General features: G+C 36.3%; 6 protein-coding genes and 1 pseudogene across 6 annotated transcripts in view; 2 read left to right on the top strand and 5 right to left on the bottom strand.

Annotated features, from left to right (window-relative positions):
* Positions 1-30,414: 30,414 nt before the first annotated feature.
* On the top strand, positions 30,415-56,605 carry LOC140150533 (ribosome biogenesis protein wdr12-like). The gene is made up of 12 exons (XM_072172562.1): positions 30,415-30,535; positions 35,856-35,941; positions 37,089-37,302; positions 38,921-39,036; positions 39,197-39,351; positions 45,619-45,664; positions 48,122-48,210; positions 50,604-50,744; positions 51,327-51,432; positions 52,527-52,659; positions 53,594-53,666; positions 54,258-56,605. Exons 1-12 carry the CDS (start codon positions 30,474-30,476, stop codon positions 54,366-54,368), a joined length of 1,332 nt encoding a protein of 443 aa, XP_072028663.1. The 5' UTR covers positions 30,415-30,473; the 3' UTR covers positions 54,369-56,605.
* Positions 40,180-42,189, bottom strand: LOC140150534 (microfibril-associated glycoprotein 4 pseudogene; annotated as a pseudogene).
* Positions 56,606-56,792: 187 nt separating the features above from the next.
* Positions 56,793-63,500, bottom strand: LOC140150535 (dephospho-CoA kinase domain-containing protein-like). Its single transcript, XM_072172564.1, has 4 exons — positions 63,208-63,500; positions 61,385-61,588; positions 60,442-60,529; positions 56,793-60,138 (listed from the first exon to the last, which is right to left on the bottom strand). The coding sequence occupies exons 1-4, from the start codon at positions 63,317-63,319 to the stop codon at positions 59,853-59,855; spliced, it is 690 nt and encodes a 229-aa protein (XP_072028665.1). The 5' UTR covers positions 63,320-63,500; the 3' UTR covers positions 56,793-59,852.
* Positions 63,501-63,571: 71 nt separating this feature from the next.
* Positions 63,572-84,870, top strand: LOC140150536 (cytochrome P450 20A1-like). Its single transcript, XM_072172565.1, has 12 exons — positions 63,572-63,677; positions 66,475-66,602; positions 67,383-67,432; positions 69,063-69,232; positions 70,761-70,906; positions 72,975-73,142; positions 74,603-74,681; positions 79,251-79,427; positions 80,594-80,714; positions 81,390-81,501; positions 81,978-82,042; positions 82,597-84,870. Exons 2-12 carry the CDS (start codon positions 66,531-66,533, stop codon positions 82,844-82,846), a joined length of 1,410 nt encoding a protein of 469 aa, XP_072028666.1. The 5' UTR covers positions 63,572-63,677; positions 66,475-66,530; the 3' UTR covers positions 82,847-84,870.
* A 10,382-nt stretch (positions 84,871-95,252) lies between these two features.
* On the bottom strand, positions 95,253-102,211 carry LOC140149685 (cytochrome P450 20A1-like). The gene is made up of 11 exons (XM_072171757.1): positions 102,090-102,211; positions 101,673-101,722; positions 101,265-101,434; positions 100,434-100,579; positions 99,660-99,827; positions 99,207-99,285; positions 98,894-99,070; positions 98,345-98,465; positions 97,270-97,381; positions 96,379-96,443; positions 95,253-95,543 (listed from the first exon to the last, which is right to left on the bottom strand). Exons 1-11 carry the CDS (start codon positions 102,171-102,173, stop codon positions 95,294-95,296), a joined length of 1,422 nt encoding a protein of 473 aa, XP_072027858.1. The 5' UTR covers positions 102,174-102,211; the 3' UTR covers positions 95,253-95,293.
* Positions 102,212-117,608: 15,397 nt separating this feature from the next.
* Positions 117,609-121,877, bottom strand: LOC140149686 (histamine H2 receptor-like). Its single transcript, XM_072171759.1, has 2 exons — positions 121,362-121,877; positions 117,609-119,016 (listed from the first exon to the last, which is right to left on the bottom strand). The coding sequence occupies exons 1-2, from the start codon at positions 121,567-121,569 to the stop codon at positions 118,100-118,102; spliced, it is 1,125 nt and encodes a 374-aa protein (XP_072027860.1). The 5' UTR covers positions 121,570-121,877; the 3' UTR covers positions 117,609-118,099.
* Positions 121,878-134,601: 12,724 nt separating this feature from the next.
* LOC140150537 (zinc finger CCCH domain-containing protein 10-like) overlaps positions 134,602-144,179 on the bottom strand; it is a 9,747-nt gene continuing 169 nt past the window's right edge. Inside the window, 3 exon segments of the mRNA XM_072172566.1 lie at positions 134,602-136,299; positions 136,302-137,221; positions 140,573-140,679. Of these exon segments, the coding sequence (XP_072028667.1) occupies positions 135,928-136,299; positions 136,302-136,916 (987 nt within the window). The 5' untranslated portion in view covers positions 136,917-137,221; positions 140,573-140,679 and the 3' untranslated portion in view covers positions 134,602-135,927.

Below are 144,179 nucleotides of genomic sequence, written 5' to 3' on the forward strand. Positions count from 1 at the left end.
AATTCCTTTTCCTCCGATGAAGGCATCAGATGAATCAACCCTCCTTGTACTCGCCACTATTACAGGGTGTCCCAGAAAAAATTACCAAGTGAATAGAATTGAACGGTGGTCGAGAAGTAGACATTAGAATAAAAAAAATAAAAATGTAGCGCATAGCTTATTTTAATGTGTATCACATACAAAAATTTTATTTGATTCGGTTGACTGGTTGCGAAGAAATTAACGATTACATAATGCGCGCATCAGTGCAGTTCATTCCAAGTTTGATCAACATGCGCTTTTTTTTCATATTCGCTGCACCGTTCCTAAAGTTTGTGTATCTCATTAAATTTAGTCCACGTTATCTATTTTATAATCCGACGGTGTTATGTTATTCATGCTTTCATTGAAGATGAATAACAGTTTGTCCGAGAAATTTTTGATTTCTGCAATTGGAAGCTTTCCAACTTTAATTCTTAAGGGGGTACTATACACCCCTGGTCAATTTTGTGCCTTTTTGCATTTTTCTAAAAAATTATAGCGCATTGGTGACAAGTAAGATATGTTTATTATAGGGGCAAGGACTACAACTACTGCACTAAAAAATCAGCAACTCAAGGCAAGTAGTTATTGATTTATTGATCAAATATTGGTTTTCCCTCATTTTTGACTGTAACTCCACAACTGTTGTCTGAGTTGAAATAAAATTTCCAGTGCAGTAGTTGTAGTCCTTGCCCCTATAATATACATATCTTACTTGTCACCAATGCGCTATAATTATTGAGAAAAATGCAAAAATAGGCATAAATTTGGGCAGGGGTGTAGTACCCCCTTAAGGTTGTGCAAATATGCTTTACGTGTGATTTTTTGCATTACAATTTATTTGAAATATTCCAAAAACATAAAGGCGTGTGAGAATGTTTTTTAGCAAGCTGGAACTCTTTATGCAATATTTCTTTATGTAATATTTATATCAGCATTAACGATAAATATATTGACAAGTACCGAGCTTCATCCTACATGCAAGCTTTCTTTTCAATATCGTTCAGGTTTTCAAATGTGAACAAAACCTAATTCAATGTTTTTGCAAGAAACAGATTGTTTAAAAAGAACGAAAAGGATTTCATCGAACAAAATATGAAGCCCATTGACAGTTAACCACTAGTGCGCATTGTGTTTAATTATCTTTCTTTAAAACTTGGAATGAAGTGAATTGACGCATGTGTTGTGTAATCGCTCATTTCTTCGCAATCAGTCAATCGATTCCAGTAAAATTAGCGTATAAGATACAGAATAAGATGGGCTACACGCTGATGTTTAGATTTTTGGATTCTGATGTCTATTTCTCGACTTACCTTCAAATTCATTCGCCCGGTATTTTTTTCTGGGACACCCTGTATTATTAATTACGAGTTGAGGAAAGTTGATCGACATACGCAAATTAGTATTTTTATATCTGACTCCGATTATGGTAGAATGTTTGAATCGCTCACGAATGTTGCAACTTTTTTTATTATAGAACTTGCAGAATATAGACCACCCCCTATAAACCCTAACCCAACCCCACCCAACCCTAACAATAAACCTATTACGGTAATATACCATTTACCGTACCCCCATTAGTTATAAAATCTCATTATTCCGACTTTCAAGAAAAAAAATGATAAGGTGCACATTTTCTATAAAATTTCATTTTTAGTACATCAATCAAAAACGCAAATGGTACGTGATTTTATTAAGCTTATTAGTAATAACGGGAGTGTTTAGTGTACGTGGCAATTATAGACCCATTCAGTGATCCCAGCGCAAGTGTACAAAATTGCTTAAAAGTGAAGGATAAGTCATTCATATTGTCATTTGGTATTTTTGAAAAGACAAATTTGGCAAAAAAACGAAGAAAACAGCAGTACTGACGAGGTTGAAGCCCCATTCAAATACATGTAGCTAATTTAGATACTGTCAGTATCTAAATTACAGATTCGTGTAAAATGTCTTTTGTCTTAAATGCACGGATTTCGGCTGAACCATTCGTAGGCTATGTTAGCACATCTGTGACAATGACAAAGGTACCAAAATCTGAATTTTGTTTATTTTTACGATCGTCCGGATGAGCAAGTCACTGAATGGGCCTTTAATGCCAAAGATTAAATTTAGGAGAAATTAAAATCTACAGTAGATCAAACCCATAGTATGGTGCTCTAATATACCCTTCTTTGTACCTTCTGTTTACTGTTGCTGAGTAAATAACAGTATTTGTTTGGAAAAATAGTTTACAATAACATTTTTGTAATTTTTAAAACATTTTTAAAATATAATTTTAGTGTGTTTTCATACAAAACGTTTTAAAACGTTTTCACGACCTTTATATAACCCGACATTAAATATTATTAAAACGTATTTACCAAAACCAAAACCCAAAATATAAGTTATTAGAAACGTCTTTGTGTTTGCTGAGAAATAAGATAGCAGATAGCCAAATTAAGGGTAGATTTCGAAAATCTAGGTGACCTTAGATATCAGTGACGGGAAATAATGTAGAAATAATCAAGTTTTCAAATGTTCTTGCATTACTGACACGGTGAATCGTTTACCATAATTGTAATCCAATCAGGATTTAGAGCGAAAGTAGATCAATGTTATCCCACGATACATTTTAACATGCGTCCTCTATTATTTCGTATTTGCCCTATTTTTGCCTTCTAACCCTAAACTCTACCCCTTAACTAATCTGAAGGCAGAGCAACCGTTTACAATGCCCATGCAAGTTCGAATCATAGGTGTGAGTGAAGAGGAATCGATTACAGAGCTGAAGATCACATCTCTCCATCAAAGACGTCAAGTTGCTGCAGCAACAATCCTCTACAAAATGCACACCAGCTTGTGCCCGCCTGATCTGAAGGCACAGCTACCAAAGCTATTTGTAGTCAGAAGACCTACCCGATTTCGTGAAGGAAGGGGACTAGGGACCAAATTGTCAATATCAGGAATGTGATTGAGAAATGCAGAGAGCAGACTTCCTTTTTACACGTGCTTCATAGATTACACTAAAGCTTTCGACTGTGTTAGCCACCCTCAGATGTGGGAAACTATGAAAAGGATGGGTTTCCCAAGTCATCTAGTGGATCTGATCAGCTGCTTATATGAAGACCAAGAATCGGCAGTCAAAACAAGTAGTGGGGACACAGATTAGTTCAAGATTGGAAGAGGCTTACGACAGGGCTGTGTGCTATCACCAAACCTATTTAACATCTACTCTGAAGACATAATGAGAACAGCTTTGGAGGAGTTTGAAGGTGGAGTGAAGTTTGGCGGTACAAGAATTACTAACCTGAGGTACACCGATGATACCACTCTTATTTGTAGTAGCAGAGTAGAGCTGATTGATCTTTTGAAGCGCATCAAAGAGGCCAGCTAAGAAAACACCTTCTCCTGAACACAAAGAAGACAAAAATAATGGTTGTAAACAGAGAGCGGAAAAGTGATGAGTTTGTGATAGATGGACAGCAGATTGAGGAGGTGAAGCAGTTTGAATATCTGGGTTCAATGATTAACAACAGTGGTGACAGCACAACTGATATTAAAAGAAGACTGGCTATTGCAAGGACAACTGTGCTGGGCATGTCAAGCATATGTAAAAGCAGAGGCCTATCCATTGACCTCAAGGTACGCCTACTTCGTGCGTGCAACTGTGTTTTCCATTGTCACTTACGGATGCGAGTCTTGGGCTATGACCAAGAATGATAGGAAAAGAGTAAATGCTTTTGAGATGTGGTGTTACAGGAGGCTTCTACAAGTGACATGGAAAGACATGAGAACAAATTCCTGGATCTTCGACAAGATTGGTACAAGTCTAACCACCAGAATAATGGAGATAAAGCTGAAGTACTTTGGCCATATTGTCAGGAAACATGGAGATGTAGAAAAATAGATTTTGCAAGGGGCTATGGAAGGCAGACGTGGAAGAGGACGTCCACCAACATCTTTGACTAATAACGTGAAGCTGGTTTCTAACCAAGGAATGCAAGGTGCAACGCACTTGGCATCAGATCGAGTGAAATGGCGTACTCTTGTGAAGACCACAGCAGCGCTACACAGCGCCACCTGACAGGGAGAGAGAGAGGGAGAGAGTGGGAGAGAGAGAGAGAGACGTGTCCAACGCAGGTTGAGTTTTGATTATGACTAGTTCAATGTTCCCATTTTCCTGGTCGACATTTTTGTTTTACCTAATACTTGTACTGAATTCTGCTCACAAAAAGACACTCCCAACACTTCAACACTTCCCCAAAGTCGTGGTATTAATTCTGGTTTTAAAATGAAAGCCATTTTAATTGCCGAAAAACCCACAGGGTATGGCCAATCTTTAAATTTAACACGGAAAATATGATAGTTTCCCCCATCCAAGTAGAATATAATCAGTTTAATTAAATTGGCTACGTTTAGACGACAAGCTAACAATTTGATTTAGAAGTATAGATAAACAAAATAAGATAATGTCACTGGTTGAACGAAGAAATATGATTCGTGCCAGGAATGTACATCACGTGATTAGTTTTGGAGATCTATTTTGAACTAATTACATCTCATCGCAGAAGGCTTGCAATGAAGTTGGGCAAACATGTTCTCTTTTGACATGAATGTCTCTTTCCCTCGTATTCCGGGACTAGTACAAAAATGACCCAGTTAGTTCAGTTGGTAGAAGGGACTATGGTACATCCTCGAAAATCAGCTTCTAATCGAAGTCTGTAGATCTGAAAACAATAACTATGTTAAAAAAATTCAAAAACTGCCCCTGTCAACAGGGGTCAAATTTCATACAACAGGGTTGGAATTTCAGAATAGCTTAGATTTTGCCAAAATATTCCTCTGGTCATAACGATTCAGAAAAAATATAGTTTGACCTATTTGCGACACACCATTCTTGAATTTGAAATAGAAAGGTTGGGGGGTTGGACAGTTTGTTTAGCCACACATCACACCACACATGGGTCAAAAACTAAAAGTGCTGCGATTTCAATCAAAATGGTCTCACATTGTTCGTCACCAATTGTGTTTCATATATTGTCCACATTTACAGGAAAATCAAATTGTGATTGCCAATTCTCGTTTATACCGGCCACGTTGATGTAGAGCCACTCTGTTCATTCATTCATTTTGCATTGAAAGTATCTTTAGGAAATTGAATGTTCTGAACGTTTTTCGCCTGTGATCTTTAGTAGTGTACATAATGTGGGTATATTCAAAACGTGAATGCATAAACTCACCGCACGTAATCGCACTGAAATGATAACGCAAAAAGACATTCTGAGCTGGTGAATTTCATTAAAATGTATTGCGAAGAAGATCGAAGACCTCTCCTGAAGATATAAAAACAGACATAATATGACGTTTTTCAGAAATCGCAATATATCAATGTTGAGAGTGTAACCGCATCTTACAAAGACCGATAGAATTGATATATTCCTTTTATGTTTTTATTACTCATGTATCTTGACATATTGAAATTTTATTCCATTTTGGTTGTCCTGATTCCATGAGGCTATATTTTGCCTGCCTTTTTCCCTTATCGTTCATTCTGGGGTTTATTTACTTTCTTGAATTGTATGCGGATGTAACTGTTGTGAATGTCATATTCGCGTCTTGAGAAATCTTCTGTTTCTAGCCAGTAGACACCATATCATGCAGCATGTCGCAAGAGTGAGCAAGACAAATCAAGAATACAAATCCTGTCATTATCTCAGCAACAGTAACTGGACGGTACAAAGAATTGGGGTATCTAGCATCCAATAGGGTATCAATGTACAGCTGATTTCAAATTAATGTATTTCGTTTGCGACACAATAAATTCTAACTTTGATTTCTATTATATAGGACAAGTAGAAGATTTTAACGGCACAGCATTAATAAAACCTCTTTCATGACCTTTGACCTATGTATTTCACTTTTTCTGTCGGACGCTAATTTTCCATCTCATATAAATACGATGTTACCGTTCGTTCTCCAGAACAGGGATTTCCTCTCAAAAAAATGTTCGAATTGTAAGTGTTTTCTTCTAATGTGTGTTACAGGTCTGTTTATATATGCAGTTCGTTGAAACGCGAAAGGCAGTCGGTATCATGGTTCAATATATAGGGGCTACCTTTTATTACTACATGTATATTTTCCCTGTTTTTAATTTTATCCATCGCTAGTGTGACACTGTTGTATCCTTTTGGATCCATCCTTTGGTTCCCTGCTGGTCAGTTGGAACAGATTTCCCTGTTTTTATATACAGGTATATAGACACGTGAATATTACTTTCTTATTTTCTGAAATAAAAGTTTTAAAAGAGTTGCATTAATTTGCTATCTTCATGGAAAACGTTAATAAACATGTTTATATGATATCAGTTTGGTGCCATGTAACATAGCTATAGCTGCGCATTTATAAAGTATTTAGATCATGAGGCGAGCTGCGGTTTTTAATTCACAAGTCAAGTGGTTTTTTGACACTGAATAGTGTTTGTTTCGTCACTGCCAGCCACATATCACCTTATAAACATGAGACATGACACCTTAAATGTAACCGATGTCCAATAACTTACTTTAGTATACATGATAGTGATGTCTCAGAAGCTCTTTTACATGGTCTTTCATCCATACCTTTTCGCCCGTGACATTTTTACCAGCTGATGTCGATTTTGTCCCACTATTTGTTATTCAAAACTCTTTATTAAAAATATTGTCACTAGCCGGTGCGGTGTTATATATACAACGAATTTCTTCTGTATTTTCATGAAGGTGCGAGGCATTCTACGAGTATGATATGGACTCAAGTACAAGTTGTTTTTCCAGGTGTTTCCCAAACAAAAATAACTCCAACCTTTACACTTCCAAATTTCCCGTCACTCTCTAAAGACGAGTTGTTTTCTAAAGGGGGGAATAATTAAATTTCGTGACGGTATTGCTATATTTCTAGGCTAGCTGCTACATGTCCATTTAATACTTGCTGTTGGCTATAAACGATGGCATAAAACATGAAGGTGATGAATAAACAAACGAATTGATAACTCACACCAGTATCAGAAATCATGTACATATATAACGACCGCTTATAACGTGACTTAAAATGGCTAAAAAAGTTTGACAATCATAGTTTGACTATCACAATTAACATACAAACATCCAAAACGGTTTATCGTACGCCAGATTTTGGATATGCATTCGAAGCAAAATTTATTTCATTTCATTATTCTATTATATGTTATATTATTCATTCTTTCACGGAAGATGAATAACAATTAAGATTTAATTTAAATCTGGTCAACCAGACATACCTATTTTTGACGGACGAACCGACGTTGCGACTGAAACCTTCAGTCTTCAGCTGGGTTGTGATGTAAATGACCTTGAGTACCGGACACTTCAAGGTCATTTGCATCACAACCCAGCTGAAGACTGAAGGTTTCAGTCGCAACGTCGGTTCGTCCGTCAAAAATAGGTATGTCTGGTTGACCAGATTTAAATTAAATCTTAATTTCAACATACCCAGATGAATGAGAGTCTACACAGTTTGAATAACAGTTTGTCCGAGAAAATCTGATTTCTGCAATTGGAAGCTTTCCAACTTTAATTCTTGTGCAAATATTTTATATTTTATATAAGAACATATGAGCCAAGAATGACAATGAAGAAGTGTTTACAGCTCTACGTGTGATTTTTGATACCATGCAACATTAATGTATAAGTTAAGATTTAAACTTTGTATTGCAATTTCTTGAAAATATTCCAAAACATTAATGTGTGTGAGAATTTTTTTTAAGCCAGGTGGAATTCTTTATGCAATTATTCTTTATACAACATTTATATCAAAAGATATGGACAAGTACCGAGGATCATCTTACATGCAAGCTTTCATTTTCAATATCGTGCAATTTGTCAAAAATGAACAAAACCTATAATTAAATGTTTTGCAAGAAACAGATTATTTAAAAAGAACGAAAAAGATTTCAGGGTACAAAATATGAAACCCATTGACAGTTAACCACTTGTGCATGTTGTGTTGAATGATCTTTCTTTCAACCTTGGAATGAAGTGAATTGACGCATGCGTTATGTAATCGCTCATTTCTTCGCAATCGGTCAACTGATTCCAGTAAAATTAGCGTATAAGATGCAAAATAAGATGGGCTACAGGCTGTTTTTTAGATTTTTAGATTCTGATGTCTATTTCTCGACTTACGTCCAAAATTCATTCGCCCGGTATTTTTTTTCTGGGACACCCTGTATCCAAGTCTGTCGTTTTCTATCAATATGGACGAATATTTTCATGTGGATAAGTTGGATTTACAAATAATTGTGTGAAGGCTAATTATATGAATTCAAATGGACCTGTTTTCTTTTTCAATAAACAATTCTGTCTCATTTTCAACTATGCCTGTCGCACCTGCAAACGTTCAACTCATTTGGTATCTTATATATTCTTTAATTTACTTCTCTTAGAAGTATTAATAAATGCCCAAACCTATCCGAGATTCCAAACAAACAACTTCCTAGATCTGTCAGTCACATATTCAGATATTCTGCCATCACCTGCACCTCCACAATGTCGGGATATTGACTTTTAAAGTAGACTTTCAGTTTAAGCACCCTTCAAGGCCAAAAACCCGAATGTCCCAATTTGCACTTACAGAGTGTGAAACTTCTGTCTTATGACATGTAACTTAGTAACTTTATTTTTGACTCCTGTACAACAAGTAACCAGAAACAAAAATTACGAAATTTTTACAATTAATTAAATGAGTTTTTAGATTGTTTTATCACTTGCATCATATGAACATTTTTGTGCAACAAATTACGTTATTTTGAAATGACACTTTCTGCTTTTGAATTTAGGCACACTATGTAAAATTGTTTTATATAACGAAAATGTGTCCCCGTAATAGGTAATAAAACGCCATTCTTAACAGAATTTTATATAAGAATTTAGTTAATGGACCATATGAACACCTGTCCCTTTGAAGGGATGAATGTTGCGTGAATGTGGATGTCAATGTCTTACAGGAAACGTTTTTTGTTGTGTGTGAAACCATACTCATGTCGGGGGGGGGGTTCTTCGAAAAATTTTGTACGGGGTGTGCCACGCAGACTTTCGGATGCTGACTTTCTCTATACCTTCTTTTTGCTGTTTTTGCTACCCATCAGTAAACCAATTTTCAAGAAAAAGCACCCAAATTTGCCATAATTGGGCGCTTTAATGGCATTTTAGCCCAAATGCACCCAATTGGGCGCATTGGTATCCACTGAAAACCCACCCATCGATATACCAAAATCGCTGAAAAGGTACCCCAAAACCGTGGCACATCCCCGTATACCTTCAACCAGGAAGAACCCCCCCCCCCCCCGGGATTCATGTCCATGTCACTTTACAAGTATGCCTACGAGAGCTCGGAAATATAGGAACTATAAAATGCGCCGGAAACACGTTTTCAGGATTTAAAATCTCTAATTGGTGATATTATGTATGTAAAAACTAAACAGTAAATGTAGGGCTCAATTTACTACTAGAATAAGAATACTTAATGTGTCATAAGTATCGTCGCGTAGAATACTTTGTAATTTTTATTTCCTCTTTTTTATTGTTGGAAATTATAAATCAATTAAATCAAATAATCTCATTCTTCATTATAAAACATGACATTTATCATAATTACTGCTTATGTCATGCCATAAATTGCAGTATATCTTTTTGCCTTTTTCTTGAGCATTGGCGACTTAGGACTTCTTCTGATGAGGATGCGTGTCACACATTGAAAATTCAAGATTAGTTGAATTTTTGTGCTGAAAGTCAGTTTAAACTTCTAGAAATTGTTTGCAATTTGCAATTTTGCGCAAAATTTGTTGATTTTGCCGCCGCCCCCAATGAATTTCACTTTGCTCTCTCAATGCCCCCCCCCCCCCACCTTAACCCGTATTTACCCACTTCGTTTTTACCAGTTGTGAAGTATACAGTGAAATCGTCAAAAGAATTGATGAATAATATAAATACAAATCTTCTAAATATCTATTCTCAAATGCAATACAAAACAATATTGTAAAACATGTGTGTCTCTTCGGAGCGCTCACTTTCTTACCAAAATAAGGCAATATATTTTGAACCTTGCCAATGCTTCCAACGAATGTAACGGTAATACATGTAATCATACTTGCATATACGTTGTATTTGCACTGATCGCAGCGTACAAACCTATGTAAACTACTGTTATACATATTGTAGTTAAGAAATATCAAACGCTCTCGGAACACTAAAAATGTAGATTGACTTGTCGACTCCTCTGCTCGTGAATATTGCACTGCGAAATTTAAAAACTTCTGTATAATTTGATCAAGGTAATGTGGTAATCATTTCTTGTAATGTGCAATCATATGACCTATGCCTTAAATGATGTTTTTATTGTATTGCTCTTGATGTAATTTGTTGTAATATGTGCAATCGTATGATATAATGTTTTATATGCTGTTTTTATTGTGTATTATATGTATGGCCTTGTGCCACCTGGGAACCAAGGGAGAACAGTGCCAGTGCATTGATTGGTCACCCCAGGTTAAATAAGAAATAAATAAAAAAAATAAAAAAATAAGGTAACTTCAAACCTGATTTCATGTGGTCGCGCAGTTGTATAACAAACTCAAATGAAAACTGAAACGGCTTGCTACAAGTTGTAAGTTTCTAACAAAGGGTACAAACAAAGATATCAATATTGACGTCACTCAAGAGCTTAGGCAGGATCATAGGAAACCACGTGACCAAAACCAAAACCAAAATTAAAACTCAATATTTGAAATGATCGATTGTTCACGACTTTGTTCTTTGTCCGTCAATCTGACATTTTTAAGTTGTGAATGGCCTATTTTAGAAAAGGAATGATGGCTGCAATTGTATTGCATCACACAATAGAGTGTATGCTATAGATAAAAACGATGAAAGTACAAAACAGATACCGGTCGCAAAATTTGAGGCTTAGTTTAATTAAAACCTTGGTCTTTTGACATTCAGGTATTACCAAACTTAGGTATCAAAAAACGATGCACGCACACTACAAAACCCAAAAGAACCGCTGTTATCCTCAAAGTGAGCTTTTCTTTGAACGAGAAATGCGACTTTATCGTAATGTTTCTATACATTCATGACAGAATGTAAATAGGCAAGTGCAACAGAGGACGTTGCAACCTTCACTTTGATAACAGAGTCGACGTTTTTTCTTATCATCCCCTAATGCCCTCAAAGATAGCATTTCTTATTCCTGCACAATTCCCACAGGCACTCTTTAACTAACTTTCTTTTGAGTAAAACGTAAATTGAGTGATTAAGACTAGATTTGTACGTTTCGCTTGGGGGTGAACCCGTGCTTTATTTGCAGGGCGAGTTATTTCCCAAAATGCCAGTGTGATTAAGGGAACTATCTCTACTACCTGCTATCACTAAATGTCTGAAACAGAGATAATAGTCTACTGTTTTTCTTGTAAAATAACGTACTTCATGACTAGACTCGATCCAATCTCCGTAGGGTACAGAAGAAATTATTTGGTCTCTAAACCATTGCCTTTTGAAATGTATATCATTATTTTGAATGATATTTAATACAAATATTTTTGAGATGCTGTGGTGGTTTTGAGTAAATATGCTTAATAACGATAGAATCATGTGTGTGCAAGTATAGGCCCGGAATACAGTGATATTATACAATAACAGTATCAATCTAGCAGTTGGTTAGCTTTTCTTGATGTCAATTCTTTTTCTTTGTTGTTTGTTTGTTTGTTTGTGTTTTACTTCTGTTACTCTATAGTACAAAAATGAAATCCTAAAACGAAGTGCATACAATTATTGTCAACCTTGAGAAATCTGCAAATTAAGCAACCACAGTTTATACAAACATTGTAAATGGATTCAAAAACAAACATGGGATACAAAAATTAGGCGGTGGTTATATTCTATTCCAACCGATTGATCTTTTGGTTTTATTTATATATAAAGAATATCTTTTACATGGAATTCTTCTCTTATGTATTTCATTGCAAAGTAAAGTGCCCAACCTGACGCAGACATGAACATCTTACTATAATTCACCAGAATCTGTCCATCTGTCTGTTTGTTTGTTTGTCTGTCCGCCTCTTTTCTCGGAGACTGGGGGTCGCACGTTCCTCAAACTTGGTGGGTGGGTGCAGCGTGATATGAAGAAGAACCATTTTATATTTTTAAGGTCAAAGGTCAACGACCGGGTCAAGACAAGTCCAAATAAAGTCCAATTTCAAATTGCTCCTATGGAGGTCAAACTTGGTGGGTGTGTTGACCTTGGACTAACAAATAAAAGTTTCCACAGTGACCTTTTTGTCAGACCTACGGTTAAGAGGTCATAGGTCAAAAAAGGTAGAAATTTCAAATTGCCCCTATGGAGCTCAAACTTGGTGGGTGGGTGGATCTTGCACTAACAAACAAAAGTTTCCACGGTGACCTTTTCGTCAGATCTACGGTTAAGAGGTCATAGGTCAAAAAGGTAGAAATTTCAAATTGCTCATAAAATAAATGGAGCTCAAACTTTGTGGATGGGTGTAACTTTGGCCAAGGAAGCCCAGGTTTGTGTTTGTTAGGTGAAAGTGAGGTCAAATTGCAAAAAGCTGCAATTTAGCTCAGCTGTGAGGAAAGTGATCCCAGCCAAAGGACACACCCTGATTTTGAGATCTGCAAAAGCCAATAACCATGATAGCCGAAAACCGCGAAATACGGGTAACCGCCTAGTACTAGTAATTCGCGCTAATAGAGGCACAGAAATTCTGTCAGAATAACTGTTATGGAATTCTTATCTTATATATTTGACTCCAGAGTGATTTGACTCCAAGGTAAAATGCCCAACCTGACGCAGACAGAAACATAATGATTCGCGCTCATTTAAAGGCACAGAATAACTGTAAAATGGAATTCTTATCTTAGATATTTGACTCCATGGTAAAATGCCCAACCTGACAGGACAGGAACATCGTCCACGCTAATTTAAAGGCACGTGATTTCTAATGGTGTTATTATCATTCAATATTTGATTCCATGGAGAAAACGCCCTAAAGCGTGGGCAGAATTAATCAGGACTGATTGAAAGGCTCAGATATCTTTTATGTTATCTTATGTCTTCAATTCCATGGAAAAATGCCCCAAAACGCAAACAGAACAATCATGCGCAATTGATTGCGCAATTGATCAAATAATTGAAAAGCACATAATATCCCCTATGAAATTCTTATCTTGTGTATTTTATAACACCAAATTCAATACTTTACACACATGTATTAAAGAGATATCAGATTTCAAATGATGACCTTGCTATTTGCCATGCATGATTTGTCATAAATGCATATAATTAATGCAAAATGGAAAATGGGGACCCAGGAAACTGATACCCCCAAAACGGGGACCTCAAAACCCGGGACCCCTTATAGGCCCGGGCTAGTGAAACCCTCCTCCCCCTCTGGGGAATTTTGGAGACAACTTTTTGGCAACCTTACCTACAGTACGCAAAAAAAGTTTCTTTATGGTTAGGAAATTTACCCACTATTAAAATCTAGCGACTAATTTTGTACGTTTGCTAAATAATCGCATGCGGGTGATTGTCCTGCGCATTTTGACACCTCAATCACTACTCTACGAAAAGATATGAATGGTTAAGTAATACGAGGTCGAAAAATGAAAATTGCAAAAAGGCCTATTCCAGTTTTCCGCATAAAAGAACACAAAAAACAACAAACATGCAGATAACATTTTTTTGTTTAATTGCTGAGCACATTTCAGGCATCATACTGCCGCTACCAACTTCACTTGAGATTAATCTCTTTCTTTACCAGTCTTTCAATACTTTGTGTGTCCACCGTTGGCTTCCCTTGCAGCAGCCACGCCGCGTCTCATGCTCCTAACGAGGCGTCGAATGTTACCTTGCTCAACCCAGTTCCACTCGTTGATAACGATGCGACGCAATCCCACCACTGTTGTATCTGCCTTTATCTTCTTGTTGACTCGTCTCTTGTGCTGATCCCAAAGGTTCTCCAAGGGGTTAAGATCAGGGCTTCTGGAGGGCCACTCAAGTGTCTCAATTCCTTCTGCTTCCAGGAATGCAGCTGGTAATCATGACCTGTTTTGAATCCCTTTTCCAAATCCATCTCTCAAAACGTAAATGTCTTAGTACCCACTCACCTTTGTCTTTGATCATTCATCTGCACAATAGGATTATCCAACATGCATCAATTAAAATGCTTTAAATTAAAATTGAAAACGCGGGAATAATGAAACCGTCTTGGATCAGTGAATCAGCTCTAAAACCATTGAATAGGCTTCTTTGCCATTTTCATTTTTCGACTTCGTGTTACTTAAACATTTATATCTTTCCTCAAGAGTGTCGTAGGGTAGTGATTGAGGTTTCAAAATGCGCAGGACAATCTCCCGCGTGCTATTATTTAGCAAACGTACAAAATTGGTCGCTAGATTTTAATAGTGGGTAAATTTCCTAACCATAAAGAAACTTTTTTTGCGTAGTTTATATGGGAATAAGGTTGTCTGCAAAAATGGCGACCCTTTATTCAAAATGGCCGCCAAAATCTCATATAGTGGCATTTTAATAGCAATTTGAAGTTATTGTGCGATTTTTTATTTTCTTTGCAGATATGGTGCAATATTGACTCAAGCCTATTTTTGTAAATGAAAAATAATGATAGAGGACGCTTTTTCAAAATGGCCGCCAAAATCAGGCGGTGATGGAAGCGATATCGCCAATTTTGAGGTCGCCATTGGATTAACACATAATCATGAAATCTTCACAAACAATTCTAAATTTGTTATGTGGTGTCAAAGCAAAATTATCTTACTCTAAAACCGTCGGGGTACGACAGTGTACCACATTGCAAGTATGGTAATTTTCCATTTGTAATTGCTAACCGTGTATTTTGAATGGGGCTGTCAGCCCTGTATCTTCGCCAGCCTCGTACGTCACGTGTTGCGCTTCCTATGCCGCCTGGCCAAAATGCCTTAAAATCACATATAATGACATTTAAATAGCAAAAAATTGTATTCTATTTGAAAATATGGTGTAATATTGACTAAAACCCACTTCTGTAACTGAATTGCTGTAATAGAGGGCGCTTTTCAGTGGCGTAACTAGGGTTGGTGGCGATATCAAATATTTTCTGATTGGACATGTTGGATGAAGGAAACACTTGAGGTTTTGACAAAAACCAATCACACACTGCAAAAACTGTGTCTAAAGATTGAACACTTTTTTGTCATTCGTAAACACGTGTAAAATCCAAACACCAATGTCAAAATTCAAAACACCGAGTGTTTAACATGTATAGCATTTAAACATGACTGTTTACATATCGAGGACAAGATAATGTCTAAAATGGTGGTTAATCTCTAGACACAGCTCCAGCTCTTATGATGCTATGCACTCAACCGTGTAGTATAACACAGACTGCGTGGAGACTAGACTCGCTGTGCTGGAAATATCTGTGTAGTATATCGAGGTGGAAACTGTGCGTTTATAAGAGAAACGTTTTTGTAGTCAAACCTAATCATATGAATATGGCCTAAAAAATCGTTTGATTGGCGTAACCCTACCGACCCTAAAAATAAGCCCGACCCTAGACTATTTTTCTTATTTTTTTGCAACAAATATTTACGATCCACGATTCACGATTTACAGCTTAAAATGTGTGTATTTTTTTTAAAATGCCGACAGACCTACCCTAAAGCTACTGACAAATTTCTAGAGGGTCCCCGTTTTTCAACTTTGGGGTCTCCGTTTTCCAGATTGACCTAGGGTAATCTGGAAAACGGGGACCCCTATTTTTTCTCTGTATTTTAGGACTGACTTTTTAATTTCTGAAAGTAGTAAGGACTTCTTATATATTTGTCCAACATACAAAACTTTAGGGTCTCCGTTTTCCGGATTGACCCAGGGTAATCTGGAAAACGGGCACCCCAAAAACGGGGACCCCTTAAAATCTCTTCATAATGCTTCAAACGAATTTTGAGGGGGGTCCCCGTTTTTAGGGTCCCCGTTTTCCAGATTGACCTAGGGTATCAAATCTGGAAAACGGGGACCCCTATTTTTTCTCTCTATTTTAGGTCTGATGAGACTCCAAATCTCGCCAATATATACACCATGGATATACTATTATAATTTTAATTTCTAGTAAGGACTTTTTATATATTTTTGCCCCCCTAGACTTCTCCGTAGTCCACTTGCCGATTGTGCATACTCTGGCTATTGCATTTAAGCTTAAAAAATTCAATTAATTTGTGCACAATTGATAGATTTTCACATCTGATCCTTTCAGTCACCGTACTCCCTTTGTCTGTTAGCTTCCGATTTTTAACTCGGGCTTTCGCGATTAATAAACGGGCAGATTCTAAAATTAGAATTCTTCAGTATTGAAGTACCATTATAGTTATGACATTATGATATGTTGCATTCAATAATATAAGCCTACATATACTTTACTTTTACTGTCACAACTATAATTATATAAACTTTTTCATAACCATTTTATACTAGTATTTTGATGTAATAAATATCAGTATAATTTCGAGTTCAACTGAATGCGTTCATCATGATTAATATTTTTATTTATCAAAAATCGACTATGGCATAGTCTAGCTCCCCCCCCCCCCGCGGTTACTTTTGAAATATACATGTCAGCAAGCGAATTACCTCTGATTACAGTAAATTACTGTTGAACTGCCTCTGACTATATGAACTATACTCGTACTTCTGATCAGTTGATGTTGAACTACCTCTGATCACAGTTACTGTTGAACTAGTAGGCCTACTTCTGATCACAGTTACCGTTGAATTCCTTCTGATCAGTTTAGGGTTGTAAAGGGGGGGAATGTCCGGGGGATTTTGGAAAGTTTCCGGGAATTTTGAAGGGCCCGGGAATATTGGGAAATTTGGAAATTTTCAATTATTGCCTTTTAGTATGTTTTTAACTTGTATTTTAATATGTAATCATTCAGAAAGCATATTTAAAGCAAATTTAATCTTTAACAACATATACCGTAAACGTTCGCCTAATGGCGCTATGGAGTTCATGGAAATGAGAGAGCGCCATCCCTGTAAAAGCCGACTATTATCACTGATCATTAAGGGTACGTGTAGTTAAAGGATGAAACCTATCGACACATACAATTATGAACAAGATCGAACAAACTTGTTCATGATAATGCGGTAATCATTCACCTGATACGTTGTGGCCCAGTGAGCAGAGCATTAGACTATAGTGCGAGGATAAAGAGAACTTGTGGAGAAGATTGATGGTTCGAATCTCATGCAGTAATTTCTGACAGATTATGATGTCTGTCAATGTTTTTTTCTGATTTGAGGAAATTTTATTCTCTATTTTCTTGATTTTATCTTTAACATTGTTTATATAATTTTATTATTTTATCTTGTATGTGTCTTTTTTCATGATTCTTTGTTTTTCGTTTCATTTTAGAGTAACTCAATCCATTCAATCAAATGTTGTAATGAACCTATTTGATTGTATAGGCATTTGTTATGTGTGTGAGACGAACTGTCGCGTGCGACAAGTCTTTCAATTCGCGCGAGTGTCCTTGCCTATGCATCAGTGGTCATAAGAGGTATATCATTTTATTCGAAAGGGAGGGGGGAGGGGTCCCAAATATACGGGGGTCATAAAATCTTGGAAAGAATAATAGGAGGGGGTCATAAAATGTTTTATGACCAAAATGTAGGAGTCACACGATGACCACAGAAAGTGTGTTATTTTATTCAAAAAGACTGATTTCAATACAATTTTGGGGTTTGGGATCATAAAATTTTTGTTGCCGAAATAGGGGGTGCGTAATTTTATTGACGCAAACGTTTTGTAAATTTGGGACACCCCTCCCGAAAAAAATGATAGCCCTCTAAGAGGATTCAAAAGATAACCTCTGCCCCAATAATCCCTAGCTATATTTGTTTGAAACTGTTCCACGGAGGATGTATCATAATAGGCTCAGTCTTCAACTGATATAAATAAAATTTGAATGAGTGAACGAACAAAATCATACAACGACCAACTGAATAGAGGCTGTGCATGACGTATCATCCCGTAAATATGGCGGACTACTCAAATGCATTCAACAAAAGCATGATTGCATCTACCGCGACAGTTCGTCTCACACACATAACAAAATGCACTACGATCAAATAGGTTGATGACAACATTTGATTGAATGGACTGCACTGCGCCATGATTACGGGGAAGAAACCGGTTCAAATCCTTTGTTTGGAGCCAATCGATAAACACAAGGCCTTTATAGCTATCATTGAATACTGGCTAGGATTCCACAACACAATGAGAACATGTTATAAGGCGCTTTGGAAGGCACACAATACCTCAATGGCTTTCCATATTATGAGCACTCAACAACTATTCAGTATCGAAGCCCGGTATCGAAGTTACGTAATGTTGCTATGTCAACGGGATCACGCGCTTAAGTATAAATGAACCACGATCGAAACAATCAGTACACAAAAAAGGCATACCAAAATAGCGTGATCGTAATGATCGCCATACAAACAGCGCTTGGTTCCGATACCATCACGGAGTTACGTAACTACTTCGTGGTCTGATAGTTATATGATCAATGGTCTGATCTGCTTGGGTTCGATCCTTTTAAGAAAAGAAAAAATAGCTGATCATTTACAATGCATTAATGAATAAAGTAATGTAGTTACACAATTTGAAACATTGAGGCCGTTCTATTTTTCAAAGGTCATGTAACTGTTAAATGTAGTGGAATATATCACGCATTGATAGGTAGCAGGTGGAGCAAATTTTGTCAGCGGTTTTTGTTGCCGTTTGTTCGCAGTGCCTATTTATCTAAAAAAAATAAGAAAATTAAAATTAAATTAAAAAAAATTCACAATATTCATTCGTAAAATGGGGACAAAATCCAAAAACATTTCTTGACCCTTCTTCACATAAAAGTGGGGGCAGAAATCAAGATTCGAACAAGTACCATTCACCATTCAAGGCGCACCCTCTACCGACTGAGCTAACGGGTCAGACAATAGAAGGGTGTCATTTTGAACTGAAGAATATTAAAAAATATGAAGAAATTTCAATGTTATAAAAAAAATTACCAAAATGAGTTAGGTATAACGTATGAATCGATTTACAAATTAAGTCCAATGGCACTTTGAGAAAAAATACCTGAAGAAACCCCAAAACATTTGCTGCTCTAGCAACTAACCTAGTGACCCAAAGTATTGGGTCATGTCACGATATTTTTTTCTGAGGCATTATGTCCAGGTTGCTCAATTTAACACACACGTATCCTTAATGCTGTTGAGATTTTACAAGGATGGCGCTCTCACATTTCTAAGAATCCAAAAGCGCCATTAGGCGAACGTTTACGGTATATGATGTTTACAATAAGATAAGTGCTACCATTGAAGAATAGGCCTTGTTTATAAAAAATTATGTTCTTTTACCACAGATTTTCAGTATTTCTGTTGAACTACCTCTGTTGAACTAAATAATAAACTACCTCTGATCAGTTGCTGTTGAATTACCTCTGATCACAGATACTGTTGAACTACCTCTGATCACCGTTACAGTTCAGCTGTCTCTGACCAGATACTGTTAAACTACCTCCATAGGCGTAGATCCCGGGGGATGGGGGTGGTAAATCCCCAATATTTTTCTAGAGGGTTAGTCCATACAATCACCCCCCCATGTTGACGCCAGATAATGGGTTTCTGACCAAATTAACCTCATATTTGCCCATTTTAGCCCAAAAGTGCTTCAAAATAGTAAAACTTTTCGCGCGCTTCGCCTTCGCGCGCAATTGTGCCACAAACTTATTCTGTCGCCAAAAGGTGCTGAATTGACTATAGCCTACTTGAAGAATTTTTTCCAACTCCACCCCCCCCTAATGTCAAAGAGAAATCAAACTACCTTTGATCATTGATCACAATTACTGTTGAACTACACCTGATCACAGTTGCTGTTGACCTACCTCTGAACACTGTTACTGTTGACCTATCTCTAATCACTAATACTGTTTAACTACCTCTGGTCACAGTTACTGTTGAACTACCTCTGATCACAATTACTACTGAACTACCTCTGATCACAGTTGCTGTTGAACTACCTCTGATCACAATTATACTGCTGAAGTACCTCTGATCACAGTTACTGTTGACCTATCTCTGATCACTGTTACTGTTTAACTACCTCTGATCACAGTTACTGTTGAACTACCTCTGATCATAGTTAATATTGAACTACCTTTGATCACAATTACGGTTGAACTATCTCTGATCACAGTTACTGTTGAACTACATCTGATCACAGTTACTGTTGATCTTTCTCCGATCACTGTTACTGTTGAACTACCTCTGATCACAGTTACTGTTGAACTACCTCTGATCACAGTTACTGTTTAACTACCTCTGATCACAGTTACTGTTGAACTACCTCTGATCATAGTTAATATTGAACTACCTTTGATCACAATTACGGTTGAACTACCTCTGATAGCAGTTAATGTTGAAATACCTCTGATCAGCTGCTGTTGAACTACCTCTGATCACAGTTTCTGTTGAACTACCTCTGATAGCAGTAAATGTTGAACTAAATGTTAAACTGATCAGTTGCTGTTGAATTACCTCTGATCACAGATACTTTTGAACTACCTCTGATCACCGTTACAGTTGACCAGTTACTGATAAACTACCTCTGATTCGATTCGATTCGATTCGATTTTATTCAGCATGTTAAAATGGATACACATAACATTACAAACATTATATTGCACTTACAGGTAAAACTACATTCACATCGAGTCTCCGGGACATTTTGTGGACTTGGATAAAGTCCGCATACTCGACAGAGACAGCAGATGGTTCCAACGTGGAGTCAGAGAAGCAGTTCATATCAAAGCCAACCAACCATCTCTCAACAAAGACGGGGCCGGTTCAAACTTTCAGGAATCTACGAGCTTCTACGAGTCTGTTATCAGGTCAAAGGTCAAGAAAGTCACGACCTGCTCACTCGCTGATGAAAGATGGAGTACCATCTGAAAATTCCGAGGTAGGAATTAATTCTTTGTGTTTGGATCAAAAGTTTAAATCAAAATCAGGTAAAATACTTATTATAAACATACAATTCTTTACATACATAATCCATAACACCATGCCAAGGATAACCCTTTAAGGGCTGGGGTATGAACGTTTGGACAGTATTTATTTTGGGACATTAGAGCACATCAGACATATCGAATTGCATTCTGAATACGAAGAATGTCATTCTGATATCAAATAATTTTGATTTTTGAAATTCGCAATTTGATACACATTTTATAGCAAATCATTAAAAATTGATATTTTTGATATTTAACAGTACTTGAAGTAAACTTTATAAATCTGATGGTTTATACTTAAAGTGTATGTAGGTGGGATGAAAAGCCGACGATCAATTGAAAATTTTGACCTTTCGTATTGAAGATATGGATTTTTTTCCCAAAACACCAAAAAAAAATTAGGTCTTTTGGAAAAAAAATCCATATCTTCAATATGAAAGGTCAAAATTTTCAATTGACCGTCGGCTTTTCCTCCCTGCTACATACACTTTAAGAATATATCATTAGATTTATATAATTTACTTCGAGGACTGTTATATATCAAAATTTGAAAAATATCAAATTTTTATAATTTGTCATAAAATTTGTATTATATTGTGATTTAAAAAAATGAAAATTATTTGATATCAGAAAGACATGCTTCGTATTCAGAATGCAATTCGATAGGTCTGAGGTGCTCTCATGTCCCACAAAAAATACTGTCGAAACGCAATAAACGCTCATTTTGGGTCCCTTAAGCTTAAAAAATTATTTCCAAAGGGGTCCTTATATTACAGAAAAAAGATAGTAAAAGTTAAGACTGGTAAAAAACACCAAAATAGAAAAGAAAATCATTGGAGCAAAAACAACAAACTAGACATTCATTTGATTGAAAAGGTGAGCTTTGACATCTTTTTTAAACTTGTATTTCAGTGAAACAGATTTAATATCTTCCGGCAAGCTATTCCAGTTTTTGATAGCATTAAATAAAAAGAACCAGAACTAAAAGAATTGATCATGGGAACTTTAAAATTAAAGTCCCTTCCCCTTGTGCTATAATGATGCACACTTGATAATCTAGTAAAATTCTCGTTCATGTAGTCAGGACAAAGTACCGTAAAACCTCGTCTGCAAGCATATAAAGTGTTTTTGATGAAAGCTTAATTAAGGGTGGTCTTAACCCTGGAATTATGGAAACTTTCGGGCTTCATAACTGCTAAATTATTAGTCTAAAGAATATAAAAGTATACATTTTTAGACTGGAAATGACTTGCTGAATTCATCTGTGAGGTCCAATTTGGGCCAAAATGCTCATTTTGGAGAAAATCCCAAAAACAGGGTTTTTGGCCCAAATTTTTTCGTGCAACGTAACAAAAAAATTGTTTGGCCAAAAAATTGTTTTATTAATTTTTAAAAACTAGATAAAAATATCTAGGGACCGTTTTTTTATTTTTTTGAATTTTGACCAACTTTGAGAAATTTGGACCCAAAAATGGTCAAAAAATGCAAAATTTTCAAAAAAATCATAAAAAAGCCTGATTTTCGCCCAAATTTCAAATCCCAAAACCTCGTCTACAAGCATATAAAGTGTTTTTGATGAAAGCTTAATTAAGGGTGGTCTTAACCCTGGAATTATGGAAACTTTCGGGCTTCATAACTGCTAAATTATTAGTCTAAAGAATATAAAAGTATACATTTTTAGACTGGAAATGACTTGCTGAATTCATCTGTGAGGTCCAATTTGGGCCAAAATGCTCATTTTTGGAGAAAATCCCAAAAAACGGGTTTTTTGGCCCAAATTTTTTCGTGCAACGTAACAAAAAAATTGTTTGGCCAAAAAATTTTTTTATTAATTTTTAAAAACTAGATAAAAATATCTAGGGACCGTTTTTTTATTTTTTTGAATTCGTTCTGTTTGCGGATGACACTACCATCCTATATTCTCACAAAATCTTCAAGACAAAATAGAAATGATTAATATCGAACTAAGTAAAGTTACAAACTGGTTTAGAGCGAATAAGCTATCAATAAATGTTGAAAAAACAAACTTTATGATTATGGGTACACAAAAAAAACATTTCATTTCAAAAGCAATACAAACGTAATGTTCGATGGAAGTATTCTTCCAAGAGTAAACAGAACGAAATTCTTGGGTATCATAATGGATGAAAATCTTTCTTTTAAATATCACATTGAAACAATATCTAACAATATCTCAAAAAATGTAGGTATTATGCATAAGTTAAAATATTTTATTCCTAAAAGTATAATGTATTGTATATATTCTTCATTGATAATGCCATATTTGAGCTATGGTATTTTGATTTGGGGAAATACACATATGATTTATTTGGACAAATTACTCAAATTACAGAAAAGAGTCGTAAGAAACATTACTAAGAGTGATTTTAGGGCTCATTCAGCTCCACTATTCAAAAGTCTAAAGATTCTCACTATCTCTGACATGTAGGCCTATAAATATTATCTTGGAATCTTTATGTATAAGCATTCTGTTAATTTATTACCAATTATATTTGAATGTTATTTTATGAAAAGAAAAAATGTCCATACCATAAACACAAGATAAACGATTACCAGTTGGTTAGAAATAAAACGGCTTTCTCACCCAGAGGAATAAAATCATCAGGTCCCATTTTATGGAATAAAATATCTCATGATACACAAAATTCAAATTCTACTAACATATTTAAATCCAAATTTAAATCAGACTTAATAAGTCTCTATGAGTAAGGTACAAATTTTAAAATCATTTAAAAATACTTCATATACTTCAAACACTTATCAATACACTATTATTATGCCATGTTTTAAGTTATGTGATGGTAACTTCAAATGTTTATCGGCATAATTATATGTGTTATGTCCTTGTGTTCTCTCGTACTTTGGTTTCACATAGATCATAGATGTAATGTAATGTAATGTAAGATGGAAGGTGTTGTCCACCTCTGGCCTCCTTTGGCCTTTTGGACGGCTCCGCCATGCCTAATTAGTGACATGTTAATCAAATTATTCATTTTAAGAAATTTATTAATCTAAAAATAATCAATGAAATGTATGTAATGTTATGTATGTATTACTTTGGCATGGAAATAAAATATCTATCTATCTATCTATATTGTAAAAAATATTAAAAACATGATTTAAACGGAGCTGCTCAGCTCTGTTATTTATATTTAAAATGACAAGATTTTGAAAGTCAGAGTGACTGATGTGATACCGAAAATCCTTATTCAGGATGAAACGAATGATTTTGTTTTGAGCACATTGAAGTCTTTGCGTGTGATATTTGGAAATGCCTGCATACCATGAAGAGATTGAATAGTCAAAAAGGCAAAGAACAAGAGCTGAGCAGATAGTTTTTTTGATGCATGATTTAAAAAATTTGCTTGCCTATAAAGGAATTTTAGGCGAGAGTTTACTTTCTTAATCATATTAAAAACAATTTGTTCACATCAAGATATTGATTTAGTTCGAGCCCAAGATAAACTATATACAGACTGTTTTGCGTTGATAATTTGACCGTCACATGATCTACCTCATATTTACTGTCTGTTCAATTAGCTTAGATTCTTATATTTTTAAGATATTTGAAAAAATAAAAATTTTGGTCAAATTCATCAAAGAAAAGTGTTAGTACAGCCTCAGACCCAATGTGATTTTAACTTTTCAAATTCCAAAGTTCAATTTAAAACCCCGTTTCTTTTCAATTTTGCCTCATTTTAGGCAGTTACTTGGGTCCACCAAAAGGATTAGCGACCTTTTCACAAATCGAGTGGGACGTTACATTCTCAACTTAGGGCATAGACCTTATCCAATTTAGCAAAACAATTTGTCCACCAATCTGTCCTGCCATGCATTTAAATTGTATTTATTCCGGTTATTGGATAGAATCTATAGGTGATGATGGTCCACCGATTTTTGTTGCATGAAATTATATGCGCGATTACGTTTTATGCATAACATTATGCTAAGCATTTTTTTCCTAAACAATGACATTAAAATTATGGATTTCGTTCTTATTGCAACTGGTTTACAATGTAAATTGAGTTTTGTTTAACATGTTTAATACCATCATTCTTTCCCAAGAATATCAGCATTCGCTTGAGATTTTCAGATGTACAGTGACTGACAAGAATTGTTTTCTGTAACCTCATTGTTTTAAATAATATCTTCTTGTACAAAAGTTCTTTTGTGTCCTTCACATAGTTTGTATTTAAAAAAAAACCCAAAAAAACCCGAAATAACAAATTGAAAATAATAGGCCTAGACCTACACCTTCACAGACCCATTCACACAATAAATGAATGAATAAATAAATGAATAAATAAATAAATAAATAAATAAATAAATAAATAAATAAATAAATAAATAAATAAATAAATAAATAAATAAATAAATAAATAAATAAACATATATATAATTATATAAATACGCAAGGAATGTATTTATATAAGCTGGACCTATTCTGGAAAACCTTAGTTCATCTTCACATTTTTATATATTACGTATGAATGTTTCAACAGAGTGGTTTCAACACAAATTAGACCTACTGGCAAATAACTATTTAGCTGGACAATACTTCCTGATGCGGATGGTCTAATAAATATTATCTTATATTGCGCAAAATGGAATGGTTCAAAAAAGTTTATGGTACCCGATGTTCTACAGCTTTTTATAAAAATATCGCGGGAAAAACCAAAATTGAAAAGAAATGGGTTTCAAATTGAACTTTGGAATTTGAAAAGTATAAATCACGTTGGGTCTAAGGCTAAGCTAACACTTTTCTTTGATGACTTTGACCACCGTATGTTTTATTTTATCAAATATCTTAAAAAATACAAGAATCTAAGCTAATTGAACAGACTTTTAGTAATGGTCTACCCACCATTGCAAATTAATATATTGGGTGGTATTATACTCTGAATAGATTTTTATCACTTTCAACCATATATGCCTATTACTTTACCATAGGCGAATACAACACTACTTTATGCTATTTTTATAAATGTATTTTAAGTTAGACACGTTTCATAATCATTTTGTAACCGAGAGATAAACAAATCATCATGATTTTATAACACCATCATCTGCAGAGGTCTGTCTTTTTTATGAGGACAAGACCCGGGGTAAGGCTGTTGTGCGGCTTCGAATATAAAACTATGAACCGGAGAAAGATATATTTCTACAATTCACAGCGTTGCCCGACTGTTAACAAGTATTGCCCGTTGACCAATGTAAGCAAAATTTAGAGAATTTATTTAACGAAGTTAATAAAATCATAATAGGTAAACTCCATTGAACTATTGTCATGATTTAATGTCTGTATAAATGGGTCTAAATAGGAGCAGTGGCGTAACCAGTGGGGGCCGGGGGTGCAAGCTGCCCCCCGGACACAAAAAACCTGGAAGAAGAGTCAAAAATTGGGAAGGGGAAAGAGAGAAAAAGAGGAAGAAAAAAGAGGGAAGAGAAAGGGAAAGAAGACAAAAAGGGAAGGGAGAAGAGAAAAAGGGAAAGAAAAAGGAAGAGAAAGGGAAAGAAGAAAAGAAAAAGAGGGAAGAAAAGGGGATGGGAGAAGAGAAAAGGGAAGGGACTCAAGGAGAAGAGAGAAAAGGAAAGAAAGAGAGAAGAAGATCTATAGGCCTACTACTTTCATTGTGAAATGTGTACTCTGAAACACTGATATTTTCTAATATGCCAAAAACCAGGAGCTTCATGGCGCTCAGCCCCCTTGACCCAGCCTGGGCTTTGCCCTGGACCCCACTGACTCCACCGTTTAACGCTTCGCGGCAAGCGAGCTTTCTCTCGAACATAAATACTAAAACTTTTGATCAGAAATTGGGAAATTTTTCAATCTTGCCCCTCCCCCGGAAGGTCAGGTCTGGTTACGCCCCTGACCTGAATAGGAGTCAAAACGATTTGCTTTTCGGGGCATTTCCGACCGGCCTGTAACCAGCGCGCGGAGGTTGACCCATACCTTCTTGAAGGTTTCAACTGCAAAGCAAATCAAGAAATGAATGAGTCAATAGATAAATAAATAAATAAATAAAAAATAAATAAATAAATAAAAAATAAATAAATAAGTCAATAAATAAGTCAATAAATACATAAATAAATAAATATAAATAAATAAATAAATAAATAAATAAATAAATAAATATAAATAAATAAATAAATAAATAAATAAATAAATAAATAAATAAATAAATAAATAAATAAATAAATAAATAAATAAATAAATAAATATCATAAGATATGATTGAAGCGACGGCAAATATGACAGCCCTCACAAATGTTATATATGAGACCACCCACGGTGACCCACCAAATATAGGCCTATATCTGTCGAGTTCAACAAAATTCAACTCCCACAAATATATTTCCGGTGAATACTTTTTTCATTGGCTGATATCCACTTGAGATCGGTATCATCAAAGTAGTATTGCTCTCATTTCATGATTCATTGAGCAATCAATTTTGGCATTCGACCGAAATACGCGTCAAAAGATAAAAAGTCTCGTTCCGAACTTGTGTAGGCCTACATTTCTAGGGCCTAAGTGTGTTTTAATGCCTGATTCACAAATTATAGAAATAAATAAGAATTTATTTTAAAAGAACACGCAATGATAGGGTACCAACGCTCGTGGTTTTGGTTGTTCTGCATAGTTTCAACTCCCACAAATATATTTCCGGTGAATACTTTTTTCATTGGCTGATAGGCGTAGATCCAGGGGGGGGGGGGGGGGGGGGGGTAAATCCCCCAATATTTTGCCAGGGGATGGTCCATACAATCATCCCCTCCCCCCAATGTTGACGCCTGTATGTGGTGTTTCTGACAAATTCATCTCTTATGTGGCCATCATGGCCATTTCAGTCCCAAAAGTGCAATTTTTTCCGCGCTTCGCGCGAATCTATTTCATTCTTGCACCACATTTCAACAGTTTAGCTTAAAATGGGAATATTTTTCGCGCGCATAGCGCGCATTAGTAATTCAAGATGTATTTTTCCGTGGCAACCCCATCCCTCCAATGTCAAAAAGAAATCTACGCCACTGAGGAAAACGGTCGTGGGCAGTATACAAATAGGGCCTAGGTCAAAACTGAGGAGTTTTCAAGGGGGTAACCCTCTTAATACTTTTTTTGGTATGCTTTGGTGGGGCGACAGGGAGAGGCATTGCCTAGGGCGGCAAAATCCCTAGGAACGGCCCTGTATGTAGGTGGGATGAAAAGCCGACAATCAATTGAAAATTTTGACCTTTCGTATTAAAGATATGGATTTTTTCCCAAAACACCAAAAAAAATTAGGTCTTTTTTGGAAAAAAAATCCATATCTTCAATAAAAGGCAAAATTTTCAATTGATCGTCGGCTTTTCCTCCCAGCTACATACACTTTAAGAAAATACCATTAGATTTATAATATTTACTTCGACGACTGTTATATATCAATATGTGAAAAATATCAAATTTTAATAATTTGTCATAAAATTTGTATTATATCGTGAATTTCAAAAAATGAAAATTATTTGATATCAGAAAGACATTCTTCGTATTCATAATGTAATTCGATATGTCTGATGTGCTCTCATGTCCCACAAAAATACTGTCGAAACGCTCAAAACGCTCATTCCAGATCCCTTAATTTTCATTGGGGATTTTTGAAATCATCGTTCGTCGAACGATATTCAGGTGACCTCGAGCCTTTCATATAAATCAACAGTATCTCGCTATCAGTTGCGCGATATTTAATCCGGTTCAACTCGGCATGTCATCATATTTTATTCGTTGCCGTATGATATTTTGACGTCACAAAAAGTATTCGAAGCCGAATATTCGCCTTCGAATATTCACTATGAACCGACCCTTACTGTCCGTTTTCCTATACACAATACACAGTGCTCTTTCCCATTGACGCGTGACCTCTACAAATAGCCCTACGTTAAAAGTATGGGGATATGCCTAGTTAACGTCGCTGTGTGAAAAATAACCGGCCAATATTAAAAGTACTCTTCTAAAGTTCTAGAAAATATAGTTTTGTAACATGTCCTAAATTTTTAGCTAATTTAGATGTTTGGAAATATGCGTACTTTGGTGTTTTAGTTAATGTTATAGGTAATAGCACATTGCCTAGTTAACGTCGCTGTGTGAAAAATAACCGGCCAATCATATTAAAAGTACTCTTCTAAAATTCTAGACAATATAGTTTTGTAACATGTCCTAAATTTTTAGCTAATTTAGGTGTTTGGAGAGGGTCGCACTTTTGTGTTTTAGGAAGGATATGTAAACGACAGATAACACCAAAATATGAAGAAATTATTTCCAAACCGTGTTAAGTCAACAATCATTATGTTGCTCATTTTCAAGAATGCTGGTTTACAAAAAGCAGGCCATTGTCTCATTTCGTGAACAAAGGTACACATACCATCCGGGCATACCATTTCCTTTCGTTTCCTTTATAATCGGTTACCCAACTGAAGCTATAATACCAGCTTTATTGCGATATCGCACATGAAAACAGACACATGTGCACAACCAGAGAAGATCCGATTTAATCAGTTGAGCTGTTTCAATGAGTGTTATCTTGGTTTAATAGCTTTTAATGGGGTTTAAGTCCTGCAAAGGTCGAGATGAATTCTACTGTAGACATGACTGCATCATGCAAGCTCTATCTGCGGCACCCTGTAGTTAGGCGAAAAAGTTCAATTTGGTGACCACTCTCTGGCTAGTAAGGTTTGACGCAGGCCCGTACGCAGGGGGGGTGCGGGGGGTGCGACCGCACCTCCCCAAATTTGCAAAAGTGTACAAAAAGTCCCAAAATTTCAGAATTTGCGAGCGTAGCGAGCAAAAAATCAGGTTTTTTATGCTTTTTTGGTCAAAAAAGGTCCAAATTTTGGGAAGAAAGTCCACTTTTCACAAAATCGCACCCCCCTTGGGAAAAAAAGTCCACTTTTTCAAAATCAGCACCCCCCCAAAAAAAATCCTGCGTACGGGCCTGGTTTGACGATTGATTCGACTTCTATGGACCATTTTAGAAAAAAATTAGCCACCATGTCCCTTTCGAAAATCCCGGCATTTTTCGCTAGAGGCCAAAATCCAATCAATCGTCAAACCTTACTAGCCAGAGAGTGGTCACCAAATTGAACTTTTTCGCCCAACTACTGTAAAAAGGTCAGACCATCATTTTATGCTATTTACATAGTTATGCACATTATCAATTAAGTTCACTGTGACTAAATTGTCACATCCTGATTTCTATTTATATCCTTGGCGCAGCGAGCATTATCAGTTCTCCATTAAAACAGGGATTTAAACAATCGTCAACACATCGATCGCAATGGCGTCAGCTTCAGAAAGTCTATCGCATTTGCAGGCAAGGTTTTTCACTAAACAAGAGCAGTAAGTATGACTTAAATCATTGTTTTCACTATTCACTTCATTGCGGAGTCTGATTCCTGTAGCTTGATGTAATTATTATATGACATATCATAGCCAATATTACCCAATGTGATGCGAAAATGCAATTCACGTGGATAGAACTGTTGAATTCGGCAGCCGCGCCGCTACATTATGATTCTACAACACAACCCCGAGCATATCCGCATCACCGCATGCAACAAGTTCTGGTTCTGGTTCTGGTTGAGTCGGCATTGCCAGACATGCTGTACTTCACCAACTTCGCGGTCAAAGGTCTATGCGCATTTAATGGCGTCGCGTCGCGAAAAGAGCTAATTAAATGAAGATTATTTTGAACATTTCCCGCTCGTCGCTGTCACTGTCGTCTCGTCGAGGTCATTCCAGTCGGTCGTCGTTCTGTGGAAGTAGCTGAATTTGTGTACATCCTTCCTGATCAGCTCCCTTTTGAGTTTCCTGCTGTTTCCTTTCTGTTTTCTGATGCAGATTCCAGCTTTGACAGAGGATGGAAACCAGGGACTGTCTTTTGGAATCAGAGCTGTTTAGAACATTTACAATAAAATGTAATGAGAGAATGGTCATCTAAGGAAAGCTAAAAATCACTCTCCTATATCCGATTTAAGGAGAGCAATAGAGAGCGATTGCTCTCGCTCTCCTCAAAACTTAGGCAGTCCCTGGGAAACCACAGTGAGGGCCAACAGCAAATTATGTAGGTAACCCAGGCAAACCTTAGTTAACACATTTGCTAGTCAGCCAAATTAGCGCCGACAATGTCAATGCATTTTACATAGAAATTTAAAACAAGTGCCCGAAGAAAGAAACCTACATAAATATGTTTTCTATACTTCACTTGACCCAAATATGTGATTTTTATGCTGATAAGTCACCCGCACATGGAATTTTAGAGGATTTGGATAGCAGTTCCATTAAAAAAAGCTGCTATCATAATGAGACTTAAGATCTAGAAACACCCCGAAATGCCGTTTTGGGGAATTTTGCTAGCTGAAACTTTTTGATGAAAGTCAATCTTTGACAAGATGTAACTTTGCTACGGAAAGTGCTATGAAAAAATGGTTTTCAGTTTTGGCTTTGTTTACTCAAGGGCTTTAATTTGATATATGAAATGATGCAGTTTGATGGCAAATTTGAATTCACCTAGCATACCTAAATTATGCAAAAATAAAGAAAAACTTATCAAAAAGATGAAATTTGTGTTGAAGTGTCTTATTTTTTATATTTTTTTTGTCATTGAAAAACTCACGGTTTTGATACTACCCACCCAGTACACCTTTTCACTGATACAAGAGGGGGGGTAATTTGTTTGAGGGGCACCCTTTAAAATGTTTAATTATTATAAGCACTAGCTGATGCATTCACCCCGGGCCCCCTCCCCAGGAAAATGTTTTTGAGCAGGCACCCTTTGGAGCACTGGCTGGCGATGCTCCCTATTCCGAAGATCATTATGAAACTCGAGGGCCAGTTCACTTGATCATCAGAATGGGGTCACTCCTGCTCAAGTATGATCCCCCCCCCTGCCCCCATCGCCCAGCTTAAGTTTTGTCTTTAAGCAGGCACCCTTTGGAGCACTGGCTGGCGCATGCTCCCTATTCCAAAGTTCATTTGCGGAAACTAGAGGGCCAGTTCACTTGATCATCAGAATGGGGTCACTCCTGCTCAAGTTCCCCCCCATGACGTAGCATCATAGGAGTACGTCCCCCCCATCAATTTGAACATTTAAAAAATCAAATAGGAAAATGGCCAAAAAACAGCATGTGTCCGCCCCCTCCCCCTCCCCCCGCCATCATACCCGATGTGCCCACAGTCATTCATGCATCTATCATAGCAAAAATCTGCTAGCGCTATGCATGATGGGATAGGAATAGGAAAGGTCCAAATTTGCTTCTTCCCCCGACTCATAGTCGGCACAGAATGAGAATCTATCCCAGCATGCACAGCATGAGCCCATTCAATATACGCAAACCATGCTGGGTTAAGCATGTTCACTCACTGGCAAAAGTCGCCGAATTCGTACTACACGAAGTCCCCAGTTCACTCACTTTTTGCGCAAGGCATCCATCCAAACTCATCAAACCAAACATTTTTATGTACAAAAACTACCTTTATTCACCGCGTGCTCCATTTAACTTACCGCTCAACTCCGTTATTTAGATATTTGGAGAGTAATTTCCGAATAAAATTAGATCGAAATCGTCACTTCCAAACCCACTACAAAGTCGCCAAAATTTGCCGCGACCACGTGCGAATCATCTGACCTCTTCCGGGTTATGATCAAGTTCAACCTTTTGACTTGACCTTGTAAGCTTTGGAACTGTTTTTAACTCGATCTAATTCCCCCAAAAATTTTTTTCAAAAACATCGCTGTAAAATTTACTACCGGTAATGAATTTTCAAAATGGCGCCGGGTGCGCGATTTCCCTATGCTGAGAGAGGCTGAATATTGCGCATGCTCAGGTAAGGAATGCTCACATACCTAGCCAAGGACGGCCAAGGACAAGGTTTCGCAAAAACAGTGTCTTTTTTGGTGCACATCACATGTGCAGAGACTGAGAGTGGCGTAGCCTATAATTAAGGAAGTCGCTAAATCTTGTTCGCGAGCAGGCTCCGAGATGGTTTGACTTTCAGCTCTGATTTATTCGTACATTGATCGGGTACATATTGTAGGTATGCCAGGTGAATTTAAATTTGCCATCAAACTGCATCATTTTATATATCAAATTAAAGCCCTTGAGTAAAGAAAGCCAAAACTGAAAACCTTTTTGTCACAGCACTTTCCGTGGCAAAGTTACATCTTTTCAAAGATCGACTTTCATCAAAAAGATTCTGCTAGCAAAATTCCCCAAAACAGCATTACGGGGATGTTTCTAGATCTTAGTCTCATGATTGATAGCAGCTTTTTTTAATGGAACTGCTATCAAAATCCCTCTAAAATTCCATGTGTGAGTGTCTCATCACCATAAAAAATCATATATTTGGGTCAAGTGAAGTATAGAAAACATGTAGGTTTCCTTGACCGACCTGTTCTTGAAAAAATTGAAATTTCTATGTAAATATGTATGTATTGTGTTTGGTCCCCGGTCTAGGCGAATTTCGCTGACTAGCAAATGTGTTAACTAAGGTTTGCCTGGCATACCTACATATTGCCATTAATTTGATTAAACCATCTGACGTTCATTTTTGCAAAACTATTCAATCAATCACTATGTAGGTACCGTATGCCAGGCAACCCTTAATTAACACAAATGTTAGTCAGCCAACTTCGCCTAGAACACAATACATATATTTACATAGAAATATAAAAGAACTGGCCGGTCTAGGAAACCTACAAATATGTTGTCTATACTTCACTTAACCCAAATATATGATTTTTTATGGTGATAAGTCACTCGCACATGGAATTTTAGAGGGATTATGATAGCAGTTCCATTAAAAACGCTGCTATCAACATGAGGTCTAAGATCTAGAAACACCACCGAAATGCTTTTTTGGGGAATTTTGCTAGCTGAATCTTTTTGATGAAAGTCAATCTTTGACAAGATGTAACTTTTACGGAAAGTGCTATGAAAAAAGGTTTTCAGTTTTGGCTTTTTTTACTCTGAAAAAGGCTTTAATTTGAAAAAATGATGCAGTTTGATGGCAAATTTGAATTCACCTGCCACCTGGCATACCTACACTATGCATGTAGGAACATTATTGCTCAAAACAGGAGCATTTAAATTTCAAACTTGCTAATCATGCCTCCATAGATTGATGTCAGACCTACTTCAAGATAGTAAAGAAAAAAATCTGATGAAGCACCTTGACAGTTTTTTTTCATTTATGTAAAACGTTACGGATGTTACATTTGAGATAAAATGTAACGTCCGTAACACTAAATCAACAGTGTAGGACGATAGGCCTACAGGAGTATTAATTTCAAACTTGCTTTTCATGTTTAGAATGGAGTCAGGGCTTGCTCAGAACTGAATGGAGATTTAAGGATATGTACCATCTGTCAAAAGAGCAGGCACTTTCGCGTAACGTCCGTAATGCTTGTTTCTAATTTTTGTAGCTAATTAACTAAGAAAGCCAAAACAAAATTGCTTAATTATATTGAACATTAGAGCATGATGTAGAGTGTGTACTATAATCAAATTAAGTATTTCTTGGCCAAACTGGAACATGCGCGTTGCGTCCATGTAGTGTACTAAGCGTGTACGCAGTGTAAGGCGTGTATATACTTTCTTCTGTACCGCGCTATATTCATGTGTGTTTATCGCGGAGCAACTAGCGTTCACAGTGTTCCAGTTTGGCCAAGAAATACTTAATTTGATTACTAAATAAAGTGTTATCCTAACAGGCTCAAACATGTGTGCTATTCACTTAAAAGTTGCATGTATCCGTAATGCAGGGGTAGCGCTGGGTTTTCAAACAAGGGGTCAAAAATTTGAAATTTTGTGAAACTATGGATCCAAAACAATAGAAATAAAGGGTTCAAATGACCCTTTAACAACCTCTAAATGTTCATTTTCTGCCAAAAGCTAAAAGAATGCACCTATGACCCCATGGCGCAGGTGAGCGCTACCCCTGCCGTAATGTCCGTAACAGTGGAATTGGCCATTTGCAAAAAAATCCACTTTTCAGAGGGAATGTTTAAATGTAGCCAACAGGGACAGAACGGTCGTTCAACTGTTCAGTATAGTCCGAAAAGGTTAAATGTTAGGGGGTGGGTGAAAGTCTACATTTTGGAAATTCTGCGGCCCCCGCCCCGCAATTAAATCCTGGCTATAATATAGGCCTAGCTATTAACAACACGGAATCGCTTAAAATGTTTTGCAGCAACTTTTAAACATGTTGTTTACATATATTTTATACTATTATAACCCGAAATTCAACGTTTTCTAGCAACCTTTTCTAACCTTAATGTTTTATGTTTGTTGGGATAAAGTTAAAATCAATCATTTTGTCGAGATAGACACCCATATATATATATGATAAAGGATGTGACGGTGGGATGTTTCTCACTAATTTGAAATTGAAAGAGCTCAAAACTTCATGACTTGATCGAGAAATCCATCTAGTATCCACTAGTAATTCTATGAGGGTGATTGAATTTTGTTGCTTATTTATTATCCAGCTTGAATTAGGAAACAATTGGACATTTGAAAAAAAAAATTCAATTGGCCTTAGCATATTTTTCTCAGAAAAGTATTTTGTCCTGTCACCACTAATGTGTTGTAAACGACGAATTGAAGTGATGTTATATGTTTAATGCTATAGTCATTATGGTTGGCTCATTTTGTTACAGATATGCTGTGCCCGACACACCATTCTCAGTTCCAGCAACCGTCACTGTAACAGAACTTGGCGCTCTCATTAACAAACTTCTACAAGGTAAAGTGAAATTCAATGCAAATATTTTGTTGGACTACCGTATAAAATAGCACAAGGTTGTTAGTTGTTTAAGAATTGAAATTAATACCGGAAGTAGGTTTGCATAATACTTAGCTAAGTTCTAATAAATTAATGGTAAGACAGCAATGTTTAAATTATCAATCAGACGACATCCATGGTGAAAAGCCGGTTCTACCTTTATGTAAGCATTATCACACATTTTAAGGTTTGGTTTTAGGGTTAGGGCTATTGATAATACACATTTTGTAATGCTTGACATGAAGGTAAGACCAAAAAGCCAGACTTCATTTAGGTGGGCACGTCACACAAAAAATAAGTTTTGAGATACCGTACCGTAATTGTTGAAAATGGTTCATAGATTACTTTTTTTTATTATAAATTAGGCCTATTTTGAACAGATTCAAGGAATCTTTCAATTTGAATTCCACAGTCAACACACCCCCTGTGGAAGATACAACCTGAATCTTTTACACAGGTGTAGACATCAAATGGAGTCATCCATTCAGGTAACTCAATTTAAAATACATACTCCCTGTGTGAAAAGGTAAAGTCTTTCATAGGGTTGTATAAATATCAAATGGACTAGCCAGCATTGCCGGGATTTTTTTTTCTTGTTTTTCATTGTTGTCTACTGCATGGAAATTGTGTATAATTAGGAACAATCTGGAAAAAAAGATGATTCCAAATTTAGTGGTTCAAAGTGAAACTTTGCCAATAAACTGACCTGTAGTAGTTACTAGAAATACAGTTACATATGTGACACGATCTGGTCCATGGGGGCCAAAGGAGGCATTTTTGAAAATTGAGTTACTGAAATTATTACATTAAATTAACAATAGGCTATCATTTACTGAAAACAGCAAAGGTCTAGCATACTTGGTTCTAAAGTTATGGCGTTTTTTGATGTCTATTTTCTTAAGTATTTTATTGTTTTTTTACTCCACATTTTTGCCTTTATCTCAGTTTCAAATTTGCTGCCTTTGGCCCCATGGACCAGATTGTGTCACATATTATACATTGCATTATCACAAATTGGTATTTAAATTTAGTACCCCTACCAGTACCATACATTTGTTACATGTTTGGGTGTGATCTTTCATCATTTTTCATCTTTACTTATCATCAGGCCAAAGAGAGGAAGATGGCAGTAGTATTGACTTTGACTTTCTTATTGATGGAGAATTCCTCCGTAATGCTCTTGGCACCCATCTAGAGGAGAAGGGCATTTCATCGGAGACGGTTGTTGAGATCGAATATGTGGAGAAGCAACCTGCTCCAGAACCTATTGGAAGTGTGTTGCATGATGACTGGGTTAGCAGTGTACATGCTTCCAATGACTGGTAAGCACTCTTCTATATTCAAACTAATTAGCACCTCCCTTAGTACAACTAAAGTCTGTCAATGTCTGCATAAAATTTCGAACCGGCTTAGGATTGTGATGACTTTGACTAAAGAATAATACTAATTTCGATTTGCATTTCACCATTTTAATAAGCATTTTAATGGCTGACTTAAGTGCCAGGGTGCTTAGTAGGTCGAACAGTATAGGCCTACAAACGCATCAAACGCCCCCTATGTCAACCGATTTTCTTCTTATTTGATCAAAGTGTGCCATTTGCTAAAATATTAATCTATACCAAATTTAAATTCAATCGAATTCGAATGTCGTCTTCTGGGTCCACCGGGAACTCAAAGTTTGGACGGATCTTTGTAGTAAATATCACAATTACACATGAGGCAGCTTTTTATATTTCCCTTATTTGCACATAAAAATCATGGCTCCCACATGCATTTTGTATCTAATTACACTTTTTAAAAGAGTGGAAATGGAATGTTTTATGACCTCACATCATTTTTTAGTGCTTGACAAGTGTTGTACAATAACTATTTTTAAGAAATTAATAGCTGCCATATACCAACATGTTATTTTAATACATTTACTGTAAATCCCATGCAATTTACCTGTTCAGTTTTACTAGTCTAGTACAAAGCTATACTGATGTTCATTAAAAAGCTTTTTTGGGAACATGAACATGACTGTCCTCATAAATGAGACTATTCACCCTGTCATTGTGAAAATCCAGTCTTATGGCAGGTCCTACAAAATCAAGTCGCCAGTTCCGTTAAAGTTGCACTTGGCGCTTTCGCATATTTGGCTTCTTTCTTCTGTCTTGTTCCACAACCTGTAAGATGTTTTGATAATATTCTTCAGATTGGGCTGCTGATAAGAAATCTGAGCTGAGCTTGACACCACGCTCTCCTGCATCATTTACCACATTGATGGCACGAACATTGACGGCACGAACATTGACTAGTACCGAGGTCTGGAAAGCTGGAGATTGAGGCCAAGTGTCAATGTTGTCTGTAAGAAATCCATGGTCAAGCTGCAGAATATGCATGGTGAACCACGAGTCCTTGCCTGCTAAGTCAGAGAGTGTTGTTGCTTCAATGATGTTATCTGGAAACATCTGGTTTGACTGCTTGGCACTTAGTTGTGTCATCTCACTGAAGAAATTATTCCACTTGCGCTCTTCAGTGAAAAAGTACCAGCAACATAGAAACAAGCTCTGGCTACTAAGCTCCTAGCAGTCAAACCAGATGTGGAAATGATCACAGCAAGTAATCGCTATGGCATAGGTTTTTAAAAAAGCCATGTTTCCAGGTAACATCACTGAAGCAACAACACTAGCTGACTTAGCAAGCAAGGACTTGTGGTTCACCATGCATATTCTGCAGCTTGACCATGGATTTCTTGCAGACAACATTGACACTTGGACTCAATCCCCAGGTTTCCAGACCTTGGTAGTCAATGTTTGTGGCAGTGCCATCAATGTGGTAAATGATGCTGGTATTTTCAAATTGATGGCCTGTGGTGGGTACATGAAGCTCTTGCTGTTGGGCAAGTAAATTTTCAAGCACAATTTTAGATCTTTTTTTATTTTGATGTGTTCTTTTCAGGATATTAACTGGTTCCTATGATAATGCAGTTAGGATATGGAATGAGGATGGAGAGAATCTAGCAACCCTTCAATACCACTCAGATCCTGTCAAGTGTGTCAAATGGATCAGCAAAGGTATTTAATTAGTTTATACTGAAGCTATTGTACACATGTTATACCCCCTGCCCATCTCAATCATGGTTACTTTTTGTTAGTTTCCAATCACCGTGTGACCAAGGTAACTAAGATATGGAAACAGACAAAACTTAATCCAGGTAATGTTTACACTTTTCAGATGGTCCAGTAAATCTGTTAGTAAGTGGTTCCCATGACAACACTCTCCTTATATGGGAATGGAACGAGAAAACCCAGAAACACAAGTGCTTGCACAGCTGCAGGGGACACGAAAGGAGTGTAGATTGTGTGGCCGTCGACTCAACAAGAACAAGAGTGAGTGTTCCATTTTCATTTTCTTTTAATTTGACTTGGTAGGGTTGTAGAGTATGATCACCTCTTGTGCTGTATAGTTGTTATTATGTTATTTCACACATTTTGCATATTAAAATGATGATTGAAAATATAGTTTATCTGAACTCATCATAATATATCCCAAGCCAGAAGTTGGATGTTAATTTGATGACATGTGTGCTCTATTGTCTCATGTAACACAGGCAAGAACCAGTGAAAATACAGCAAAAACAACAACTGTTTAATAATGGTAAATAAGTGATAGTATTATTTCATCAAAAGACAAATAAAAAATATGCAAACAGTCTTTAATTAGTGAAGTTGTGTTTAAAAGAAACAGCATGTAATTGTATGAAACAGCCATTGCAATGAATAATCAATGCATCAAGCTTCCAATATCCATATTCTATGTTATGGTAACATCTTTCTTGAATAAAATAATTGCTAAGGGGACAAATCAAAAGTTTGATGACATCGTATTACAGTCCTTTTGTTAGGGTGGAGGTGTCAAAAAGTCTGATTACGTTTGTTAAAAAGTAGTTGAAATATTGGTCAAAATTTATGTTTCAGGTTACACTTTTCAATATTTCACACAACATTTCAGGGAGGGAGGGGTCAGCTCAACTGCCTATAAGAAAAGCACTTTTGTTTATAGGACTTCATCAAACATTGGATTTGTTCCCTAAGTAGACAACAAGTGATGACATGCCAATAGATTGTGTATTCTGTAGCTTGTTTCAAAACTACAATGGTTATCAGCCTGCAAAATCATCAGTGAATACTCAGAAGACATATTTTATTAATTGTAAGAATTCTGATCAACAAAAGAAAAATCTATGATTGAGACATGGTTAATATCATATCTGCAAAGCATCAATATTATTAGAAAAATGCTGCACTTGACAACATATTTGTGCATGACCATAAGTGTGACTGCCAAGGTGCATGTGCCTGACCTCGCCATTGAGACAGGATCACACTTTGAATGTTCTAAAAATATGTAACAACATTAGATCTATGCGGTCAAAAGGCTATACTTTTTAAAGCTGCCTAGAATCGTGTGATACCCAGCTAGATTCAGAGGTCAAGTACATCGGCCACAAAATGAACACGTAATATCTCATTCGGCATCATTCTACATTGATAAAGCATCGTACATTAAATGTCAGCTTAGCTGCAATCTAAGTATTTGTGAATAGAATGTATTCATGAAATTGGTTCTCCCAAAAAGACTGTCGGCGTGAGTTTGAACAATGATACTCATTGACGTACATGTAAACAATAAAAATGCAGTTAAGACAATAACAATGTTCTCTCAGCTGTTAGCCTTCCAAAAGATCTGTTGTTAATATTCTCTAGATCAATGCAGTAAATCTCTTCAGAAATATGGAATTGAGAATCAATCAAATCTGATAAGTTTACAGGCAGTTAAACCTGAGTTGAGGATTTCATCATTTTCAGGCCATTTTGGGATGTTTTTGCTCAATTGTACACATTTTCAGATGTTTTTATGCAGTTTCAGGTTTTTCCATGAGAGTTACATTCTCATACCTAAATTTATGTATCCTTAGTTAATGTTTAAATTCGATCAATCAGGTATTCCTATTGCTTTGTTTTAACAAACTCAAAAGCTGCCAATTCTGAACCCGCCGTATCTTCATCTCGGTAATTTTAAGTGATTGGTTGCCCCTCCATCTCTGCCACACTATCCCTGTGTATTTATCCCCGGAAGAGCCCAGATATCGTCCATTCAGATTGGAACGTTGGCAAGATTTATACCACCAGGCTCCTTGGAACTTGACAGCACAGTTGCGTTTATGCATGGCACATGAATTTTTGCATCGGTCGTTATCCCTGTCCTTGGTAGTAAAGGCGGAATTGCGATGGTAGGAGAGAGAATTTCCAGCATTTCCACTGTAATCTCCAATAATAAGTTTATAGTTAGAGACTGCATCACCTATGCTAAATTTGATATACTGTGCATATGCGCTGGTACCATTGAAATCTTCCATGTCAATACGCAGGGTCCAATGTCCATTTCTGGTAAGTCGGCGAATTTGTCTCAAACCTAGCAAAACTCCCCTTCGGTGCTTCCAAAACCACGGACATAATCCACCCATCTTCGAAAAAAAGTGACGGATCCATCGAAGCGTCTTTGGAATACAGTCCAGCCGCCATCGTCAGTGTGCATATCACAGTACACAGTGAATGAACCCAAGTTGTCTTTCGGCGTGATGCTATATGGGCCGCTCACATCCGCTCCTCGTCTCAAGATATCTTGGCAATCCTGAGCTGGAGGCAGAGGCAGTCTTCTGTTGAGAACAGTCAGCTGGTTCTTCAGAAGCTTTGCAACAGTTCTGAAGTAAACACCCATTTTGAGAGACATTTTATCCAATTGTTTCTGCAAGTCATGAGACATCTTTTGGAAATAAGGAAATCTTTTCCTTCTATTGTCTTTATTTTGTGGAGGAGCTGACATGGTAGTCGCAGTTATCACATTTTCTGCCAGTGAGTCAGTAATCATTGTATCGGTTGTCAAGTTCAAGGCATCTGCGACGCAATTCAAGCCATTACACTCACCAGTAGACTGTGGCTGTAGGGTTGATTTATTGATCGAAGTGCCATAAACGTAGTTGATGCCACTTGCAAACATCATCATCAAAATGATTATGTACACAAAAGTCTTTTCCATGACTGCAGAAATATTCTTTGCCAGTGTGTATATAAAGCTGGTTTAATGTTGATATCTGTTGGATTTAGTTTCATCCAAGTATTTTGATATGAGCATATGTACAGCTGGTTGCAGTTTGTGTTGCCGCAAAGTATGACCATGTGGGGGAGTGCCAAATTATGTGTAATACTAGACATGATTCAAATTTTCTTAGACACAAAAAGAATTAGACATACTCATGTGCAAAAAAACAACAACAAACAAACAAAAAACACTCATACACAGTTAAAAATGCTGAAAAGATATCTAGATATACTTGAAGATAATACAGTCTGTAACAAGAAAATTACAATTTAAAAAAAGAACTATTAAAAATGTGTAATTTTGTCATATGTTGGTTTTCTAATTTTCACCTGTCATAGAGGTAAATTCTTTTTAAGAAAAGCTACTATATGTATGTCAAAAGGAGACACTTTGGGGCAGGTTATCAATTTTGAGGTTTTTACATACCTTTTAAAATATAGAGATATTTTGCTCCACAACACCGTTTTCCCCAGTGAAATCAGACATTCCTAAGCGAAGATATTGATTTTGTAAGTTATGGTATTATAAAATTGGAAATTGAGATATCGGCCTTTAAAAATATTATTGACAATGTTCTCCGTTTATGATCCTGCCCAAAAGTGTCTCCTTTTGACATGACATGTCACATATAAGCTTTGTTCCAATCAAATTGGTGGATTACCCTACAAACTCAACCTTGTAATTTATACCTGTTAAATAGAAATTTCTCTCATTTGATGGATGAATTTTCACTGCCTCCTGCTTTATTTAAAGAAATTAAGTCCTACATGTATTACAGACGATGTGCAATTTACATTTTCAAAGCCCAGAAAGAATTTTAATTAAACATCTTATGGATTGGGTACTTTAAGTGTTGTTGTGTATAACATCTGGCACACTGTACTTGTTGATGTTACCTGTCCATACCTGCTAGAAAGTTAACATGTTCCTGCGCAGTATTCCAATGTTTACATTGTTATGCATCATGTACTCCATATGGTACGCATCATTCGTCAATAAAGTTCATGGAACTAGTTAGTGACAATAAACTTGATGGCTTTGACATTTTAATCAGTAGGCAACTATATATGCAAGGTTCACTAGGGGCACACACATTGAAAATAATATGTGATTATGTATTTGATTTAATGAGGATATATTTTTTTGCCAGCTTGCTTTATGTCAGGGGTGACAAGCAAGTATTAGAATGTTTTTTTTTGTATCTTTACCACTTATTTTGAAGATCATCAACAACAAAATACAAAAAACATATCTTGAAGTTTTGACATATATGCAGACCACCCTTGCTATATGTAAATGATACATGGGGTGCTTTCTTTCATATGCTTACAGTATACAAATGTAGTCAACATGATAAGTTGTTAGTTTATCACATTTGTTTCTTGTGATGTTTGTAATGTTTTATTAACGTCATTCAAAATAAGTTGTGATAAATTGTTGTTTTCTCAACATGTAACAAAAAACTCAGAATCTTGAATTGGATCTTTTCAACATTATATTTGAAGAAAGAAAGCCTTTTATTTACAAACATTACACTTGTTTTCATCACTTCCATGCACTCATTATTTGTACTGAGGTAGCTCTGTTTTGGACAATTAATAGATTAATATTTTTTTATTTTTTTACTGGGGGTGATTGTAATGTGAACAAATCTGCATCTAGTATATGGCTCAAAATATGCTAAGGTGTCATATTATAGCCATATATTTTGACATCTTTTTTAAAATAATAATTATAGAAATGGAATATTTGCTAGTTTAGTGGCAAGTTTAGGTAGTAAAGACATAGCATACACAATTTAAGTAAAATCCTTTCACTCTAAATAATAAAAATAATAAAAAATAGCTGTAAAAATGCCTATTTTTACACTTTTATTTGTAACATGCCAAGAGACGCCTTTTTTTTCAACAGCTTTTAATTTTTTTATGGATCCTTATAGAAATTCATGTGACCTATTTCCCAAAATGGTGCAGTAAACCAATCAAAAAAAAAACAGAAAGAGGCATTATGAATTATAAGTTAACAGATCAAAAAAAGGATTTAAAAGTTTGCCTTATGTATGTTACTATTGTCTGTCAAACTTTTGATTGATTTTGAAGTCCCTCAGTTTTTTATAAACAAAGACTTGAAGCATAAACTAAAGGGTAAATCTATTGTAAATAACTTCATTTCTCCATATTATAATCAATTTGTAAGTGGCTGCCATCTTTTTTGAACATATAACAATTTTAAAATTTTCTTGAAATGTCTGTCAAATAGTAACATACGCAAGACGGTGCTGTAATTCCTGCTAAACTAGGGTGATACAGCTAATTAAGCTACATGACATAGCATTTAGCTCCACCTAGCTTTGTGGCACTATCACTTTGTGAGGAGAAGCTTTTTTGATGACACAATCCATTGTTAAGTGTTGTCTGTCAAACATTTGTACGCAAGTAACATAAGCTAGATTTGTATGTGTCTGTCAAAAGTAACATACGCAATACGTAAAAAAAAAAAAAAAATCACTTGATGTTCACATTATGATGATAGTTTAGAGTTTATAAAAGTGTTTTAAAACATGTGATTTATAAACTGCATGTGATCTTTATTCAATTTCCCATCTTGAACTACGGTTTTTGCCGATTTTTTATTCTGTATGTTACATTTGACAGACATCTTGTGTATGTTATGGCTTGACAGACACACATATTTTATTTATAACAATCTACCCTCCTTATTCTAATATTTGGCCACTTTTTTTTCCACTATCAGTCGCTGTAAGACCTACACCTAAATAACCACAAAATACCTTATGTAATACTTCATAAATTTTTATTTGATTGCAGAAAATCATCAAAATTGTGTCTGTCAAATATAACGTACGCAAGGGCTAGAAAATTAAATTTGTGAAGTAAATGGTCTATAACTTATCTTTCTTTTAGTGTATTATGAGCGATATATGTGCATACTATAATTTAAACCTGGTTGGAGACCAAAAGAAAAGAGCTGGAAAAATAATTGTGTGTTACACTTTTATGACACCTTAGCTTATTTTGAGCCATATACATGTACAATGTATGGATGGCATGGCGTGAGTGCCACTGGAAACACAAATGTTTATTTTCTTGGCCTTATTTGATGTTTTCTCCTCCACTTAAAGTGCTTTTTTTGTGTGTCTAGCTCACTGTATTATGTTGATAGAACAAAAGCTCATGGAAACAAATGGTGAAAGTTAAAATCATTGGTGAAAGTTAAAATCATTGATAAAATTTCAGCCAATTATTTCAACATTAAAGTGGATAAGACAATCTGGTTCATTGGGCCAAAGTGGCAAATTTGAAATGGCGATAAAGGCAAAATATGAAGTAAAAAACAATAAAATACGTAAGAAAATACAAAATCACAAAACTTAAGAACACAAGAACCAATTCATGCTAGACATTTGGTGTTTTCAGTAATATTATTTGTGGTAACTCAATTTAATAATATCTATGCTATGTTTCCTTTTTCAGATGTGCAGTGGGTCTTTTGATAAGATGATTAAAATCTGGTCTGCAGGTAGGTACTCCATATTCCAGAAAAATATAGAACTAATTTTTTTGAATGAAAAAAATATTATCCTGTTATTCCAAATGAAACATGGCTAAATCCTAATCCTTTAGTTAGTCCTAACTAGCAATAAAAGTCAAATTTTAATATTTGGGCAATTTTTGGAAATAAGGGCCAAAAACATGCGTTTTTAGGGTGTTTTTTGTATGCTTTGACAATCAAGCCCAAAGACTTGTACTAAGACTAATTTCAGTTTATTCTAAATTCTAAAAATTCTAAATTTTGGAAAAGATATGTTTCATTTTTATAACCAACCATTGATTTAAAGTAACACATAAAAGTGAAAATTAGAGCTAAATTTCAGCATATCGCTCATTCTACAAAATCGGGTGCCAATCCACTGTAAAAATTGAAAAAATAAAAGTTGTTCAAAAAGACCTGCTTTTTGTGTTTTTTAAGAGTAAATGTATCACTACTTTCAGATGTAAAAGATTGCCAACACCACTTGCATATTTTTCTTGCAGGAAGTCATGATGTTTTTTTTAACACTAAAACTCAATGTAATGTGAGCTACGTTACCGGCTCCAAAATGGGCTGGTTTTACTTAATCCAAGGTCATAAAAAGCAAACAAAAGATCACTTGAGTGAAATGTAAAACCGATTTCACCATTTCATAGAAGTTTTAAAGATGTGGGGGTGAGTGCGTGCGTAGCTCACAGTAACATAGTTCACAGTTTTTTTAATGTTTTTGATATGATTTGCGAACGTTAGAACGTTGACCTACATGTACCTTGACCTAAGGCGTCGGCACGGGTGGATCACTCTGCCTTGCCATCTGTGTCATGATGCTTTGCCAGGTTGTTCTTTGTGTTGCTAGCCTTCCAGCTTCCACCAGGGATGTCAAGTTAATGGTTGAGGAGTCTGTCTTGATGCAATCCGTCCATCTCTTTGCGGGTCTTCCTTTTGGTCGTTGTGGAAGTATGTTTGCTTCCAGGAGGATTTTTGGATACCTTGTGTTTGGCATTCTTTGGATGTGTCCAAAGAATCGCAGTAGTTTCTGAGTTACTCTGTTTAAGATGGTGTGGTTCATATCTAGTGATTGACGTTAGAACGTTATGTCCTTTAATTCTAATATAAATGGGGTTCGATCACTGGTACCTATCACATATTATTAGGAAGTACATGTTATACAAGTGCATACTATGGAATCCTGGTAACGTAGCTCACCAGTCTTAACAATGTTTACAACTTTGCTATGCCAAAAATGCTACAGCATCACGATTTTTACTGTGATTTTTAAAAACCTATGAGTGTTTCCTTTCAAAACCGCAAACTACATTGATACCTCTGTTTTACTTCTTTCCAATAACGTGTGTTAAAAAGGGGTAACGTAGCTCACAGCGTTTTGGTGGAAAGTGCAATTTATTTTAGAATTACACAAAGACGTTTTAATCACTAAAAAATTATGTTGATAAACAATACGATGGTGCGTTATCTAATTAAAAAAGGAATTAAGGAAAGGAAACACATTTATTCAAAGAAAATATTAAGTGTCAGATTTGACACTTGAGCAGTAGAAACGCATTTTTAGCGATTTTTTAGAACTGGCTCAGTTCCTCGGACTATGAGGCCGCTTAGGGCGAGCGAAGCGCGCCCGGCGAGGCCGCGGAGCCTTTGCAAGGGTTAATCAGGCTGAAGAAAGCATTTAAAGTATGGAAAACTATATATGTCCGTGTAGATCTCGTTGAGTTCTACCAGAAAAACAACATATTTGATGCCCTAAATGCTCGACAAAGTTTTTGTGGACCAAAGAATGGGAAAAAGGCTATTGGCACCCGATTTTGTAGAATGAGCGATATACTCAAGATTCTGAATGCTTAGACTTGTTCCAAGTCTGGGTTTATCCTTAGTGTAAGAGAGCACAAAATACTAATAGGGTTAGGATTTAGGGTTAGGGTAGGATTAGGCCTACAGTTGGGATTTGTTTGGTATTCTCTTACACGAAGGATACACCCAAGTCTGTGATTTTTGTGACTCGATTGTCAGAAAACATGCCAAAAATGCATGTTTTGGGCTCTTTTTTTCAAGAAATTAGTAAAATATAGTTATATTGCATAAATAAAATATAGAGCTCTATTGAATTACTTTTCTAATGATTACTCTTCCAATTTTATGGTACTATCATGACTAGAATATAGTTTAGCCAGTACTCAATTAGGGAGGCTGGGCAAGATCTGTACTGGTATCCGTAATGACACAGGGATTTCTCAGACATCCTGATAAAGGCTGCACCATCGGAAAGAAAAAATTTTGGTTTATTTATCAACAAGTTCGATTCATTTTTCCACTTCGAGTTTTGCTGCCTAAATATTTGAAGTTGCTTGTGATTTAGTTTATGGTATTAGGGAAAATGCAATTTATAGTATAAATGTACTTAATTCCTGTATTCCTCCATTGATTTTTCAGTTCCAGGTGAAGGAGAAGATGAACCATCAGAAATACAAGAACAACAAAGGAAGAAAGCAAGATCAGAAGGTCGCAGACCTTTGACTAGAGTAAGTTATTATGTGCTTTTGTAATTGAATATAGTCCAAGCTGCCTTGGGTGTAGCTTCCCAGCAAACACAAAACATTTGTAAAAGGTTTTAAATAGGTTATACTTAATTATATTTTGGATTTTGGTTTTGTAGTAAAAGCATTTTAATAACATTATATGTCATAAAAGTTGAGAAAACACACAACAACAGTGTGTTAAAATGTTTTGAAAATGTTATGCAAAATATTTTTTTGCAAACATTTTTGCCAAATATTTTATTTTGTCATTTTGTAAGAAAATTTTTGCAGTAAGTTATCAAAAAAATGTTTTTGAATGTTATTATGGAAACGTTTTATACACTGTATATAACCCAACATTTAAATGTTTTCTGGCAACTTTTTTTAACCTTTTGCGAATGATGTCGAAAACATTTTGTGTTTGTTAGTGCCTCTTGAGACCGTATCTTTGTGATCACTACATACATGCAATGACAAATTCCAGAGAACTATACTGTGCCAAGAAAGTATCCTTACACTTGGAAAAATAATCACAATTTCAAAACTGAACCATATTGGGGTAAATTTGTTTTTAATTTTTTAATAGATGCAAGATGCACTATCTAATCCGGCACATTTTGACACCCCATTGAATCCAATGTGACTTCAAGAAGCAAAGTTACGAGCATTTGATTAGACGAAGGTCCAGTTTTAAAAGTGACACACTGGCTAGACTATGCCATAGTCGAATTTTATTAAAAATATGTTATTATTAGTCATGATGAACCCATTTCGTTGAACTCAAAATTATACTGATATTTATTAAAATTAAAGTATTCAATAGTAAAATGGTCATAAAGAGTTAAAAATATCAGACGATTAGTGACAAAAGTAATTGAATGCAACATTATCTTGCATAATTATAACGGCTCACTTTAATACTGAACAATTCTGATTTTGGAATCTACCAGTTTATTGATAGCGAACCCCGAAATTTCGACTATGAACTTTGAATTGTAAGCAGAACTTTACCCCCTAGACTTTGCTCTCTAAAAACACATTGTCAAGCATACTTGTTTATCAGTCCATTAACCACAAGTACGCGCTAGATGTTTGATGAGAGATTAACTTTCGGCGTCAACACAAAAGCGCCACAAATACCACAGACAGTTGTTTACGGTGTAGTTAATGGTAATGGCGTGGGCCCAGACGATTTAAACCATAGCGAGGTATGCATATGGGCGACCAATCACAAGGCAGATCCATTTAAAGATGCATTACATCATGGCCAATTTTAGTTAGGCCAGAAATTGGCCTAACTCGCCATAGAGTCCCGTGTTAAAAATCTTAACCGCAAGGCAATGTCAGTAGACCACTTGGGAAGCTAACAAACAGAGGGAGTAGGGTGACTGATCAGATGTGAAAATTTATCAATTGTGCACACATTAATTAAATCAGAGTTTTAAGCTTAAATACAATATCCAGAGTATGCACAATGGGCAAGAGGACTACGGGGTAGTCTACACACTGGCCTATTCAAACTCCACGGACTAGACAGTTGGTTTGAGAGTGGTAAATGTCTAATTTGTGTGTGCCTTTAATTTAAAACAAAGGGAACAAAAGAATACTGAAACAAAAGAGCTGACAAATAAAATGCAAGTTATGAAAAGTACAGAGAAGTAAAAACTGAAATAAATACTGCTTTAAATAAAGTTTCATTGAAGAAACTGTGTTGGCGCTTGTTGGAATCTTTTTGCGCCTTGTATAGGCCAATTTGTCACTTTTAAAACTGGACCGTTGTCTATTCAATTGCTTGTAACTTTACTTTTGGATGTCACATTGGATTCAATGTGGTGTCATAATGTGCAGGATTAGATAGTGCATCTATTACAAAAACAAAGTTACCCCAATATTGTTCAGTTTTGAAATTGTGATTATTTTTCCAAGTGTAAGGATACTTTCTTGGCGCAGTATAGTTCTTTTCTTTTCCATCATAACGGTTTTGGAGCAATTTGGTCAACTTTGTATGTAGCGCAAGGCTGTGTTTTGCCATTGTTGCTGCATGTGCTTGGTGAATCATGTAACATGCTTCACATATTATATGGGGAAGGTTTATTGTATTTGGTATTGGTAAAGTTAATTTTTATTACTTCCGTGGTCCGAGCTGTGCACCAAGCGTAGACGAGCGTACACACAGAAGTAATAAACAATCACGCTGATTGGCTGATCAACGCACTTGACAACAAGCCGGTTGACCCATTGATCTTCGGCACAGCGTGTAGTAGGCGACCTTGTCACTTCTACGCGATCGCAATTCACCAGCGCGTACTCGGACCACAGAAGTAATAAAAATTAACTTTAGTACGCATTAATCGCAATTATATCTGTTTAATGTCCATTGTTGTCGCTATTTTCAGACACCCATGATGACATTGGAGGGTCACAAAGAAGCGATATCATCCCTAGCATGGCTTACAACAGGAGAACTAGTCAGTGCCTCATGGGACCATACTATGATAATATGGGATATGGAGCATGCTACACAAAAATCAACATTGGTAAGTGTCATTTTGATGAGAGGTTTATCAGGTCTGTTGATTAATCAGCTATTTTGAGTTTATTTGTCAAGACCAAATGATAAACTTCTGTTTGTCTGCGGACAGTTTCGCGAGGAACCTTCTGGCTTTCTCAAATGTGTGACATTATATGCTATATTCCATATATCTACCTCCAGTCACCGGCACTAGCTTTGAAGTTCAGCGTGTTCTACTTGGTGCATGTGCATACTTTTATGCGCGATCAAAGTGGTGTGTACATGTATGTACATGTGCACTCAAGAAGCAACGCTAAGCCAACGCAAATATGCTGAACTTCAAAGCTAGTGCCGGTGACTTTAATTTTCCACATCATTCTAATTGCCCAATGAGGCAACATATTCTTACAGAAGTGCTATAATAGTGGCACAAATGATATTGCCAAGAAAATAAATCCTCAATGCATATGCTGCAACATCAGAATGAGCTAAAATGATATGGAAATCTTTGTCATCCATTGATTTGTGTTGCTTGTTTGCATCACATAGGCATACAGCAGTGAAAAATATATCCATTAATATGAATGTAAACTTGATTTCCTTTCAGACTGGTACTAAAGTGTTTCTAAGTGTGTCTCATTCAGAGCGTAATAACCTCTTAGCAACTGGCAGTGCTGACAGACATGTCAGATTATGGGACCCAAGACAAAAAGGCAAGTGCTTTATTATTTTAGTACATTTGTAAGACACACAAATCAATAGTACATGAAGTTCAGGGAAACCTGTCGGAACATTTGTATTGAAATAGGCAGTAGAGGCCTCATCACAAGCTCCAACAAGTGTAACCTGAGTTTCATTTTCCCTTAGTTTCAAAAAGCCAAAAACCAATGAAACCGGTCTTTGATAAATGTTCAAAATCTCTCAATCAACGTGCAATTCTATGTTCCTACCAAATTTTTTACTCAAAATATGACCATGACTGGTAGATTTAAATCAAAATGCCGTCTTTTAGACCATATTTTATCGTTTTAGTGCAATTGTTTCGGGGCGGGCTCCTGTCAACTTTTTTATGCAATATTATTTCTAATTTATAATATTATTGATGTTTTCCTTTATAACCTACATTTATATGTTGTATTGTGCTGTTGTTTAATATGCCTACGGATGTTTGAGCCTGGTCGTGTACCTTCTCAACCCTCCTGTCTGGCATTAAATGTATTCCTTTTCAATATATCTGTTTTTATGTGTATTATGAATAAAATTGAAATGATGACACTAACTTTTAAAGAGTTTTTCTCCCATATAATCTTGTGTATATCCATATCAAAAAGGATGCACATATGCATGGCAACTGCTACATGTGTCTCTCTTTACATAATAGCTAGGAATACATACCAGACTCATCTCAAGTGGAGGTCACTTCAAATCACCCCCATGTCACATAGTTCAGGAATACAGAGAACATTCCTAGACCATGTGACTTGGGAATGATTTGAAGTGACCTCCACTTGAGATGAGTCTGGTATTTATTCCTACTTATTATTTAAAAAGAGACATGAGACTTAATGAAATTGCAAAAATAAGGACCACAATCCACCATTTTGGTTTGTGGCTCATGGAGGACAAATAGGTACAGTATTTGCCTCCATGAGTGATACGCAAACATGGTGAAGTCAGTACTTTGTCGTTTTACTGCATTGGTTAACTCACTGTTTACCTCATTATTGACAACTTTTGAGAAAACGTAAAAAAATGTATCAAAGTGCTTTATATAATGATGAGCTTCAATGTCGCTTGCTATTTCTAGATGGTACAGTTGTGAAGACATCTTTAACACACCACCAGGGCTGGGTGTCATCAGTTGCTTGGTCTCCTGTCAATGCAAACCAACTAATATCAGGGTCATATGACAACACACTCAAACTATGGGACATCAGGAGGTAAGGCCCCCCCAAAACAAAATTGTTTGTTTGTCCACGTCCGACCGACCGTGTACCCTGGTCCCGACCGTGTCTTTTTTTTTTTTTTTTTTTTTTCTAATTTTTTTTGGCATCGATGGGACATCGTATAAAACAGTGGTTAGTACAAATTTAAAGAAAGAAAATGTAAAGAAAATGAACAGTATAACATGCAGAACCATCTCAAGAGTTAAACCAGTGAAGTGCTGTGTGTTTTGACTTATTTACCAGTCTTCAAATTGTCAGTTTCAAGTGCAATATCTGGTAAAAAAAAAAATATTCAAAACCAAAGCTGCCTTGCGTACATTTTATATATTACGGTAATATTTTTATTTTATGTACGTAGAGATACCTGTGTAATAAATAATAACGGGCTATTCCAGTTGAAATCCACATATCTATGGAAGACATGACATTAATCTTCCACGCAGGGATTGTAAATATCAAATGGGGTTACTTGAAATGGTGACTCCATTTCAAATCTACACCCCCTGTGTCATGACAGATTAAAGGTCATGTCTTACATAAGGAGTATGGATTTCAACTGGAATAGCCCAATGGAGGGCATTAAATAGTGCTTACTGTATTAAAAACTGATGTCCATTCAACAGAAATGAATACACACATGAAAATATAAAGAACTACAATAAGGTTTGTCTCAGAAAGTCATGTTCATAACTTAAATATTTGCATTAGCACATTATCTGTTTGATTTTTTTAAAATAAAAATACTGCAAATTTTGCATTGTCTTTTTCATGTACATAAAATTTAAGTGTAAAATTCAAACTGAGTTTCTGGGATTTTCATCTATGATATGCCATTCATTTGTTATGGTGTATGTTTCAATATGTTAGATGCATATTGTGCAAATATTAATTCTCTATTTCTCTTCATTTCTAATGCTTGTCAATGCAGTCCTCTTGCACCTTTATACAATATGTCTGGGTTGGAAGATAAAGTTCTGTGCACTGATTGGTCAATCCCAGAGGTGAGTTGGCTCATTTGTATAATTCATGGCATTAGGGAACAACCCAAAGTTTGATAACATCCTATAAATGAAAGTGCTTTTGTTTGTAGATTGACCCCTTCCTTCCCTGTTGCCTGAGTGTGGAATATTGTAAATCCAAACCACAAAAGATCAACTTTGACCGATATTTTTACACATGTACTTGGACTTTATGACCCCCTCCCCCCTAATGATTTTCGTTTATATAGGTCGCCATTGAACGTTTGATTTGTTCCCTTACTTTTACCAAATATAAAACAGCTATTCAGTATGAATTGATATGAGAAACACAAACACACATAACAACAAGGAAAACATCCTGAAAATGTGTGATGTGCATGTGTACTTTACTTTAAAATTACAAACAAATATTTAGCCAAAATGGCTATTTTTTGCAAATTTCAGGAGTTAGGTTTGCCCAGAAGTAAACTTCATTTCCCCTCAGAAAAAATAAATACTTGTTGCAATCACTGCGATTTTAGATTCATTTATGGAAATGTAAATCATATTTTGGTTCTTACAAACATAATTTCATTCAGTTGACACTTTATGATGTTTTTCTTATCTTTTCAGCTGTTAGTGTGTGGTGGTGCTGACAACTGTCTTCACATCTTCAAAGCACACAATATTGAACCTTTATCATCAACGGCAGGATCCTCAGAAATGGAACAAGATCAAAGATAACAATATGATTATAGATATGGAAGGAGTAAGATGATGAAAATGATAAAGGACAAAGCTAGGTTTGTTTTGGCTGACATTTTTACACAGGTGCCATCACCTTGCAGCAGCTGATCACTTCAATGTGACAACAGTAGGGCCAGTATAAAGTTATTACTATACTGTATTCAAGCAGAAGAGAAATGTCCAATAACATCATTTGATGATTCCGCCATCTCGAGAGGGTTTGGCATAAACTGCATCATATAAGTCGTTAGCGATAACCATTTGCACTTTGACCAATAAAATGGACCGTTTTTGTTATATATTTCAGTTTATTACCCAAAACTTCAATGGCTCATTGCTGGCAAATATAATATGAACCCAACCAAATCAGAAAAGAATGATGTAGCTTTGATGATAGGAAAGAAAGAAACCACTCATGAAAATGAGGCAGGATATTTTTTCCACCAATTGGAAAATGTGTTTACCAGCACCCAGCACAACTATAGGCCTGTACAGTAATTTTACAATTAAATGATCCAGCAGCTGAACAGCACATAACCTGCAAGAAGTGCAAACTTTATGGACTGGACAAATTTTGGCATATCTCACATAATATTCACAAAAATCAAATTCAGTTTCTTAACTTTTGGAAATGTGGGGCACAGCTTTTGTTGTTGTCAATATGTGTTTATTTATGCCTTGTTTAAGGATCATTTAATGAGCAGCATGGGACACTGGTTTAAGTCTTTGAAAAAATGCAGCATTCCTGGGGCGTTATGGGAGAGGATATGGTATATACTTTCATGTACCTGTTTGTGAAGTAAATCTAATATGAAAGAAATGTTTTATAATTTTTCCTCCCAAACCTAAACCTTCCTAAATCCATAGGGACAACAAAAAGTACATGATTATATTGAGTTTTTAAAAATGAAATTTAGAATACTTTCAAAATTTATGCCAGATTTGGTTCATTTTAAAATAGCTGTGGGGAAAAAATTACGAGATTTTGAAAGATTAAGTAAAAGGAATTATGAACAATATCTGTGCAAACTGTATTCTGTAATAAAAACCCCACCAATAAATGCCCCATATGTTTTTCCATGAGAAAGTGACAGAAATATCTGTGCCATGAGAGAGTAAGCTTAAAATGGCATTTGGCAAGTTAGTGGGTGTCTCAATCAAAAAATTGCATGCACAAACCTGTCCTATAAATATCCTGCTAGTAGGCTAGCTAGTCTTAGCCCGTAGGCCTACAGTACATCACTAGGCCTATTTAATATTTCATGTTAAAACACATGTAAACTGCAACTTCCATCCAGTTTATTACCAACTTGTATTAGAATTGTAATTTTTGAATGAAAATACACTTATAAATGCAATATTGCAGTGATAATATTCTGTAGTTCTACCAATAATCGGTGTTTACATCGCATGCCATTTTGAAGCCGGAAGTACATGTAATTGCCGTATTTTGCCTGGATGAGCAAGCTTACATATTTTTTTTTTCATTCAAAATTTGCCTCTATAATTATTATATAATTAATGCCCTTTTTGATAAATTGCATGCCCTGGGGTGTTTATTACAGGCAAGACAATATGCACAAAGTTTGAAAAGTATCTCCATGTATCTGGGTTAACTGGTAAATAGTATACCAGGACTTGAATTATAAATACTGGGCTAAATATCACCAAATTTATTTCATATTGAAATGTATAGATACATAAATACACATTAAACCAAAGAAGTCAAATGTTAAATCTTCAACTTTTCAATCCTCTGTGAGCTTCATGGACTGTATATCAATTCATGGTATTTCCTAGGGAACAAACCAAAATGTTGATGTTCTATAAATGAAAGTCCTTTAGTTAGGAGACTTGCCCCTCCATCCTAATGTAAGTGTGAAATGTTAAAAATTCAAACCTGGACCCGAAAGAGCAACTTTTTCATCCCCTCTTCCATAACGAAAGGACTTTTGTTTATAGGACATCGTTGAACTTTGTTCCCTTAGTATTTTGTGGTGTATTCCACCTGACATGTAATCATGTATAAAAAGCAGTTAATTGATTAAATCATGAAAACCAAGTCATGTTGTTCTGATGCATTTTTGGCTCTTTGGTTTTTTCACTTGGCAAATAATCCAATCCACAATCCCATGGAAGTGATTTACTGAATGTAATTTGTAGTGACTTGAACATCTTGTCATATGATTGTTAAAACTGACAATTCAGTCAATAAAACATTTTGTTTTGTTTTTATACAAGGGGAAACCGGTCTCATTTGATTTGTCATTACACTGTACTAGTCTTCAAAGTGTAGATTCTCAGTCTTTTGGAGATGAGTAATAAACAGGAGGATATTGAGAATAACTAGCTAGACATCAGTAGGAGCATCAATCAATTTTACACACCACTTCATAATAACACAAAATCACAAATGCAGCATTGAAAATTGTATATTGAAATATATTTCCACTTCATTTCTCATGGTGTTATAGCACCATTTGTCAGTGATTTTATCAAAATATTATTTTGCATATTTATATACAGGAATGTGTAATCAAGCAAACTGAGGTGGGTGTTGCTATTTTAAATTTCAACTTTTTAGCATTGCAGATTAAGTTATATTTTCTTCATTTTGCTTAATTGCAGCCAAATTGATGATAATACTAGTAGTTGTAGATATGACCGTTAATGTTAACGGGGTCATTTGATTGAGATTTTAAGTGTTGGCTGTATTTCAAAATCAATATGACATCGGACTCAATTTGCTTTTTACATCACAATATAACACTAAACATTCAAAAATTATTATATACTGTAGTCCATATATCTTCCTGGAGACTGTAAGAGTCTATGTGTGATACACACACAATCAAAGGCGGTGTATATGCAAGGCGCAGTTCCTTGCACTCTACAAAATATGCACTGCTTTTAATCGCACATGTATCACACACGGATGCTACTGTCTTGAGGAAACTTAAAGGATGACTCCGGCAATCACAACATTATGCCTTATATGTTAGAAAAATAATGATCAAGCACAAATCATGTGGTTTCATTTAAAACAAACTCATAGTGACCATAAAAACGAATAAAAACATCTGTCTCTCAACACACGATATTCAAAATTCCCGGGCGCCAAAATTGTCGAGTGCAATGACGTCCCAGTAATACAATGAAGGCTGACGACAAATGAGCACAAATAACTATTACGTCATTGCACTTTTGAATTTTGAATATCGCGTGTTGAGAGCCGACTGTTTTTATTCGTTTTTATGGTCAATATGAGTTTGTTTTAAATAAAACCATGTGATTCGTGCTTGGTAATTATTTTTCTAACATATAAGGCATAATGTTTTGATTGCCATTATATTACATGTTTCAAACATTGAATCAACTTTATGTAATGGCTGAGTCTTGAGGTACATGTAAATCATTCATATTCCATATAATACTATACTTCGGTTCACCTCAAGTTTGGTAGTGAGGGCAATGCCTAGTGAGTGTACTTGCACTGCAAACGTTCTGACAAACCACCCTTGTACGGATATGTGTACAATCTGAGCGATTAACTTAACATGTCGATTCGATACTGCAGTAAAATGTGCACATATGATACTACTGACCATACAGTGCAAATAACCCAAAATAAATACATCTTATTTTTAACATCATTTCCCCTATCCATTATAAAAATATCAGTCTCCAGTTCATACTGTTTGGTTTATAAAAAAAATAGACAATGTCCACAGATAATGTATTACACAAAATGTTCACAGTAAGTGGGGAATCTGAATGCATCAATGAGGTAGAATCAAAGAGTACCAACTCCACCATGTTTATTTGTCGTTCATGGATGCCAGTAAATGTACTTCCAGATTACTTCGCTATGCGCCCGCCAAACTTCAATTCAAATTGTGTGGTTGTTTGCATTCTGTGTGTGTCAAAAACGTGTGCTAAGCGCTGCATGTGCAAATAACTGTCGAATTAATTTATTGTTTGATTTTGGGCTCTTGCAGATAAATACAGGAGGTACATTGTGGCTTCCATGAGCTATCAAACCAAGATAGCAGATTTACCATAGCATTGTGAGTTGGTAATCTCCGAATATAATATCGTTGGAAAGCCCAGGGGGTTCACTTGCATACTAAAGTGGTATCCATGCTTGTCACAGCATCTCAAAGTTGGACCCCAAATGGCGTATTCAGGGGTAGCAAATTTCACCCCTTATTGATTGGACATTTTAACCCATAAATGGCGTAAGACACTAAAACGGACCCCTAAATGGCGCACTCCTTGATAAATTTTAACTATTTTCGCATTTTTCTCAAAAATAATAACACACTGGTAACAAAAGTTATGTATATTACCCGGGGTATATTATAGGGGCAAGTAATCTTGTTACTATATACACTGGAATTTCAGTGACTCAAGACACATGGTATGTTATTTATGATAAGAAAAGAGGTACCGCTAGAATGTACCTCATTTCCTATTATAGCATATATAATGAACCACTTGTCTTGAATCACTGAAATTTCAGTGAAGTAATTAGATTCCTTGCCCCTATAATATACATAACTTTTGTTACCAGTGTGCAAAATTAGTCACAAATATTAGTTGGACTAATAAAGAGAATACATTGGAACTGTACATACCCATTTTCTTTGTTTTGGTTTATAAATACATGTATCTGAGAAGGCCTACCATCTCCTGAACCATCTCTGCGAATATAAGTGACCCTTAACGTCAAAGACCGGTTTAAATTACTTCCCTAAAACTTAGAATATTGCCCTTAAAAGTACCCTTTTCCAGGGGTGGAATTTCGTAAAGTGCCACAGGAGTCCAAGTGGATTCTCGCAAGAGAGTACAAACTAACAAATAAACTAACAAAGTTAAGTTTTTAATATATATGTGTCATCATACTCTCACTTCCATATTTGTCATTGCATCTTTGGCGACTTTTCCTTTATATTTTGCAGGCTTTGAGTTTTAAGGCGTGTTGAACTTAAACGTAAGTTCGCTGAGCCGATCATTTCCAGATCCATTTCCAGCGAGAGTCCACATGGACTCTCGCAATAGGACTTTTACGGGAGTCTCTGCGAGAGTCGACTCTCGGACTCCCGCCGAAATTCCACGCCTGCTTTTCCTAAAAGATGTCCTTAACGCCAGCAGGTCAAAATTCAACCCTTCTTCGACATTTTTGTGTACTAAATAATATCCCAAATGAACCCCCTGGTGGAAGCATGCATTATTTAGATTTGGATAGTATACTATACACTTTCATGCCATCGGCTTCCTTGCATAACATGCTCAATCTGAGGCTATTAACAGACGTGTTGATATTCAGACCTGAAACTGACCATTTGTGAAAAAAGAGGAAAATGCTTAAAGAGTTTCAGGATATCACAAGAACATTGCTGGCACACACTTAAAAAGGCAAAGTTGTGGAAGCCAAACAATTAAACTATCTATTGTCCTTTCACCCTAGATATTAGTCAGTCACCCGCCCATGTAACATGCCAGATGATAAAATCCAATACATAGGCATAAAACTAACCCAATAAGTACAAGTCTTAGTTTCCAATGTATCCAAGACTGTTGGAATTTAGCATGGAGATTAAGCACTGCTTCTTTGGTTCTGTCTTTGGTTTGGTTATTATCGATGACATGATCTGCAAGGTCACATTTCTTGTCCAACGACATCTGAGCATCAATTCTTTGTTGTGCTTCTTCTTTAGTGAGGTAGTTTCTTGCCATCAGTCGAAACAGCTGATTTTCTTTATCACTGTAAAAATTAAAGAAAAAGAAAATGATACATAAATTTGAGATCCTGGAAAAAAAAAAGTTGGCACACATTAATTCGTTTAGCAAAATTATCGTAAAATTTGAATTACATTCTGGTATAGTAGAACAAAATTACACACAGTGGTAGATGAGCAGTGTAATACACATAATCATGTATAATTCGCAAAATCAGAATCAACTGAAATTTTGGAAATGAGCTTTTTTGGAAATCTGCTAAAAAATGTCATAAAAAGAGGATGCTAGGATCATAAAATAGTTCCTTTAATGTGAACTTAAAACTTACCAATAAACAACAATGACTTGGTTGATAAAACTGAGCAGCTTGCTACCTTCATATAACAATGGAATGTCAAGAATTGCATAATGTTCACCTGTAGTAATGATAAGTTACACAATTAATAATATTATGCAGGGCCGTAGCAAACGGGGCGGCCGGGGATGCCATGGCCGCCCCACTTTTTGAGAAATTTGTTATGTTTTTCTTTATAATCTTTATTTCAATATGGGCATATATTTGTATTTTGGCCGCCCCACATTTGTGATGGCCGCCCCACATTTTCCAACGTTGCTACGGCCCTTATATTATGCAACCTACATCGATCACAGCTGATGTCATTTGAAGGGGGTAATTTACCCATTGTATATTAAAGTAAAACATTTTCCATTGAAAATGATGCACTGCAATCCAAGATAGGAAATTGGACACAGGTTGGGGAAAATCATCCTTGACTGCTCAAAATATGTTGGCTTGCTTCGCTCACCATAATTGGTACACCCATAATATTCACCTCAAATACTTGCAATTACCCACAACTGACTGACAAAAGTGGGTGGTAGTGGACTAGTGACCCCCCCTCTTGGGCAGGCCCTTTTACTGATGAATAAATTGAAATTTGATGTCCAGATTCATCATCAATGGCTGGCTGCCAAGATTGTCTCATTGTCTTTGCTTTGATCGAGTTTTGACCAAATTTCATGCAAAAACAAGACACTAAAAGTGGGACACTTTAAAAACAAATTATGCACATAAAAGTAGTCCTCAAAGGCACTAATTCTAGAAAGGGGTACAAACAACATGTAATTAGGTTGATAAAGATGGCAAATATTAGCCTCAATTTGTAACAAATTAAATACAATGTAAAATTAATTGGGGTAGGAGGCATTTTCCAGCAAATTTATCATTTCATATTGATTGATGATGGCTAGGCCCTAATGATGGCACCTACCTCTAATAAAACATTTGACGATTTCCGAGAACATCTCTCTCTGGATGTAAGGATGTGTACAGGAATTGAGTACTCTTCTTTTGCTGTGATCAGCAAAGATGATAGTGCCAAGCTTGGCTCTGTTAATACTGCCATCTTCTAAAAGAATTTCTTCTCCAAAGTGACGTACTATGAGCTTCCACGCTGGTCTGTGAGGTTCAACAACTACATGGGTAAAAAAAACCAAAAAAACTAACAACATTAATTTTTTTACCGGTATAATTGACTATAAGGGACTCAATTCTCATAATTTAGGCTATAATGACACTTCAAAGTTAATTTCCAGTTTCCTATTTTCTGTCCACATCTGAAAGAAGGATACATGTACGTTTGATTTGATTCTTTATCTGTGGGGGGGCAATAGATTCCACCAGATCCGTCATGAGCAGTAAATAATTTGCCTTTATAGGGCTGTGCAATAATTATGAGCCCTGGTGAAGGTAAAATTGGGGGGAAAGAAATTTTTGGCAAGCTGAAAGGGGGGGGCAAGCAAATTTTTTCCTACCCTTGAGGGGGTGAGCAATATGAATATATATGTGACATGATCAAGATGAATGAGTCGGATGTTGCTAATAATGTTTTTGAGATATTGGCAAAAACAGTGTTCAAATTCTTTGGTTTTACATGTATATTGTTTTCAGCCATTGATAAATTGCTCATAACTTGGTAACCAGATGTCCGATTTTGATGGGGTTTGCATCAAAATGCAGCATTCATAAACTGCCAGAAAATGATGTAAAAAACTTCTAATTGAAAATTGCTGACATGTGACTCATTCCCCTTGATCGTGTCACATATGGAGAGGTCAAACAGGTTGTTAATTATTGTCAATATTAATATTTTGCGACATTTATAATGAAAACAATTAACACTGAAGACCCCTTATGGCACCTGTTACAACTTTTCAAACAAGTCCTCAAACTTTCAAAATTTGTAGTTACTACAACTGATGTAGACCATTTAAGGTTTGCAAATTGGGATCCCAATAAATACATAGGGGGGACAAAGATTTTTTGACGGGCCGAGAGGCCCCGGGGTAGAGGCCGGGGGTCGGCAAGCGATTTTTAGCAGGCCGAGAGGGGAGGGCAAGCAATTTTTGGCAGGCCGTTCGGAAATTGTACCCCCCGGGGGCTCATAATTAGGCCCAAAAAATAGGTGACACGATCAAGGGAAATGAGTTGGATGTCGCTAATATTGATTTTAAGATATTGACAAAGAAAGTGCTTAAAATTATTTTGTTTTTTATTGTTTTTAGCAATTGATAAATTGATGTTACTTTGCAAAGAATGGTTGTATATCATGAACATGGGGTTTTCAGTTTCTGAAAGCTCTAAATGTCCTCTTTAATTAGAACCATATGTGTAAAACTCATTTTCAACCAGGGTCGACATGTGACTCATTCCCCTTGATCATGTCACATATTGTTTTGTGTTGCCCTCAAGTGGGAAAGTTGGGTCGGTTGGTCAGATTTCTTTTCTTTTTTTTAAACCCTTCAGTTTTTAAAAATCTTAAAATAATGCTACTTCAATTACTTCTGGATACTTGTTAGACATGTAAGATAATCAATTTAATACTAGTCTTTCAATTAATTTAAAGTGAAAAACATTGATTTTTTGAACAAATCTGTAAAAATCATCATTAAAAAAATGCGACACTGATTTTTCAGGATTTAGGGTCGGTCGGTTGAGGGCAACTGCAACATAACAATTTTTTTGTTATTGCACAGCCTAGCCCCTTTAAATACTTCTATGGCAAAACCAATCATTCCCAATGGCAATGCTCACCTTTCCTGGCGATTTTATCTGCATCAATGATTGTAACTCCAAGATCGCGGAAATAGTTTGCTACTGTACTCTTGCCTGATGCTATCCCACCAGTTAGTCCTATCAGAAACATCGTAGCAGGCCCAAATTTATCAGAAACATGCCACAAATTTCAGTGTATTATCACCACTCCCACTGTTTACTTGAGCTATTTACAGCTCGATGCTTGCTAAAAGAGACGTGCTGCAGATATCCAACACTTCAACATCGACCCCATAAAGGCCGAATACGCGCAGGGTACGATATAGTGTACCGGTAGCAAATGTCACAGGTGGTTGAGAATACTGACCTAGAAACAAACAATCAATCAGCAGGTCATGCAGGTCAGGAGCACGTACACGACATTGTACACGTCGAGGAATCTTGTGCAGTCGGTGCGCAGTCGGCCACATCCTTGAAACAAAAATACACCAGAAATCTGAATTGAAGCTGTAAGTATTAATAGTATTTTTGTCTCGCCTGAAGCCCGGACTGTTCAGAAACATGGACATGATATTGATAACCATGCATGCATGCATGATGATGCAGCTGCCAGTAGTCTGACTCCAGACTTCCAAGTTCCAGAGTACGAGTCCGAGCATGATGAGTATCTGTCCTTGACCTTGACAATTTGTGTTAAAAACTTAAAATAGCCTATGCATACTCACAGCATACATCATACATGCATTAATATTATATGAATAATTAATGAATAAATAAATACACTCTAGCTCTGTTTTCATACTATACTACCATTCCGCTTGCCGCTGAGCGGCACGCGCATTGCAGACAAACGGACACAATGATAGACATGTCCACATTGCTTATTATAGAGGGCGACATTCAATCCAAAAAGTTGTGTCCACAGTAGCTCACAGTCAATGGCTTAACTGTGTAATCCCCATAGGATAGGGAAAAACAAAAATTTGAAATTTGGACACCAGAAACTTGATGACGTAGTCTAAAAAGTGCTGGTACTTTATCCTTGATACAGAAGTCAGCATGCAGTGAAAGTTAGATTTCATAAAATAAAATCGCCTTTGTGTAAAATGGATCATTGTGGTAAAAAATGATGCATTACATGCTTTTTTTGTACAGTAAGTCAGTGTAAGGTATTGTCAATGATGAGCGCAGAAAAGTGCAGTTTTTAAAAACAGACATTTGCCCATAACTTCGCTAATTTTTGACCTACAGACATGGTTGACCCCTCATTTTTTAAGTTAAATAATCACCTTTTTAAACAAAATAATTTCAATGTGAAATATCCTACTTGAAAATTTTGTGAACATGCCTAACAATGAATGTCATATAGGTATGTTCATAAAATATTGAAGTTCAATATTTTTAGCTGAAAGTTCTTTCATTTGAAAGAGAATCAAATTACCTAAACAATAAGGGGTCAATCATGTTTACTTTTGAAGTTACAGACAAAAATAGTGTCACCAAATTGTCCAAAATTTTGTGTGTGAAATTGTGACAGCAGGCACATGTACAATGTACACTACTGTATGTGACCCCAGATGACCTCCTATTCTTTACTGTAAGCAAGCTGTTTTGGATGGTCTTGATTTACACACAAATTTGCTTTTGAGCTAAATCGAGTGTCGACTTGGTAGAACATGGATTGCACTATGTGATAGTTTATGAATCCATTATTATCCCAGTACCAACATAAGTCAACATCACTTAAGTTTTGGTTGTCAAAATTAATTTTTAGTAATTTTTTCCATTGAGCCCCACAGTAAAGCCATTTTTGGACCGTACAGGCACATTCCACTTCCCTATGGACGAATAGCGCCACCTATAGTGTGAGATGTGAGCCTGGCTATCATAGGCTTGTCATTGGTTGATATGGCAAAGCAGGAAAGTCGGATGGGGGCATTATAGTAGGAATTCCAATTGAATGAACGCAGCCCAAAAGCTGCACTCGATCCAACCGCGATATAAAAAACATAAAAATGTGTGAAGTTAGCTGCACAATCAAAATTAGGCTTAAAAAGTTTACTTACCCTTATCAAACAATCCAAAAATCTAAAAATCTGTGAGGTCAAATTTGGACCAAAATGCTCATTTTTGGCCCAAAATCCCCAAAAATGTTTGTTTTTTTGCCCAAATTTTTTCGTTCAACGTAACAAAACAATTTTTGAGCCAAAATTCTTTTTCATTTTTAAAAACTAGATAAAAATATCTGGGAGCGTTTTTTTAATTTTTTGGAATGTTGATAAACTTCAGTTGAGAAATTTACACCAAAAATGGTCAAAAAATGCTTAATTTTCAAAAAAATCATTAAAAAAAGCCTGATTTTCACCCAAATTTCAAATATTTTTTAAAAAATATAAATAAATAAAATACCTAGGTCCTAAATATTTTTATCTAGTTTTTAAAAATTAATAAAAGAAAAGAATTTTTTATGTTGAATGAAAAAATTTTGGCAAAAAAAAAAATGTTTTGGGGGATTTTGAGCCAAAAATGAGCTTTTTGGCCCAAATTTGACCTCACAGATGATTTTGCCATGTACTAAATAAATAAATATATACATACTTTAGACCAACAATTTAGCAGTTACTAAGGCCCAAACGTTTCCATAATTCCAGGGTTATGACCAGTCCACCCTTACAGTGCAAAGACTAATTCTGGTACCGGTACATTGTACATGTACATTCAAGTTTACTCAATTGCAAACACAACTTCAAGTTCCTTTTATTGAAAGGGGTTGAAAGGTAGCAGTCCATTACATGGACACCAAATGACCTTGGTGTGCAGTGAACACTGTTCATGCATTTCTATTGTTTGTTTCAATTTTCTTTGTGCTTGGGAGTAAAGAGGAAATGCTCCCAGGAAATGCTGAAGGTTTTATTGACAGTACTATACTTTACTGCACAACATGTGTACCATATATCCTATACACATCTACTGGATATCAAGAATTTAATTATCAACCAAAAAAGTAGTAAACTGGATCAAACGTTAATTTTGGCTCTTTTGAAGGCAGCCAGATAATTTGGCCAAATAATAGCCTGAGAGCATCAAGGGAATCACATTCTAAAGAATGTGTCCAAAGCAGGTTTTTTTATTTTCATTTTGCTGAAGGGGTTTATTTGGTGCATTAAAAAGTAAAAGTTACACATTTTGGGGCATCAAGACAAAGGCTTGGATCTTCTATATAATTACCTTATATTTTTCTCTAATAAAATTTCCAATATTCATGTATACATGTTTTTAAAATTTAGTTGTTTTTGTCTCTTGCAGGTAGTTATAGACCAGGAACTCAGGACAATTAATTAAGTGACGTGTGACGTGGCACCATGCTTGCCTTTGTCATATTTGCTGTCACGTTTGTGGTGGTGCTTATTGGTGCTGTTATTTATCTATACCCTGTAAGTATTATACTATACCGATGGAATGTAATTTACTCTATACATGTAACTAATTAAATTTTCAAAAAGCTTTGTTTCACCCTGAACATGCAAGAAAAGACTGTAGAAACTGAATGTGACATTATGCAGGGATGTAATTCTTCAGGAAATTTCCTGATTTCAGGAAATTTTGCTTCGATCTTCCCTGCACAAAGTATAGGGAAATACACATTTTCAGGAAATGTTAAAACAGTTTCAGAAAATTATGTCAGTGCTTGTTTTCATCCCTGATTATATATACTCGTTTGAAATTTTTGACATTACACCTATAAATAAAGACCCAGCACAGCTCATTATTATGTTTTGATGAATCCAAGTGTGTGAAAATATTGAATCCAAAATATAATAACGATAAACTTGGATGCTCTATGCCCAATATTTATTGGTCTCGCTATGAGTTGGACAAGATGTACTCGCTTAAGTCCAATATTTAAAAGCTCATAGCTCGACCAATAAATATGGGCTCATATCAATAGATCCCATTTATATCACACTGGGTATCAGGGAGCAGGCATGCTCATCAGAAATTCCGTGAAATCAGGGATTCTTTAGATGAAAAAACAAACACTTTTTGAACCACATGTTCGTGAAATTTTTGAAGTTTGGTTTAGTATTTTTCATTTTATTCTCTCTTGTCTTATTAAAGCCCCTGTATTAGATCCCTTACCATTTTTTTCTACCAAATTGATACTGTTATAAATACCATGATTTTGCTTTTCTCTGTGTTTGTTTTCTTTCTAGGGTTCCAAACGAGTGACCACAATTCCTGGTTTGGATCCATCAGATCCCAAGTATGTATTCAATAATGTTAACCAGAATGTAAAAAAATCTTTTGAAAAAAAAAACTCTATAATTTGTGGACGGGTTTCCGATTTTCGACTTTAATGATTCAGATTACCTCTGATCGTAATCCCATCCCGTTTTTCAGATTTTTCTTAACTTACCAGTGGGGTGATTCAATGAATGCTGTTGTAGTATAAATGTGTACAGTAACAAATCACATACTTACAACTCCTGTAGTCAGACAAGCAGGGTTCGATTTAAACTTGTATCGTGGAGCAAAATGCTCCCCATTTTGGACAACCTGCTACACAAATTTCAGCTTGGATAGCAATTTTTTACAATGTAAATATATGCTAATTATTATAGAACATCGCCTAAATAAGGTTTTCGCTAAATATTGCTACGCAAATTTTTCAAAGTACATCGAACCCTGCAGACAAGGGTTGAACACTAAGGCTAATTTCCAAAGGAAAGCAAATACTATATGGCATGACATTTTTGCAGCATTCAAATTCAGAGAGAACCTATTTTTCTGCAACGAAAAAGTTTTGTTTCCTTATAAAGATCTGTACAAAGAAAAAGTATTTGTGTGCATAAATTTGTGAATCAATTACACTCATTTTTTTCATGCACGTGTACATATCATTATTAAGAGAGCACGGTGGCCGAGCGGAACAGGCCCCAACTCATAATCGGAAGGTTGCTGGTTTGAGCCCCGGCGACGCCATCGTGTTGTGCCCTGGAGTAAGGCACTTTATCTTGATTACTCCTCTCCACCCAGGTGTTTAAATGGGTACCGGCATTCTTAAATGCTGGGAAGGTAACAGACTCGCTGTGGAGAAGGTGTAGCGATCCCCTATAGCAATATTACATGGAGGATTCTGGCCCAATCGCCAATGAAAGAGAGATGGGCACTCCGATCACTGTTTATACAGGGTCGTCTCCTTTACCTTTTTACCTTACATATCATGCTTTACAATAACTCTGTTTCTAGATGGAAACATATATTTGATACTTAATTTGGCACTGGCACAATACAACAATATTTTTAAAATTCATTAGTTATGTCCATTTCAAGGATAAAGGTAAATTTTTATAATTTTGGTATAAACTAATTTTCCTTCAAACATGCCATCTGCACAGCTCACTGAGTGAGACATTGTCAAAATGGCCTGGAAAGCACTTTAAAGTTTAAAGCAATCATATGATACCTTCATGTAAATTGCCACATCATAGTCAACTCTAATAACATAGATGTAGTGATAATATTAATTGAGGTATCAAAATACCTCCTATACCTGCTGTGGAACTCTTTGATTGTCTTTGATAATTTCTAATTGTCCCTTATTTAAGTGTACTGTTTATTTTTGTCCGCAGTATATGCATTACAAAATTCTTATTGCGGCCGCCTGCACAGTTCACCATTGCCAAGATACGTGGTGCCGCTACTGCATATGACCCACAAGCAGTGGTACTGCACTGGTACTCCCTAGGCCTGGTACTGCACAGAACACCAAAGGCAACAGGGCACCTACCTGTGCAGGTGGCCACAAAAGGATTCTGGTAGTGTACATGTAGAATGAATGATAGTAAGTTTTTTAAACTGATCTATCAATCTTTATTTGATGCCATGTTTAGGGATGGCAATATCCCAGATATTGGAAAGGCTGGTAGTATGCATGACTTCCTGTTGGATCTACATGAAGACTATGGGCCTATCGCATCTTTCTGGTGGGGAACAAAGTTAGCTGTTAGTATTGCATCACCAGAGCTCTTCAAAGAACACCAGTCTGTTTTTGATAGACCACGTAAGAAGTATAGATAACATAACACAAAGAATTACACATTTAGGAATTATTCCTGGGAATTAGATCATCGCAATCAGTGAGAATAAGAGAGAAAAAAATCATGCCAATGCTGCATACAGTGTGTTATGACAAACAGTGAATTCTCACATGATTCTTACAATTGAGTTTGTGTGAATCAGTTGAAAAATTGTGGGAAATTGGGCCACTTTATAAGGATAAGGCCATGTTGTTTGTGGCAAGGCACCAGAGCCAAATATATTTGATCTTTGGATGATGCTCCACTGCTTGGTTGTAATAAGTCAACTTGTGAATTGATTTAATCCACCCAGTCATAAAGTGTCACTTGAAATAGGACCAAAATTAACAATAGTCATTGAAAGATTTTCTGTATATCTCTTGATTATTGTCGTGCAATTTTATGATTGATTTGGATTCAAATTATTTATAGACTGGTTATCTTTTTATGTACATAAGGTCAGTGTGTTTTGTTGTATTAATTTGTAAAGGGGATTAATGGTTGATTTCTTTTGAACAAAACCAACTTTTATTCATCAGAATGATGGTTGTTGATCCTTACTCCCGGTTGAGTGTATCCCAACTGAAGAGGGTGTATTATCAGTCAGGAGAGGATATCATATACACATGACTTAGGAAGTGGGCCCCCTCATCTCTGCTCATGACATTTGGTCCTCATTAGGATGCATTAGTTCTCAGGCTTTTGCTTTAAATGCATCTCCTCTGGCATTTTGATCTGTTGTTTGATGTTATTGGTGGAAATAAGTTATTTTATCTTACCATCACAAAAGGGTATGTTTCTTTGCAACCCAGTGTGCTACATACTATTGTATTGAAAGAAATATGTGGCACTTGTTGTATTAATTATACTGTCAGAGATCCTTCACATTTTTTATCACCACATGTACTGTGTAAATATGGAAGTGGGGTCCTGATTGGCTAATTCAATAACATCATGACACATGGGTGTCTCATTTTTGTTGAGCAAGCTGTGTAGCATTGCATTATCTTGTTATTTTCATGGGATAAACAGGGTGTACATGTCGGCAAGTGAGTGCTGAGTTGCGTATAGTCATACATTTGTAGTCGCAGCCATTAGTGCAAAGTCGTGACTTTCAATACCAATGGTGATAAAAATAAGACAATGCTTCACATATTTGGTCATTCCAGTTGAATTCCATACATCTCCTATGGTAGAAATGACCTTAATTATCCATGGGTGTTTGAATTTCAAATGGATTTACCTGAATGAGTGACTCCATTTGAAATCTACACCCCCTATGTAGGAGATTATGGTCATGTCTTCCATAGGGGAGTATGGATTTCAACTGGAATAGCCCATTGCCTTTTGTGTGTGAACTTTTCATAGGATCACAGATTTTGAATTGGAGGATGTCGCAACAGATGTCACAACAGATTACTCCACAACAGATTATACCACAACAAAAAATGTGATCAACCTTTCTCACAGTAACTGATTTCAAGCATTTATGTATGCACTTGCTTTTTTCAGCTGATTTATTTGCCCTATTTAAACCATTGATTGGAGCAGACAGTATTCAGTATGCTAATGGTGCTGATGGAAGGAAGAGGCGCAATCTCTACGACAAAGCCTTCAGCCATGATGCTGTGCGTTATTACATGGGCATATTTAATGAGGTATGTTGGCATAGATTTATACCCAGCTATGGATAGGCCTATCCATTGAGCAGTATCAATATGAAAGCTGTAATTTGAGCTGTCAAACTGCTTTTTACACCAGTTGTAAGCAAATTAATTATCGTATTAGTACAACCAAAAATCTATAATAAATTACTGTAACTGGCGAATTGGTAAGGCTAAAAACTTATACGGTTTACATTATTTTGGAAAACAGACTTTTGCGATGCGAAGAACAAGGTTGTGCGCACCCCAATAAAACGTCGAATTTTGTTTTTGTTTACATTAAGGGGGTCAAATTAAGTTAATTAGTTCCAAAAGCACTGAAAAGGCCTTGGAGCCTAAAATAACAATGCCATATTTTTCACTCGCATACTCTTTTTTGTCTCAGCTCCGGTTACTGCATCAACTATTACATTGGCACAGTAGAAACTCATTAACATGACTGTATTGTTTATTCAACTAATTTGTCAACATTAGCATGTATTCAGTGTTCAAAGGATAACTGTTTCTCTATGGGGAACCTATTGTCAACAATAGAGTGTTTGTTTATTGAATTAGTTTTTAAGTGTTCTGATGCTTTTGTGTTGAAGGACAAATTAACCATATGGGTGATTTGAAGATTATCCCTGAGACTTTCGACAATTTCCTGTCCCATATGCACAGAAAAAATGGGTGACTTTTCAACAATGCAGGTGCAAGTCTGGTAAGGCTAAGAAGCATTTGGATGTCTTGAAGGCCTATATTTATTCAACTAAGGGACTGTGCTTTTGAACGTAGGCCTAAGTGTCCTACAAAATTATAAATTTATTTTGGTTGTTATGAGACTGCACTTCAAATTGCACTGCATCAGGTGAAATTGCACCACAACTTTCAAAAGTTAAAAAAAAAAAATAACTCGAATATTGAAATTGCAGCTGACCTTCTCAATTGTAATTCTAAATGACAATATCCTCTCACCTCACTAATCACATTAAATAGAACATTAAAAAATATTATATAAAATATTAGTACCGCAAAAGACAGTGACCGCTAAATTACGGGTGACTGCTAGTACAAAATTAAATAGAAGAAAACTTAAGAGAAAAACCTTATTGTGGTAAATCCTTCAATTATCCAGCTGCCTGTTTAAGGGGGTACTACAATACACCCCTGCAAAATTGTGTGCCTATTTTTGCATTTTTCTCAAAAATTATTGTGCATTGGTGACAAGTAAGATATGTATATTATAGGGGCAAGGACTGCAATTACTGCACTGCAAAGTTTATTTCAGCACAGACAACAGTTGTGGAGTTACAGTCAAAAATGAGGAAAAACCAATATTTGATCAATAAATCAATAACTACTTGCCTTGAGTTGCTGAATTTTCAATGCAGTAGTTGTAGTCCTTGCCCCTATAATATACATATCTTACTTGTCACTAATGCGCTATCATTTTTGAGAAAATGCAAAAATAGGCACACAATTGGCCAGGGGTGTAGTACCCCCTTAATGTACATGCACAGAGTCATCCCGGTACAAACAAGTGTCTCCATATGCACAATTATTGGTGCATGGCAAACATTGTCTAATGTTACAAGCCTATTATATGTATCAAGAGATACGCATAATCAGCTTTATTACTTTATACTTTTTCAGCATGTTATAACCTCTAGCCCTACACATTTCAGAAACTAACTCCTACCAAGTAGAAGTTATATTTTATAAAAATCATTTCATGTTCTAACAGATGAAACAAGACTGAATATGGCACGTGACACATAAATGGCATTTTAAATTCTTTAGCGGAGAATGTGCATAGTAGTAGTACTGCTTTGGGTCCGAGTCCGTTTTACGCTAAAGAAAAATATTTGCTTTGGGTACTTTTTGAAAAAACTAGTGATATACAGGTTGTAACCCTTTAGCTCCCATGTATTTTGACTGATTATGAACATTTCATTGACATAAAATTGAAAACCCCATGTGATACTAACCATTTCTTTAAAAATGTATTTGAAATTTATAAATAAAAATTTAAGGTTTATGTCAAACTTGTGTTCAATTGGCATTTTTTCCTGATTTTAAATAGTTGGTAGCTGAGCTAGTGACCAAGATGAAGACACTACCCAAGGATGAACATATTCCTTTACAGCAATATAGTACAGCATTGGTACTTAAAGGAATTGCAAGAACATCATTTGGGGATTACTTCAAGGATGATAAAGCTTGCTTGGCATTCAGAAAGAACTATGACATTGTAAGTAGCTTTTTGGTATTTATCTCAGTCTGTCCACTGCGCATATTTTGTGTACAAAGTTATTTTTTCTTTAGGTGTCATTCGCAGTCATTCAATTTTTATCGGTAAAGTGCTAGAATCATGTGGGTGACAGTAAAAGCACAAGCCTCTGCAGCTCAGGGTCATTAATATGCTCTTGTGAAAAAATAACTGGTATCAAATTTACCTGGACAAGTACCTTTAATTGCTCAATTGTCCCAGTGTAACCTGTATGAAACTCAGTGAGCTGATCCTAGCTGGGGAGGTTTTAATTGTTGTAATTTAGGGTTTGTGCTTCTTTGCTTCAAAACCCCTAGTTGTTATATTGGCTCTCACATGTTCCATATGGGTCATTCTTACAAAAAGTGGCCTTTTAGTGTTTTTAGCTATCTTTGATCCATAATTTTTCTATGAAATGTTTTCACTGGAATAAGATGTTGATAGTTCAATACAACTCAATGAAACTCAACTTGGATATAATTGGATATATGAATACAAAACCCACCCCAAGTCCATACCTTGGCCAAAGCATGGGAAATTGTTGCTATAAATAGGCCTGTCATATGTATGAAAGAACAACTCAAATTCATCCTCTGTGTCTATTGAGCATGTGAAAAATAGCATGTATGAAAGAACCACCCAAGTCCATGATTTGAGTCTTGTAATAACACATTGATTGAAATCCAGTATGTATAAAAGTCCACTTGTAACACATTCATTGCTGGAGAGTGACTTTTGGAAGAAAAAAAGGGTTTAATCAAGGAAAGTGTGTGGTTTATATATTACATGGCAGAATGCTTATCAACATTATACATACCTGTGTGCTTTATTTTGTATTATCTTACTAGTGGTAATCTCGTTCCAACATTATTGTTTTTATATATGATTCAAAAAACCACCCAAGTCCAGTATTAAAAATGAACCCCACGAAGTCCCTGAAATGCTAATCGTCATACCCATACAGTTTAACCCACTCATTTGCTTGTTAAACTTACCATATTGACCAGGTAAATCTAACTGAAGGAATTAAAATGATGCAAAGGTTTTTTTTCTCAAAATCACTTCCCATGGACTTGGGTGGGTTTTGAATTCATTTATTCAATTGTACTTTCCATTGTGTTTTCTGCGAGATATTAGCCTTCAAAAATGCCTGTCCCATATTCCATTAAAATTTCATTTAAAATATAAAGAATCATGCTTTCAATACTTTCTTTGCAATGGTTATTAGTGGTGAACTTGTGTTCTATTTTTATTATGAAAATATTTTCCCCTCATTTATAAAATATTTTGATTTGTTTGAGTACCAAATATGGTGTCCCAAAGGACTGTATTACGATATCCTCATATCAATCATAAGTAGCATCTTTAAGATAACCGCAAAGATAAAAGGTTATAAACAACTTTTTGCTATTAATCATTAACCATTTTTTCTCATCATTTAGTGTTGGCATGAGATGGAACATAGTCTTGCACATGGACTTCCCGAGGAAGGCACTGATAGGGACAAGGCATTCAAACAAGGTAAGCATTGGGCTATTCCAGATGTATTCCGCACCCCCCCCTATAGAAGACATATAAAAAAAATAAAATTCCAGCTGGAATGGACTGGCAACACCGACTGGCAACACCGACTGGCAACACCTACTGGTGTAAGGTGTCCTTATGGACACTCTCTCACATTTTCCTGCTAACTGATGGAATCATATATTTCTCACAATTTTGGTGATGACTGATGGATTTTGCTAAGCACATGGATCATTTTGATACATTTTGTTGAATGTTCGTCACCCAAAACCCACATTTTGAAAGGATTTTGTTGGATATTTTCATCAACATTTAGCTAGTACTATAGTGCTATACTATATGTGCTGATCAGATGGATCAAATAACCAAGGTCAGTTACAGCTAAATCCTGTGTTGATCAATATTTTCACTCTTCTGATCAATTGACCAAATCTCACCATGACTGTTATCAATCAACCTTACCCATCCAAGTGGGTAAAGCTGTTCTGTGTACGGACTATTATATTATATACCAGCATCTATGTATGGGAACTAAATCACCACTCCAGGTCAGTCACCGTTCTGCCTGATGAACTTATTAGTGGGCCTACATATAGGCCTACCCACCATTGCATGAATGCGCTGATTACCGATACCATACCAACTCATCGATACTTCTCACCCTATGGCCGTTTCACCAAATGCCGTTACTCGTACTATGCAAACTCAATGTCCACGTTTCAAGTTCTACTCATTAGTGGCGACATCGAACTAAATCCCGGGCCCTCGAATCAACAAGGGGGACCCAGATGCGCCAACTGCAGTAGACCAATCCGACATGACCATCGTAGATCTTTATGTTCTACTTGCCTCGAGCCTCTACATCTTAAGTGTTCTTCTCTTCCTAACTCTGTTCTAAAACTGAAGGATCATCCAGTTCAAGAGTATATGTTCACGTGTGCTACTCAACTCCTACCTTTTGCGGATGCCTCATTTTTGACAGGAAGTTCTGAAAACTCTACCATGGACTCCTCCTCTGAAGCAAACTCTTACTTTGACTGTAGTGTTAATTACAATGATCTATCCATGCTTCTGCTCAATGCAGGCAGCATTGGCAACAAATTGGAAGAGCTTGTCAATTTAGTGTATAGTTTCACTATTAGACCCGCCATTATTGGCATATCTGAATCATGGCTATCTTCCAACATATATGACTCAGAACTCTCCATAAATGGTCAATACACTGTTTTCCGTTGCGATCGCCAAACAAGAGGCGGTGGTGTATGCTTACTAATTATGAACTCTCTTAAACCTCGCTTATGTAATGAACTCTTATCTAAGAACTGTGAAGTGGTATGGGCTGAATGCAATCTGCATAAATGCAACCTTAAGATCTGTTGTTATTACCGTCCTCCCTATCGCAGCAGTAACACTCTTCCCGATTTAAGTCATTGCATTGCACTTGCTTCGCGCTCAAATTCCCTCGATTCTAAACTTCTGGTCATAGGTGATTTTAATGTTAATCTCCTCAATCAAGGTCACTACCTTTTTGATGATTTGTCAGATTTTTCTGCCAACCACAATCTTCATCAATTTGTCTCGCAGCCCACTTTTCATAGCCCGGGTATTAACCCGTCCCTCATTGACCACATTTATAGTAATGACCCTGGTTTAATCACTGGAGTTGCTAACCTCTCTCCAATCGGCGCCTGTCACCATTCGGTTATCTATTGTGGTCTTAACATCCGGCCAAACAAACCTAAGACTGTTTCCCGCACCATCTGGCAATACAGTAAGGCCGATTGGGTTGATGCAAACAGGCAACTCAGTGATTATCAAACTCAGGACGGTAATGACATCAACTATGCTTGGGATCACTTTCATACATTTTATATGGAAGTTATGAATCAATGTATCCCTCTCAAACTCTTCAAGTGTAAGGCAAAAGAGCCTCCCTGGCTCAATGAAGAGTTACGTAAACTCTGTAGAAAAAAGCATAGTCTTTTTCGGAAATGGAAAAAATCTCAAAAATCTAGTGATTACACTAAGTACAAAGCAATTAGAAATAAGTTAACCAACAGACTTAAGTATGCCAAGCACAACTTTTTTGCTAGCCTTCTCGAAAATGAATCCCCAAGTAAGCGTTTTTGGGGTTATTGTAAAACTCGTTCTGGTCAAGCAACCATTCCTGACTCCATCCACTACAATGGTGTTTGTGCTAGCTCTCCAACTGACATAGCCAATACCTTTAGTCAGTTTTTCGCTGAGTGTTTCAACCGTGCTGACGCCTCCAATACTCCCATTCCTCAGTACAACTTCAGTTCCACTCTTTCCTGTTTTTCCTGCTCTAGTTCTGATGTTCTCTATCTCATCCAAAAGCTTAACAACAATTCTGCTGCTGGGATGGACGGTATCACTAGTCGTATGCTAAAAAACACAGCTCCTTCTATTTGCCCCATCCTCTGCAGACTTTTTAATCTGTCGCTCATCACCGGCAGAGTCCCTGATGCCTGGAAGGTCTCCCGTGTTATTCCCATCTTTAAGGCCGGTGACCCCATGCTGTCACCAACTACAGACCAATATCTCTCCAACCAATCTGTGCTAAACTGCTGGAAAAAATCATCCACCGTAACATCTTGGATCACCTTGCCAGCAATGACATCCTCACCAAACGCCAGTTCGGGTTCCTTCCCAAATCATCAACATCCGATGCCCTAATCACTGCCCTTCATGATTGGTATGGTTCTATTGAAGACAGGAAGAGTATTGTTATGGCCCTTTTCGACCTATCAAAGGCCTTTGATCGTGTTCCCACCACCACCCACTCCTTCGGAAACTTGGTGCTGTTGGGTTAACAGGTCCTATTCTCTCCTGGCTCAAATCATATCTCTCTAATAGGTCCCAGCTGGTTGCTGTGCATGGCGTTGACTCTGACCCTGTCCCTGTTATTTCTGGTGTGCCCCAAGGCTCTGTCCTTGGGCCTCTACTCTTTCTTGTCTATATCAATGATCTTTGCTTTTCTAACTTTTCTTCCAATAGCTCTCTGGTCCTATACGCTGATGATACTACTCTCTATAAGCCTCTTTCTCATTCTTCTGACCTGTCTGACTTCCAAGCTGATATCAACACCATCCACGGCTGGTTCATTAACAACCATCTCTCTGCCAATGCTTCCAAGACAAAGGCCATGGTTATCACCACCAAAAGAACCCCTACCCGGACTTGCAACTTTACTCGACAACCAAGTTATTGAGAGGGTGTCCTCAGCGAAATTTCTTGGTATTTTGATTTCTGATAGCCTCTCCTGGTCTCTTTACATCGACCAGATATGTAAGAAAGCTCGTCGCACAATTGGTTTTATCCATAGGGTATTCTCCAGTGCTCCCATCTGCACCCGTCAGATCCTTTATCTTGCGATTGTTCGCCCAATCTTGGAATATGGTAGTGTCACATGGCATCCTTTAAACACTACCCTGACCAATCGCCTTGAGGCTTGTCAGCGTTTCGCCGCCAGGGTTATCTTGCAGTCCTGGAATCTCAGCCACGAGGACCTTCTCCTGAAGTCTGACCTTCCGTTGCTCTCCAAACGCAGGGACTATGCTACTCTTTGTCACCTGTATAAGATCCTCCATCATCTTTCCTCCTCTCCTAACCCTTACAACCCTCACCCCGGCCTTCACTCCAGAACCTGAACTCCCATGCCATCGTTCCTCCTTTCCGTCGCCTGACCTTGTGCCAAAAATCCTTTTACCCTTATGCTCCGACACTCTGGAACTACCTCCCTGAGGACATTATCCAATGTAAATCGCTGTATTCCTTCAAGTCAGCCCTTCGTGCCCATCTTGGCTAGCCAGTTTCGTTTGGTGTTTGTTTATTCTGTGTTTTTGGTTTAAGTTATCTATTTTTTTTTTGATGTTTTGGCCTCCCTTTAATTTATTGCTTTTGCAATATTGGGCTGTGCCAGGCCTACGGGCCGAATGGTATAAATAAATGTGTCTAGAATTCCAGCAGTCATTTTTAGCAAAGATTCCGGCTGGAGGGTATGGAAGACATTGAGATTAGGTGAAATTCCGGCTGAAAAAAAAAAAAAAAAAACAAGAGTGGGGATTGTGAAAGGCCATGGAAGACATTCACATTTCTTAATATTCGGCTGGAAAATGGTCAAAATGCTCCAATTCCAGCAGAATCTTCACTTATGATCACCATCTCGATTAACCTATGAAAGACATTTACTTGAATTCTGGCTGGAAACAAAAAATGTTCTAATTCCAGCTGGAACCCTATGGAAGACATTTACATTTACGTGAATTCCGGCTGGCCATATTAGACATATTACCACAATTCCGGCAGTGTCTTCCATGGGGTTTTCCTGACATATGAATTCCGGCTGTCAATTTAGCCCCGAATTCCGGAAGTGTCTTCCATAGGGGCGGGGTTCGGAATACATCTGGAATAGCCCATTCCTTGCATCGGCATTTGCCTAGGTACTTTTATCTTCATGATGGAACCCGACCCAAATTTGGGTCTGAATTTTGTTAGCAATTGCATTTGTAACTAATTTTAGTTTCTCTTATACATATCTTTCAGCAAGAGCCCAGATGTTGTCAACCATTGAGGCCATCATCAAGCAGAGACGTGACAACCCTCCACCACCTGAGCGTCAACTATTCATTGATATTCTACTAGAGAATAATTTTCCAGAAGCTCAAATCAAGTGTGATACTCTCTCCTATGTCATTGGTGGATTTCATACTTCAGCCAATTGTAAGACACTTGATACTGTATATGTTAAACATGTGCAAATAACTACATAAATCATCTCCAAATGAGAACACTATTTAGGACTATGCAAACAGGGATATTACTCCTTGACTTTCACCAGTTAACCATGGTTATATGTATACACACATTTTACACAATTTTCACCAATAGGGGATGCACTCTCAAATTTTTATTTACGATACTTGCAGATCCTTGCACATATTTTGAAAGTGGGGATGGTTCAGGCTCCTGAGAGGTCCCCGGTTGGAATGTAGACTATCACTAATGTCATGCAGGCTTTACATCCACAGATAACTATGCACAATCATGGAACCTATATTTGGAAAAGGTTCTTGGAACATTGTGCACACTTTGCAGACATTTTGTGCACAAGTTTCTCATGATCATGATCATGGAAATAATGTATAGTCTGTTTAGGAATAAACAGGACATCTGCAACATTGATTGATGGGGAGAGGGGAGGGCAAATCATCTACAACAGGGATTTCCCCTCACCTCTCTTCCGTAAATCAATGTTGGAACACTTTGGAAAACTCTCAAAGCTGTTGGTATTTTTCAACATTGTATGGGGGAGGGTGTGGCAGTTTTTTATTCTTGACTTTTTTCCAAGATAGTAGGAAGGGGAGTTGTACAGATTAGAACTGTTGATGGTCTCTCCACTTCATCATTTTATGAACAACTCTCATACTTTAACATGCACAGTGATAACTCTTCTGAACGTGAGCCAAACAGCTTTATGTGACTTTTGAATCATGAGCATGAACACTATACTTGAACTGCATGTGGTAGGCAGTGTATGGGGGCGAAAAGGAATTGTACTGTTTCACATTCATAGAAATAACCTCCAATCATCTAACCTCTCAAGTAACTGAACATAATTGCAGGGTTACGTCCCTGACTTTATAGGAACCTTCCTTACAGGAACCTTTTGAGAGATGAAGAGAATTCACTGATTCACTCCCACAGATCGCATTCTCCGGGCATGCAATAGCGCAGCCCCTTAGACCATCTCGTTCTCAAATTTATGCCCCATCTTTTGTCCCTGAATATTGCTGTAAAAGTTGACGAGTCAAGTGCCAAGAAGTGTTGACTGATCCTCTCATGTGTATAATTGGCCGTTTCTGTTACCCTTTTTTTTTCTGCAATAGTGCTGGCATGGACTTTGTATTTCATCGCAACTCATCAAGATATTCAGGAGAAGCTGCACAAGGAGATAGAGAGTGTGTTGGGGGATGAAGATGTGGAGTCAAGTCATATTACACAACTTACGTGAGTATAATTTGTAATGACATACAAATATTCAATGTTTATGAGTACAATGGTAAGAATATTTTCATGACTGTTCCATTCAACGAGGCTTTTTCAACAAGGCTTTGCTGAGTTGAATGAAGTCATAATATAAATTCCTTTTCTTCCAATTAATTCTGTAAATCACCAAGAAATAAAATAATTTTAAAAAAAACTATATTTATATTAGAACCAAGAAACTGAGAAAAGTCAACCCTTTTTCTTTCTATCATTTAAGATATAGCTGATTGAATTGATTAAGATATTCTGGAGGTATGAATGAGATTCAAACATCATCTCAGAAAACAAAGTTTCTATGTTACTTTTTTTTATGTTTCTAAATATGTTCCACGGATGCAAGTTTTCCAGGTTTTTTACGGATTTCAAGAAAAAAAAGTGAAATATCATTTTTTTACTACATTTTGAGTATTAGATGCTAATATTTCATGATAAAAAGAGCAAAAAAAATGGGGGTGATACTCTCATAGCCTATTTCCCAATCTCTAGCGTTCGCAAAAATGATAGTGCTCGGGCTTGATCGCTTCGCTCGCAGGATTTTTTACAACACTTACTTACATCCCTGATATTTAATGCATTTATCAATTCAAGCATTAGTATTTTGGTTAATAGATTTTGCATTGGATTTCTCTTATCTAGTTACCTGAGACAAGTACTAGATGAAAGTCTTAGGACTTCCGTCTTAGCTCCTTGGGCTGCAAGATTTCAAGATATTGACACTATGCTGGGAGGACATGTTATTCCTAAAGGGGTAAGTTTTTTGGGTGACAGCACCTTTTAGAGGAAAGAAATGGTTCAGGTCTAATGTAAGGTGTAAAATATAAAGAGCTTCCACGTCGACCCCTTCCAATGGGCAAAACCCTGCCGTACTATTTCGTAAAGAAACTAATTAAATTGGTGCATGGTAAGAAAATGGTAAAACAGTATAAATTGGTGATCACATAGTGGGCTATGTACAACACTTTAAAAGTATATCAAAGAAGGGGCTGTCGTGCACCCTCAGAAATCAACTTTCATACTGTATTTTTGTATTTATCTTGTAAAGTGCCTCGATCTACATGTATTGAAGAAGCGCTATATAAATGTGCAAATAATAAAACGCTTGCAGCCTTGAGGCCTAATGGGTGTAAACCCAAGGTTTCAAATCTTGCTCATCTAGCAACTCACAGAGTTTGTAATTATTAAGAAAGTGTATCATTGGTAATAGCTATTCTCCTATCTTTACAGACCCCAGTCATCCATGCGTTGGGTGTGACGCTACAAGATGAGGAACGATGGCCCCACCCAGAAAAGTAAGTGTTGTATGGCTATGGTCATAACAATTCAGATCAATTGTTTGGGCAGTGGGTTAGTTGTTGATGTATTGACCCTATAATGAAAATAAAGATACAATGTACGTGCAACTGGTGGTAGTGAACCAAAACACTCTTTGTTTGCCTGTACTATTCTAATTGCCAGTATACAAAAGATTGGTGTTAACTGACTAGCGGACTCTTAATTCTCCAGGTGTACACTAAAGTCAGGCACACTAAAGCACCATGTTGACTTTGGTCCTAGAGCAGTATTGGTGTTCCTGTAGATACCAACTGCTCTTTGTATCGTACCTAGGAAAAGTAATCAATCGTATTGAGCATAATACTGAACGTTTGCATAGCGCTTACATGTATATAATTGTTATAATTTTTAATGACAAAACAAAAATGCACATTTTGTGCATGCATTTGGAGGGAGAACCTTGTTTTGGTAGCAAGATAGCGGATCTGTGCAATGGGCGAATGTGCCTTTTTAAGGAACTAAATATATTTTATCAAAGTTGTTGCTTATTTACTGATTTTTTTCTCATCAGGTTTGATCCAGATCGTTTTAGTCCAGAGAACAGCAAGCAGAGGGACAAGTTTGCCTTCCAACCTTTCGGTTTTGCTGGCAAGAGAATCTGCCCTGGCTATCGTTTTGCATATGGAGAGATTTCTGTATTTCTAGCTGTTTTGTGTCGGGCTTTTAAGTTCAACATTGTTGAAGGACAGGTGGTAGAACCAGTGTATGGGTTTGTGACAGCTCCAAAAGAAGAGGTGTGGGTGACAGTAGAAAAGCGCTAGCTTTGTAGATACTGATGGATGACCAAACAGTGTAATTAAGAATACAATCGGGCTATAAGTCAATAATGTGTAAGAAAAGTCTGAATTTGTCATGTAGTACATTATTGTTACCAAATGTATACCATCTTATACACCAAAGGTGATAAGGTATTGCTTTGTTTTGTACATACTACATTTATATAAGAAACATGTACCATATTATTGAAGGCCCCACAGCACACACCATGCACCAGCGAGGGTTGGTAATTGTTAATGCACTTGGTGTTTTTAACTCCACTGTATAAACTATTTTTAATCTTATCATATAGAAACCATATGCATACTGTCAATTGCCAACTGCTTTGGTGCAAAAAGGTATTTTGTGGGTAAAATTTAATCAAACCTCTTTGAAAAAAGTAATATAGTGAGCCTCGTCTCAAGTTCAGAGTAGGCCTAATGCCATATTGGATTTCACGGTAGCAGATTCGAAACAGTGTGTGTACGCGGTTGCATTGCCAGCTGACTAATTGGTCCCCTATGCGTGTGTATATGTCTTGCGGGATTAGGTTATCATGCGTGTTTGAATCTGCCACTGTAAAATCCAACATGGCATTACTCCCAACTTGAGAGGAGATATACTATAGATACCACTCTCAAAATTCATGTTCATGTATGTGGAGACTGGAGATCATCGTTTCAATTGGCAATAATCTTACAGGGTACAGAGTAGTTTGAGTATTTCAAATATCCAGTATATATATGTTAATAAATCTGCAATGTTTGTGCAAGTCCCAGCTCTGATCTTTCAATCGATTATGAACTATGCCTTCTGCATACATGTATGCTAATGGCACTATAATTATGTTCTGGCCTATTTATGGGATTTTTTTCGGGAAACCCTGACTGGTGGGGTAACTCTACAGATGTAAAACTGCATAACCAAAATCCTCCTGTTGCATAAAGGAGGAAATGGTCTGATATATTATTACACTGTATCGTGTACATCATAATGGATGCTTGACAATATTCAAGCCTATGGTATAATATGAATATTTGACATATCTTTCACATGTAGTGCTACATGTACTGGAGCAGAGTTTGTTAGCTCTCTAAGCGGTGATTGCATTTATGTTAAGCTCTCGGAGCATAATTTGTTGAAGGAATCTTTTCGGGTATAATAATTATGAGTGGTGCTGTAAGGTAAGATTAGTTAGTTCTTTGAGGGATTTAAAGAAAAAGCCGCATGCCTTTGAGGCAGTTTGGCTCTGCTTTTATCCATGTTATTCCAGAAATGCAGCAAAATGAAAATGTAAATTCTAGATGAGAACATGTCCCCAATAATGTGTTTACTGGTGAATCACCAGTGGTGATATGAAAGAAACAGTTATCAGCATATAATATAATTGTCATATCTAACATATACAGGGTGTCCCAGAATGATTTGTACCGTGTTTGCAAAAATAACTAAAAATAGAAGACGGGCAGTGTATCTATTTTTGATACCAGCATTATAATGTTGGACATGTCTCCTACTTATTCTGTTAATTTCAGCACGCTACCTTTATTTGTATTGGCGTGGCATGCAATAATGTAAAATCGATGAAAAACGACTCGCATACCTGGCACGATACGATTAAATGAAGAACGTGGGATGTTTGGCACTGCATTTTGACGACAACTACTGTTGAGGTTGCGCCTTAAAGCTTGCCGGACAGCTGCAATGTTCGCTCTAGTTCTTGCAGTCTTACGAGCACCTGAAGCTTCACTCTGCCGATTTCTGACAGGTCCGTGCTCGTCAAACTTCTTTACGTTATACACTATCGTCTAATGAATCTTCTTTGCGTCTCAACATAGCTGCCGGTTTGCCAGTAAGTTTTTTGAAAGAAATCCACGCTGCTGTACAGTAAATTGAGCTGTCTTTTCTGTACTACAACCAGTTCGATCTCTGCAAGCATTTCAAATGACATGGACCTCACACCACAATAACTATATTTAAAACTACCGCCAAAGAGAGAATGGGATTAGGCCACAAATCCTTAATTCCATATAATGATTGCTTCAATAACGTCATAAATAATAGATAGATATCGGCTATTTAGTGGAAATATGAACAGGGCACAACTAAAATACCTGCATAACTTTTTCCAAATAACTTTGTGCTGAACGGTTAGTAATGTTACAGATTTTCAAAATAGGTTGCATTGTCAAAACTTAGAATTCACCATTTTAACGCAATCTTCTATAACTTCTACTAGAAACGTCCAAATTTTAAAATCTAAAAAATCTGAGAAAGCTAAATATATGTAGAACTTAAAATGCAAAACAATATGACCATTCAACATGCCCTTCATACCTAAAAAATTCCATCTTTCCCGGTATAGATCATTCTGGGACACTCTGTATAGCGTTTTCATCTTGGACAAATATGACCTCAAATATGATTGAGGTGTGTTTTAATATATCGTCACCCTGCTACGATAATTGCCTAACTCTTTTTCAGCCAAATTAAGTTTTTGCTTAAATCATGTCTCTATTAGCATGTGCCATTGACATAAAGGAGATTTTTGACACCATAATTTATGCCTAACTTAGCTGTTTGTCTGAAGATATTGCTCTGATTTTTGTCACAGGCCAAGGTCAATGAAAGTCACATTCATGTAATCATCCTAATCGTTTTTGATAATTCATTTTAATTTAACTTATTTTCATTTGCTCTTGTCCGAATATTCATGAAAAAATATGTTTATATGCATGCTTGAACCATATTTTGTGCTTTTTCTCAATAAGACAAAAATGAGTTAGGCAATTATTGTAGAAGGGTGACGATATATAAATTCTAAAATGGTGTCACTGCTCATCACGACGGCCGGGCCAGGAAATTTCAGCTGACTGGTATAAATCAAATTCAGTCAAATGAAAGTGGCTAGAACAGACCCAAGTTAAGGGAAGTAATAGTGTACCATTTCCATAAGAGATAGAATTGTATTTCTTTTTCACAAAATGTTAGTTTTGTTAATTTGATTCCAGGGTATATGTCGCCAATGCATGTCACTTTTTTTAGTAGCGTAGCCAGCGGGGCAGAGTGCCCCCTGACAAAAATGAAATAGAAAAGTGCCCCTGTGATGAAAAATAAAAGATTTTGTCATCTAAAACCTTGATTTTGGCAGGGTATGTTATTAGTACATTAAGCTTTTTGGACAATCGTGTTTAGTCAGAATTTTGAAAAACATCGAGCACCAAATGTTACACCAAGATAAATGTTACAATGTTACTTCAAATTGTCTAGGGCTATGCCATTTAAAATTCACACTCCCCCTGTGGAAGATTTTGGAAATATCTGCCACAGGGGGAGTATGAATTCAGATGGAATCAGCACATTAGGGTATATGTCGCCAATGCATGTCACTTTTTTAGTAGTAGCGTAGCCAGGGGCAGAGTGCCCCTGACAAAAATGAAATAGAAAAGTGCCCCTGTGATGAAAAATAAAAGATTTTGTCATCTAAAACCTTGATTTTGGCAGGGTATGTTATTAGTACATTACGCTTTTTGTACAATCGTGTTTAGTCAGAATTTTGAAAAACATCGAGCACCAAATGTTACACCAAGATAAATGTTACAATGTTACTTCAAATTGTCTAGGGCTATGCCATTTAAAATTCACACTCCCCCTGTGGAAGATTTTGGAAATATCTGCCACAGGGGGAGTATGAATTTCAGATGGAATCAGCACATTAGGCTGCTCCATTTGAATTTCATACACCCTCGGAGAAAGATTCAACCTGAATCTTCCGCTGAGGGAGAGTGAGTTTCAAATGGAGCTGCTAATAGGTTAATTTCATTTGAAATTCATACTCCCCCTGTGGCAGATATTTCCAAAATCTTCCACAGGGGTAGAGTGCATTTTAAATGGAATAGCCCAATAGTGCAGTCAATTGGAAAATTTTCACTATTTCAATACTGTTTTTGTCTTTTTTTTTTGCATAATATTTAAAATGTTTGCCATGCAGAAATCAAGAAATCAATTCAAGTTTTGCAGTCTTCTGCCAATTATTGCTTGCCCCCTATAATGCTTGCCAAAAAAGGTTAGGCATTTACACATAATCATTGCACCTCGCAGAAAGATTATTCAACCCAGCTGAAGACTGAAAGTTTCAGTCGGTTCATTCGTCAAAATAGGTTTGTCTCAATGGTTTGTGAGATTTAAATTAAATCATAATTTGAACATACCCAGATGAATGAGAATCAACAAAAGTTGCTTATTTAAAGGTGATGTTAAAGTATTTTGCAATGAACAACTTTTAGAAATATGAAAACATGTATTTACTGACATATATTTTATTTGACATTATAATGTGACCATGTGGGTATGTTATTACAATGTTTTTGGCAAATCCTGTACTTATGTTGGTTTGCACATTAATCTCCAAATGTGATGTGTAAAGTAGTATATAGAGGTCTATACTTTGAATTTGTTTCTACGCTCACCTGTAATGGGTTTGAGCACTTTTAATTCCAAAGTTAGTCACCTGAAAAATTATACTTGTTATATATCATGTGTATGTAATCTATATTTGAAATAAAAATATGTAAAATTGGATGTCGTTTATCCTATATAAAGTAAAATATAGCAGACATTACTCTTAAAACGTTAACACAGGGTATAGTCTTTTAAAAGCTCACTAAACCTCCACTAAATTATCAGATGGCATAACCAATTTGAGAACGATGGGTCAGAGGGGAGCACAACCTTGTGGTATTTGCACTAAAATATTGAGACAAATAACCCAGTGGGCACAATTGGTTGCTACTATGTTGTGTCAACGTCAATATCTAACGTTGGACGACGGTTGCCTGGAGGATGGATATGAAAGTTTTTTTGACGCCAAAATAGAACGTTGGTGCGACGTCCACATTCAGCGTTGTGCAGACGTTAGCCAACGTCGATCCAACATTGACCCAACCCTAATAAAGATGTAATTTGTGACGTTGGGCTAACATAATATCTTTGATGTTGGGCCAATGTTATTAATCCATCCATTGACCAACGTTAAACCAACCATTGTCCAACGTTGATCCAACCATTGGCAAGTAAGCCCAATGAGACGAAAAATCAAAAAAAAAGAAAGAATAATATTATTTAGTAGCATATACTCTGCTTACACAGAGTCTTACACTTAATACTGTCTATATTACAACGGAAGCAAATTTCCTAGCTTAATTTTATACATAACACTTACCTTGATGTACCTTCCGGGATTCGAACCCATGACCTTTGGTTTATGAGACTGATGCCCTACTGACTGAGCTAACGGGGTTTACATATTCGATGAAGTGTTTTAAGTTAATATAAGCAATATTTTGATGGCTAAACCTACTAAAGTGAATTATTTAAAGGATATTGATCAAATTTACTGTAAATATTGATAACATTTACTAAATTTGTTGATTTTTTTTCTTTCTTTTTTTTTAAATAAAAAATCTTACTGACGATTGAATTTCAAAGTTTTATTGTTATTATAAATATAATTATATATTTATTAGGTTTATATATTACATTATCACTAAGCATTATATTCATCACCATCATCATCATCATCATCACCATCATCATCAACATCATCATCATCATCATCATCATCATCATCATCATCATCATCATGAGTTGTAACATCATCATCATCCTCATCATTATTATTATTATTATTAGTTTATCTAGTGGGCTTTTATAGTCTTTATTTAATGTTACACTTTAATACGCCTAGTAAATAGAAAATTTTGGACCAACTTGACCATTCCGATGACTTGGAAACAGTAGGCCTGTCAACTGTCATGCTGTTTACCAACGTTGGTCCGATATCGCAGACGGCATTCTGACCGTCATATTAAGGTTTGTGAGACGACGTTTCCCCAATCTCGGCGTAAGAAACTGTCACTTTAAGACAATATAAGCCAAATGCAACATATTTATCGTCGGTCGCACCGATGTCGCCAATGAAGTGTTACCGTACTTCAACGTTAGTATTGAGGTCATCGACAACCAGCGTATGGCAGACGATGTCGTCAAAGAAGTGTTACCTCAACGTTATATTGAGATCGTACAACAACCATTGCACGGCAGTCATTATGTGACCTTAATACAACATCTTTATCAGGGGCGGCGGAACGATTTTGAAAGTGGGGGGCCAGTCAGGGTGATGTAAAAATCTAAATAATGGCCGCGAAGCGCCCATCGCGTTGCGCTTGCGCGGCACGGGGGTGGGGGTGTCTGAGGGGGATGTGCCCCCTGAGAAGTGAGAAACTTTTGCAAAATGAAGGCCCAATTGAAGCCATTTGGTGGACCATTCTGTCACTATTATTGTGTACAATTTTAGTTAGAAAAATCCGAAAATGGGTTAAATGAAGGCCCAAATTGAAGCCATTCGTGGATAACTTTTTCATTATAATTGTATAAATTATTGCTTTTTAGTGTTGGGTGTCCTAATACAGGGGAGTTGGAAATTTTGCAAAATGAAGGTCCAATTGAAGCCATTTCGTGCATCATTTTTACACTTTCTTTAAGCATGTTAAGGGTCTAGAATAGAGATTTGATTATTTATGTTCACCCGACATGTTACACACAGCACATTATGGGTTAAAAGTGGGGGGGCCAGGCCCCCCCGGTCAAAAAAGTGGAGGGGCCACTGGCCCCCCTGGCCCCCCCGCTTCCGCCGCCCATGATCTTTATCGCAGTTGTACCGATGTCGTCAACAAAGTGTTGCTTCAACGTTAGTATTGAGGTCATACGACAACCATCGTACGGCAGACGTTGTTGCGATGTCTTCAATCATTGGTGTACCGATGTCGTCAATGAAGTGTTACCTCAACGTTATATTGAAGTCGTACGACAACTGTCGCAGGGTAGTCAACAGGTGACGTTAATGCAACATCTTTATTGTCAGTTGTACTGATGTCGGCAATGAAGTGTTGCCTCAACGTTATATTGAAGTCGCACGACAACTGTCGCAGGGTAGTCAACAGGTGACGTTAATGCAACATCTTTATTGTGACAGTTGTACTGATGTCGGCAATGAAGTGTTGCCTCAACGTTGTATTGAACTCGTACGACGATCGTCTTACGGCCGGCATTACCACAACGTTTGTGCGACGTTGTCACTAATAGGTGTACTGACGCCCTAGATTATTACTTGCGTTAACGTTGGAATTTGGTTGCCCGACGTCCGATCTTATTACAACGTCCATACAACGTAGTTTTTCCCGATTGTGCCCACTGGGAAAGCTGACACACAAGAGAAATGGTATGGGTTTTATAAAGGAAATCCCCAAGGCTTGATATAAGGGGTGTCATTTCCACCCCATGTGCATGAGGTACAGCCAAAAAAACAAGGTCAGCCCATATCAATAAAAGAAATATAAAAATGACCTCAAAATATTTTTCAGGACTAATAGCTAACACAGGTGTTCTCAACAGGCAGCCCACCAGCCCTTGATAACAACTCTAAAATATACAGGAAAATTGGAAGGAATTGAGGTATTTGGCCCTCAAACATGTATTCAATGTATGTGGCCCATGAGCATATAAAGTTGATAACCCCTGAGCTGACATATTGAGCACTTATAGACAGCCGAGACATATGAAAAATGTATATGCCTCTTAAAGGTGGGTCACCTGATTGACGGCCTCATCCCCCACTTTACCCCATCAAAATGCAAATTTTGGTATCAGGTGAAAGCTCATATTTTCTCATTAACATATTGAAATTAGCCATTTCAAAGCAGTATATTTCCGAAGAAATCAGCAAAACACTGTCAAATTGGTCTCGACTGACCATGTTTGAGATTAATTTGACAGTTTTTTGATGATATATTTGGAAATAAACTGATTTGGAACTGCTAATTTCAATATCTTATAGGGTCTTTCATTTGATATTAATATATTACATGATCATGATGATTATCATCAATAAAAACACTATAGACTACTAGTATCACAGCGTATAAATGTCAGTAATTCATAAGGAATTAGTCACATTTATAAGAAACATTTATATGTTGTGCTTGAAAGGGACACCGTTCTATGATATACATAAGTTTTAAAGAATTCAATTTTCAAAATATATCGGGTCACTTAACCAAAATAATCAAATCAATACATTTTCTATTCTTACACATTCAGGTGTATGCTATGTTACTTTGATCAGTGTTACAAACGCTGTAGAAAATAAATATTTTGTAAAACAAGATGTCGTGTGAACTGTGTCATTCTATTGGATCATATTAAATACTCCCTTGTGTACATGCATGTACAAGTAACCAGCTTAGGGATGAAATCAAAACTCAACCGCCAGTTCCGTCCGGTTGCTATTGTTTAGAACAATTTTACGAGTGCTATAGCTGCCTCATACCATAGTAGGGTCAAAGCAGCATAAAATAATTTAAGTTCGTTAATTACTCCAGTACGTTTTTTGAGATGTTATTAATATGATTTGTACTTCACTTATATTTTGGGTTTTGGTTTTGGTAAAAACGTTTAATAACATTTTAATGTCAGGTTTTATAAAGGTCATGAAAATGTTTTAAAAACGTTTTCTATGAAAACACACAAACTTTTTTAAATGTCAAAATGTTATTGTAAAATATTTTGTACGCAACATAAAACAAAATGTTTCATACAAATTATTTTACAAGCCAAAAAAAAAGGGGGGCAAGTAATGGCAAGCCAATTGGGAATGGGAAGTAATTTTGCACACATTTATGGGGGCATATTTTAAATAAAGTATGTTTAAAAAGGCTTATGAAAACAGTACAGAATCATTTAAATATGCACAATTTATTATTATTATTATTTATTATTATTATTATTATTATTATTATTACAAGGATTTATTGAGCGCATTTCCACAATGTCCAATGCGCTTTACATAATAAAAATACATACAAAGTACAACTACAAGCTACAAAAATACATATCAAAAGCCTTATATAAAAATGGCAATATTACCAACTTCAACAACAAAAATATACATAAACATATCTGCATGGAAATTCAAAAGAATAAATTATTATAATATTAAAACCATGCTCACTATGCTTGCATTATATCTACACCATTTTGGAAACTGGGATACTCGTAATTATTGTACAGCCCTAAATTAAATGTTATGATCAATGGTATCACAGGCTTTGGTCAAATCGAAAAATATTCCCGCTTTCATTTCATTATTTTCAACTGAAGTACCTCAGAACTAATTTCAAGATTGCCCATTTTAAGTTTATAGATATATTAGACTTTTTTTTTTACTTTTTGTTTTTTACTCAAGTTTTTGTTTCTATTGATGTATTAATATATTCCTGTCATTTCTTTATATTTTCACCAAACAAGTCATTCGATTTACACTTATCTCAAGTCTGTTGAGTGTTATATACTTAATGCACCATCCTCAAATCGGAAGCTAAATGATGTCAGAATCAGGGGCGTAGCAAGGGCATCAGGGGCCCATGGACAAGGGGCAGTATGGGCCCTTTTAACCAGGGCGGGATTTAACTTAGGGGGGGGGCCTGGGCCAGGCCAAAATTTGGAGGCCCGAACTCACGTGTCGAGGAAGGCATATGTGCACTCAAGTCAGTGGCCAAGTTTTGGTTTACGTATAATATAGAGGGGGACTAACATATTTTTTTCCGATGTTTAGGACATTTGCGGCAAAGTACGCGAAAAAAATCAATATCAGACTATTTTAGCCACAGATCAACATGAATTGCTATTTGAATGCGCGCGAAGCGCAGACAATTTTACAATTTTGCCCTATTTTTGCCAAAAAAACGTGCCGTTTTGGGGTTAAAAGAAAGATCCATAGGGCAATTTGGGGCCTCCAAATGTTGGGGGCCCTGGACCCGGGCCCATCTGGCCCAATGGTAAATCCGGCCCTACTCTCCATCAGCCCTTATTTATTTTTCGCTCTTGTGCTCGGGGCCCCTGAACCCTCGGGGCCCATGGACTTTGTCCACCCTGTCCCCCCGCTTGCTACGCCCCTGGTCAGAATCCATCATGTAGGCATATCCCTTTGCCCCGCTGTAACTAAATACCTTCAGAAGACATATAGAGTTGTCTAAAGGAAAATATTAATGTGCATGCATCCAAAAGTCAGTATATGGGTCATTCTTCGGTAAGGTGCACTTTTGAAGGTTTTGAAAATAGACATTTCAAAATGATTTTTCTGTTAATTTTTTTACAGATTAACAAAGAGACATGTCTCCAGTGTAGTAAAAAAGTGTTTGGCTCAATCTTTATTAGCAGCTTGATGTAATTTTTTGGCTTTTTCTGCAGCTAATGTCATCTCCATCACGGTCGTCATCTCCGTTACAATTGCAACGAAGTTCAACTGATACCAAAAATGTGTCACACATTGAACATTTGTTTTTTACCTATAGAGGAAGGCAGTATAACCAAGATTATGCAACATATCATTACATTTCCATTTGACCAGTTTTAAGGTCAAAGCAGGGCATTATCTGTAGAGTGACAGAGATGATGTCAAGGAATGGAAATTCTGCTGTATCATCTCCGTCACGTGACGGAAATGATTCTCTCATGGTGAAAATCACCCCAAACATCATATCCGTCACAAAATTGTGACGGATATGACGTGATGGTATATTACGAAATTAACAAACTTACGACCCTAGTGGTACAACTATAACATACACATGGTCAATAAAGGAGGTGAATAGAAATAAACGTACAACTGTTGTAATTTTGAAAAAAGTAAAATAAATAATGCGAACATTGTAGGTATCAGAAGCGGTCGGAGATGATGATTAATAAAGGTACCCACCCGTGTTAGTGAAGAAATGGTTATAGTTTTGATGAATTTATTGTGCCAACATGAGGAAAAAATGTCTAAATGAATTTACTGCATATTGACTTGTGCTCTCTAGGTCAAATAAATGACCTTACAAAATTAGTATTTTTGCTGAACCATGAAATGGTCTCAGCCTATAGTAGTCTATGTTACTTCCTTGCTTACTTCCTTACTTCCTTACTTCCTTACTCCCTTACTTCCTTACTCAGCAACCTTTTGGTCTGAAATGGACATATCTCTAAATGCCACGGAGGTATGACCCCATGAGTTATGTCATATGAAAGAGGAAAACATAAAGAATATAATAAAAATATTTCCAAACGTCAGAGGTCATCCAGGGGTCACAGGGGTCAAAAAAGGTCATTTTAACCAAAAATGCTCCGATTGAGCTTACATTTAAAAGCAATGATCCTTATGACATTCTAAACATGTTTAAAACATTTACAAATTTATTTAAGGTCATTAAGGGATCATAAAGGGGTCAAAGGTCAAGCTTTTCAAAATGCTCCAATTGAGCTGAAATTTATATGCAATGATCCTTATGACATTCTAAACATTTTAAAAACATTTTAAGGTCATAAAGGGGTCAAAGGTCAAGTTTTCCAAAATGCTCTGATTGAGCCGAAATTTAAACGCAGTGATCCTTATGACATTCTAAACATGTTGAAAATATTTTAAAATTCATTTAAGGTCATTAAGGGGCAATAAAGGGGTCAAAGGTCAAGTTTTCAAAATGCTTCAATTGAGCTGAAATTTAAATGCAATGATCATTATGACATTCTTAACATGTTTTAAATATTTTAAGTCATTAAGGGGATCATACAGAGGTCAAAATTCAAGTTTTCAAAATGCCAGCTTTCCACGATCAAGGTATATTAAAACGGCATTTAATGAAACAGTCTTATTAAAATTAATACTATCCACCACAGTATTGCTGCTTGATTAGATCGTCACAGTCATTCGCCTAACTTACCTTGTGGGCACAGTTGCTCTAGTTTATTTTATATTCTTTACTTTTCCTCTTTCATTAACACCACTCGGCCGGTCATACCTTTGTAGCATTTCGAGATTATGTCCATTACAGACTCCGGGTGACATTGGTATATAGGCCTACCACAATATACTGCCGAAGCCACATGGTTCAGCTATGGTGCGGTTATCGCTCTAGTTCTCCAGGCGCTTCTAAATTTTTGTGACGGTAGATGACGCAGACATAGGGACAGGACATTTTAGACATATAGGGTGAAATTATTTTTACTCCTGGCTATGAAAGATGTGTTACAATAACTTTTTCTACAATATACAATAAATAACTTGTCATTCCGGTGTTTTTACGATGCTGAAGTTATCCACTAAAAGATATCAGCATCAAAAATTTTGATGACCCCAATCGGGACATGGGGTTTTGGGGGTTGTGACACCCTGTATAAGCAATTTTCTCGAAAATAAGAACTTCTTTTAATATTTTGATGTTTTGAGATATAAAAGGAACGTCAATACTAAACAACTGCAAAAATAAAATTCGAAATCATGTTTCGTATTTTAGTTATGACTCCTGAAAGTGGAGGGACTGCAATCGTGCACCTTACCGAAGAATGACCCATCTATGAATCTAGCGTTTCTCTTTTGTAACCCAGACCTCTTCCTTTGGAGAGGTCACAAACCCATAGACTGGCTCTACCACCTGTCCCTCAACAATGTTGAACTTAAAAGCCCGACACAAAACAGCTAGAAATACTGCAATTTCCGCATAGGCAAAACGGTAGCCAGGGCATATTCTCTTGCCGGAAAAACCAAAAGGTTGGAAGGCAAACTTGTCTCTCTTCTTCCTGTTCTCTGGACTGAAGCGTTCTGGATCAAACCTAACAGGGAAAAAAAGACAACAAAAAAAACCAGATTGAACAGATTGGCTATATAATAGATTCTTAACAGTGCAATGTCCAATCCATCAATCCAGGGCAATGTTCATAAGTAGCACATTTTTTTTTTTTTTTAATCTGTGAAAGTAGCTTTAGCAATATACTTAGTAGTTGTATTATCCCATGATATAATGAGGATATGTACAACTTTCTATTTCCCATACAACTTTCTATTTCCCATCCTTTGGCGGCACCAGGAATTTTTTTCGGGGGCATTGGGGTAATTTGAGGGGTTTTGCCAAAAACATATTTGAGGGGGGCTAATGCCCCCTTGCCCCCCCCGTAGCGCTGCCACTGCAGATTTCACTAAGATTACCAAATCATCAAAATGTCGCTTCAGCCACTCGGTAGGTGAACTAATACTCTTATTTATCAATTCAAATTTTGCAGTCTTAAAAGTGGATCATTAAACTTGAAATTTTTGAATAAATTTGTCAGGTAGGCCATCTGTAACCCTTTTTAAATCCAAAGCCTGAACCCCATACCGTTACTTGCTCCACTCGCTTCGCTCCATGTGGTCATTGGCAATTCAGCCCAGCCTCCCCACTCAACACAGTTGAGTAGTTACCAAATCTTTCAACGACCCCCTTTGCAATGATTTTCCTTCAAATTTACCCCCCTTTTTCATGCAGACTTAAAAAAATATTTGTAAATTCATGTCAACTCCTCTATTTGGAAGTAGTCATCTTTACTTTTATAATACATCAACAATAAATCTCTGTTCAGACATATAGCTGAGTTGTTATCATGGCAGGGATAAATTTCAAATAGCACTTACTTTGCTGGGTGGGGCCATTGTTTTTCATCTTGAAGTGTCACACCTAATGCGTGGATGACTGGGGTCTGTATAGGTAAGAAAAGTAAGTATCATAGAATGGTGCAAAAATCAAACCAAAAATAATACAGGGCAAGTCCAAATGTTCTGTACCAACATTTTAAAAAAGCTTCCAAATATCTAGTATCATTCAAATCATAATCCAAAATTGCAGGATATGAGACGGACTGGTTACTGGTATATTGTCTATTGTACAGTTGTATGACACAGCTTTATAAATAATAGATAATAGTGAATACTACCTCTTTTAGTTTGCAAAAAAGATCATTTGAAACGACCAGCCCCGGGGGGGGGGGGGGCACTCAACTTTAGAAGTGACGGGTATGTGCCTACCAGCGTCACGAAGTAGGGGCCTATCAGGTACAAAGCGTTATTTTAAAAAAGGGGGTCATTGGGTACAAACAAAATAAAAAAGGGGGTCATTGGGTATAATATTTTGAAAAGGGGGTCATTGAGTAAAAATTTTAAAAAAGGGTCAGGTCAAAATTTGTGAAAAGATGGAGCAAAATTTTGAAAGTTTCAGCAAAATTTTGAAAAAATGGAGCAAAATTTGAAAGTTTCGGCATTATTTTTTGGCATTTTGATGAAGCTATTCTAGAAAGTCTAGAAAAAAGGGGGTCATTGGGTAGCCGCAACTAAAAAAAGGGGGGTCATCGGGTATGACTTTTAAAAAAGGGGTCATCGGGTATAGTCGACTTCAAAAGAGGGGCCTATTGACAGGCACATACCGTCACTTCCAAAGTTGAGTGCCCCCCCCCCCAGGACCAGCCAAAACCATGGATGTTGAATATTATGTGTATTAGTAAATTTTGTTCAGTCACACTGAATACTTACACCTTTAGGTATAACATGTCCTCCCAGCTTGGTGTCAGTGTCGTCACATCTTGCAGCCCAAGGACCCAAGATAGAAGCCCTAAGACTCTCATCTAGTACTTGTCTCAAGTAACTATGATATGATTCAATGCAAAAATATATAAGTAAATACCAATGCTTCAATATTAATTGAAATGATAAGTACATCACAGTGTAATGTTATGCAGAAAACTTTTAACTGAAAATTAGCATGCTACAAAACAAAAAATACAAATTACACTATGCAGTAATCATGGTAATCGTAGTGAAACCTTAACCAGAATCTGCTAGATTTTGAAACTTGTATCTATTTGAATGGAGTGAAATCATTTTGCTGTTTATACCTTGCACAAAATATCAACTTTGGAAAGTCAGTCAAGTTGACTCAACAGTCATGCTATTATTTTTTCTATCATGTAAAAGGCTGGTGAAAGTGTTTTGGAAATTGAATGAAATCCCAACATCATATCAGAAAACAAAAGGTTCACTTTTGGGCCTATATGTTAACTTTGTTTGATATGATTTTGTTCTGCTTTTTAACCAGCCTTTTTAATGTTAGAAAAGATAATAGTATGACTGTTGAATTTCCCAAGTTGATATTTCGTGCAAGGTATAACCAGCTGGGTAATACACACCCACCCAGCAAACACAAAACGTTTCGACATCATTCGCAAAAGGTTATAAAAGGTTGTCAGAAAACGTTTAATGTCAGGTTATATAAAGGGTATATACGTTTTCATAACATTCGAAAACATTTTTGATAACCTACTGCAAATATTTTAACATAATGTTATTTAAGTGTGGACAAAATATTTGGCAAAAAATGTTTGCAAAAAATATTTTACAGTAACATTTTGAAAACATTTTAAAAATATTGTTGTAGTGTGTTTTCATACAAAACATTTTAAAACGTTTTCATGACCTTTACATTACCCGACATAGACCTAATGTTATTAAAACGTTTGTACCTAAACCAAAACCCAATATATAACTTATTTAATACGTTTTAAAAACATTTTTGTGTTTGCTGGGCATGTGTTGACTGTATAATACTCACACAAGTTGTGTGATATGACTTGGGTCCACGTCTTCGTCACCCAAAACACTCTCTATCTCTTTGTGCAGTTTCTTCTGAATATCTTGATGAGTTGCGATGAAATACAAAGTCCATGCCAGCACTATTGCAGAAAAACATGGATAACAGAAACAGCTGATTAAATACTCCTTGCTAATATTGAAGGGCAGTTCCCACACTTTATTTTGCTCACAACTCGGGGACAAATTATTGCAGCAATATTCCGATGTAACCTAGACTCAAATTGAACTTTTTAAATATAGTCAAATAGCTACCACATTGAACCAACTGCCAGATTTTGAAACTCAATGATATGGAGTTAAACCATTGTACAAGGCATGTATATACGAAATTTTGCAAATTATTTGTCTCATGGCAGGGATCCCAGTCTGAATTAATAGGCTCCTGAAATGCTGAATTTTTGGACCGAGGACTCTGGGTCTGAGACCTATTCAAACAGCCTTCAAACTCAGAAAGAGGGACATTTTTTGTCTTCATATCTTTTTCTCAAAAGGATGAATACACACTCACTGTTGCCAGAAGTATGGAATCCACCAATGACATAGGTTATAGCATCATCCTTGATTTGAGTTTCTGGAAAATTGTTCTCCAGTAGAACATCAATGAATAGTTGACGCTCAGGTGGTGGAGGGTTGTCACGTCTCTGCTTGATGATGGCATCAATGGTCGACAGCATCTGGGCTCTTGCTGAAAGATATATGTGAGAGAAACTATCATTGGTTAAAAATGCAATTGTTAACAGAGTTCAGACCCAAATTTGGGCTGATATTCATCTGGATGAAAAACTTTGTTACCTTAGTAGGCCGATGCAAGGAATGCCTACCTTTTTTGAATGCCTTGTCCCTATCAGTGCCTTCCTCAGGAAGTCCATGTGCAAGACTATGTTCCATCTCATGCCAACACTAAATGATAAGGGACAAAAAGGGAATATCAGCTTAATGTTTAATGTAAAAAGTCTGTATTTGGTTCAAATATTCTGAAGCCAGTCAAAACAGGCATTCATTTAATAAAACATTTTGTATTTGGCCGTTGCGATTCTGAGAGAGGAAGTGACCCTGATTAGTATAAACGATTCACCAGCAGTCCACTGTAGCTTGATCTGTGTGGTTTAGTTGGATTTAGCTGTAGATTAGAAATATCTATCATTATAATTGTCGATTCACCTGGGCTTTTCTATCTTCTAAATAAATATTAACAACAGGCAGGACGTGTATAAAAATGTCTGCAAAACACTGCAAATGGAGAGATATACAATGTATTACAACAAGCTACTTACAATATCATAATTCTTTCTGAATGCCAAGGAAACTTTGTCATCCTTGAAGTAATCTCCAAATGATGTTCTTGCGATTCCTTTAAGTACCAATGCTGTACTATATTGCTGCAAAGGAATATGTTCATCCTTGGGTAGTGTCTTCATCTTGGTCACTAGCTCAGCTACCAACTATTTAAAATCAGGAAATTGCCAATTGAACACAGTTTTGCCAAGTTTGTCTCAGAACACAAGTTTGCCCTGCTTAAATACTAATCACATCAAACCTTTGTCTTGTCTTTTCAATGTGAGGTGTATGTGCTGGCTAGAGTTAATATATTGTAGCCTATTCATAAAGGTATCTTGTATTGTAGTATCTAGGTACTGGTCATATCTTTTACAGAAAAATGTTACAAACTAAAATATTGTCTTAAAAATGCTGATAAATTATTTTACAAAAATAATTTTAACGTTCAATGTCATTTGCAAATTCATAAGTCGGTGCTTGTTCATTGAAATATCATATATCCTGGAACTGTTGAAATATATAACATGAAAAAAAGACAAAAAGTTTAAAGTTAAAGGCTTATTCAGTGATCCTAAAATTGTGAAGAGTAAGTCATTAAAATTGTCATACTTATCCACTATCAGGGTATGTTAGCACCCCGAGGTTAGCACATCTATATGACACTATAACAATGGTGCCTAAATCTGAATTCTGATGATTTTTACGATCCTCCGGATGATCACTGAATATGCCTTTAAGCATGTGGCCAATGCAAAAGTCATCGAACATACCTCGTTGAATGTGCCCATGTAATAACGCACAGCATCATGGCTGAAGGCTTTGTCATAGAGATTGCGTCTATTCCTTCCGTCAGCACCATTTGCATATTGTATACTGTTTGCCCCAAAAAGTGGTTGGAATAGAGCAAATAAATAAGCTGAAAATCAAGTTTACACACAAATGCTTGAAATCAGCTCCTGTAAGAATACCGGATCATAGAATTTGATATGTAGGCATGTTACCTTTTTGTTGATGACATTCAAACAATTTTTTCTGGCCTTAGCATCTGATTAGCAACTTCTTGAAACACACTTTAGTGAGGGCAAATTCCATGTTTTTTACAGATTCTTGTCATTTTGGTTGAATTTAAATAAATAATTTACATTGTATACCTCATTGGATTAGACCAGGTTATAATAGTTCACTCAAGTCGGAACAAATCATAAAAAATTACATTGCCTAATCCTAAATTGGTTTGTTATACAGTGTACCCCTCTATTACCATCAATCCGTCTTAAAATGTGGGTGCCGACAATCGGCCTGAATCGTCAAAAAGTGGCTGAGAAGAACAACAACAAAAAATTGGCAAATGGTGGAGGGACACGTCTCCCTGCTCCCCCCCCCCCCCGACTGACGCACATGCCTTCAGAAAAACATCACCAGATGATAATATGGTTATCAGTTTAGAAATAGATATCCAAATCATTTCTTAATTTAAACAGTCAATCAAAAATTCAATTAAAGAACATTTTTGATTGCAATATGTATTCATTTGTTAATTTATGACCATCCAGTGATACAGCCATGCAGTATTTTTTTTAGGGGGGAAACCATGTACTTACGTGGTTTATCAAATATAGTCTGGTGTTCTCTGAAGAGCTCTGGTGATGCAATACTAACAGCTAACTTTGTTCCCCACCAGAAAGATGCGATAGGTCCGTAGTCTTCATGTAGATTCATCAGGAATTCATGCATACTACCAGCCTTTCCAATATCTGGGATATTGCCATCCCTAAACATGGCATCAAAATAATGATTGCATTTGCAAGTTTGTCTGTTTATGATGAGCATTATTGTATGCAAATTAATGTATGTATATTTGAGAGAGTAAGAGATCGAGTGAAGGTGAGAGAAGTATGACAGCGAAAGAAAAAAGTTCTTATGAACGACTGTTGGTTTTGCATGTGCCTCTGTGCCAAAAAAGTGTGATAATTCATACTTTCTGGTGAAGATACTGAGATATAACTTACTTAGGATCTGATGGATCCAGGCCAGGGATTGTGGTTACATGTTTGGAGCCCTATAATGAAAGAAAGAAAAGCAGATTCAGGCAACTTTCACCTGTAATTTCTACAAGTGTGGCTTGATAGCAATGATATGATGAGTACTGTATAATGTGATTCAAGAGAATGTCTCTTTCCACAGTAGGTCCTTAACAGCATCTAAACAAATTGTTTAGAACATTCGCAAAAGTACAACCATATTGGTTAAAGGGTAGACATGGTATTGTTGGTCGAAGCAACTATAACTCATAAACTTAAATTAATATTTATTGACATTTATATATTATTTACATTATATCTATATGAAGAATTAGGTTCATTCAGTGAAAATTAAATCTGTCTAATCCATCTTTATTTTGAATGAAGAATTAATTATGTACTTACTGGGTAGAAATAAATAACAGCCCCAATAAGCACTGTCACAACTGTGATAGCAAATATGACAAAGACAAGCATGGTTCCACACATACAGTAACTTCAGTTTCAGGTCTACAAATTAACTGCAAAAGAACAATACTAAAAAGTATATTATTACATTGAACCCTCCTTTTATATCCATGCAGCATTTATACATTGGTAGGCCTATGCAGTGTTTTGAGATTTGAACCAATGAAAATCACTCAAGGAGGATGCTGATACTTGGAGCAACATTTTCTATATTATGCATGTTTATACCAAAACTTGTTTTGTTGTGATTTAAGTAGATAAAACCAGGGAACATCAAACTGTTTCGTAAATATATGAAAGATGTAATAGGCCTATTTACTCGTATATCGTCAGTAGGATATTAAGCCTACACAATAATACACATATAAGTACACAGTATATCAGTGACTGGCCAGCCAATATCCCAGCAAACACAAAACGTTTTCGACATCATTCGCAAAGGGTTATAAAAGATTGTCAGAAAATGTTTAAATGTCGGGTTATATAAAGGGTATATTAAGAGTATAAAACGTTTTCATAACCTTAAAAAGCATTTTTGATAATCTACTGCTCAGCAAACAAAAATGTTTTACAGAAAACGTTTAAATGTCGGGTTATATAAAGGGTATAAAAACGTTTTAATAACATTCCAAAAACATTCTTGAAAACTTGATACAAAACATTCTAAACAGAATGTTATATTGTGGTTGAAAAAATATTTTGCGAAAAATGTTTGCCCAAAATATTTTCAATAACGTTTTAAAAACGTTTTCATGACCTTTATATAACCCGACATTTAAATGTTATTAAAAGGTTTTGAAAAAACATTTTAAGAACATTTCTGTGTTTGCTGGGTTCAAATATTTTAACATAATGTTATTTAAGTTTTGACACAATATTTGGCAAAATGTTTGCAAAAATAGTTTACAATAACATTTTTGAAAACATTTAAAAATATTGTTGTAGTGTGTTTTCATACAAAACGTTTTAAAACGTTATCATGACCTTTATATAACCCGACATTTTAATGTTATTAAAACGTTTTTACCTAAACCAAAAGCCAAAATATAACTTATTTAAAATGTTTTTAAAACGTGTTTGTGTTTGCTGGGATACATAGACAGTCACACAGTTGTTTTTTGTTGTGTGTGCTGACTGGTTTCTATGAATGTACAGGGTCTTTTGGGGTGCGTTTGTATTCAATCCTAACCATGCATAGCTAATTAATACAAAGTCAAGTTCAATTGAACACAGTTGCCGTGTGGCTATACCACACATGTTGTATAGTTTTATATTTTGCCTTATTGAATTGAATGTTAAACACCCTATCATAAAGTCCGCTATGTTAGTATTCAAATTAATAAATGAAGAATTGAATTTTAGTTCACAATAGGCCTACATAGGGGCCTATTGCGTGGTTGCTTACCTGAAATTTGTAGCAGATCGATTTGACGACTCTATTTTCTGGAAGTGTCCGGAAACTTGATACCTATCTCAGGCTTCCCTAAACAGCATAAATATTATAGAAACACTTTACAGAATTTCGATTCCGATCATTCAGCGGTGTCAACTGGATCGTAGACTCTGGATGTAGCGCCTCCATCCTTATTCAGAGAAGGTTGGTTAGCCACAGCGGGGGCAAAGTGCCCCTGACAAAATATGAAAGAGGAAATTGCCCCACTGACAAAAAAATGAAAGAAAAAATCGGGAAGACAAAGGAAACCAGAATTATTTTTATCTTTGAGACCCCTCCCCCCACCTAAACTGGGAAGACATTTTACCCCCCCTCACACACACCCCCACACCTCCTCCTCCCTCCCTTGGCCAAGAAAGTATATACGCCACTGCTCTGTAACCCTCATTTGAAGCACGCGGTTCTCTGTCGAGAATATGCACTTTCTTTAGGTCCACGTGATGTCCTGGGGACTCTATAGGCTACGTGCCGAGATATCTCGGACGAAGTTGAGCTATGCTGGCTATGCTCACTAAATCGTGTTTTTCAATAGAGATCTTTGTGTTTCTTACATGCATGTATGATTCCGAACAGGGGACTAAGGCAAGACATTCGGGACCCGTAACGTCCGCTTTATCCATTTTGTCTTTGGGCGCAGCCTGACAGTTCATTTCCAAACCACGATCATAAAATAACATTATGTTCTTGATCATATATACCACCCAAACGAATCATTTTCCAGGCCTAACATATCACTAGATGCCAAAAACTGTAGTGTAGCTATCTTCTGCTAATATTGGTGCGAATGAAGTAGTGTGGTAAGGCCTATCTACCTCTAATACACCTAATCTTATTTTGGTGTTGATGAGGCTTCGAAGTAGTGTAGCTAATTTTGGTGTTGATGAAGTGGTGTGGATATCTACCGCTGATATTGGTGTTGATGAAGTAGTGTAGCTATCTACTGCTAATATTGGTGTTGAGGAAGTAGTGTAGCTACCTATCGCTGATATTGGTGGTAATAAAGTATATTAGCTATATATTGCTGATTTTGGTGTTGATGAAGTAGTGTAGCTATCTACTGCTGATATTGGTGTTGATGAAATAGTGCAGCTACTTACTGCTGATATTGATGATTGTAAAGTAGGTAAGCTATCTATTGCTGATTTTTGGTGCGGATAAAGTGGTGTGGTTATCTACCACTGATATTAGTGTTATTGAAGTAGTGAAGTTACCTACTGCTGATTTTAGCGTTGATAAAGTAGAGTAGCTATTATTACTGCTGATTTTGGTGCTGATGAAATAGTGTAGCTACCTACTGCTGATATTGGTGTTGATGAAGTAGGTAAGCTACCTATTGCTGATTTTTGGTGTTAATAAATTGGTGTGGTTATCTACCACTGATATTGGTGTTATTGAAGTAGTGTAGCTACCTACTGCTGATGTCGGAGTTGATGAAGAAGTGTAGCTACGCTACTTATTCCTGATATTGGTGCAGATGAAGTAGGTAAGCTATCTTCTGCTGATTTTGGTGTTAATGAAGTGGTGTGGTTATTTGCTCCTGGTATTGGTGTTATTGAAGTAGTGAAGTTATCTACCGCTAGTATTGGTGTTGATGAAGTAGTGTAGCTAGTACCTACTGCTGATATTGGTGTTGATGAAGTAATGACGCTAGTCACGCTACTTACCGCTGATATTGGTGTTGTTGAAGTATTATAGCTTAGATAACCACACCACGTCATCAACACCTAAATCAGCAGTAGATAGCCACTCTAATTCATCAACACTATAAAATCAGCAGTAGGTAGCTGGTCGAATCCAACCAAAAGTGTCCACGGGCCAAAAATAAAAGTCCGAAATAAAAATGTCTCCACAATTTTTTCCTTTTGCCCATTGATTGATGACATATTGGCCTTATAGGAACCAAAAGTGCCATTACTAATCTTGAAAAATAAATCCAGGACGTGTGATAGTAAATGTGATATCAAAACCCAATGTTACCTACGAATACCACTAGGATGCTTTCACTATCGCAATACTAATCAACCTAAAACAAATGGAATATTCCCATTAACGCTTTTTTCGTGTAATGTAGACCACAGGGTGTCAGGAAAATGCTAGCTCAACCAGAAAATATTTGTTTTATTTTTATAACGCGATCAATATGATCTTAGTCAATTTATGCTAGTTTATTTTTGAAAATGAAGTTTAGGTCAGTTTGTGTATTTTATTTATCAAATGAGTATGAATCAATTTACGCATTGTATAAGAACGAGTAGGATATATGTTTTCAAGAATATTAGGAATTATACGCATACACCTAACGCTTTATACAATGAAAAGGTGAAGAAACCCGGGTATTCGTAGGTAACATGAGCGATTTAACAATATCTATATTGAGTTTGGAGGTTTAAATTTTGCTTCGTTTGAGGGCAACTACAATTAGCTTTATACCAGGGTCCATCACTGTGTTGTCTAGCTCATGAGACAATGAGAACAGTCGTTTTTTCCAAGGTATTCGTAGGTAACCTTAGCGAAAACGTCAAAAGTTACCTTCGAATAAATCAATTTGGACACAAATTACTCAGAAACCAGAAGGTCGGTAAACATTTAAAATGAAGCACACATGACAGTTGACAAATCCAAGTATTTATCCCCTACTAATCTTCTTTGAATCTGATTTTTCTTTCAAATGAGCAGACCGTCGTCTATTTCAGTTCATATTTTTCAACAATTAAGCCGTATTCACTTTTGCATGGTGGGCATGTATGTGAATTCGCAACTTTCATTGACATATGATTTGATAGCAAACATACAGGCCTTCGTTATGTACCAATATGGGCATTGGCATGAATGGCGGTGTTTCACAATACTGTCATGATGTCAAATTGTATTCGTAGGTAACATTCGGTTACCGAAATTTACCTACGAATAGTTGCTTTTATTGTTGACATCTCAGAAATATTTAAACGCAGGCTATTGAAACTTGGTATATAGAAATAAAGAGTGTATTACCCTGCACCTATTGCTTAACTATTGTTTACTATTCTCTCACTTTGTGGAAATGACACAGCTTTTAACATGTATTCGGAGGTAATGCATATTTTTTACCAAACCTACCTTTGTGCCATTTAGAATTTCTGGCAGCTAAACACAATAATAAAGATGTCCGAATGCAATGCATTTCAGTATTGGATATATCAAAGCTTGTATCAATTGCGTATTTATTAGTGATTTCCATTTTTAAAGATATATCTAGTGCTATGAAAAATTGTATTCGTAGGTAATGTAAAAAATACCACTCAAAAAATTATCACAAAAATTCATAATTATGTACAAATATGTGAAAAATTGAACAGGCAATCTTTGAATACACACCTTTCAGGAAATCAATTTAGATTCAATCCAATGACTTCTTTTCATAACTGATTTAGATGTTTTAAAAACACTTTAAGAAATATTTTGAAAAAATGGATAAAAAATAGCTTGTTTTGGGGTCTCTGTGTCAAAGTTTTTCACAGAAGGGGTCTTATTATATATGGCGCGAAGCGTATGATCAAGGCGAATAAACACAATACAAAAACGAATGCCAATTGATTAATACTTTTAAGTTATGGCCCTGAACATGCCGTGTACACTTTTCGTTGGATTCGACCAGCTACACTACTTCATCAGCACCAACCCAGCAAACACAAAGCGTTTTCGACATCATTCGCAAAAGGTTATAAAAGGTTGTCAGAAAACGTTTAAATGTCGGGTTATATAAAGGGTATATTAAGAGTATAAAACATTTTCATAACCTTAAAAAACATTTTTTGATAATCTACTACTCAGCAAACAAAAATCTTTTACAGAAAACGTTTCAATGTCGGATTATATAAAGGGTATAAAAACGTTTTAATAACATTCCAAAAACATTCTTGAAAACTTGATACAAAACATTCTAAACAGAATGTTATTTTGGGAGTTGAAAAATATTTTGCGAAAAATGTTTGCCCAAAATATTTTCAATAACGTTTTAAAAACGTTTTCATGACCTTTGTATAACCTGACATTTAAATGTTATTAAAAGGTTTTGAAAAAAAAAACATTTTAAGAACATTTCTGTGTTTGCTGGGTTCAAATATTTTAACATAATGTTATTTAAGTATTGACATAATATTTTGCAAAAATATTTGTAAAAATAGTTTACAGTAACATTTTGTGAAAACATTTAAAAATATTGTTGTAGTGTGTTTTCATACAAAACGTTTTAAAACGTTATCATTACCTTTATATAACCCGACATTTTAATGTTATTAAAACGTTTTTACCTAAACCAAAAGCCAAAATATAACTTATTTAAAACGTTTTTAAAACGTTTTTGTGTTTGCTGGGAATATCAGCAGAAGGTAGCTACTCTATTTCATCAACACCAATATCAGCAGTAGATAGCTACACTACTTCACCAACACAAAAATCAGCAATAGACAGCTTACTTACTTCATCAACACCAATATCAGCAGTAGGTAGCTACAGCTACACTACTTCATCAACACCAATATCAGCAGTAGGTAGCTACACTACTTCATCAATATCAGCAGTAGGTAGCTACACTACTTCATCAACACCAATATCAGCAGTAGGTAGCTACACTACTTCATCAACACAAATATCAGCAGTAGATAGCTACACTGCTTCACCAACACAAAAATCAACAATAGATAGCATATATTGGTGCTGATGAAGAAGTGAATATATCTACTGCTGATATTGTTGTTGATGAAGTATTATAGCTTAGATAACCACACCACGTCATCAACACCTAAATCAGCAGTAGATAGCCACTCTAATTCATCAACACTAAAATCAGCAGTAGGTAGCTACACTACTTCATCAGCAAAAATATCAACAGAAGGTAGCTACTCTATTTCATCAACACCAATATCAGCAGTAGGTAGCTACACTACTTCATCAACACCAATATCAGCAGTAGATAGCTACACTGCTTCACCAACACAAAAATCAACAATAGATAGCATATATTGGTGCTGATGAAGAAGTGAATATATCTACTGCTGATATTGGTGTTGATGAAGTAGTGTAGCTACCCACGGCTGATATTGGTGTTGATGAAGTAGTATAGCTATCTACTAGTGGTATTAGTGTTGATGTAGTGTAGCTCCTTACTGCTAATGTTGGTGTTGATGAAGTAGTGAAACTATTACCGCCTATATCATGTATATTGGTGCTGATGAAATAATGAAGCTACCTACTGCTGATATTGGTGTTGATGAAGTAGTGAAACTATCTACTGCTGATCTTGGTGTTAATTGATGAAGTAGTGTAGCTACCTAGTGCTGATATTTGTGCTGATGAAGTAGGTTAACTATCTATTGCTGGTTTTGGGGGTTGATAAAGTGATGTAGCTATCTACTGCTGATATTGATGCTGATGAAGTAGGTAAGCTATCTGTTGTTGATTTGATGTTGTTGAAGTACTGTAGTGAAACTATCTACTGCTAATATTGGTGTTAATGACGAAATGTAGCTACCTACTGTTGATATTGCTGTTGATAAGGTAGTGTAGCAATATACTGCTGATATTGGTATTAATGAAATAATGAAGCTATACGTACTACTAAATATTGGTGCTGATGAAGTAGTGAAGCTACCCACTGCTGATTGGTATTGATGAAATAGTGAAGCTATCTACCGCTGATATTGGTAAGCTCTCTATTGCTGATTTTGGTGTTGATGAAGTGGTACATGGAATGGTTAACTTCCGCTGATATTGGTGTTGTTGAAGTAGTGAAGCTATCTACTGCTGATATTGGTGCTGGGTAGGTTAACTATCTATTGCTGGTTTTGGGGTTGATAAAGTGATATAGTGATCTACTGCTGATAATGGTGTTGATGAAATAGCGTAGCGACTTACTGCTGATATTGGTACTGATGAAGTAGATAAGCTATCTATTGCTGATATTTGTGGTATTGATGAAGTAGTCTAGCTACCTACTGCTGATATTGGTGCTGATGAAGAAGTGAATCTATCTACTGCTGATTTTGGTGTTGATGAAGTATAGTGTAGCTACCCACTGCTGATTGAAGTAGTGAAGCTACCTACCGCTAATATTGGTGTTGATGAAGTAGTGAAGCTATCTACTGCTGATATTGGTGTTGGTGAAGTAGTGTAGCTATCTACTGCTGATATTGGTGTTGATGAAGTAGTGAAGCTATCTACTGCTGATATTGTTGTTGATGAAGTAGGCACGATATCTATTGCTGATATTGGTGCTGATGAAATAGTGCACCTACTTACTGCTGATATCGGTTCTAATGACGTAGGTAAGCTCTCTATAGTGCTAATTTTGGTATTGATGAAGTGATGTGGATATCTACCGCTGATATTGGTGTTGATGAAATAAGTAAGCTATCTACTGCTAATCAGTGGCGGCACCATGTTTTTTTTTTCGGGGGGGGCAAAATGAACTTATTTTGCACAAAATTGCCGCAAAAAGTGGAAATTTGTGTGATTTGTGTTTTATTGCCTCAAAAGTGGATGGGACAAACCGGAGGGCAAGAAAAATATTGGGGATGCCCCCTTGCCCCCCCACTGCTGCTAATATTGATGTTGATGAAGTAGTGTAGCTACCTACTGCTGATATTGGTGATGATGAAGTAGGTAAGCTAATTTTGGAGTTGATAAAGTGGTGTGGTTATCTACGGCTGATATTGGTGTTGATGATGAAGTAGTGTAGCTACCTACTGCTGATATTGGTGTTGATGAAGTAGTAGAGGTGTTGATGAAGTCGTGTGGTATCTACCGCTGATATTGGTGTTGATGAAGTAGTGTAGCTATCTACTGCTAATATTGGTTTTGTTGATATTAGGATATTGGTGTTGGGTTTTTTAGGTATCTAGTTATCCATATCCATTCCATTAATTAGTCTACGTGTATGGACCTAATTAGCTTAATATAGTGTCCAAACACAGATGTGAAGTTGTATGTCTTAACTGTATCACTTATTCATGTTTGACAGTTTAGAAGTGTGAAGAAAGTATTTAAAACAGTTTACATGATGTCAAAAAATGTTGAAAGGAAAAAACTTTTTCTGTAATTTCCAAATTTAGGGTCGGCATTCTTTTGTATAAAAACCTTTTCCAGATTAGGATCGGTTGGATGAGGACAATCAAGCATCCTTTTTTGGGCCTAGGCTGTTAAACTTATTAAAATTATTCATACAAGTTATGTTTTTTTAATTCAAGAAAAATAATGATGACTTGATGTATTGATAATGCTAAAAGAACAGTAATATCATTTTACATTAATTTGCATCATTTCAACATTTTTATGACCTATGATATTCAATTTTTAAAGAACAAGAAATTACATGACTAATGGTGAATTTATGACTTCGCGATTTATCGTGATTTAATTAGTCATTTACTATACTTGATTACTAATTGAATGACTAATTAAATGACTAATTTTTTATCGAAAATCTGATTTGCAATATTTTTGGCAACTTTTGAAAATGTTTTGAAAATGCTTTATCTCATCATTTGATTTTCCTACCAACCTTTATGTGTGCTCTTATGAAAATTTTACGAAAGCGTTTTTGTGTTTGCTGGGATACTATTTTGGTATTTTCAATAGACGTGTTTTGATGGTCCAATATTAATATAATTACACCGTATTGTAATAAGACAAAAGGAGCTATCATTTCCGCATGGATTGTTTATAAAGAGCTATTGTTTATCATTGTTAACATCGTTAAGGTGTGGATATATTAACTGATCGTAAAAAGTAATTAGTTGCAACGTGTATTAACGAAATATTCTGAAATAATACCTTTTGTTGCGTCCTAAATACTGACTTGCCGTGATATAATTTTAAAATAATTTTAAAAAAAATTTGATTTTGTTTGTACGAATCAGCTTACAAATTGCCACACTGAAATGTATTGATGTAAACTGGTTCATGAAAGAGTAACGATAACCGCTACTTGCTTAATGATTTTAATTGCATAGGTAATTTTAACGTTGGGTCTAATATCAACAGTCAAAATACCGGTAATTGGACACAATTGTATCAAATTTGAGTTGAAATTTTAATTATTTTATTTATTTATTTATTTATTTATTTATTTATTTATTTATTTATTTATTTATTTATTTATTTATTTATTTATTTATTTATTTATTTATTTATTTAATTAATTAATTAATTAATTATTTATTTATTTATTTATTTATTTATTTATTTATTTATTTATTTATTTATTTATTTATTTATTTATTTATTTAATGAATGAATGAATGAATGAATGAATGAATGAATGAATGAATGAATTAATTAATTAATTAATTAATTAATTAATTGAGCGTTTATTGCGTTTCGACAGTATTTTTGTGGGACATGAGAGCACCTCAGACCTATCGAATTGCATTCTGAATACGAAGCATGTCTTTCTGATATCAAATAATTTTCATTTTTTTAAATCACAATATAATACAAATTTTATGACAAATTATAAAAATTTGATATTTTTCAAATTTTTGATATATAACAGTCCTCGAAGTAAATTATATAAATCTAATGATATATTCTTAAAGTGTGTGTAGCAGGGAGGAAAAGCCGACGGTCAATTGAAAATTTTGACCTTTCATATTGAAGATATGGATTTTTTCCCAAAAAGACCTAAATTTTGTTGGTGTTTTGGGAAAAAAATCCATATCTTCAATGCGAAAGGTCAAAATTTTCATTTGATCGTCGGCTTTTCATCCCACCTACATACACTTTAAGTATAAATCATCAGATTTATAAAGTTTACTTCAAGTACTGTTAAATATCAAAAATATCAATTTTTAATGATTTGCCATAAAATGTGTATCAAATTGCGAATTTCAAAAATCAAAATTATTTGATATCAGAATGACATTCTTCGTATTCAGAATGCAATTCGATATGTCTGATGTGCTCTAATGTCCCAAAATAAATACTGTCCAAACGTTCATACCCCATCCCTTAAAGAAACACCATAAAATAACACATAGTAGGAAGAACAAAGTCTTATTCAAAACAAAAATGGTATTTCTGTTAACATGGTTTCTCATAGATAAAAGGACGGAATTGGAGAACGATATGATTAAATTTTAATATAAAACTACGGTTAATGTTATATTGCTTGCTACTGTAAGGTTTAGATTGAATGCGAATTAAACTGCAGTGGTTGTTTACATAATAAGCAAATACTTTATTACAAGATGCAGTAATAATGTAATCTCATTTATTGTCGACTTCAAGTGTGTTATCTTAAGGGCTCTAGCATGAACGTTTCGACAGTATTTTGTGGGACATTAGAGCACATCAGACATATCGAATTAAATTCTGAATACGAGGAATGTCCTTCTGATATCAAATAATTTTGATTTCTTGAAATTTCGCGATATAATACAAATTTTATGACAAATTATTAAAATTTGATATTTTTTAAATTTTGATACTTTTAAGTATCAAAATTTAAAACAGTCCTGTTAAAACTGTTAAAACAGTCCTGGAAGTAAACTTTCTAAATCTAATGATATGAGGCATTCCATTATTACCCAGTCAACATTGAGTTTACACGAGGCGATTCTGGCAGAGGAGACATTCCAAGGCGACTCGCTTCAGAAAGTCTCCTCTTCTAAACACACCATAATGTTAAGGGGTGGGTATGATCGTTTGGGCAGTATTTTTTGTGGGACATGAGAGCACATCAGACATATCGAATTGCATTCTGAAGATGAAGAATGTCCTTCTGATATCAAATAATTCTGATTTTTTGAAATTTGCGATATAAATAAATAATAAGTAAACTTTTAAAAATCTAATGATATGTACTTAAAGTGTATGTAGCTGGAATGAAAAGCCGACGATCAATTGACAAATTTTGACAACCGGGGACACAAACATGAGAAACTAGGCCTGGAATGATTGAAACATACGTTACCATAAAGTGCAGGATTAAAACAAAAAAGTGACTATAAACTGTTGAGCAAATTATAGCCGCAGGTGCACTTGATACACATTATTAACATTATTTCATTAATAAGAGTAGAGTTTGAACGTCTAAATTAAAAAAAATTGTTGTAGGCCTACTTGCTAATACCAAACATGAGTGACGTGCATTAAGTGAAATCCTGTGCAGCTACATAAATGGGTGGTGTTAATCAAATGAGTATAACTTGAGTTTGATATACTAAAAGTATGCAAATACAACAACTTCTGTTTTAATTTAGACGTTCAGACTCGACTCGTTCCAATGATGTTTTCATTAACAGTGGATTCCTTATAGATTTCGTACAAAAGCACCACGAGCAAGAGTTTACTTCATTTTGAATGAAGTACACTCTGCACAGTGTGATGGCTTTGCAAAATTCCCGACATTTTCAATTTTCTTTTGGATATTTCAGGGTGGTTTTTTTTTCTTCAGTTTTTCAAGCTTTCGGTTTTTGGGGTTTTTTTTTTTTTTTGGGAGGGGGTCATTTAGCCACTTCCAGAGAAAATAATAACAATAAACAAGTTTGGCAAGTACGTCCGAGTCAATTTCGTCGCCAAAAGCATTATTTATTTAAATCAATGACAATATAATAAGAAGGCATTTTCAATGTTTGTTTAAAAGCTTTTTTTTAAATTCCGAATGAAAATGCGAATCGATCGATCGGCTAGTAAATATTTTGTTCACTTTTGTCCATAATAATATTATGCTCGTTATTGTCAATTCCAGAATAATAAACTACTAGTGCAATTTGCATTAGTTTAGTAAAATAACTTATTGATCGAAAAAAATAGACGTTCATTGTCAAAAACATTTTGTGAATACAATATTATTATTGCAGAATATCCAAGTGTTTAACAATAGAAAGGTAACAATAATGTTTTATTTACATTGATTTGGCTTCAATGATTGAGTTTACATGATGAAAGGAACGTTCGCTCCGACATGATCAATCATGGAATATAAATATAAATATATAATTATGAAACAGTATCATTATTATTTACCTTATAGATAATAATATATTTATCGACAATTTTATGTTTGATAATTCTTTGAAAAAGCGTGCGTTTTAGCAAATCCGACAAACTCTCTCAAACTATAACTTGTCTAATGACTCATATTTATTCTGTTTCACATTTTTATTTTTACCTATACCCCGCAAACACACACAAACAAAAAATAAAATAAAAAAGTACGCATATATGTGATTCGATCAAGCAACATTAGTCGGAATTAGGAAATATTAAATTTTCAGTTTCTCATTATCTTATATGATAGTAAAAAGGATTTTCAAAGCTGCATTTTGCAGAAAACCCTATTGAAATTGAACAACCAGTTCCAAAGATATGAGCAGTTAAAGAGTTTCCAAAACAACAGGAAACAAAAGGATATAGTTCCTTTGTTTGGCTATCTCAAAATCAATATTTCCGAATTGCTACTGATTTTTCTTCTCTCATTTTTCTTGATCGCATCACATACATAGTTTACACAAATACATTTTGCTACATACTCTTATTGTTTGAATAATCCCGCCAAAATATTAAAGTAATCTTTTCCCACAACTAAATATCATAGTCAGGAAATCATTTTAATGATGCATCTGGTAGCTTAGATCATAACTTTCATATACTTACCGTCGTTTTATCTTTTCAGTTTCTGTTTCCGTATCCGTAATAGTTTTTGTAAGTCATTGTTATTCTGAAGTGGTAGTCTCCCAGGTATGACCAATCTTTTATTCTAGCCTTTTGTTAGTTACTGAAAATTTGAAGCTCGTGAATTTCAGTTTTCGTTTTGGTAAGTTATATTGATTTTTTACGGTTGCGGTTGGGTGCCAATCTAGACAAAAGAAGAGTCTAAATTTTACGGTCCTAAATTCGCGGTAAATTGTACGGCTTCAATTGACTTGTGTTTGGTGTATATGTACTTACGCCTAGACGTAAGTGGCTCTTAAAAAGTCTTGCATTGAAATATATACTAACCATGTTGCCAAGTTATAAGCAAAAGTCTTTCATATTGGCGACGAAACGAGCGTCTAAAATCTCCCAATGAGGCGCGTACAAGTGGTGATTTGGTAATCATGTTTTATATTGAAATGCAATACAAAAGAATTTGCATTGGAGCAAAGATAATGTATTCTATTCATGGCAAGCTAATCTGATAATTGGTTGGGCCTATATGCAAGACTCGGGTTTATTTTAAATGTTTATTTTTGCAGAGCTTATTTTCAGTCATGGATCATACTGATAAATTTCGCGAGGGGAGGGAGGGAGGAGGGAGATACTTAAGTTGAGACTGAACAAGCGAGAGTGGGAGGGGGTGAGGAAGAAAGAGAGGAGAGGGAGAGGCGGAAAGACTAGAAAGAGAAGAACTCGAGAGGAGAGAGTAGGGACCGGGGACGGGGAGGAGTGGGGAGACTGATCATATGGGGGGGGGGCAGGAGGAAGCAAAATAGGGAGATAGACATTGATACGAGTGAAGGGCGACACCTGTGGCCCTGCACAAGTGCAATGGGGCGCGACAGGCTCATAAGCGGACCTTTTGTGATTGAAGGGCTTATTTTCAACGTTTTTACAGAAAAAAGTGGACCTTTTCATTCGGATTTGCATTTTGTCATAATAATGTGAATCAATTTATCACTGTCAAACACGAGAGGGCGCTAGACCATTAAAACAGCGGTCGGACACCGGTGTTCAATACTATTTTATCTCCAGCCTTTATGGGCTTTATTGACACAGGCAATTACCTCTATTGAAATAAGCTGATTGGTACTTCAGAGTTAACAATGAAGTCAGATTACAGTAAACTTACTGAATCCCTTGCGTTTTCGTATCTGAACAATAGAGTTACGGAAACTGAAAAGATAAAAAGACCCCAAGTTGCAATTATCCCAGATAATTCTTGATTTGTTTTTACAGAGTCTTGAATTAATTTTTAAAAACTAGATAAAAAATGTTTTTGGCCCAACATTTTTTTTGTTACGTTGAACGAAAAATACCATAGTATCCCAGCAAACACAAAACGTTTTCGACATTATTCACAAAAGGTTATAAAAGGTTGTCAGAAAATGTTTAAATGTCGGGTTATATAAAGGGTATATTAAGAGTATAAAACGTTTTCATAACCTTAAAAAATATTTTATGATAATCTACTGCTCAGCAAACAAAAATGTTTTTCAGAAAACGTTTAAATGTCGGGTTATATAAAGGGTATAAAAACGTTTTAATAAAATTCTAAAAACATTCTTGTGATACAAAACATTTAAACAGAATGTTATTTTGGGGTTGAAAAAATATTTTGCGAAAAATGTTTGCCCAAAATATTTTCAATAACGTTTTAAGAACGTTTTCATGACCTTTATATAACCCGACATTTAAATGTTATTAAAAGGTTTTGAAAAAACATTTTAAGAACATTTCTGTGTTTGCTGGGTTCAAATATTTTAACATAATGTTATTTAAGTATTGACACAATATTTGGCAAAGATGTTTGCAAAAATAGTTTACAATAACATTTTTTGAAAACATTTAAAAATATTGTTGTAGTGTGTTTTCACACAAAACGTTCTAAAACGTTATCATGACCTTTATATAACCCGACATTTTAATGTTATTAAAACGTTTTTACCTAAACCAAAAGTCAAAATATAACTTATTTAAAACGTTTTTAAAACGTTTTTGTGTTTGCTGGGATTGCTGCCTATTATTAGGAATGGACTGCAAAACCCTGGAATTGCTACCCGATTTGGGGACCGTTCACAAACACTTGTTAGGGGGGGCTGATGCAAAAAGGGGGGTCATGAAAAATTTGACCCTCCTAAGGGGGGGGGCTGAAAAAATGACCACAAATTTTCCTGGAAAAATTAAGTTTATATGCTTTTCTATGGGGTTGACCCATAATTTTCATGTCAAAAAGGGGGCCCTGAAATTTTTGAGGTCTGTAAAGGTGGGGCCCGAAAAATTTGCGCGATGATTTTTTTTGCATCAGGCCCCCCCCCTTACCTTACAAGTGTTTGTGAACGGTCCCTTGAGTTTTGCTGAGCTATTCTTTAGTTTGTGGAGTAAAACCCAAGAATGGGCTGGCGAAACCAGGGTATAGCGACCGATTCTTGGGTTTTGCTCAACTTAATGATATACTTATACTTCCATAGGCGTTGCTTTGGAAGATTTAGGACAAAGATGCATGGTTCCCATGGTCTTCATCGACCAATTTTTAACAGATACTACTAGTATTTATAGTACAGGGAAATGCACAGAACTTTAGCCCACTATCATGACTACAACAACGATGAAGTTTGCAGAAAGGTATAGTCGTGTCAGATAAAAGCCTTAATTAACGTTTATGTTAAAATATGTAAACTATTTCTTGACAAATCAGGCAACAAAATTCTTATATACTGCGAGTTCAGAAGGTAACCATGGTGACATACGCAATTATTACCTTTCTGCAACAATTCAATCAAATTTTTACAATTGTATATAAAATATTAAATATGCTCTAGTTCTTTGATTCACCGGCTGAGTGTTCAGTTCTTTCAGGAGCAACTTCAGGAGGTCTCATACAACGAAACATATTACGGAATGCCGCTTTAAAATCCGGATGTCGTGTGCCATACACCAACGGGTTGATGCAGACATTACTTTGTAAGAGTATAGACAACGGTGGTACCAACCAGTAGTTTCCAACTGATGCTGGTAAAATAAGGAAGATTGTATACGGAGAAATGCAGGCGAGAAAGGCTGCGACAACGATGAGGAGGTTGATTGTCAATTGCATCTGTCTTTTGCTTACCGCTGCTTTTTGGCGGGAATTATTTGTCGTGCTCGATCCGCCAGTTGAAGTTGAAGCAGCGGCTTGTAGTTTTTTACTGTGATCTCTCACGTGTTTCCAGATTTTGAAATAGGCAACTGCAATTGTTGTTAAAGGAATTGGGAACATGGACACAAAAAGCACAAAGTTGTAAATGCTATTAAACCAGTGGTCGGTATTCCACGAGCATGCAGAATAACGTTCATTGAATTGGAGAAAATCAGGAACGATAAATATTGGGAATGTTGTACACGCTATTGGAATTAACCAGGATACAGCTATCAAGATTCCCGTACGAAAGTCGGAAAGATAAACTTGGTATTTTGAATGTGGGAGGACAATAAGAGCACATCGGCACACGGCGGTTCCCGCCATGCTATACAGGCTTGCCATTGTACACATCATTAGGGATGCGGCAGTGTAAATGCAAAATCCATTAGCAAGAGGCCATCCATGAACACTGAGAATTCCAAGTGCATAAAATGGTAGGTTGATGCTGGTTAGGAGATCAGCGATGGATAGATTGACGACGAATGAGTTGGTTTTGGTCCGCAACTTTTTGACCATTGCACAAGCCGCTACAACCATAACGTTACCGACGAAGCCTGTGAGGGTATTAAAAAAATAAGCAATTTAATAAAATCAGTTATTTGATACAGAATTGAATTGAATTTTATAAAGTTAATTTATTTTGTCCTGTTTCGATTCGGTGCAATGATAACACTGAATTTGAATTGAATCAGCAGATTCAGGTGACTAAGATTTGATTTTGAATTGGATCGTAATGGCAGTAAACTGAATCTATAAATATAAATAGGGCCTAAGGCTACTATATACGTATATAAACGCAAAAACATTTGCACATCACGCACACAACCCAACAACGCCATCCCACACACCCCACATGCCATATGTTCATTATCGCAATGGTGTGTAGAATTGCATTGTGTTTCATTGATAAAGGATATTCCTGTATCTGAAAATACAACATTACTGCTCGTATTTATTTTACCAACACACAGTGACATAAACACACACATACTTAAGCGCCAAAGGGACCCATTTGACTTTTTACAAACCAATCAAGACTTCATCATTTACACCTGAACGAGACAGTGTTAGAAATATGTTTTTTTACAGCGTTTGCGATAATCTGGTAAGGCAGAGACAATGGTATTAATAAAAGTTGTTCCCGCTACTGGTAAGACAACATTACTAATGTATTTGCTTATCAATACAAGCACTAACTAAATCAATTTTGAAATTGAAATTTTGACCTTGAAAGAATTGCTTCCGATTATCATTAACTGTATAAAATAACAGGTCTAGAATCAATCATAAAAATAAAAATGGAATAATGCTTCAGTCGAGATGAATCATGTCTTATATAGATATTTCGAAGCTATAAATTGTTTCAAGGATATTTTAATTTAGTTGGCAAGTGTTTATAGTAAGTGTTGTGTGTTTGTATTGTGTAAGACTGCTTTGAATCTCTAGTCTTTTACAATTACCTGTCAAATCGTTACGTGGCCACGCCTTAAAAATTCGAAGCAGGAAGGCCCCAGGAAAAAAATCGCAGTTCAGGTATATTCGTCTTGCTAATCTTTCACCTGTTTGATCCAATCAATAGCACCAATCCCTATTGTGCTATTGACTGTTAAAACAAAGATTACAATGACGATTAGATATGACCTGTGGTTTTGGTTGCTCCAGGTGTATTTCTGCTTCGATTTTTAGGTACTGTCCACGTAATGTATAGATGGACTGAAATAATTTATAGCAGCCTTGAAGCGGCAGGCAAGGTGCAACATGAAGCACAATTATCTGGTACCTCAACTTGAATTCATTCCACAACTTAATTGGACTCCCGATTGGTCTTTGATGGAAGAAACTTCACACAAATCACAAGTGTATGGATTCCCATACATATATTTTTGTTCTGATGTTGGTATTGTTCACGTTTCGTATAAACAACAAATATTAAAATAAGAATAAAAAGAAAGACAGACAGAGGAATGTATTCCTTGAATCTGGAATGTATGAATGCAAACTACATGTATTGGAATTGAGTGTTTGAGTCAAAATATATTTTGTCACCTTCGGTTTGATTGCTTTGATTTTAATTTTAGTTAAATCAGAACAAATTGAGGTGATTCAGAATTGATTCTTGATTGGATCAGGGATGTGAGAGAATAGAATCAAATTATAGTAATATAATATATATAGTTATAATAGTAATGACCACGATTTGAATGGAATCTTCGAGTATTAGTAAGATTATACGATGTTTTGACAGCTCATTATATGCATTACAGATGTTGAAATTGCGAACTACATGTTCAAATTTAGGAAATGTCGAAATTATTCGGTGGTAAAAGTAAATCAGAATGTGTCACGGTAAAATTCGACAGACAGGCTAACTTACAAAACAAGTTTTCGACACATACGTAGACATAAACGTATTTTAGGTGAGATTTTCTGACTCGGCAAACACAACGTTATAAACTGGTTATATTTTGAGTTTTGATAAAAAGGTTTTAATAACATTAAATTGGCTTTATAAAGGTCATGAAAACGTTTTAGAAACGTTTTGTATGAAAACACACTGCAACAACATTTTTAAAATGTTGTCAAAATGTCAAGTTATTGTAAAATATTGTGGCAATATTTTCCCCCAAATATTCCGTCAACACTATTAGGCCTAAGTATAACAGTATGGTAAAGTAAGTTTGCGGTAAGTTTTCAAAAGATAGGTTTGAATTTTATGAAATCGTTTTATACCCCCGTTTATACCATTTATATACACTTTTATTTAACCCGACATTTAAACATTTTCTGGCAACCTTTTGGAACCTTTTGCGAATAATGTCGAAAACGTTTTGTGTTTGTTGGGAATAATATGATTATTATGAAAGTAGGCTACAACATAAAAGAAAAAAAAAACACTTACCAATAATTGCAATAACACACAGAATAAACGCGTACACAACCCGTTGACCGTAGCTAAAAAATACAACAATACCATCATCAGATTCAGAATCATCATATTCTCCACTGGTATCACAATATGAAACATTAAAATCGTCTGCAGAAATATTGGCGGGAATCGGTGTTGTCAAACATAAAGGAGATGACATCGCTGGAGTGGTGACGTTCATCTTGAATGCTTTAGAAACGTGTGTTAATTGCTTTTAAGATTTATTGTGCACCATACATCATTTCCAACCCAGATATTTAACAAGAGCACGCAATCACTGAAGTTAAAATGTTTTGGATATAATGCTTTATGTCTCTGCTTCCAGTTGACGTAATTCTGTTTCTCGATACAGTTATATGATCGCGCGCCCAAGGTTGAACTCTAGTTCGGCAGATGTTACAAAAAGTGCATTATTATTTCATTGTCGAGGTGACTTAGTTTATATCTCGCATGTATGTCAGTTGCTTTTGTGAAAATCGAGATTTGTTCTCCACACTGCAAAAAAAAGTGTTCAACATTAGAACACCACCTGTGCAAAATTTGACACACTGTATTCAATTTCATAATGCTTGGTGTTCGTAACCATAATGCTTAGTGTTCGTAACATAACGTCAGAGGAAACTTTTAAACACATAGTGTTTGAAGTGTTCAACATTAGAACACCACCTGTTCAAATTTTGACATACTGTATTCAATTTCAGAATGCTTAGTGTTCGTAACATAATGTCAGAGGAAACTTTTAACACATAGTGTTTGAAATGTTCAGCATTAGAACACCACCTGTTCAAATTCGACATATAGGCCTATTCGACATACTGCATTCACTTTTGTAATGCTTAGTGTTCGTAACATAACGTCAGAGGAAACTTTTAAACACATAGTGTTTGATCATTCACTAAATGTTCATAAAATGAACACTGTATGTTTAATCTACAATTTTCACAACACTATTATAGGCATATAGGCCTAGCATAAAATGCTCGCCTGATTGTAAAACCATTTTTATAATTAGTTACTATTATTTATTGAGATCATCAGTTGTTCTCATTTTATTTTACACAGTCCTGCAGCTCGCACGGAATGAAAGAACATTGAACATGTTGAACATTTTGCGGTTTATATAAAAATACCTGACAATAGGCCTATTATGGTAGGCTTACGTCGAATATTGAAATATAGGCCTATACCGTACACTCCAAATAACTCGGGGTGCACGCCCATAAAATCGTGTTGTAGGCCTACAGCTCAGGTGTTCACAACTTTTACACTTAATGAACATGTAATGTGTTCGTTTTGAACACTGTATGTATGTAGGCTATATTTATCACGTGCCGGGCCACGCATGCGTCGTTGCACCGTTAATAGAACAGACGATTTCATCGGAGTGAGAAACCGTGATTTGGACGGGGATTTGGAGGTGAGATTTTACCCACAAAATACCATTTTATTTAAAAACAAATATATCGAACGTGTTCTCCACATATCATAGAACAATGAGACTAAAAATGTAAATTCATCGTTTTTGTATTGCGTGGTTTTAGTGCATTTTAATGAATGCGCAGTAAGCTTATCAATCATGACCATGCAATAGTCACATGGTCAGACAGTGTGCAAATCTGCAATTTGATATAGGTCTAATGTGAATTATACTGTAGGCCTAAACCTCTGACGAGTGTGTCTTACAACTGGTCAGTATGCGGGTCGATTTCATGCCATGGCATGCCTGATGGAATAGATGTAATTGCGATGTTGCACTGGTCAAACATGCATAGCCATAGGTCTAGGTTTGCTGTAATTTACTACGGTACTGAGTCTGTTGTTACAATTAAATTTCGGACAAAGGTGTACATTTATACATTGACCCATTGTACCTTGCTTTGCGTAGCCGTATTGCATCCCTTTTTGTAACACTTATTGAACATATGTAGGCCTAAGTGTCGTATGTATATGCACACCATCTTGTTCCAGACTTGAACACTAAGTGTATGACATTTGTGAACACAACTCAGTGTTCAAAGATTAGAACACAAGTGTTCTAAATGATTAGAACACAAGTGTTCTAAAGCTGAACACATTTGATTTTGAACATGTAAATGTGTTCTTAAAGTGTTACATGGCATTGAACATGTAAATGTGTTAGGATTTGGAACACTTTGTGTTCAAAGTTTTAACATTAGGTGTTCAAAACATGAACACACCATGTTCACAAAATGACGACAATATGTTAACATCAAGTGTTCAAAAGGTGAACACACGTGTTCACAAATTATACTGTTGTGTTAAAGTCTGGAACACTTGGTGTTCACAATCAGTACACTTTTATATGTTCAATAAGTGTTACAATTTTTAGTGTTCTAATTCTGAACACTTTTTTTTGCAGTGCACAAAAAGTCCATAAATACAACGCGTGAGTGAGTGTGTTTCACGTCATATCTGTAAGCCGTCGATCACAACCGGAACAATCATGATAATGAAATGAATTATGAATCTCTGAAAGATAATGATGATTGACTTGTCTAGCGTGGCGCCGTTGTTTTTTTAATGAAAATATTTAATGGCTATTTACCGATATTAACACATAGGTGAACAAAAGAGAACACTTATTTTCCAACACAACGTTAAATAAGGCGTGAGGAGATTCACTTTAATGAGAAAATTTAGGTTGGGTCACTTAAGGGCTGGGGTATGAACGTTTGGACAGTATTTATTTTGGGACATCAGAGCACATCAGACATATCGAATTGCATTCTGAATACGAAGAATGTCATTCTGATATCAAATAATTTTGATTTTTGAAATTCGCAATTTAATACACATTTTATGGCAAATCATTAAAATTGATATTTTTGATATTTAACAGTACTTGAAGTAAACTTTATAAATCTGATGATTTATACTTAAAGTGTATGTAGGTGGGATGAAAAGCCGACGATCAATTGAAAATGTTGACCTTTCGTATTGAAGATATGGATTTTTTTCCCAAAACACCAAAAAAAAAATAGGTTTTTTTGAAAAAAAATCCATATCTTCAATATGAAAAGTTAAAATTTTCAATTGATCGTCGGCTTTTCTTTCCCTGCTACATACACTTAATATATCATTAGATTTATATAATTTACTTCGAGGACTGTTATATATCAAAAATTTGACAAATATCAAATTTTTATAATTTGTCATAAAATTTGTATTATAATGTGATTTTCAAAAATGAAAATTATTTGATATCAGAAAGACATGCTTGCTTCGTATTCAGAATGCAATTCGATAGGTCCGAGGTGCTCTCATGTCCCACAAAAAATACTGTCGAAACGCAATAAACGCTCATTTTAGATCCCTTAATGATTTCGCATTTCGTGATTGTAATTATTATATTGCTCCAAATGCTTATAATTAGACCTCACTCCCGTATTTCTACATTGTTCTAGATTCGTATAGAACAATTAATTTACAAAATACCGGTACTTGCCGTACCGGTTGATTCAAAACTCATGTTTGTGGCGCTCTTGTACGAAATCTAGAAGGAATTCGCTGTAAATGAAAATATCATCGAAAAGAACGGTTTCGGTTTGGTTGTATTTGCTTACATCCGAAAAGCACCCAAAGAAGCGTTTGTGGATTTTAAAAGTTCATTCTGATGCCTTAGGGGCTGTGCAATAATTATGAGCCCTGGGGAGGGTAAAATTGGGGGGGGGCAAGAAATTTTTGGCGAGCCAAGAGCAGGTTTTGGGGGGGGGGGGGGCAAGCGATTTTTGGCACACATTCACGGGCGCCTTTTAAATAAAACGCCCTAAAAAGGCGTAGGGGCTTTAATATGCAAATTTTCCTGCTCGCTGCGCTCGCAACATATATCTAGACCATTTAAGCCCGGGGGGGCACTCAACTTAAATTTTGGTAGGGGTGTGCGGCGCGGAGCGCCAAACTTTGGGAACTAAGAACTGATTTTCGGGCAAAATAGGGGCTTGAAGAACTGAAATTAGGGCCAAATTATAGGCTGTTGAGCTAAAAATATCTATATTATTTCCAAATTTGAGCTTAAAGAGCTACAATTGTCAGAGTTTGAGGCTCAAAGAACTGGAGCAAATCCAAATATGGGGCTTAAGGAACTGCCGGAGCCGGACCCTTGACCGCCGCACATACCCGTACCACCTTAACATGTGAGTGCCCCCCCCCCGGGCATTTAAGGTTTGCAAAGTGGGATCCCAAAAATTTGGCATGTGCAAGGGGGGGGCAAAGATTTTGGCGGGCCGGGAGGGGGGGGGGCAAGCGATTTTTGGCAGGCCGAGGGGCAAGCGATTTTTGGCGAGCGGTTTGGAAATTTTACCCCCGGCCCCCCGGGCTCATAATTATTGCACAGCCCCTTATATGGTCAATATCTCAAAAAAATAAGGCCAATATCAAAAATACTTTTAAAACAACCGGTTTTTGGAATGGAGCCTCAAGATAAAAACTAGAGCGGTTACCGCACCATAGCTGAACCATGGGGCTTTGGCAGTATATTGTGCATGTGGTACATGTACCGGTATGTATCACCCCTTTATGACCCCTTAATGACCTTAAATGAATTTTAAAATATTTTAAACATGTTTAGAATGTAATTAAGGATCATTGCATTATAAATATCAGCTCAATTGGAGCATTTTTGAAAACTTGACCTTTGACCCCTTTATGACCCCTTAATGACCTTAAATGAATATTAAAATATTTTAAACATGTTTAGAATGTCATAAGGTTCATTGCATATAAATTTCCGCTCAATTGGAGCATTTTCGGTTAAAATGACCTTTTTTGACCCCTGTGACCCCTTGGATGATGTTAGGAAATATTTTTATTATATTCTTTACTCCTTCCTTCCTCTTTCATTTGACATCACTCGGGAGTTCATACCTTTGTGGCATTTAAAGATATGTCCATTTCAGACCAAAAGGTTGGTCAGTCTGTAAGTAAGTAAGATACACTAATGTAGGCTGATACCATTTCATGGTTCAGCAAAAAAACATTTTTGGAAAGAGTTTTTTAACGATTGATGACAGGAATCAATCCAAATAGATTGAAAAATAATTTGATTTTTTTTTTGGTTTCACTCAAATACTCTAGTCTTCAGTAACATGATTTCACTATTCAATCATACGTTACTCTTATTGTACTGGCAAGTAGCGTGTGTTTAGAATGAGTTTTCACTAATTAATTTTGTTTGTAATAGAAGATCCGGTCTTAAATTAACGTTTCAACTGATTTTGTGCTAAAATGCGCGCGAAAAATTTGATTTTCATCGCTTGGAGGGGCGCAGAAGCGATACTGAATTGGTCAATTCAGCGCCCCTAAGGGTGGCGCCCAGGGCACCTGCCCCCCCGTAAATATTCAATTTTTGTGATTGAATATTCAATCTTTTTGATTGTCATTGGTTGAAGGTATATGGGGATGTGCCACGGTTTTGGAGGTATCCAGCGATTTTGGTATATCGGTAAGTGGGTTTTAGTGGAGACCGCATTTTGGAAAAAGTGCCCTTATGGTCCAAGAGATAGCAGGAATTTCTTTGACAAAAATGACCAGGTGTCTTGTTATGATAGTTGGATAGAACATCCCATGGGACATCTGAAAAGTGAAGTCTTGAGTGTCGTGAGCGGTGGAGCGTGACATCAGAGGTCAATGACCTCAAAGTTGACCCGTTTTCCTGTATAATTCGTTTTATACATGCCATTTATTAACAACAGCCTCGATTTTCACATTTTTGGTGTCTAATGAAAGATATTAAAATTATCTATCAAACAAAACCAATATCAATGAGATTTAACAATGTTTCGACCCTAATTTTGAGCCAAAAATGTTAAAATTTAGCATTTTTACCCATATTTTGCAAATTGACCTGACATAAAACTTTCCTGAAAAGTGTGGGTCTATTACTTAAAGATTCTTACTCAAAAAAAATATCGTCAAATCTGAATTACAACTGACAGTAGTTGGAGCCCCAAAAAAATCTGAGGTAAAATTCATACTTTTCACAAATTTAGGATAAAATTCATAATTTTAAGGTAATATTCATAATTTTGTTGGTATAATTCAAAATGTAATATAGAATTCATGTAAAAATGTATGCATTTCAAAAGCTTCCGCGCTTCGCGTGTCCCCCTCCCGCACACCCCCTGCAGCGTTTCGCCAAACATTTCCCCCCCCCCCCCCAATATTTAAAACCTTCCGGAGCGTACAGATAGCCTAATCATGCATGCATAAATTGCAAGTTGCGCAAAATCGGATCCAACTGAAATTTTGGGAATAAGCTTTTTTCGTGAGGGGCTGTGCAATAATTATGAGCCTTGGGGAAGGTAAAATTGGGGGGTGCCAAGAAATTTTGGGCGAGCCGAAAGCGGGGGGGCAAGCAATTTTGACCAGCCGAGGGGGTAAGCGATTTTAGGCACACATTCATGGGGCGCCTTTTAAATAAAATAATAAAACGCTCTAAAAAGTCGTAGGAAAACGTAGCTTTAATATTATGCAAATTTTCCCGGGACGAGGGGGGGGGGGCAAGCGATTTTTGGCAGGCCGAGAGGGGGAGGGGCAAGTGATTTTTGGCAAGCCGTTCGAAAAATTTACAGGGCTCATAATTATTGCACAGCACCTGATCATGCTGATATATTGAAAAATGTCAAAAAGAGGAATCTAGGATCACGAAATTTAAGTTGTTAAACACAATCTAAAAAAAAAGCACTTATATATATTAAAAGTAGGGCCTACAACTACAACTGCAATCCCCCCAGTTTTCGGCAAGATGACCCGTTTTTTGTTCTTTTCAGCCACTTTTTGGGCGATTGTCCCCCCACATTTCAAGCCGGATTGACACTACATGTAATGACTGCAGATTATTCCCAACACAAAATTGAAGTTTTCTCACAAAATCGGATACCCGAAATTGGAAAAAAAACACCCTTTTTTCGATTTGTGGAGTGTTCCTGGACCTATAGAGCTAAATTCGAGGAGCATTCACGGTTGACCTAGTAGGCGTAGATCCGGGAGGGAGGGGGGATATATCCCCCAATATTTTGCCAGGGGGATGGTCCATACAATCATACCCCCAATGTTGACGCATGCATGTGGGTTTCTGACCAATTTAATTAACATCATATTTGGCCATTTGAGCCCCAAAAGTGCAAATTTTTCGCGCTTCGCGCAAATTTATTCCACATTGGCACCACATTTCAACAGTTTAGCTTCAAAATGGTATATTTTTTAGCGCGCTTCACACGCATTTTGTACCATAAACTTTTGGGTTATGAATGTAACATACGTAGGCCTACATGCAAAACACTTGACAACTAGAATTTCACGGTTCTCGACGCAAAATTATGCCTCCACCTTGACGCCCATCATTTTAACTGGTGCAATTTTCACTTGACCCAAAAATTACCTTGACATTTTTTGCCTCACTTAGTTGGCCGTTCCCAACAAATTTCATGAACCTGCAGCAGTCTATGGCATTTTGACCCAGAATGACCCCAAAATGACCTTGACATTTTTGCCTAGTTTCAGTGGAAAATTTCATTAACCTGCGACAATCTATGGCGATTTGACCTCGGATGACCCCAAAATGACCTTGACATTTTTTTCTTCCTGAGTAGTCGTTCCCAGCAAATTTCATGAACCTGCAACAATATATGGCGATTTGACCCCGGATGACCTTGCGATTAGCCTATGCAAATTTTGCGCTGAAAAGCAAATCGGGTCAAGAACCTCTGACTGTGCAGCTACTCTCCGCCAAGTTTCATCACTGTAACTCGTAGGCCTACAGATCTCCAGATAATCTGTGCACAAGGTTATTTTGCTTGATATGCATTTTTATAAATTGTACAAATTAGGTACTTAAAGGAGGATTTCGTGATCCTAGCATCCTCTTTTTATGACATTTTTCAGTAGATATCCACGAAAAACGCTTATTTCCAAAATTTCAGTTGATTCCGATTTTGCGAGTTATGCATGATTATGTCTATTAGGGGTGGTGCAATAATTATGTGTACCCGGGGGGGTGAATTCTCAAAATGGTCTGCCAAAAATCGCTTGCCCCCCCCTTTGGCCGTGCCAAAAATCTTTGCCCCCCTTTCGACGTGCCAAAAACCTTTACCCCCCCTTTGACGTGCCAAAAATCTTTGCCCCCCTTACACATGAAGATTTTGGGGAACCCGAATTTAAAACCTTAAATTGTCTTAACATATAATGCGAGCGCAGCGAGCAGGAAATTTTGCATATTTGAACGTGTTCGTAACGTTTTCCTACGCCTTTTAAGGGCGTAATATAGAAACGGTGCCCAAAATATCTGTGCCAAAATTGCTTGCCCCCCCCTTTCGACCTGCCAAAATCGCCTGACCCCCCTTTCGACCTGCCAAAAATGCTTGCCCCCCCCTTTTGGCCTGCCAAAAATCTTTGCCCCCCTATATTTCACCCCCCCCGGGGTACACATAATTATTGCACCACCCCTTAGGCCTACACTGCTCCATAGACAATGTGTTGTAATTTCGTTCTGGTGCACCAGAACGAAATTCAAATTTGGCGACATTTTTGCTAAACGAATTAATCTGCAAGAAATATTTGGTACATAAACATGTAGCCAGAGGTATCCAGTGGTGTAAAAATCTCAACTTATTTTGGGAAAAGTGGGGGGATAAGGCTGTGGATCACGAAATGCCCCTTTAATTACCATATTTTGCGACGAAAACCTGCATGCCTGCTAAAATTTGGAGACCACCAATTGCCACTCTCCAACAAATTGCATCACAATACCAGTTCCGAGAAATCGCACTCGCAAGCTCGGACGGACAACCAGGAAACATAACACGAAGTTGTGCGGAATTCAAATTTTACTTGTTATCAGGAGTTTGTGTTATCCAGTTCTAATAACATGTGAAATGTATGCTTGGTAATGTAAAACATAGGCCTACTTCTTGTTAAGAGGGTTCGTGTTAACGAGTTGCCACTGTACCTCCGGTGGAGGCATAAAAATAAATATGGGGTTTCTACATTAAATAGAGGCGAATGAACCGAAAAGAACTAGGCCTATAGGGTCCATAACTCCCCGCCCCCCCCAATCCTTTTTTTTAAATCGAAAAATATTTGACGAAATGCACACCTGTAAAAAGGTACGGGTAGCCTTATTTGGTTTTTTTACACATACGGACCAAATTATAGCGTAACAAGTCATTGCGTTTAGTCACAACGGTTTATTATGCAAAAAATAGACCGTTTTAAACAATGTTAAAAGTTGCATCTTAGTACATAGGAGTCAACTCTTAAACAATACAGTAAGCCGGGTTTATCCATGTGTTTGTTAAAGAAAACCCGACTGCTATGGACTAAGGTGCAACTTTTAAAACGGCCTCTTAAAGGGGCATTTCGTGATCCACAGCCTCATCCCCCACTTTTCGCAAAAAAGTTGAGATTTTTATATCACTGGAATACTCTGGCTACATAATGTTTATGTACAAAATATTTCTTGCAGATTAATTCGTTTAGCAAAGATATCGCGAAATTTGAATTTCGTTCTGGTGCACCAGAACGAAATTACAACGTATTGTCTATGGAGCAGTGTAATACACATAATCATGCATAACTCTCAAACGCACAATCGGAATCAACTGAAATTTTGGGAATATGCTTTTTTCGTGAATATGTACTGAAAAATGTCATAAAAAGAGGATGCTAGGATCACGAAATACTCCTTTAATTAACCATTGTGACTGAGCGCAATGTGTGACGCTATAAATTGGCCCACACAATATGGCTATACAAAATCGTATTTCCTTATATTTGGGGGGGTAGTACCTTCCAGATTGTCGATTGAGTGAGTCGCTCATCGTAGTGCACGTTAGAATAAGCCCGTTGCTTGGTCAACTGGATCAAGCTTTCTTTGTTACGAACCACTGATCGAAATGATCACAACGCAAAGCATATGGCATATCAAAATTAGGAGCAGGTGTATGTATGTGCCCAGGCTTGGAGAGGTAACCAATGATAACAAACGTGCACTACGACGGCGAATGCCGATTTGAAACAACAAATTTAAAACAATTCATGTAAGACGTAATAATTTATAGCAGATGCTTCTAAAACTTCCAAATATCATTACCAAGTTCAGGTGACAATAAAAAAGTCAGTTAAACGACAGAAAGAATTCCTCTTATAACACCATTTTATTCCAGTCCTCATACATACTATACGAACGAATTTCTTTTGATAACACCATTTTACTTTAATAACACTTCCTCTTACATACGATAATAACATCTCAAATTCGATGAATTCCATAATATACAGTTGACAAAAATATTGAATCAATTTCAGGACATGTATATAGGTAGTCCTTAACAGAAAATCAGTTAATAGGAAACATTCTGAAAATCAGTATTTTGCTGTACAGGGAAGAAAATATCCTAAAATACATAATTTCTGAAAATTTGCACTGTCGTACGGCTTTAAACGGTTCTTTTTGGATCTATCATCGGCCTCATATACATCATTTGTGATACGTACACTTAATTTGAAATGAATAAAAAATTAGTTTATTTAAAGAAATAACAAACCAAGAGATGCGGCCGACCACAGAATCCCCGTCCAGTAAAACAAAAAAGACAGTTCTGAAAGGCTTTATGAATACATGCATTTCATTCTATCGTTATCATATCCGCAGTGATTTAACTTCAGTTGAAATGAATTCTGACTTTAAAAGATTTGGAAAACACAACCTACAGAGGACATAAATGTTGGTAAAAGAACAATTGACGATATAAAAAAAAGAGGATTGTTTATCAGGGCGTCACCTATATCAAAAGCAGGAATTGCATACACAAATCAAATTATATACAGTGGAACCTCGTCCTGATTAAAGTTACACAAAACTGTTACAAGGTGGGTGTCAGGACTCGAATTTTAGCCTAAAGGTATTTGCTTGGGACTTGCAAAACATTGTGCTTTGTCAGGAATTTGGGTTTCAGTTTTTTTTGTTCACAAATTTCCACTGTAATTGAGATGCATGGCAATTCCATATTCCAACTCAACTTCAATTCACCATCACTCTACAGTGACTAATATTGATTGAACTTGCATATTATTAAAACTTGGTCAAATATTTAAATTCATACTGATCAATTGTTTGTCTGGTCTTCATGTCACCAATCATATACCAGATCAGACGACAGATACATACATACAAATTGAAATATTTATTTGACTCTGTACAACAGGTCAATAATATTCTTAAGCTACATTACTTTTCCAAAAGTGAGCGACTGCAAAGTTGCATAGTACATGCATGTAGTGTATGTAATGTAGTCAATAATAAACAGTTTCCTCTCATGGCCACTACCTGATTAATTTAATACACAATTTGAAACTTATGCAATTCAACCCTTGACATCTGTGACACAAACCTTAATTAACAACCCATTTTCACAAAAATATACAATTCACAACATCAAAACAATCATTTGCATGATGGGGATTACAGTGACAATTTGATCAACTGAAATTATGCAATTAGAACAGAACTAAAATTGGGACATAGTTTCTAATCACTGACACCAATAATGTGAAGAGCAAAGGATTTTTAATTTTCAAGCATTAGGTGTCAGTCAAGTAACAGCATCCAACTGAATTACTCCTCCCCTAATAATCACTGCCTACCAATATTTTAAACATTGCCTACATTTAATAGAAGCATCCGTTTTCATTATACATAAATAAATTACATGCATGACTCCCGGGGCATGACTTCTGACAAGTTTCAATTCTAGTAATTAGGGACTTGAGAATCCAACAAACTGTATTTTATGTTTTCAAACTGTATTTAAACACATTTTGACTAATTTCATTATTTTAATACCCCATTGATGAACTTAAATCCCCCAGGCACTAATAATTAAGTAGTTTAAACCTTTGCTCACCACACAAAAATGTGCATACATGGAATTGTCAGTTGACACTTAAGATTTTCATCAACAGCCCAGGGTAAGAGTCTGCAAACTTTCGGACACTTGACACCAGAATTGGGTCAGATTCTCCAAATTTTAAAACTATAGGCCTTAGTATTGAAAATTCCAGGTATGCAAATTTTTGTGTTGTCAAGGTTTAAAATACATAATCGTGTTTACTAACACAGATAACTTGTGCCATACATTTCCCCCTTTCATTTTAGCAACTTGCACTTCCAAAAATCCAATTTTCAAGAACATTAACATTAATTTTGTTGATCATGTTTGTTACAAGAAATTAAATCAATTACATCCAACTCCAAGGAAACATTGCCTAAAATTAATTATAAGCATTTTACAAGCAGAGAGTGCATTTTTGCAATGTGGCCCTATATCGTATACATTAATATCAACTGTAGTTGTACCAAATGCCCCACAATTTATTCTTATACAAGCATATATCTTACTGCAACTAAAAGTTGTGTACTAATTAGTGACACAAAAATCTACATGTACATGTATACACAGTATCTGACCGAGAACAGAAGATCTTGCTCTTGCAGATTTTCTTCTCCACTCATCTCAAAGCTGCCAATGCACATAAAGTACATCCAATGTTGAAAATAACATTACAATAAACCAGTTCAAAACAATTTTCTTAGTCCATTATTGGACAACAAGTAAAATGTAAAGTTAAATGGGATAAAACACTAGTACGATGTACACTTATTAGAAATATAGGGTAATGCAGTAATCCTTAAATACAAAATGTGTCCAAAGTCACTGCCGAGGACACATTGCTTGGGAGTAAAGGATAATGCAACACCCTGTATTTCTATTCTATTACCCCTAAATGTGATGTAACAAGCAAACATCCCTTTTTTCGCCCAAGTAATTTGGTTATTTACATCAAGGTAGAGCGCAGACAAGTATTCACAGCTAAGTTACTGCATGAATTGTGAAAAAAATGAACGCATAACAGGGCGTATGCTCTCTGCATAGCATCTGTCAAAATATGCTCTGTATCACATCTGTCAAAATATGCTCTGTATAGCATCTGTCGAGCTTTACTGTGGTTCAGATACAAACGGGGTACATTATTCTGCAATAAAGTACCGTAATATACATGTACAATGTCCCATGATGGTCTCACGCTTGGACAAATCACTGTGGTTTTGAATAGATTGTGAAGGTAATAGCATTCCAAATATTAGTACACATACATTGTATTTGATTTCAGTATCTGCTTCAATAGCACGCAACACAGCACCAACTTTATACAAATAACCCCCTGTTCGGATGTAACTCTTTAAAAATTCTATTGAAATATTATCAAGAAACACAAAACTCTTGGACTAAAACCTGATACATGTACAACATGAACATAGTTACTCCAATCTGACAGAGTTGTAACATTTCAAGTCATGTCATAGTCGAGTCGAGTCATTTCTAGTAATATCTAGAGCCAAGTCAAATGACTCCAGTCACTGTACAATGTCAACTTGTACAGGGAAATTTGAAAATCCGAGTAGAGTCATTTATTTTTAAAAAGTCGAGTCTCAAGTCATGACTTGTTACAAGCCTGCAATCTGAGAGAGAAGTCTTGCACGTTTGACAGTTAGGTGTTTGCACTAGGAACCTACAAAGGCAAGGAAGTACCCACTTTGGGTGAGAAATGGCGAGGCTAGGCAAGAGGCGGCGAGGTAGCCTATTAAAAAAAAGGCGAGGAATGCTGAGGTTCCGATTACTCTTGCTCAGATCCTGGGCAAGTTTGGCGAGGTACATCCAGACCTGCCATATATTTTGTCAGTAAATATAAGTCTCACCCAATTAACACAATTGTTAACAAGTTGACTCACGTTGGTCTTAACCAATTTTATTACTCAACCAGAGAGCTCAGGAAGGTTACAATGTATGACCAATATAGTCAGCACGATAACAATGGTATTAATTATTGGGCGACACTTATATTCCAGACAAAAATGTCTGTGGCAGGTCTGGATGTGCCTAGCCTTTCCTTGCCATTTCTTAATTTAGTTAAGTTGTCTCAACCTCGCCATTCCTCTCCTTCTTTAATAGGCTACCTCGCCATTTCCCGCCAAAAATTGGTACTTTCTCGCCTTTTGGGTTCCTAGTGTTGCTTGCTATTTTTGTCCCATGACTGTTTATTTTATGCCATAAAAGTTGGGAAAGATGGCATAAATGATTCTAAAAACTGCAAAGCACTAAACCAAAATGGTTTTATGATATTTGATCAGATTATTTATTTATCATACCACACACTTCCAAGATATACTTTTCATTTCAGCCAAGGAAACATTAGCTCTTCCTGCAACACAAAACATGCCAACACTTCTTAGGCCCAATATTATTAATAAATCATTCATGTTATGACAAGTCGACTATTACATGCAAGTAAATAAATTGTGATAAAATTAGAAAGTATCTAGAGTCCTGGTTCTATCTCCAACAGCATGCGACAGAACATCCTATTTTACGTAAGTTTTTCTGATTAAATATTGGTTTGAAATTTTGATATGCACTGGGTATGAACACTAATTTCGATAACACACAAATGTTTATACATGTACTTAGCGACCTGCAATGCCAGGGCGAATATTGGTCGACACAATAGGATAAGATATCATGGATGTTTGGACACTAGGTATGGATACAGTTGGTATGGCTTGAGCTAAGGTAACAGCCATGGTGGGGATCTGATCAGAAAGTGCTGCAGGACTTTCCTGGGTTATCAAGGCCGAAGCCTGTGGCCCAGTCCCTTGCTGGGTTAACAAATTGCCGTGCGACAAAAGTGGGAGGCCAGATGGCGTTGAGCGCACCAAATGGGTTTCCGCTTTGAGCAGTGTATTGTGGTGGTCAGTCTTGGCAGCGCGCAGCCGTGCATTCTGCTCGAGCAGAACCTCGTTAGTAGCTGTTAAATCGGACACTTGCTTTGCGCAAGTCATCTATCTTCGCGTCGCAGCATCACATTTTCATCTTCCAAGTCGCGCATGTCACGATCAAGTGGGCCATCTCGACGTGGTGGGCGATCTCCATATGGATCCATGTCATCATATAGTGGGCGACGCCGCATGCGATCAAACTCGTACTCACCATAGGGATCCCTTGAGTAATCATATCTGGGGTCAAAGCGTCCTGGCATGCGCCGCGAACGTTCTTCAAACTCCAAATCACCGCGACTAAGATGACGGAATTTGCATCTGCTACCACGGTTGCATTCTCCTTTGAGATAGTCGCGACATACTGGTATTTCCCCTTCCATCAAATCGCTACCCCCTCCTGCAAGCCCCTTAACAACTGCCTCTTCAAGAACTGGTGGGAGCTTACCGGTTTCCTTGTAGTATTCCTGTTCAGATCGAGAACAGTGTATGTACTTGCAATTGGACCGCCTGCATTCGCTGTTCTGGTAATCATGGCAAAATTGATACTCTACGCGCTGTTTGTTACTACGTTCTGGATGATTGTATTTACAACTGGCACCTCGTCGGCAAACATTTCGCAAGAAATCCCTGCAGATGTTACCTTCCCCTTCCTCATTATCCTCTTGGTTATTCGACATGTTGGCGTTTATGTGCTTAAATTTACTAGATTTTTATGCTTTTAGCTTGCTGTTCACTTTCTTTGCTTTCCGTTTGTGCTTACTTGATCAATACTATTAAAGTATTCACTCAAGTGATCTTGCCACGCTGCTGTTCTGTTCTTAAAATAGCACAATACCTGAATGCTGCGCAAAAACTACAAGATGAAGCACAGTACAATGTTTCTTCAAAGGTCGCAGGTCATCTAAGGGTCGCAGGCTTTCATCAAAAGCTTGTGCTGCGGGCGCTGTTTTCTGCTTTGCGCAACTTTCTGAATGATGAGGACCTGTTTGGAGTAGTAAAAAGCGAGGCAATGTTGCTTGTAATACTGAAAGCGTGATATATCAGTTCTAGCTTATATAGCCTTAAGCCCTATGAAAACTTTTACCTTTGATTTTATTCAGCAACTTAAGTCACATTTTTACGAAACTTTTATTGCACATGAAAACTCATAGTAGTAATCGCTAGGTAGGTGCTTAATCACTTTGCTAATTTTAACTTGATTAGTTTTTCATTATTTACATTTATAACGAAATATTCATTGCATACAAGTTTAAAATATTACTTAGAAGAATTAAGCAAGTGACACATGAAGACATGAAAAAGCAATATTGTTAGTGATAATGGAAGCAATTTGAGTTTGTGTACAAGCTTTTTTTAATTGATGTAACTAACAAACCTGCATTAGATTTCATAGATGAAGATCAACATTGAGCGGGTGAATTACGCATATTAAATTATATTGGCCATGGCAGGTAACTTTGGAATTAGCTTGAAATTAAATATGCAACTATTAACAGTTGGAACTCATTAACAAGAAAACGCTTTTAAACACAAAAACCTGCAACACAAAGTCATGCACGTGGTCCCGTTTGATCCCCATCTTTTCTGTACAAACAATGTAACACAAAAAACTGTTGAGGTATGCCTGACATTTTGATAAGTTAAAATAAATTAGGATTATTTCAATATCAATTATTAGATAATTGACTTTTTCATAAAAAGGCAGTTCTCTAACCAAAAGTGTTGCCTGTTTTGCGATTACCATACAAAAACAAATTGACCTCAAAATGATCTTTGATCTCAATATGTGACCTTGAACTACGAAATTACAGAGCTGTTATTACTGAATTTTGATATAAAATTGGATTGATTGATCATCGATGAGCCCATATTTACTGGTAGACCTATAAGATTTACAAATATTGGGCGAGAAATAGTCGCACCCTATTTTTATCATTATTTGGATCTAATATTTTCATCAAAACATAAATGGCTGCATTTAGGTTTGAATTGTTCATGTGAGAGCATTTTTTCATTTACAAGTTGACCTCAAATGACAGTTGATCTCAAATGACCTTTGACCTCTACATGCGACCTTGAACACCACAAATGCAGCTATGACTTTCCTTGAACACCACAAATGCAGCTATGACTTTCATGTTAGGACACAAAACCTTAACATACAGACATACATCCACATGTATTTGCCAGCAAAGAGGGACTGATGAACGTGGAAATGTTTTTTTCTGATTTTCTGTACCTAACCGCGCACCAGTTTTACAAAAAAATAATTTTTTTTTTGGATTTTAACCTATCAATTCGGAGCCTGATTTTATACCAACAATAGAGAATGCACTCTCAAATGCATTTTTAGGCTGTTTACAGTCAATTGCACATGTCAGCTAAATGGGGATGGTACCGATGCAATACTAAACGTCCACGGTTGGAATGTAAAATTTCATATTAACATCCGCATTTACCGGCAAGCACCCACACACACATATATTAAGAGTGGTTAGTGCCTCCTTGAACCTGATTCAGACGAGACAATCAAAGATTGGGGGGGGGAAGTAATGCGGGCAGGCAACTGGGAAAGTTGGAATCAACTTTCATTGGCCAAACACAAAATAAGGCGATTTCATGTTATCGATGTTCCACTGTACATAGTAGCTGAAAATTCAAAGTAATGCAACCAAAGATATTAGACGTTGAGTCTGAATTCTGCCATGCTTTTGTGTTCCTCATGGAGGGCAAAATAAAGTGTTATTTCGCCATGCGCCCAGCAAACTTCCCAATTTAAATTGTGCGCGTGTTTGAGCTGTGTGCTTATCATGCCAATAACGCATATCCAGCATTAATTAAATGTGCTACGATCAAGTTTGAGACGCCATTTAGCATGTTCGATTTCAGGCTTTTAATGGATAATGGAAGCAATTAGAGTTTGTGTAGAACAAGCATTTTAATTTACAGAACTGGCAAACCTACATTGGATTTCCTAGATGAAGCATGATAACACGTACCAAGTTCTGTATGCAAACCTTTGCAACGCTCAAGCTTAAGACGCCAATTAATGTTCAATTTCATTAACGCTAGAGGAGTGGCGGATAGTCCAATATAGCGGATTTACCATTAGGACTCAACAGACTCTTTTAGTCTAATGTCTTAGAGTGTTGCACCTGAACCAGTGCTGTACAGTGCGACCATTTTAGGCGCATTGGCGACTTGATTTTTTCTGATGGCGACTAAATATTCAATCCCTGGCGCCAATGGCGACCAACTGTTGAAGCTTTTAATTGCCAGCAAATGCAAAACATGTATGTAATGTTGCATTCAACATGTTCAAGAGTATGTATTCTATGAATATGCATTTATCATGATGTCTCAATGGGGACTTCCTGGGAAACATACAGGCCTACACTGTACAGTGTACATGCTGTGTATGAAGTATGTAGCGTTCAATGGAATATGTAGTACAGCAGCTATGAACATTCAACGCACGTGGCTGTTCAGTTGGCACCTCAGATTTTTTACCTGGGAGCAAAATTTGGGCGCCTAAATTTATAAAGTTAGGAGCCATTGGCTCCTCAATCAGTTTTAGCACCGTACAGCACTGACCTGAACAAATGTTCCACCACTACACGGTTAAACAAATCGCAGCTAATAATTCTTAAAGAAAGTGTGAGGCAATCAAAATATTATCAAGCACGAATCTTGTTATTTTATTTTAAACAAACTCATGATCATATTGGCCATAAAAATTAATAAAAACAGCCGTCTCTCAGCATGCGATATTCCAAACTCCCGGGCACTGAATTGTCTAGTGCAACGATGTCCCAGTAATACAATGAAGGCTGACGACAATTGAGCACAAATAACCATTTCGTCATTGCACTATAAAATTTCGGCGCGGGAATTTTGAATATCGCGTGTTGTGAGCCAGCTGTTTTTATGGCCAAATATGAGTTTGTTTTAAATAAAACCATGTGATTAGTGCTTAATAATTATTTGTCTAACCGTATAAGGCATAATGTTATTATTGCCAGTGACAAATGAAATAAAAAACTTGGCAAAGAAACTAAATTGTGTTTTTTTCCAGATCAAAGAACCAAACTTTTAAAATTAAAACAGGAGAAACAATTATGAGACCTTTGTTACCGGTACCCATCCTATATGGAGCACAGACCTAGCAGAGTTAAGCATCACGCATTATGTAACCCAATATTAAGCTATGGAAATGGAAAATGTTGGGAGCAACTAGAAAACGTAGATATGGCAAACTGATGGCAAATAGCTAAGTGCGACATATTTGCAATGCAGGCATTAAGGTCATAAATATAGTAGACTAATCATATACCTGCGCGTGCTGTTGGCACCTGCAATGCGCACCCACTTGATTGCTGCTGCTGCTGCTGGCTGGATGGCGCTGTTAACAATGCTTCCCTGTTCACTGATTCACGCACACTGAAATTCAAAGGTAAAATGCAAGTTAAAAACAAATGTCATTCAAATTGCTGTTGACAGTTGAATTGAAAGTCTCATTTAAACCACATTTCAGAGGGAGGGGGGTTAACTTCTCAAAAACTAACAATATTTTTGCTGTTCAACTTTTCGTGAATTTGTACTACACAATTACTATACTGTGTATCAAATAAACCATACTGAACTCAATTGGCTACTCTGGAGCACTTCAAAAGTTATGATAAGAAGAGCTATTTATAAGAGTATTTCTGTGAATTGATGGTTTGACCCACTGAGAACCTATGTCACTCATGGGGCACATAGAACCATGATCAACCATCAGTGCTAGTGTCAGAGAATGCAAGAAATAACCTTAATTCTTATGAACAAAAAGCACAATTCTGATTAATAGCCAAAATGACCATACATGTACATGTAGGGCCAGGGTATGTCCAGCGAGGTCATGTCACACTTCCGGTGTGACATGTCCAGAACGTCAATATATTTTCGGAAGAGACGGATAAATTGCATTCCTATAATATCAATTGCACATAACATACGAAGTCACAAACTTACAAACTTCAATATGCACTTCAAATAAAGCAGACCAGCTGTTAATTATTACCGATCCTGCAGAATAACTTACATAATCGTCAATTTCAAAGAATCCCATTGCTCAGAATTGCAAATTTCATTTTTATCTGTCAAATGCGCTGTGGATGTGCTCAGAGATTTTATGATGTGCTTCATAAATCACAGGTGTGAAACTGACTTTATACCACTCGCTCGCTTTCGCAGAAAAGCCAGCCTCCGGCACCTCGTGGTACTGGGGCATGACGTCATCATGGACGTTTGTTATAGGCCTAAAATGTTTACAAAAATATATTGGTCCACACGTTGTGCATGTATTCAGTTGTTCGACGTATAGGGCCAGGGGCCAGTTTGAACAAAATAGGTGGCCCCTGGTCACAGGTATTTACCGTATTTGTTCTAATAAGCGCCCATACTCCAATAAGCACCCACCCAGGGCATTATCAATTTGCTAAAGGGCAGGGGTAGCATTAAGGCCCGAAAGTCGGGGGTTGTTTTTCCCGTGTTTTTCACTCCCGAGCTTGCAGAAAATCCAAATACATGGGGTGAAAATTAAATCTCGGGGGTGAAAAATATTTTGCAGTGTAGTCAGGGGTAGGAGTAAGGTCCAAAAGTAGAGGGTCAGAGTTCACCCCCGAGCTTGCACATTCCCAATATATGGAGGGTGAAAAATTAATATTTTTTAAAGTTAGGGGTCATTCACCCCTGATCGGGGTTAACGCTACCCTGCTAAAGGGTACCATTAATGTTGAAGTGACTGATAGACATTGATACAGTGAAATAGACTTAGGATTTGAAGTCCTGTGTAAACGTGCAATACATTTACTGCATCAGGAAAGCTACTAGAACATCTCAGGCCCCCAATATAAATTTGTCTAGCGGCCCTTATGAAAAATTTAGGAAACCAGGTAAAAAAAATAAGCGTCCACCCAAAATTACGTTGTAAAGCACCCTGGGCGCTATTTGGAATGAATACGGTATTGCCTTTTGGGGCTTTACTGGAACCAAATGGCCCCTGGCCCCCATTTATTTCCCAGCCTGAGTTATGTTCATTTGAATCAGAATTGGTGACCTTTCTCTCAATTTACAAAGTGTAACTTTTTTTCATACCAACTTATGACATATGACCCTTTGTGAGTTATTCAAATGCCAAATTAAGGAATGGGTTGGCAAGTTACCCCCTCAGATTTTGCTGAATATCATTTAGCATATTTTAGCATACCTCTAGCCATGGGAATAATGAAATTTCACCCCCCCCTTATTGTTCATGTGAGTCACGTTTATTGCATTAGTTGCATTTCCGTTTTAAATGCTTTTTGGGACACTCACTTTGACTATATACAAGTATTAAGCTGAAAATTGTTATAATTTTATATCATGAATGTAAGAGTGTTTTAATGTACTGGTACCGTTTCTCAGCCAAACAATCATACTCTCTTGATCAAGGGAATGGCTGTGCACAAGTAGTCAATGATGATCCCACTAGCCTTCAAAAACTCTACGTCCGATTGGACGCACACATGGTTCGCAGGTTTTTGCCGCAGGTGGAAAAAACATGGTTTTAACCACGATTTTGCTATTTCAAAATAAAAAAAATACACATACCTGAGTGACGGTGAAAACTACAATGTAACATTTCGTGGAAATAAATTATACAAATTTATTTTTACGGAAATGTTACAAGTTACAACCAGGGTGCCGGTTATAATTATATTTAAAATGTTATTTAGATTTCCTTTTACAAATTAAGCGTAAATTACTAGCCGTCCAGCACGTATTATTTTGCACAAGGTCCATTATAATCATATCTGCATAAACATGCTTGATATCGCGCACGTACATTGTACGCGATGGTTAACGGCAACTTAACGCTGTCAAAGGAACCTTGGAAAAAACTATATATAGCGGTGACCTGCTGAGTCAAGACCTGGACTCTGGTCAAATAAAGGGAGCATCCAATTCTATACAGACGTACAAAATTAGGGGTACCGGTACGTATCACGTAGACGTTCGCTTTTCGTATCTCTTTCCTTGTTGGAATGGTATACGTCGTTGAGATAGGAACATGTACCGAACATCCGGGACCTACTCTGCCATTTTGGCTGAGTAACAGTAACGGTACATGAACACGGTATTTTGTGCCTATGTAAATTAGTCATTGTATGAAGCTCAACATGCTCAATGAGCTGTGTTTATACCCATGGGTTATTATACTCATCATCAGACTGAATCATGTCGTTAACTGCACAAGTTGTGTGTGCAATTCTACTACTACTACGTTGACCGACAGAGGTTGTCAACAATGAATAATAATATAGGCATACGTGTCGCTTTTGAAAAAGCGACACGCTTAAATTTTGATTTAAGTGAATCATGCGCATGCTCAGCAGGCAAATACGACTGCGATTTAGTACACTGATCATGGATTCATGCGTACGATTCAGGTCTCTGACTCTGCAAAAGCGATCGAGTATAAATTATGCATCTTTAGAAATGACCGGCGATTGTGTCTTCTCAAGTGGGTTTTATTCCGGGGGTTTTATCATGTTAATTAGTGACCTGACACACACTTGTATTGGTTCGATCAAGCATTCAAATGCTTTCATTTTTTGTACTGGATCTTTCAACTTCAAGCATGTCCAACAAATTTTTCAATGTAACTTGTAAGTGCCTGCTCTGGCCATAGTGGAAGTAAAAACGTCGGATACTATGGCCAGAGTTCTAGGGCTAATATCACGGGGACCTGTCAAATCAAGGAGTCCTGGACCCCAAGACCCCTTAAAACGCTACCTCTGGTTACAACAACCATGGACGAAGCGAACAAGGTAGATCATGTAGATGGCTTTTTAAATGTATGTTTTATGACATTGCACCCCGGGCTTTGCACATTTAGAAATTACACGAACAGTACA

This window comes from Amphiura filiformis, chromosome 4 (assembly GCF_039555335.1).
Source record: "Amphiura filiformis chromosome 4, Afil_fr2py, whole genome shotgun sequence".
NCBI classification, from domain to species: domain Eukaryota; kingdom Metazoa; phylum Echinodermata; class Ophiuroidea; order Amphilepidida; family Amphiuridae; genus Amphiura; species Amphiura filiformis.

Excerpts from the sequence above, each read along its gene's own strand:
- LOC140149685 (XM_072171757.1), bottom strand. The coding sequence starts at position 102,173 with ATGTGTGGAACCATGCTTGTCTTTGTCATATTTGCTATCACAGTTGTG. Across the intron at positions 101,435-101,672 it reads CTGGATCCATCAGATCCTAA|GGATGGCAATATCCCAGATA; the intron begins GTAAGTTATATC and ends TGCCATGTTTAG. Across the intron at positions 99,286-99,659 it reads TCAGAAAGAATTATGATATT|TGTTGGCATGAGATGGAACA; the intron begins GTAAGTAGCTTG and ends CTTATCATTTAG.
- LOC140150536 (XM_072172565.1), top strand. The coding sequence starts at position 66,531 with ATGCTTGCCTTTGTCATATTTGCTGTCACGTTTGTGGTGGTGCTTATT. Across the intron at positions 81,502-81,977 it reads GACATGTTATTCCTAAAGGG|ACCCCAGTCATCCATGCGTT; the intron begins GTAAGTTTTTTG and ends CTATCTTTACAG. Across the intron at positions 82,043-82,596 it reads CGATGGCCCCACCCAGAAAA|GTTTGATCCAGATCGTTTTA; the intron begins GTAAGTGTTGTA and ends TTTTCTCATCAG.
- LOC140149686 (XM_072171759.1), bottom strand. The coding sequence starts at position 121,569 with ATGAACGTCACCACTCCAGCGATGTCATCTCCTTTATGTTTGACAACA. Across the intron at positions 119,017-121,361 it reads GTGTGTTATTGCAATTATTG|GCTTCGTCGGTAACGTTATG; the intron begins GTAAGTGTTTTT and ends ATACCCTCACAG.
- LOC140150535 (XM_072172564.1), bottom strand. The coding sequence starts at position 63,319 with ATGTTTCTGATAGGACTAACTGGTGGGATAGCATCAGGCAAGAGTACA. Across the intron at positions 61,589-63,207 it reads AGATAAAATCGCCAGGAAAG|TTGTTGAACCTCACAGACCA; the intron begins GTGAGCATTGCC and ends TTACCCATGTAG. Across the intron at positions 60,139-60,441 it reads CAAGTCATTGTTGTTTATTG|TGATAAAGAAAATCAGCTGT; the intron begins GTAAGTTTTAAG and ends TAATTTTTACAG.
- LOC140150533 (XM_072172562.1), top strand. The coding sequence starts at position 30,474 with ATGGCGTCAGCTTCAGAAAGTCTATCGCATTTGCAGGCAAGGTTTTTC. Across the intron at positions 30,536-35,855 it reads TTTTTCACTAAACAAGAGCA|ATATGCTGTGCCCGACACAC; the intron begins GTAAGTATGACT and ends ATTTTGTTACAG. Across the intron at positions 52,660-53,593 it reads AAACTATGGGACATCAGGAG|TCCTCTTGCACCTTTATACA; the intron begins GTAAGGCCCCCC and ends TTGTCAATGCAG.